Genomic DNA, 126,516 nt, shown 5'->3' on the forward strand with positions numbered 1-126,516 from the left:
GTCTCCACCTCCCATGCTCTATCTCCTTTACACTATTTTACTTTTCTCCAAAGCATTTATCAATATGTCTAGCATATTATATATTTCTCTTTTTTTGGTCAGTGTTTCCTTGCTAGAATGCAAGCTCCCTTGATGCAGAAGTCTGTATTTTAGTCAGACTCCAAATGTTGGAAAAGCCTCAAGTACACAGGGAAAGATAAATCTCATATGATATCATTACATGAAGAATCATTAAAAAAATTATACAAATGAACTTATATACAAAACAGAAAGAGACCCACAGACATAGAAAACACACCGTTACCAAAGGGGAAGGTGGGAGGGGTGAATTAGGAATTTGGGATTAACATATATACATTATTATATATAATAGATAAACAAGTACCTACTGTAGAGCACAGGGAACTACCACATTCAACATTTTGTAATAACCTATAAGGGGAAAGAATCTGAAAAAGTATATATATATATGAGTGCTTGTATGCTAAGTCGCTTCAGTCGTGTCCGACTCTGTGACGCTATGGATTGTAGCCCACCAGGCTCCTCTGTCCATGGGATTCTCCAGGCAAGAATACTGGAGTGGACTGCTGTGCCCTCCTCCAGAGGATCTTCCCAACTCAGGGATCAAACTCAGGTCTCCCATATTGCAGACAGGTTCTTTACCATCTGACCCACCAGGGAAGCCTATATATATGAAACTGAATCACTTTGCTATACACCTGAAACTAGTAAACCATTGTGAATCAACTATACTTCAATTTAAAAGAAATTTATTGAATGCATCATATCCCCTCTCCTTTTTTATCACTCACTGAGAAATAGCTCTTCCACTTGGGATCCAGTATTTCAAAAGGAAAACTAATTTTCCCTTCCCACCAAAACTTCATGGAAAGCTTGGAAAGGTACTTATGGGCAGATTAGTAACATCTTTCAAAAAGTCCTTATACAAATGTTCCAGGCCTATCAGATGTTGTCCTTCATAGACTCTTCATTTTTCTAAGATGTAAAAATATCAGAGGACTAGCTTGAGATGAATGGTGACAACTATGGAAATTTAGGAATGGCCAAAAAAGGAAAAATTTCCCTGTAGTAGTGTCATATGTTTTTCCTCATTAGTTGTTCCTATTTAAACCCTTAGCGTTTCTCTCCATCTTCTCTTCACACTCACAAGCACATTTCAGATGTTCCTCACTCCCTAATTTGTTGTTATGTCTAAGGGTTGGTGAGACAAAATCCTGTGGAAACTCATACAGATAATCATTTGCCTGGAATACATTTGTCAACTGGGATTCAAATGAACTTCAAGCTGTAAGCATACGATTTGCTGGCAGTGTGCTTAGACCCAATAATGACATGGATCCCTGCCTTGGTTGGAGGCCGTAGGAAGCAATGGTGATCCACCATTGTCCAGCATTCTTGGTCCCAGCATGGTCACACAGCTCAACTCAAGTGTTCCTCATCCCACAGAGCTACTTGGAAGATGTTATTGCATGTAACATGGGTTCAGACAGTTTCCCCTCTTAGCACTGTTTTTTGGTTTGTTTTGGTTTTTGTTTTGAAATCTTAAGACCCACCCAGAACTCATCCTGATACATGGAGGTGTGGAAGCATTGGAAGTAGGTAGGCTATAAATGTCCATCAACAGGTAAATGGATAAAGAAGATGTGGTACGTATATACAATGGAATACTACTCAGCCATAAAAAGAACAAAATAATGCCATTGGCAGCAACAGGGATGCACCTAGAGATTATCATACTAAGTGAAGGAAGTCAGACAGAGAAAGACAAATATCATCTGATATAGCTTATATGTGGAATCTAAAATAAAAAGATACAAATGAACTTATTTATAAAACAGAAAGAGACCCACAGACATAGAGAACAAATTTATAGTCACCAAAGGGGAAAGGGAGGGAGGGATAAATTAGGAGTTTGGGATTAACAGATACACACCAATATATATAAAGTGGGCTTCCCTGGTGGCTCATAAGGTAAAGAATCCACCTGCAATGTGGGAGACCTAGGTTCAATCCCTGGGTTGGGAATATCCCCTGGAGAAGGGAACAGTAACTCACTCCAGTATTCTGGCCTGGAGAATTCCATGGACAAAGGAACCTGGCAGGCTATAGTCCATGGGGTTGCAAAGCATCAGACATGACTGAGCAACTTTCATTTCACTTCACTTCATATATAAAGTAGATAACCAATAAGGACCTATTGTATAGCACAGGGAACTATACTCAATATTTTATAATAACCAATAATGGAAAATAATTTGAAAAATAATATATATATATATGCATAACTGAATCACTTTGCTGTACACTTGAAACAAACACAACATTGTAAATCAACTACACTTCAATTAAATAAAAGATGCAAAAAAGGAAGGGAATATGACAAAGCCAAAAAAAAATAGGAGGTAGGTCTGCCAAAAGCCTAAGTGGATACACACGCCACCACGTTCTATTTCTCTTTGTTTAACAATGCCTCTACTTATTCTTATTTTTTCTTTTCTGGCTTTGAGCAGTGATGTGTTTTGTTCCAAAAGAGAACCACCATAGAAAGGAGTTGTACATTGCTCATCCAACCTCAGGGCTCTGTTTTTGCAGGATTCTTCTGCCTACTCACTATTTCATATGCATTTAAATTCAAAACTCACTAAGTCAGAACTGAAACTATGTGGGTTTCAGGTCTCCTTTTCCATTTGCCTTTCTTCACAAACCAGGGAGCCCTATACAGAGATATGCGTGCATGCCAGGAACCAGGAGCAAGAAGGCTCTGAGATGCTGTACTGGAAGCTGTGATGATGCAGCTTGCCTAGTCACCATAGACCTTTAGAGATGGAGAGGACCAGAAAGAGGCCTGGAGAGAACCTGATCCAATTCCATCATATTACAAATGAGAAAGTCAAAGCCAGAGAGAGTAACCCTCCCAAAGTCACTGGGCTATTTAGAAGCCAAGGGCAGACCCATACATCTTGGCAGCAGTTGGGTACCCATATCTAGATCTGTTTGGTCCACTATTTGACAGCAAGGTCAGAGAACCATGCAATTTAAAACAAAAACAAAAAACTTAGAGACAGTGGCAAGTCTCTGTACATTATTTAATGTGAAAAAACATCCCCACTTATTTTTAAAGAAGGCAACATAAGCAAGGATCTAGACCCCATGAAGAGTTCTTAGTAGTCCTTAAACAGAGAGATCTGTATAATTCCCAAGCAATTCTATGCAACCAGAGTTAAGGTGACGTGTGTTTAATATCCAGCAACCTAGAGAAGAAGTACTAATGAGGTTTTGGAACTGAGTTAATTGGGACATTTTCTCAGTAGAGGTAAGGTTTGGAGGTCATTGCCACTTAGATAAAGTCCCTAAAAACCAGCCTGTGAGGAAGGCATCCGTGAATCTAGTGGGTTAAGATTTTCCAAACAAGTTCATACCAGCCACAAGCTAAGAGCCAAACGACAGTCACAAAGGAATCTGAAGGGGAGCTTCTGTGCTGAGAATGAATGGAGCCTTTTCAACAATTTTTAGGATAACTTGTTGACAAGATGACCATAAAAATTATGATGAAAAGACATAAGAAACAAATTATTTTCAAGCAAGACTAAAGTACAGGTGAAAAAGGTGGTTATTGAGGGCATTTTTTTTTTTTTCACATGACTATTCCAGCAGTCCATGGGTCAGGTCTAGATCCTTTACCCATCCAGCCATGTGACCCTGATGGTCCTTTCAGGAGGGAATAGGTCTCTGCAGTCTCTATGCTCATCAGGAAACTGAAAGACTCGGCAGTAGTAAGAAAAGAAAGCAAAACGCTCTGCAAAGGACAAAGTCTGCAAAGATGGAAAGTGTTAATTCACAAACATGTGGTCAGATTCTCACTAGATGGAGGTTGGAGGCCCTTCACTTTGTACTAACACATAAAATGAGTTGCTGCAACCAGAAATCTGTTTGAAAGGTCTGCACAGTGGTTCTGCCCAGGCAGAAGATGATCAAGAGGAGGGACCAAGCAATGCATGAACAGCTGGTGCTTAATTCCCATCCCTGGAAATGAGACACTGAGAAGCAGTTAGAAAACAAGGCCTGGAGTCACCCAAATGGTTGAGTGAAAACAAGCAGAGACTCGACACTGGGTCCCACCAAATGAATGCAATGCCCTAACTAGAAGATGCATCTTTTAAAATAAATTTCAAAACTCATAGTATCTTGGGGGCAGGCCACAAAAAATTCAGGGTGCCAAAAAGGGGTCCCTTTTTTTAAAAGTTCAGAACTGCCGACAGAGCAATAGAAATTAAACCTATCAATATAAAGGAAAATATAAATGGACAAGGAAAAACCAAGGGATTTTCAGAGAGGAGAAAGATGCTGAAAGTCCTAGAAAAGGAGAATTTTAATTCTTCAGCTAGTGTCTTTGTGGCCACAAAGGTAGAAGTTTCTTTTGGTTTTAACAGGACGGTTTGGTTAGCAGAATATGGGAATTAGGCTAAGGTTTGAAGGAAGAATCATCAAAATCTCTGAAAAGGGTTTTTGTTTCCAACCCAGAGGGAAAAAATCTGAACCTTTTTTATTATTTTTTTTGCTATACTGAATGATTTATTCATATACTGCATATACACACAGAATGACAAAGAGAGAAATGGCTTTGCAACTTTGGGGCCTTAATCTTCCGGTTCTAAAAGGAGCAAAACAGTGTCATATTCCTTCCAGAGACAGAGAAGTACAGTTTGATGAAATGAATCGTCACATTTTTACGAGGTTCTTTGAAATATTTAGCTTTAAGAGGCCATAGAAATGCAAATGATTAACAGGAAGTCAGGGAGGACCAAAGGCTGCCAAGCCCACCAAGGTGGCTAAAGGCAGATTTCTCACAAAATCTCCAGACACATGGAAAAAAGGCAAAAGTGGGCTTTAGAGATGCATGGTCTTGTAAACTTCTCTTCAATGTAATCCTGGCAGTACAAACTGTACCACTGACCCAGGAACTGGTGATTCAAATCTAACGGTATCCTAAACAGAAGAACTCGCAGGGTGGGTTAGAAAAATAGAAGGATAAGGAGGCAGAAGAGTCATGCATTCAACAAACACGAACCCTGCCATCTCTGGTTGTCCAGGATACAAAGGTACATAAAACGCACTGTCCTTCTCCCTCAGAGCTCACATCTGGCTTACATCTTAAAATCTTTAAGGTTCATTAGTAAAGGAAAAAAAGAAAAAGAAAACCTTCAAAATCAGGGAAAGGAAATCCAAAAGCATTTTCTATTTTCTCATCCTATGCCAGATTTTTGCCCCAGCTTTATTAAGACATAAAAGTTAGATTTTTTTTTTTAAAAGTCACTCTAGTTTATGTTGTCTTAAAAAACATCGCATCCTAGTGTGAGGGCAAGAGAGAATTCTAAAAATATGAGTTTGTGTATTTAACCTCATATTCTATTAAAGAGCTAGAACAAATGGATTTAAATCAGTGATATTTGAGCTGAAGGCTTGGAGTCCATTATCAGCCTGTCTGGAAATGATTTCCTTACTCTCTGGGGTTCTTAATTTTTATTTGCATGTGTTTCTGCCAGTGGCGGAAAGGTCGGCAAGAGGAAACACTGTTGTGGGCCCCCAATCTGGCTCATTCTTGAGAAATGGCTGAGCTGGCTCCTGGGGACAGGCTCATGCTTCTAGAAAATTGTGGGCCTGTCAAAGCAGTCATCACAGCCACAACAGCACTGCTGTTTCAAATGCCAGATTCAGTGTGTTTTTTGTTTTTTTTTTTTTAATTCCTTAGCCGAAGAACAGACAAGCAAACACAGACACTTTCTGCCTGCTTTGTTCGAGACTTGCTTAGCAAGGCCTTAGAAGAATGTATGGGCAGGTGTTCCTGCTCTGTCTGGAAAAACAAAACACAGCAGTGTAGAAGAGTACAAAAGGTTTCACTTCCTTTTTAACCTTTACTGAGCGGAAAAGAACAACTTGAAGATTGTGTCTCTGGGGAGAAGAAAGTGACTTCCTGGCTGCCTTTGTCAAGAGAGACCCTGCCGGGTGACCCATCTTCAGACAATACAGAGAAGCACGGTTTCTTATGCCTTTCACAGACACAGACAATTAAGTAATGTGGAGTGCTGACTTAACATCCTCTCCTGAACATTTCAGGGTTTCTGATAACCAAAAAGATGATGCCACCTCGGATAAAATGCACCTCTCTGTAAGGTGTTCAAATGTGCTCCAAGGAGTCTACCCACGGGCCAGCTGCTTAAATGGCTCACACAGTCCAGAAATATAAGACAAAAACTGCAATAGCACCACGTGGATTATTCCTCTTAACAATAATGCTGCAAGTGGCACATATAATATATAAATGTGTATATACAAATAATAGTATTATATACATAATATTATACATATCGGGAGAGAGAGAGGGAGATAGTTGGTTATACTTTAAGAAAAATGTCTGGAAGGAAAAGAAGGAACGCATAAAAACAAAAGTCATCAAGTTTGAGAAGTGAATAGCACAAGACATTCACTCTCAGATTCTCTTAGTATCATGGGTAATACCCTCTGACCATATGAACCCTTCCTCGCATCTACTGCTTCTTTGTTTTGAAAAAGGCAAAGGCTTCCAGGTTTTAAAGAGAGGAATCTCAGGTGTTAACGCTGAGCTTCAGATAACAATTATCCTGTATTGTCACTTATTAAAAAGAAAGTGAGAAGAGCTGAATGGGGAAAAATACAGCTGGCGATCACTGAATGAGAAACGCATGTGGGAGGAAATGCGTGGGAGAAACCGAACACTTGGTTCAGAGGTGGAAACTGCATCTGACTGGTTGCTGGCAATTCTACCTTCCTGGTGGCAGCTGGGCTGCTTGTTTTTCCCTCCAAGAGATGTGGAAGAGAGCAACAAAAAGCTGGCTTACTCCGACTAGAAGCCCTTGGTTTGGCCGCTGGTAAACTGGAAATCAAGCTAAACACATGTGCTGAATGACCAGGCAATTCAGCCTCACTCTTGTTCTCTTCTAGAATTAGGTAACCCGTGGAATGGTTTGGACCAACTTTCCAGAAAATGAGTGAGGCGTATGGATGTCACCACAACTTTGAACAACGCTTGTCACGAGATTTATAGTCCCTGGAATAGGAGCGCAAATTTCTTATGGCCAAAGTCCCTCTGTGTTTCATCTGTTTGCCTTTCAGTATCTTACACACACTAGATGCTTCCTAAGTGTGTGTTGAATGAATGAAATCTGCGCATGGCCCATCGACCCCACCCTTCCAAATACATGTGTTATCAATAAGCAAATAAACCAAAAGGATAAACAATGAATCCATGTAAAGCCCAGACTATCTATGTGTATACAGACTTCTACTACGTCAAACACTTGGATGCTTCGAAACTTCTGGATGATTGCCTGCATCCTTCTACATTCCTCCAACGATTTAATGATAAAAATAGATTATATACTGGGATACATTCTGAAGTAAGGCAAGAAATAATCTACCAAGCCTATTAAGTCGTTCTGTTCTGTGGTCTAAAATAATTCCTATTTTATGAAAAATTGAGCAAGATCTGAATCTGCCACTTAGGATGGTTTGCTAGTACTTGACAATGAAACTCAGAATGTTGCTGCATCTTGATGTCATTTCCCTCCCTCCTCTCTTTTCTATACAATTTTAGAACAGCGAGTTCTTTGGTTCACTCTGATAGGAAGAGCCCAAAGCACCAGCCATGTCAAGAATCCCAAGATGGCAGAGTTTCTGGACCTATGGCACAGGCCCTGCTCCCTGGAATTTTCTTTTCGCAGTCTCCCCAGACACAGCCCATACCCACACCAGCCACTCTGAAGAGGTTTCCTCAGCCAGCAGGCCCTCTCCCTGTTACCATGGCAGCAGCCATTCTGGAGAACAAGAAGCCAATACAAGGAGAAGACAAAGCCCAGACTGTGTGATTCCTGTCTGCCCACTGCGGTAAGCACGCGTCAACGTGGGGATGTGGGTGTTCCACGTATCAGGAAGTCTGGAATCCAGGGAATCTATGTGACTTTACTTCCAAGTGTGAAAGTGTTAGTCATCCAGTAATGTCCAACTCTTTGAGACCCCATGGACTGTAGCCCACCAGGCTCCTCTGTCCATGCAATTCTTCAGGCAAGAGTACTGGAGTGAGTTGCCATTTCCTTCTCCAGGGACACAAGCAAATTTAGAGTGGTGTTTTTGTATGGAGTCTTCATGTTTGGGGGGCGGTTTGTTTTTATTTGTTCCTTTCCTTTCCTTCAGAGAAGAAGGCCTTAAAAGAACCCTTCAGCATAAGACTGCCAGGTAGGTAAGAATTACTGGCTTCCCTGGTGGCCCAGTGGTAAAGAATTCACCTGTCAATGCAGGAGACACAGGTTTGACCCCTGGGTTGGGAAAATCCCCCGGAAAAGAGAATGGCTATTCAGTATTCTTGCCTGGAGAATTCTATTGAAAGAGGAGCCTGGCGGGCTACAATCCATGGGGTTGCAAAGAGTCAGACATGACTGAGCAACTAACACAGGAACTACAGATGCTGGGTAGAATATTTGTATTTCTCCCTTTGCTACACATACTTTATTAAGATCTTTGGCAAGTGTTCTTATACTCTGACTTTCTCTATTGGCTTCATATTAATAGACCTTATCTTAGATGAAGGAAGAAGGCAGGGGCCATGTGGGCGGATTAAGTGTCTGTCAGTTCAAATAGCTCTGTGGGTAACAATAAAGAGAAAAAAATAATTTGGTGAAGCAAGCGATTTGACTTTAAAAAGAAGATAATCCTATCAATCCACAGACAATTGCTATGTACAATTACAATGTACTTTTGTCCAGATTTAAATTCAATCTATATTTATTTGGTGCAGACACTTTCACAGACTTATCTCACTTTGTGTTCAAACACCATTTACTGAGCTAGCTTGTTCTTAGTAAGTCATTTCTATTATAAAACCAGGACTAACTTGCATTCCTAATTCCTTCCTCTCGTCTGGCTCTTTGAAGATCCTGGGATGCACATCCTGGTGATATCTAGCATAATTTTTTCTGATGGATGAATAAAACACCTGTATGTATGAAAATGAATATCGAATGAAAATATCTGACACCTATTCACCACTTGCTATTTGCCAGTCACTGTGCCAGACCCTTTATAAGTGTAATCTTATTTAATTCTGCCATCAGCCCCAAAGTGGTAGGTGCAAGAACGCTAAAATGATGCTAGAATGATCTCCAATTTACAGCTGAGAGCACTGAGGCATAGAGAATTTTAATTACTTGTACATTCACACAGCTAGCTAGTGGAAGAGTGAAGACTCAAAGTTGGCTCCCTATGACCCTGCGAGTCATGCTTTCTTCGCCCAGTGTGATATTCTAAGATGATATCTACCATCTTGGGTCCTGGTGTTGTGCCATGATTAGATTTATGTTATATGACAAAGGAGGCTTTCCTGGTGGCTCAGACGGTAAAGTGTCTGTCTGCAACACAGGAGACCCAGGTTCAATCCCCCGGTTGGGAAGATCTCCTGGAGAAGGAAATGGCAACCCCACTCCAGTATTCTTGCCTGGAAAATCCCATAGAGCCTGATGGGCTACAGTCCAGTGGGTCGCAAAGAGTCGGACACGAATGAGCAACTTCCCTTCACTTCATATGCCAAAGGTGATGGATGTTGCTCCCTTGATGGTGTAACATCAGGTGGCAAGGCAGAAGGGACTTTGCAAATGTAATTAAGGTCCCAAATCAGTGAACTCTAAGTCATCTAGAGGGTGATTATCCTGAGTGGGCCTGACTGAATCAGTCGGGCATCCTTTAAAAGAGGGCTTAGGCCTTCTCTGAGTCAGAGACTCTTCACAACCTTGAAGAAGCCAGCCACCACGTGTTTTATAGCTTCAAGGAAAATAATTCTGACCCCAAACCAACTTGAACTTGGAAGGAGACCCAAGCTTGCAGATGAGACCACAAGCCCCAGGCGACACCTTGATTGCACCTTGGTGAGATCCTGAGCAAAGATCTAGCTAACCATTTCCCAGACTCCTCATGGACAAAAACTGTGAGATGATAAATGTGTTGCTGTAAGCAACTAAATTTGTGGTGATTTGTTATGCAACAGTAGAAAATTAAGCCAATAAGAATGTGAACAATTTGATAACACAAATAAAACTATCAATTAAAAGTTTGGGACTTCCCTGGCGGTTCAGTGGTTAGGACTCTGTGCTTCCATTGCGGGGGGCATGGGTTCCATCCCTGGTTGGGAAACTAAGATCCTGTACACTGTACAGTGAAGTCAAAAAATATTTATATCTTCTAATAACCTATAAGGAAAAGGATCTTAAAAAGAATATATATATATAAATATATATACACACACATATGTATAGCTAAATCACTTTGCTGTACACTTGAAACACAGCATTGTAAATCAGCTATATTTCAATAAAACAAATTTTAAAGTTTGAGCACACAAGTATGTAAAAAAATGTATTATGCATTTATAAATTATATACAGGAGATTGTGTAAGGTAAGCTAAGTCACTTCAATCGTGTCCAACTCTGTGCGACCCCACAGACGGCAGCCCACCAGGCTCCCCCGTCCCTGGGATTCTCCAGGCAAGAACACTGGAGTGGGTTGCCATTTCCTTCTCCAATGCATGAAAGTGAAAAGTGAAAGTGAAGTCACTCAGTCGTGTCTGACACTTCGCTACCCCATGGACTGCAGCCTTGGGGAGGAGTGCAGGCTCCTCCACTCATGGAATTTTCCAGGCAAGGGTACTGGAGTGGGGTGCCTTTGCCTTCTCCGGAGATTGTGTGTTCAGTTGCTAAGTCATGCCTGACTCTGCGACCCCAAAGACTGTAGCCCTGGAGGCTCCTCTGTCCGTGGGATTCTCAAGGCAAGAATACTAGAGTGGGTTGCCATGCCTTCCTCCAGGGGATCTTCCCAACCCAGGGATAGAACCCACGTCTCCTATGTCTCCTGCATTGGCAAGTGGGTTCTTTACCACTAGCACCACCTGGGAAATCCCATACAGGAGGTTGCTGTGTGCTGTGCTTAGTCCCTCAGTCGTGTCCAACTCTTTGTGACCCCATGGACTGTAGCCTGACAGGCTCCTCTGCCCATGGGGATTCTCCAGGCAAGAATACTGGAGTTGGTTGCCATGCCCTCCTCCAGGGGATCTTCCCAACCGAGGGACAGAATCCAGGTCTCCTGCATTGCAGGAGGATTCTTTACCATCTGAGCCACCAGGAAAGCCCCCAGTACTGGAGATTATCCCCAAGTAAAACATGAGATACCCACATACACACACAAACCAGAAATTACAAAGTATAACCATTGTTCTTAGCCAGGTCCATTCTCCACCACGGCCAAGGTTAATACAAGTACTGAAATTCTAATCTTCATTATACCCTCACAAATGGATGAAAATCTGTCCAAAATAAAAGGAAGTGGCAGGGTTTTTGAAAACCTGACTATAGCCCTTCTCCAGAGGCCATTTACGGAAGACACAGACTCAGCCTTTACATGCTCACCACCGAAGTATGTGTGCTTTGACACGCTAAACATTCAAAGGTCACCCTGATCACTGCCTACACTGACCGAGGTCAGAGGTGAGTGACCTCATCCAGCAGTCAGTCAGCAAGGGTTTGCAATGACCTAGTGCTGCACAGTTCTGCAACCAGAAAGGGAAGCAGGCTAGTCCAGAAAAGGCACATTTTGACAATAGATAAAATATGCCCGCAATCCTTGGGCTCTATTCTCCAGACTTCCCCACAATGCAAAATTTAGATTTTTGTTTTTTACTTTTATCTCTAGATTTTAATTTCCCCCACTTATGCAAGATGCTGCACTAGAAATGACATCACATGTGAAGCTTGGTTTATATCCCAGGCCATTTCATTGCAATCATTTTTCTATGTCTACCCACTTCATGCTGGGGTTCAGTTCTCCTTCCCAAAATAGCTTTATTTGGAACAGGAAGCAGCAAACTTTTTCTCAAATGGGCCACATAGTAAATATTTTCTGTTTTGCAGGTCATAGAGTCTCTGACAGAGCTACCCACTTCTGCCACTGAACATAACAAGCCACATGTGAACGAGGGTACCAATCAGACTTTATGGACACTGAAATGTGATGGTCATGTAATTTTTATATGCCAAGAAATACTATTCCTTTGATTTGTTTTCCAGTCATTTACAAATATAAACACCAGCCTTAGCATTCAGGCTATAGCAAAACAGGCAGCTGGCCAAACCTGGCCCTCCGGCCAGAGCTCGATGACTCTGATATATAGAGAGACATTATCAGAGTTAATGAATTAGTCATTATAAAAGGTTCTTCTCTTTTTTTGGAATGAATATTTTTACAGATGAAAAAGCAGGAGTAAGTATATACACATGTATTAAATTAGCAAAGATGTGTTTAGAGTGGTCAGGTTTATAAATCATGCCAGATCTTTATAGAGGAGGATGATTTTATTTTTGCTAAGGGCACTTGTTGTGCATTTCATTCTACACAAGAAACTCAGTCAACCCAGGTGTAGTTTGTAGTTCTTACAACTAAAGACCCAAGCAGTAGGTTAAAATTACCATGCAGTCCTTTGCACTAGTTGACATACACACGTCACTATGTATTAAAAATGGACCAGGTGATGGCAGAATCCCTAAATGTTATTGGTGGCAATCAGCCAAGATAACTAAACCAAAGTGACTCAGCAAACCCAGATCTCGGCCATCTTCAGATAATCATGGACAAACTCCAAATGTCCAGTTTCCCTATGTCCTCATTCATTGCACTGAAATATATAATTTTAGTCTCAAATACAGCTAACTGTAATGTCATGCTGGTATTATGTTATAAAACAAACAAGTATAACGTTATAGATGTAAAAGACTGGACTAGAGTTTGCAAATTCTTATAAAAAGCATTTCTTTAGCCGATGGGAAACATGGCAAATGGCAATTCCACTTTCCAAAATTCAATTTTTTTGGCACTAAAATGCTATATATACACACACACATATATAATTTTGTCTTTTTACAAACCTCAAAAGAAGGAATGAAAGAAAGAAGGAAGAAAGGGAGGAAAAGTATGAATCATTTTTCTACAGCTAGACAGAACACTACTCTTATGATTTTGTCTTGTCCTGTTGGGTTATCAGAGTTTTGCTGGACTAACCCAGCGGTCATGTATGGATGTGAAACCTGGACCATAAGGAAGGCTGAGCACCAAAGAATTGATGCTTTCAAACTGTGGTGCTGGAGAAGACTCTTGAGAGTCCCTTAGACTGCAATGAGATCAAACCAGTCAATCCTATAGGAAATCAACCCTGAATCTTCATTGGAAGGATCAATGCTGAAGCTAAAGCTCCATTACTTTGGCCACCTGATCTGAAGAGCCAACTCATTGAAAAAGACCTTGGTGCTTGGAAAGACTGAGGGCAGGAGAAGGGGGTGATGGAGAGTGAGGTGGTTGGATGGCATTCCCAACTCAATGGACATGAGTTTGAGCAAGCTCCAGGAGATAGTGAAAGACAGGGAAGCCTGGCATGCTGCAGTCCATGGGGTTGCAAAGAGTCAGACACGACTGAGCAACTGAACAACAACAACCCCAACTTTATGCCATTGTATCCTCTACAGTGTAATGTCTTGACAGATAATGAAAAATGAGGAGGATCCACTTGGGTGGTCTGGCAAAACTCAGTTTAAAGTAAATATAAGCTCTCTGGAGATATCTACCATGAGGAATGTTCTTTTAAAAGCTCATTGTTTGTTTTAATCCAATAGGAAAAAAAAGATAAAAACTGAAGAATAAGATCTATAAAGAGAAAGCACAAATATTAAGACTGGCAAGGGGAAATAGGCAGTCAGGGGATGGACTGAAAGCCAAGGTCAACTTTCAGATTGTCCTGGCAAAACTGATAATAGTGAAGGATTAAGGCTCACCTGAGCACAATATCTTAGTTAAACTCAGTAACTCTTAATGAAAAATCTATTAGTATATTTAAACTGAACAAACTTTTTGGCCAACCCAATATATGTCCTTATAATGTTTTCAAACACAGCTTTCTGTTTGTATGACTATATATATATATATATATATATATACACATCTGAAAAAAAAAGAAAAATACAAAGAAGAATATGCAATTAATAAGCAAATCCACCACCCATAACTAATGCCTTCTGTTGTTAAGGAGAGATTGTATTCTTTATGGGGAGGCGGGTATTTCATGATTACAACAAAAATTTCAAACTTTTTCATCTATAACAGTCAAGTAAGGTTAATAACCCAATTTCTAACTATAGAACTAAGGAAACTTTAATCGAGAAAAATTGTGACATGACCAAGACCACCTAGATTCTCATATGTTCAATCAGGATAAGAAATTAGTGTCCTCCAACTTATAGCCTAGTTCTTAAAATATTTCAGGCCATAATCCTAGGCGAGAACCAAAATTTGTCCTCAGCCCTGGGAGAACTGTGATTTACAAAATACCAGCTTCTGTGCAAAATGAGACCTTGATGCTGAAAAGAATTAGTGTGCCTTAAGTTTCATAGCTCTCTAATTAAAGAGGAGCTTTAGACTTACTCCCCAGAGGTTTTAATATTGTTACTTTAATTTATAGCTGTTCTTTAATTTTAATAGTCAAATGAAAGCTTTAATTATAATCAAGCAGTTCTTCATATGGAAAGATAGCACTGCTGGCTCACCTTCAACAGACCATGTGTTTTCAGTTATTTTCTAGGGTGGGGAAGAAGGGACCACAGTGAGTATTAAACCACCCCGATTCAAACAGTGTACATTTGCTCAAGATCTCTCTAGACAAAACTAGGACTGAGACTACAGCTAAAGAATCACACAAAACTATGCAGCCATGTCAGATCTAGAGCCTTGATTTTACTTGCTTTATACATCAAGCAGATTGTCATGAACTGTTACAGAAGACTTCACTACATTAACAGATGCTCTGTGTACTAACGAGATATGAGGAGTATTAAATTATTAAAAACAAATCTAGGTTGAATACTTGGTACCCAATTTAAAGTTGTTATCTTCTGTCATTTACTTTCTTTCAATAAACTTTATAGTGTTTGTCACAGCTAAGAAATTAACAAGCCTGTGTTACTGTTAACTAAACAGAAGACTTTATTCCAGTTTCACCCACATTTCCATTCCTCTTTCTGTTCCAGAATTCAATCCAGGATCCCACATTACATTTAGTAATCATCTTAGTCTCCTCAGAACTGACAGCTTCTGCATCTTCCCATATTTTTTCATGACCTTGGCAGTTTTCAGTAGTCAGATAGGAATTTTATAGAATGTCCCTTGATCTGGGAGTGCATGATGTTTGTCTCATTAGACTGGGGTTATGCATTTTTGGAAAGTGGCAAAGTTCCCTTCTCATGACAACACATCAGAAGGTACCTAATATCTATATAACATCGCTGACGATGTCACCCTTCATCACTTGGTTAAGGTGCTATCTGGCAGGTTTCTCCACTATAATATTGCTGTTTTTTCCTCCCCTGTCATACTCTAGTTTTAGAAGGAGTTACTAAATCTAGCCCAGTGTGGCTGGGAAGTGCGGAGCGGTTAATCTCTCCCTCTTGGACAGAGTAGCTTCATACATCATTTGGAATTATTCTGTAAAGAAGATGTGTATTTTCTCCCCTATGATGTTATCTTTTCATGCCCAAAGCATGGTGACCAGGCAAATTTTCATTTAGAGAAAATGTCTTTTGAAACTCAACAGTCAATTTGAATGCAAGTTAATTGTTGTCAGACACTGGATGCTATATTCTTTTAGGAAAATTTCAGCTCTCCATCTGGGTAAAATCAGACATTTCACTGTCTAATTAACAGTGGACTCAAGGTAGGATAACAATGAAAGAGTAGGGCAAAAGTGTGACAAGGGTGGAAAGGAGAAGAAAGGGTCAGGCCAGCTGAAGTGCCCCTCACTGGTATAACGAGTTAGTCTCCACCATTCAGCAAGAGACTCGCCCATTCAGCAAGAGGAAATTCCTCCTAGGTCACTAACTCTTTAAGTCACTGAATCTAGAGACAGGTTTTTGCCTGGTTATTAGCCCGCTAATCAATAGCCATTATGCTTTATGCATCCAACCTACACATCTCTGACTTGTAATAAAAAGGGCTTTATCTGGGCAGCAATCTAACACTAGGGATAGAGTCTAACTGAAATGATTAAGTCGTTTAAATGGTTATAATCAATTACAGGTACTACCATGGATGTACAATTTTAGCTTTGCTCACCAGGCCCTTTCATTGATTGGGAAAACGTTTTCTGATCTACAACAGGTCATCTTGGTTCTATTGTCTAGATTCCTTTTTTTTTTTGCCTCTTTCTCATTTTGTTGTTTTTGCTGTTCCCCATTTCTTATGTATTTTTCCAGGGGATTTTGCAGATTTATTAATACAATTTTTTTTTCACCAGAACTTTTCAATCCTGGGGGTCTCTCTGCAAATCCTGTTTCCTTTTACTCCCACGGAAGACACAGCTCCCTTGTCTTTAGCACTCTTCTGACTTGGCACCTCTAGTCAGAGTTGTATCTCCCTACCTCCTTTCCCCATGGAGGAAGTGGTTCTAGATTTCTCCTTTAAACCAGTATGTGCTGTGGTCGGAGGAAATCCTGTCATCTGGTGGGGGAAAGACAAGCATCTTGGCTGACTCCCACCTGGTGGACTATCTGACAGAAAGGAAACCAATGAGTCTCTGGGAGGTTGCCTGTTTTCTCCCTTTAAACATCCCTATGTGGCCCACGTTACAGGATCCAAGGAGCCATGATGCCAAAAGTTTATGGTAAGCCATGTGAGCATTAGGAAGACTTTGATTCTGTTAGATGAGACTACATCGTCATCCTCTCCACATGGAAAGTGGCAAAGAAGTTGACTGATTTATTCATCAGTTCAGTTCAGTTCAGTTACTCAGTCGTGTCCAACTCTTTGCAACCCCATGAATTGCAGCATGCCAGGCCTCCCTGTCCATCACCAACTCCCAGAGTTCACCTAAACTCATGTCCATTGAGTTGGTGATGCCATCCAACCATCTATCTCATTCTCTGTCATCCCCTTCTCCTCCCGCCCTCAATCGTTCCCATTGTCAGGGCAAAATAAGTACAGAGAGAAACAAATAAGGAGAGAGAGCAAAGGAGAGGACGCAGAGGTAAGCTGCTGCCAACAGATGATGTTCACAATTGAAAATAGTGCTTCAATTAATGAACATGAGTTCTGGATCTTGATGCCAAAGTACAGGAAGTGCAAATCACATCATGAGCTGCACCACTCAGTAAACATCAGCAAAATCCAGACTGTGGGAAGCTTTACAAGTCCAACACCCCAGGTGGTGGTGGTGGTGGTGGTGGTGGTGGTTTAGTCACTAAGTCGTGTCCGACTCTTGTGATCCCATGGACTGTAGCCTACCAGGCTCCTTTGTCCGTGGGATTCTCCAGGTAAGAACACTGGAGTGGGTTGCCATTTTCTTCTCCAAATACCCTAGGTACTTCAACAGAAAATTTGTATGGAAAAGGAAGGATTGGCGGAAGATGTAGATGAAAAGACACAAATTTTCAAAAATAACTAAATTTGTATTAAGTTAGAGTATAGCACCTCGGGGTGCACATACAAATGATAAAACCATAAGAAAATGAAAGCAGATTATTAGTATAAATGCAGAGGAGGGGTTCATATGGAGGTGTTGAGACTGGAACGGAACCCAGGTGGGGCTCCCGGGATGGGTGACCAAGTTCTATTTCTCGACCTGAGTTTCCATTATAAGAGCTGGATATCTGCCTTATAACACATTAAACTATAGGTTTGTGTGTTCTTTTTGTAGTTTTCTTTACTTTTTTCAATTTTACAACAAAAGGTTAAAATGTCTCTACTTAGTTGCCAATAATTAAAACCTGGGGGACTGCACATTTAAAGTTCTCTATTTCTGCCTTCTCTTGAGAAATCAGAATTGGCAACACTGGGTGCATGTTTCCTTATGGAGCTGAAAGGGCTGCCTCGTTTCTCTCTACAGAGCTTGACCTCTCCGGTTATTTATGTGACCTGCTGGGCACCTGTAAACACATGAATTTCCAACCCCAGGGGTGGGGAAAACTAGCTATATCTTTCACCTTTTATTGGCAAGATTCCTATATGTTGTGTGTAAATTCAATAGAAAGCAGTTCAACTCACATTTCTCAAGCATATACTCCACAGAGCTCCACACGAGGATCTCTTCTATTCCTCCCCAGCCCAGGAGCCTCCAATATGGAAAGGGAAACCGAGATTTAGGTCATCACCCTATTCCAGTGAGGTGTAGATTCTAAAGTCTTCATAGAAAGTACCAGTAGGATGCAGCAGGCATTGGGGAAGGGCAGAATCAATCTGAGCTAAGGTCTAAGGAGACTCCTTGGAGGATGTGAAAGGAACTGGGCCTTGGAAAATGACTGGGATGAGGATGGGGCCAATAGGGAAGAGAGAACTTGACAGAAAGAAAAATTTGAACCCAGGGACACAGCTGGAGGCTTGTAGACCAGTGTTTGCATTAAATTCCCAGTGCTGGTGAATGATGGACATGAGTGGCGAGTCACAAGATACAGGCGTTTTTTCAAGTGTCTTGAACGACAATGATGCCATTGACCAAGTTGGGAGGACAAGTTTTGTAGACAAGATGACTTTAAGCAATGGAGCCTAAGAGAGAGCCAGATGGAGTTCAAAGGAGTCATAAAGTCATCAGGTTAAAGAAACTTACTAGGCGAAGCCATGGGGAAAGGAAGAGCATAGATGAGGAAGACTATAAGGTCAAGGTTAGCTCTGTGCACAAACCAATATCTAAGGGGCAGGTGAAGCAGAGCCAGAGAAAAAGATGAGTGAAGAGAAGCAGGAGAATTCAGGACCAGGGGAGACGCTAGAATCACCACCCCAAAAGTGATAGGTGGACTACAGATGAAATTTTCCAGGATGACGGAGGACAGATCTTGTCTACTTGGCCATTTGGATTAAAAAAAAAGGAAAAAGCTATTTGGACATCAATGAGAAGTAGCTTTATTTTCTTTCCTAATTAAGCAGTGTCATTTATTGTCATGCTGTGGGCATGCATGCTCAGTCGCTCAGTCGTGTTTGACTCTGGGACCCCATGGACTATAGCCCGCCAGGTTCCTCTGTCCGTGGGATTTCCCAGGCAAGAATACTGGAGTGGGCTGCCATTTCCTCCTCCAGGGGATCTTCCTGACCCAGGGATTGAACCTGCAACTCCTGCCCTGGCAGGCGAATTCTTTACCACTGAGCCACCAAGGAAGTCCAGGTCATTAATGTTTGTTTCCCACGTGGTATTCTGTACTTGCCTTGTGCACATTTCCAATCACTGCAGCAGCACCATTGTTTTTTCCTATGGCCACCTGGGCTCCTCATCTCTGTCATTACAGTAAATCTACAACCAATCCCAAGCCTTTGATTTTTCTTCCACTCCATTCCTCTTGGTCCCTGCTGATTCACAGCTCCTAGAAGTTTTTCCTTATGACTTCTTATATCATGGAATAACTTTCTGATGGATGCAAAAAAAAAAAAAAAAAAAAACCCTGCAATTATCCTCTCTCCTCCCACAAACCCATTTGTTCAGTAAAATATTTGTCTCTGCCCACAGAGCTGATCACCAGTTTACTACTTCAATCATCGAGGTGTAACTGGATCTATGGGTCATGATTCCTGGTGGGTTAGATGGTGCCTCGCCCCTCTCCCCAACAGCTCTACCCATGTCAAATCCCTGGAACTCATGAATGTTAACTTATTTGGAAAAGGAGCTTTTACAGATTTAAGGATTTTGAAATGAGACCATCCTGGATTGCCTGGGTGGGCCTTAACCCCAATGACAAGTGAGTGTCCTTAAAAGAGGAGAAGACACAGAGAGTCATAAGTGATTGAAGACCAGCTTTTAGTGTGCAAACCCTAGAATAAGGCACTGCAAACCACACAGAGCTCACCAGAAATAAATAAGTAAATATAATTTTAATTATTTCAAATATATTAACCGCTGTCCACACCAGTATAAAAATTGGAAGCAAATCAACATGAAATGAGTTTCTAGTATGGAGATGTGACTGCCTGTGTTGCTGAAATGTAGACTAAGAAACACCAATAAAAGTCTGATGTATTACCTTCTCATGCTTGGTTAATGTCAATTAATAATTGTTAATGACAATTGGCTTTGTTGATGGCAAGCATGGGCAGTCCATTCTTTGCCCTATCCTCCATATAGCTTCATTTTAAACAGGAAGAATCTAGAAACTACCTCACTAAGTGATTTTACTTCTGAAAAGCCCCAGTTGCCAAAGGGGAGTTTATAAAACTCCTTAGTGAAGCAGACAGGCCCTTAAACCATCTGCTGTCATGTATCTCCCAACCCAAGTATTACGTGGCAAACATGGAGCTCGGTGAAATTGTTGGGTAAATGAACCGATCTATGGCTCACGCTCTATGTGGCTTTTCATGTACACAGGTCTGCCTCTCCCATCAGGCCCAGCTAGGATGCAGATTCCTATCCCCAGCAGCTAGGAAAGAGCTGGGTACACAGGAAGTGCTCAATATATGTTTGCAGAACAACTTTTTTTTTCTACCCTTCATGCAAGCCATGACTTCAGGTTGCAATAACAGGATGACATGGATATGTGTATAATATTATGTGTATATAGTGTATATATTTAACCTCGTGAAATATTTTTGTTCTTAGATTAGGAAAACTCTATGACAAAGTCTCTGCATAGCCAAAGGTATCAGCCACTTACAAAATTCAGTGTGGTGATGAAGAAAAGCATAATTTCCTATGGTTTGACAATAATGGGACAAGAATAGCTTCAACTGCTTTGAATAGATTATGAACATAAATTGTCCCTCTCTGTTGAGGCTCAAAGTTCTGGGGTCCTACTAAATGGAAGTGACCCAGCTGTCCATCAGCCAGGTGCTAGGCTTAAAGATATCCTCATGTGGTCGCCATTTTGCTACACCATCTGAGGGATTTCAAAATTTGAATGATCATTGTTTTTGCCCCTGTCAGTCTTTGTCAAATTGGAGAAAGAAGGTTGACAGAGGAAGGGTAGGAATTTAGCAATAAGAAGTGTTTCATAAGAAAACAAACTTATGGTTTTCAAAGGAGAAAGCTGAGGGGAAGGGAAGGGATAAATTAGGAGCTTGGCATTAACAGATACACATAGTAGTATATATAAAATAGATAACCAATAAGGACTTACTGTATAGCACAGGGAATTATACTCAATATTTTGTAATAACCTATGAGGGAAAAGAATCTGAAAAAGAAAAAGATATATGTGCGTCTTTGTGTGTTTGCTGTACATCTGAAAGTAACACAGCATTGTAAATCAACTATACTTCAATAAAATAAAGTTAAAAAAAAGAGAGAAGTCTTCCTCTGGAAATTCAGCATCTAAATAATAAAATCGTAGAACTGATTTTAAAATAACATCCAGCCAGTCCATTCCTAAATCTTGGGCATTTCTCATAAAAGATTGTCAGATGAGAGGCAAGAGTTACTATGCCTAATCTTTCTATGCTGAAAAATATTTGATTGTGATGCAAAGAATCAGGTGGTTTCCATCAAATATCACTCACCCTTGAGCTTTCAGAGGGATTTCAATGGAGTCATTATACAGACATTTGGGGAAAAGTCCACACCAAAGCAGAGAATAGATCTTCACACACACTTAAAAATACAAAGCCCTTGGGTTCGACATTCACCCTAAAAATGGAGAAGAATACTTTCTTAGCATTTTTTACTCAGGTTGAGATAAAAAGGATATCTTCAACTAAGGGAAGACACACAAGGGCAGAGGCTACATTTTATTTATGACAATCTCTGTGGCAAATAAAATACCTGGCATGTACTGGGCAAGCAATAAACATCGGTGGAGTGAATGAATGATCCAGCGCCCTGGCTTAATATTATGGAGTTGGTTACAAGCACTGATTGAAAACCAGCTCACAACAGATGGTGGCAAATTAGCATTCAAAGCTCTTTAAATATATTTGTAAAAGAAGTATTAAATTTCATGAATGGAGATTCCACATTACCTGTGACTTTACTTTCATTATATTTAGGTGTGTATTAGCAATAAGTATTGAGAAGAATGTCCCTGTATAGTCTCCTTGATTAATAAGGAGACATTAATATATGTAGTGTCCTTGGTGGCTCAGACAGTAAAGAATCTGCCTGCAGTGCAGGAGACTGGAGTACAATCCCTGGGTCAGGAAGATCCCCTGGAGAAGGAAATAGCAACCCATTCCAGTATTCTTGCCTGGAGAATTCCATGGACAGAGGAGCCTAGCAGGCCCCAGTCCATGGGTTTGCAGAGTTGGACACAATGTAGCGACTAACAACTTAACTTTACAGACACACACACACACACTCACTCACACACACACACACACACACACACACAGGGCTTCCCTTGTGGCCCAGAGGTAACGAATCCTCCTGTAAGACAGGAGACATGGAGACATGGGTCCGATCCCTGGGTCAGGAATATCCTCTGGAGAAGGAAATGGCAACCCATTCTAGTATTCTTGCCTGGAAAATCCCATGGACAGAGGAGCCTGGCGAGCTGCAGTCCATGGGGCTGCAAAGAGTTGTACATGACTTAGCTACAAAACCACCACTACCATATACATATACATATACATATACATATATATTGGAATAGGAAATGGCAACCCACTCCGTATTCTTGCCTGGAGAATCCCACGGCCAGAGGAGCCTGGTAGATTATGGCCCATGAGATAGCAAGGAGTTGGACATGACTGAGGGACTAAGCAAACATATATATGTGTGTATATATGTGTTCAGTAGCTCAGTTGTGTTCGACTCTCTGCAACCCTATGGATTATAGCCCTCCAGGCTCCCCCATTCATGAAATTTTCCAGGCAAGACTATATATATATTTTTTTTAAAATTGTATATCTATTATTGTATATAAAATTGCATATATATTAAAATATATATATTAAAATTATGTTTTGAGCATGCTATTCACATACTCAAAAGTATGTTCAAAAACATGTTAAATGAGATCGCCATCAGTTAATAGAGGAAAAGGGTTTGCTGAAGCCCTAGTATTTGTCCACCACTACACAAGGCATGCTATTGGACGTAGAAGAAAAAATACACAAATGGGAACACAGACTACATGGACCCTGCTCACAAAAGAGCTGGGCTGGTACCAGCATGAGTGTGTGACTAGAGGGATAAAAAAAATACACATATCCAAGATCAAAATAAGCCAGGTAAATAGAGGTCACAGACACATATTTTATTCTTAGCTTACTTCATGGAACATCTGTATCTTCAATTTGTAATTCAATCCCTTCTCTTTACATGCAAATAAAATATAGTTGAACTTCAAACTGGTGTATTTCATTCTCTTAGATTGGTGTGTAAGCCACTCTAAAAAGTGAGAAATTGGGGTGAGGGACTGGGGAGGGTAATTTTCTTATTCTCTTGCCAGGCCAGTGAATGCTACCAGCGTAAATAAGCGTGAAGCGCTTTTCAAGCTATGAAACAATGTTTTCAATTTACATGATTGAACTAAAAAGAGATCAAGATTTTTATTTTTTGGCCATAATGTTGTTTGCAAAATGCACTGTTTTTTCAAGTAAGCACAAAATTGGCCCCATACATTTTTAGAAAGGATAGAAAATTATTTTGGTGTCTTGAGGAGTTAAAGACGCTTCTTTAGGGAAATAAATCTTCCCGGTACATTTCAAGGAGACGCTGTCTAATTCACAAGGCCCGTGAGGAGGATGCAATGATTATCAGGCATGGAAGAGGCCCTGGGGGCGGAGGGAGCTCCACGTTTGCACACATCCCCCCAGCTCCCCCATATATACAATCCTCCAACATCAGCCCCAAGACTATGCTGTTCTCCTGAAAGAATGAAGTAGCCTGAAAACTGTATCCGTTGGAAGACTGAAAAGGGTAGCTGTGATGGTTGAGGCATTTGTAAGATTTAGAAATGAATAAGACTCTGTCCCAAGCCTCTGTCTGTGAGCCTCTTACTTCCTCTATTTTTGCTTTATTCTTCCTGCTCAATTCAAAGTTTGCAGAAGTCCCAGCCCAGACTGGACGGTGCAACCTTCAACTTTTACATAAGCTCCCTTGGCTTGTATTATTTCTGGGGGTTTGGCGGGGAGAGGGTCTAAGACTTTCACTGTCATTCTAACGGTGACCCTCAGGTCCCCTTTGTGAAAAGCACGGTCCACTCCAAACGCAATAGTGAGGGTATAAATCCCCAAACTGATTCATAAATACCCCAACCCTCTGCAAAGATCCTCTCTTGGGAAGAGAATTCTCCGTTTCCCAGCAAAAAAAACAAAACAAAACAAAAGCAGCGTCTCTCCCCCACCCCCTCCATGTACAGCAGCAAAGTGTACAATGTGATAGATACATGCAGAAGCTTTTGGGTTTCGCCATCCCACACACCAAGCAGGCAAAATTCAATCCTTACCAGATTTCTCATTTTACTTTTTTTTTTTTTTTTTTGCTACGTTTGAGCTTTGTTGTCCCGGGAGAGAAAGGTCTTCTCTCCCATCACTTGATTTCATGACTCACCCGTTTCCCCTTAAATGCTCATTTTTATTTTAAAACGGAGGAAGACTGGAGTTGTGTGCATTTCTTACCATCTGATTTCATCTTGGCATTGTTTGAAAAATGCAGTCAGTAAACACCTGAGCTTGGTTTTATCTTTGTGCCTTGGACATTTTCATTTTGCCCACACCCCTCCTTACAGGCAGGAAGAGAACACGCAGGGCTGGGGGGGCGGACTCCATCTTGAGAAGGCTCCCGGACTTTTGTGCTCGCTGCTTGGTTCTTCATCTATCCAGCAGGGCGAAGCCCTCCAGGTTTTGCAGCCGCCGGTTTTGCACCTATCCCTGCCCTTGTGAAGCAGATAAAGGCTTCTTGGTGATGATCTGGTTGTCTATAAACCACAGGTAAATGGTTTCCTGTGCCTTTCTCAAAATAAGTGTTGAGCAAAAGGAAACGAAATCAACCAATTTAATCATCAACAATGTGCCCTCCAGCCCCTCTCCTTAAAAATGTGTATTTTCCTAAGTCAGTTTTTTTTTGGTGGGGTATAGTTTATGTCTTGGACATTTGCATTGTGAATCTCAGCTTTGCTGAACTATTTATTCAACGATCATTAAATGCTGTTTCCACTTAAAATTAATATTTTAAAAAATATTCGCGCCCTTCCTTATATAAAGGAGGAATCCGTTGAAAACGTTTAAGACATCCCCTCTCCTTTAAAACCCTGCCATCTTATTTCCCTTTCTGCACCTTAAATGCCTCTTGAACAAGGACTTGGAGTTTTTTACCCATCAATATAGGTATTCAAGTAATTGAGAAGTTATCAAGGACTCAAAAAAGGTAAAGCTCTGGAGGGTGAGCCCATTAAATCCTATTGGACTTACACAGCACAATTTCATCCTTGCCCAGCTGCTGTCCTTTAAATTTGAAGATTTTCTTTCATTATCTAGATTGAGAATTTTAAGTCATATTTATTAATCCTAAATGCACTTATTTTACAAAAAACAACTTTAAATATTGAATTCGAATTGGAATCAGACATTAGACAAAGAAGGAAGCACGTCTTCAATCCTTTATAAAGCAGCTGTTAAATGTCATTTTTCCGTATATGACAAGACTGGTAACTGGCTAAATACGCCAAGTTTGACACCTGAAGTAGTGTGCTGTGAATTATACCACCTTCAATTTCTTGATCAGATGAGAGGTTCAATGTAGGCTTAACAAACCCTTTAAAAGTAAAGGACTGCAAATATTTTTATCAGTTTTCACTCAACTCCGGATACCAGGAATTCAATCAGCCTAAGAAAATGAACCATTTCCCAATTACCCAGTGTAGATGAGGTATTTCACATACCTGGATGAAACCCATTTTGGTCTTTTACCCAAATTGCCAGATGTTTGTATCTATCACTCCCCAGGTCACCCACTTTGGACCCTTTTACCAAGATTTCATCTGAGTAAGCCACTCCTTTCAGAGACCAAAGCGTCACACCAGCCAGGTTTTAAAACTTTTTATTTGCATAATAAAAAAATTGTGCATTCCAATAATTAAAATCATTTGAACAAAAAAAAAATGGCACTCTGATTAAACTGCATTTTACAGCCCGCAGAACACCTTGGACCAGCTTTTTACTCTAGATTTCACTGTCGTCCCACCCAGCTTCCTCCTTCACCAACATGCAAGTTCTTTTCCTTCCCTGCCAGCCACACAGGCAGATGGGAGAGGCAGGCGCGGCCTACGTTGTCAGTAGTTCTCCATTCTTTGATGTGAAAAGGGGTAGCACAGTCATTTAAACTCGATCCAACCTCTTTGCATCTTACAAAGTTAAACAGCTAAAAGAAGTAAAATAAGAAGGCAATGCTTGTGGAATGTACAGTGCATACTGGCGGCGCACGCTTCATTACGACTCGCCTGCTTGCTTCTCCTGTTCAATCGCTGTGATGGTAAAGAAAAAGAAAAAAGATGGAGCGGGTGAAGATGCGTATTCAGTATAGCGTAACATAGGATTACAGTCCTTTCTTTTGAAAAACATCTCTCCTTATCATACAAATTCTATCAAGTACCAATAGGCATTCCATCATGAAATGCTTATACAAAACAGAACATTTTTACAGATAAAAGGATACCGGCATCTGCATATTAATATGGAATATTAAACATTGCATTAAATTACTAAACCCCATTGTTTGTTGGCTGAAGTTTTAAATTAACCTTTGCAAGCCACCAGAATCAAAAAGCTGTTGGCTCCTCCCGCACTCCCTGCCCCCACCCCAATTCTTCTTCCAGCCCCTCCCATCCTCTCCTACCCACCCGGCCACTCCCGCTCAGCGTTTTCCAAAGAAGGGGGGTGGCTTACTTTCTTTCGAAGGCAGTGGATTTTTCTCTTGCGTTTCCGTTTTCTTCAATTTCGACTTATCGAACTTCTCAATCTCAGCCATATCGGGTTTGTCAGACATGGTTGCAGAGGGCGCTGCAGGTACAAAGCCAAGAGGTTGAGGGTGAGCCACCTACCCCTCGTCTGTCTGGGCTCAGAAAACGCCTTCTGCCTTCCTGTCTCCTGCCTGAAGACGCACTTTTAACTCCTACCACTTTCATTCAGGGCTAAACATCTTCCTCTTTCTACAGCGGGAAAAAAAAAAAGAAGAGCGCTTTCCCGCTCCCTTTAGGATTTCAAAACGCGAGGGGCCAAATTGGGAAGACCGCCCACGTTAGGAGGCGGAATCTCAGGCAAGCGTGAAATTAATCACCGCCGATTAATGGCGGCGTTTCAACATAAAAGTGAAGTCATTTCAAGTTTAAGGGGAAGAAAACCGAGTAAGATTTCCGAAAATGAAGCCAAGGCTGCACAAAATGTTTCTTTTTTTGTATACTTGGCCTCTTCCCCAAAGACGCGAGCCATGCGGCTTTCTTTTCTTCTCACAAAGGCGGCAGCTGCGGCCGGGCGCCACCGACCACCGCCCTCCCCGCTTCCTCCCTCTCGCCAACAATGCAGCCAGCCGCACACAAAGCTATATCGATTAGGATCTCCATTTAGGAGCAATTCGGCAGCTCTGCACACGTCCCCCTGCAAGGACGTTTTCAAGATTTCATAATATAGCCCCGCAGCCCTAAACCTAACACATACAGCCCACGAAGCCAACGGAGGCGAGAGAAATAACTGTGAGTCTGAAGCTCCGGACTTGGGTGGGTGTGAGCTGGAACAAAGGATCTTTCTATTCCTGATTCATCAACGCCTAAGAGGCTACGCATAATGCCTTTGAGAGGAGTTAAGAAAAAACTGTTCCCTTCCAAACGGCAATAACAAAAAGTCAGTTTTAAAACATATTTAAAAACCACCGAATTCCCGACCCCATTACCCATCTGAACGGTCTAGCATTCCCCATGCTCCCGAGGAGCAGCATTTTCCCAGGACGATCCCTCGCGCTGGGTTGCGGGCGGCGAGGGGGTGAGCGCGGGGCGGGAAGGGGAGCGGAAGGCAGGAGGTAGAGGGCCCCGGGGCTCACCGGAGCGAACTGCGAGCGAGTGAAGTCGAATCTGCGCTGTGGCCGCCGCGAGTGTCGAGCGGGGCGCGGCAGGCGCAACTATATGCGCGCTCCTATGCAAATGAGGTGACGTCACCCGCCCGCCCGCTTAACTCCTTCGCGCCGGGTTTCGTCTCCGGAACGGCGTCAGGGGCCTGTATGGCGTTTGGGGGGGGCTCCGCGTCCACCCATGCACCAAGCCACGACGAGGGCGGCAAAATAAAGCACGTAAAGCGTCCCATCCCCGCCGCACTTCCTTCGTAACGCATCCCCCTCCCCTTTATGTTGGTTCTAGCTGCGTGGATTTTTGCAGCGGCCGTGAAAACCGGCCCTTGGGGATCCGAGCGTGATAACTAAGGGCCTGGGTGGTACCTAGCGGGACAGGCATTCCTTTACTGTGCAACTGCCTTTGTCCGTGGCAGACATCCCCCAGCCGGGGTGCAGTATGCCTCGCCCCGCGGCCTCGCCCACTTGCAGAGCTGCGATTCCTGTGACTCAGCTTTCAGACCAGTGGAAGCCCTACGCCCCACCCTAGCCCTCTTTGTCTCCTCGCTAGCATTCTCCTAAATTTGACTGCGAAGTAAAGCACCCTTAAGTGATTTTTTAAAAGAAAAATTTCTCACTGAAACACGCCTGTTTTTTTTTTTTTTTTCAATGCTGTAATTGTGGTGGGCATCCAAACCAAATAACCGGAATATTTGCTAGTTGGTGGTTAATTTTTCAGGGATTTATTGAGTACGTCGCCTCCCTCTTAGAAAAATTAAGTCTCAAGTTCAAGCTCTGCTATTGACTTGCTGCCGGACAAGGGGGAAGTTCCTTTACTTTCCTGTTCCTTATTTCCCTAAATTATAAAAGTGATTGCTAAGGAGGCCCTGGTACAAGGCCAAAGGCTGCGGTCCCATTATGTCTAAAACCTGAATATTAAATTGAAAAGGCGAACTCTGTATTTCGAAGGGACTGTTTTGAGCAGGATTCCATTTTGAAGTGCGTATCTGAGTTACATCCGGAAACATGGGAGCTCGAGGTAGAGTGGAGCAGTTTTCAAAATGGCACCTGACTCTGTGAACACGAGGGACCCCCGCCCCTTGCGGCTGAAACAAGTTACAAATACCATGGGGGTGGGGCTGCCCGAGGCCTGTGAAGGGAAAAAAGCCAGGTTGCGAAGGTTTTCAGATAAAGCAGTTGGCAGTGCACTGCTCCCCTCCTCCTTCTCCCTCAGAAAATGTTTCTAGAAACCTCTTGCTAATCTCATTTATGGCAGAGGCTTTTGTCTCACTGGGGATTAAAATCAATTGTTATATAGACTCTTAACAGCAGGAGCACCTCCGACTTCCCCATTTCTTCGTCCACTAGACTTCCTTCTTCGTGGTGGGGAGCAGGTGACCGTCTGGTTCCCCAGTTCCTGCTCTGCTCGGCGGGCAGCCATTCTGCTCCCGAACTGGGGGCACTGAGCCTTCAGGCAGGCACAGGATGTCACCTCTCTGGTTCCACGTCCCTCTGACCTTCCCCTAGTTGACTGGTCGGTGAGTCCACTTCATCGTGGAAACTCAGGGTGGATTTGGGGCCCTTTTCAGCGACAGCTGCTTCATGCCAACACCATTTCTCTGGGGTCTGGAGAGTCCAGTTCCCCTCACCCAGCCGCTGTCAAAAATCACTTCTTTCCTCCTCAGTCTCCGGATCACAAGGGGACGCCACTAAGGCTCCCCGCTCCTCCCTGAGACCTTTTCCTCAGAGAGGGATAGGCCTTGCTGAGGCAATGCAGGAGTAGAAGTCTGCAGAAGCCTGGGGCATTTTTCCACTTAGGTAATGGCAGCTTTCCTGCTGCTTGTCTGTTTAGATACCGATAGAAAGGAAGGGAAAGTGGGGGAGGCGGCTCTCTAAAAGGAAGAGAGGCCCGAGAGTTGGCCCTGATGTCCTGACTTGCCTGGGGTGCTAGAAAGAATGGAGGGGGCAGCAGGAGGCAGATGGAAGCAAATGTGAATTCAAGGAATATTCCTCAGAGTTGTGTGACCCTGGCCTGTGAATGAATTTTTCTGTGTTTTCTCCTCTGCGAAATGGGCTTGGTCAGTCCTTAAACTCTCAGGGTTGCTGGGAGACCAAAATGCTTCAGACAGTGTGTGACACTGTTGTTATTGTTTTGCTTTGTATTATTATTATTTAGGATGGAAGGCTGAGGGAAAAAATGCTTAGTGTTTGGAATTGACTGCACATTTTATATTAGTTCTTTGTCTTATAAAGGACCAGTTGACTGAGAGTTTCGTGAGATCTTTTGCTAATTTTTCAGCCAATAAAAAATAATTCCAGGCAGGCATTGTAGTATGGGCTTTACATGTGTTTTCACCTTTCCTGCCCAGGGCCTTTCCATGAGGAGAGATTTACAGGTGGGGAAACTGAGGATTAGATATCCAGGGCTGTGAAAACTCAGCCAGTAGCAACTCTGTGGTACATGCTGAGAAAATTCTTCAGCCCCAGACCCCAAGTCTGCACCTGACACCCAGCAGGAAGAGCGTGGGGCAAACTGTCTTGTTTCCCACAATGCCTGGTTATATAGTAGTTGCTCAGTTAACAGTGAAGGACGACCTGGGACTAACTGGCTTCAGTACAGAAGACCCTTGCCCCTGACTCAACTCCACTCTGCCCCTGTGACTCAGGCCACCATGCTTTCTTCGCTACAGTCCTTTCAGTATTGATGTTTTAGACGTCAGGGGGTCATTCCTGCCTCCTAGAAGCTGCCGTCTGTAACTGAGTTAGCATGTGCTGGGCCACCACTGGAGGTGAGAGGTCTCAAGCCCAAGAAAAGGCTCGTGGTTTGGAGGGACCAAAGAACAGCAAGCAGGGTGTGCTCGGCACTCTCCAGCAAAAGCTGAGGAGACAGCCCACCCGGCCCCGGCCCTGCCTTCCTCATCCTGGGGGCCACAGACCCCGTGCAGACTGTGTCGAGAGAGAGCCTGCCCTGGAAGGTGGCCAGCTCCAAGTCCGTGCCCAGTGGAACCAGGAAGCGGTGTCAGGGCACGCTGTGTTTCATGTTGCTTTCCGGGGCGGGCCGGACACAGATTTGGAGCTATTTCCAAAGCTGGAGAAACAGGCCTTGAGGTCTGTTGAGTTCAGGAAAATTCATCCTATTATTTTTAAGTGATTTTGCGTACAGCACTGACCAGAGAAGAGGAAAAGGAATGGAGATGAAGCAGGGCTCCCAACTCTTTGCTTTCTGAGGCCCAGGTAGCTTGGTCCATGCTTTTAGGCCTCCTGCCATCTGCCCCCACCTGCCTCGATCCACCTTCCCCTGTGGCCCCGCAAGCTGCATCTGTTCATCCAAATCCCCTTAAAGACACAGCCCAAGCCCCCACCCCCACCCCACCGTGATGACAGGGAGGTGATATTTAGTGGTCTCACTATGTATTTTGGATCCTTGGTTAAAAGGCTTTTGTGTATAACATCTGATTTAATTCTCACCCTGAGCAGGGGCTACTAATATGCCCATTTTACTGCTGAAGAAGCTGAGGCTCAGGGAATCTAAGTAATTTGGTGGAGATTATCTCCCAAGGTCTGTCTACTGTGTCTACATCCCACGGAAACCTATCTCTCCTGGAGTCCCCAGCATGGGCGGCTCCACATTGCACTCAGTGCCAGGGAACCAAAGGTGCCCCCAGCAAGGGGCTGAAAAGGAGGGGATGCTGCCAGGAGAACAGAGGAGAGTCGGAGAACACTCTCAAGAAGGTTGGCCTGGGGGCTGCTAACTTCCCTGTCCGCTTTGTTGATCTGATGGAATCTTAGAGCCGAGGGGAACTTTCCAGGGGATCTCATTCCACCCAGTTCCCTTCTGTGGCTTGAATTCGCCTCTACAACATCCCCTCCAAGTGGTTACTTGGCCTCCTCACAGCAAGGGCAACAATAAGAAGGCAGAGAACTTTCCAATATGCGCAGGGGACAAGGATTTTCGCCCGGGATTGCATTGAATGGGAAAAACTGAAAGGAAATAAAGTTGTAAGGCAGGCAGGGGCCAGAGGGTATAATAATAACAAAAACAACAACCAGAACTAGCACAACAAAACCAACCGCAGCAGTAGTCATGCCCATAATAATAGCCAAGAGTCTTTTGAGGGCTCGCCATAAACAGGGGAGCTTTCCATGTATCACCCCAAATCCTTGCACACATCTCAGACAGAGGCACTCTAAGGTTCCCCATTTTGCCAATGAAAGAATCTTGGAGAAATCAGATAACTTACCCAAACCACACAGTGAAAGCCTGAGGCAACATATGAACTCAGACTTAGCTGGCTCAGAAACTGCCTCACTGAAACACAACACTTTTCTAAAAACCTACCCTAAGGCCTTTCGTTGTTCTGTAGGCCGCTTCAGGGTAGAGTTCTGTTCCATTGCAAGAAACCATCCAGGGTTTCCAGCACTAAAACGTTGAAGCATACATATCATAGTCATAGATCATATCAATTAAAAATTTGCCTGCTCCAATTTTCAAATGATTTTGTTACAGTAACCCAATCTGCTTTTTGCCTCCTCCGACACAGCCTGACACAGTCGCGGTAACGATTCTTTATCATGAACACTGACAGTTTCACACAGCTTTTCACTACTTTAATATTTTCCCCTGCAGTTGTTCATATTATGGTGGTTAAAAAAAAAATTAGTAGGTCAAATAACATATTGAAAGGCGAGGCATTACGTACAGCCCATGGCCTTCTGTGTTAAAAATGAAACTTTTTATTCCACTGTGAAGTCGAATTATCATTAGCAAGTAGAAAGTGTTCATGTATTTTAATGTGCTTCTTTGAAGGACGCCAAAGCTTTTTTTATAGAATATAGTTCCCACATCATCAGCAGAAGGTGGCTAATGGCTAATGAGAGAAATGAAGCTGAGGTGGGCAATGGACAGGTGGCCCAAATTTGGGGGGACACCTCACATGGGCCCTAATCAGGCTTATTGGATGACTGACCATTGCTCCTCCCCTAGGTTGGATTTTTGGGGCCTGTGATGTGTGCTGTTGCACAAGGCCCCACACTCACAGAGGCACTGTGCTTCGCTTAACACTCTGCCACCGCCATCTTGAAAGTCTTAATAATTTTGAACCAAGGGCCCCATGTTTTCATTCTGCACTGTGTCCCCAAGTTATGAAGCCAGTCCTGCCCCTCTCGTTCTCATTCCCTCTGTGCTCCCAATGCCCCTGGCTTTTCCTGGGGTCCACTGACTCATCTGCCTGGAATGCCCTCTCTTATCTTGACCACTCAGCTGCCTAGGTGTGGAAAGGTTTGAGTGTATACATGAGATGGTTCAGCCTCTCCCTCCTCTGCTAAGCTTCAAAGTTGCACTTGGAGGTGGTGGCCTGGGGTAGTCACTGCCTTTTTTCAAGGAGCTATGCCTGATGCATATGCCAGCTCTCTTCCCTTCTTTTCTTCCATGTTATTTTTCCTGTTCGAGGGATGCCTGCAGTGATTGGCCTACTTGCGCATCAGAACTGACTGGCACATACCAAGGCCAATGAAGGAACAAGCCTTTCCCAGCATCTCCACCCACTTCCCCAAGTCTCCCTTGAGCCTTCCCAGGGAAAGAACCTCATAGGCATCGTTTCCATCAAAGCAAGAAGATGAGGAGGAGGATGTCATCTTTTCACCCAAAGGCAACACATGGAGCAAATGAAAGCACCAGGAAAGAGAGAGCTGAGTTCCAGCTTTATGCCATGCCATTTTTAGACAGGAATGAACTGTCTGAGAGGGTCAAGATGATATGGACAAATGGGATTCCTAGACACCACAATGACCAAATCTCACTTTAGCAATAGATTTTACTAAATATTTAAAAGTTAATCATATTCTTCACAGAGGTAAATAGTTAATGTTCATACGACCCAGTAATTCTACTTTTAGAACTGAACCCCTGTTCAATTGCTGATAACAGTGCCCCAAAGAACTGAAAGCATGTACTCAAATACTTGTACACTGGTTCATAGCAGCACAATTCCAATTGCCAAAAAGTGGGAACGGTCCAAATGTCCCTCAGTGGATGAATGGATAAATAAAATGTGGTCTAGCCATATGGTGGAATATTATTTAGCCATAAAAAGGAATGAAGCACTGATGCATGCTGCCACATGGAAGGCCCTTGAAAACCTGCTAAGAAGCCAGATACAGAAGACCATGTATTATATGATTCCATTTATATGAACCATCCAGAAGAGACAACTCCATGGAAAGAGAAAGGAGATTAGAGGTTGCCAAGGAATTGGGGAGGGAGGAAAAGGGTGTGGTGACTTAACAGGTCCAAGGTTTCCTTTTAGGGTGATGAAAATGTTTGGGAACTAATTAGAGGCAGTGATTGCATCAGGCTGCGAATGTGCTAAATGCCACTGAATTGTTCACTTTTAAATGGTTAATGTTATGTGAATTGTAACTCAATTTTTAAAATGAAAAAAAAAGAAGAAAAGTGAATCTAGTCCCATTTCCTCACTCCCCAGCCTCTGGTTCTGAGGAAATGGGAGGGGAGTCAGGGTGGAGTAAGCTTCAGGGGTTCTTAACTCTTTTTGTGCCAGGGCGAACTAAGGAAACCTCTAGACTCTCAGAATTATATAAATGCAGAAAACAAAAAAGCTGGGACCACGAATGAAAGCAGTTCCATTTCCATACAGTTACCGCAAGGGTTGTAAGCATTGTGATGTAGTGATATACATGCTTCTTTCTGCATTAAATAACACAATTTAGGAGGCGGTCACACACCCAGCATAATTCAAACTGGAGATGAGTGTGTAGTGTCCACAATCTGCGAAATGTGGACACGTATAAAAATACCTGTGATTTCTGTTATTGCCACAATCTCAGGAACTGCTGATAACAGGGGTTCCTTGCTGTTACGGACAGAATGTTTGAACGAAGGCAGGTGTCTATAAGCCAGGAAGTGAGCTCTCACCAGACACTGAATTTGCCAGCACCTTGACTGTGGACTCCCCAGCCTCCCAAACTGTGAGAAATAAATGCCTTTTGTTGGACTTCCCTGGTGGTCTGGGGGCTAACATTCCATGCTTCCAGTACAAGAGGCCTGAGTTCAATCCTTGGTCAGGGAACTAGATCCCACATACCTCAACTAAGACCCGCAACAGCCAAATAAATAAACATTAAAAAAAAATGTCTGTTGTTGAAGCTAAGAGATGTGCCTCCACCTACCCTTGAAGGAAATGCTAACACTCGGTTAGAGGTTGATGCAAATAAAGATGTGATTTTTGTCTAAGTTCATGGATTCTCTCCAGAGATCACTTGAATGTCTGTGGACCCGAGTCTATCTAAAAGAGATGTCTCTTGAATTAGAGAAAGTCCCCAGCAGGGTTTCTGAGACAGAAAGGAAGAGATGGTTACCAATACATCTGGGCTTCCCTGGTGGCTCAGACGGTTAAGAATCCGCTTACAATGCAGGAGACCCGGCTTCCATTCCTGAGTCCAGAAGATCCTCTGGAGAAGGGCATGGCTACCCACTCTGGTATTCTTGCCTGGAGAATACCATGGACTGAGGATCCTGGCGGGCTACAGTCCATGGAGTCACAAAGAGTCAGACATGACTGAAGAGACTTAGCACGCACGCACACACATATCAGATAAACCACTGAAGAACTCTGCTGTGGAAATTTAATCTACTCCTTCCCCCTGCATGCTGTCTGCATGGCCTAAATTCCGCAGTCGAGAACAGATTACCTAAAAAGGTTTAGGCACTAGCTCAGGGGAACCAGCATATTGGACAACAGTTGGGAAAAAAATTAAACTAACACGACTGGCTAACAGCTTACAGGTGTCACCTTACATTCTGGGCTGCGGTAATTCTTATGTAATACAACTCACATTTATCTGATGTTTCTACACTTTTTCAATGCATTTTCTCATTTTGGCGTCATTTTATCCTTCAAGCACCCTTATGCAGATAAAGGAATGAGGTGCTGGAATCAATCTTTCCCAGAGGATGAAACTCAGCACAGAGAGTTTTTGTGACCTGCCCAAGGGTATTCAGCTGGTTAGCTGAGCCAAGACCACAAACTAACTCCTGACTTGAAACTGTAGGCCCCAGTCCTCTAGGCATGGTTTTAGGTGTCTAGAGCTCAGACAATGCATCCTTCAGGAGAAAGATTTGAGATCTAGGATGACAAGGAGCCAAATTCAGTCACTTGTGAAACACAGTCATCTATGGGCAGTATTATTAATATAACTAACTGTAGGATGGGGCTTCCCCTGTGGCTCAGCTGGTAAAGAATCCGCCTGTAATGTGGGAAACCTGGGTTCGATCCCTGGGTTGGGAAGATCCCCTGGAGAAGGGAAAGGCTACTCACTCCAGTATTCTGGCCTGGAGAATTCCACGGATTGTATAGTCCATGGGGAATTCCTCATTCATGAAAGTGGCTCACCCAACATACTTATACACATGCTCTCCCCCGACTCTTATTTTACTACTTACGGGCCTTGGCACAGAGAGTAAGCGTACATTTGGACTTCAGTCTCTTTTTCTGTCTACATCCAGACAGGGACATAATTTTAGTTTGGGCCAGGAGGAGGTATTTTAATGTCTGAGTTTTCTATTTTGTACTCTATGTCTATGTTTGCATAAATGCTTTACTTTTTTAGCTAAAATACTTGATCTGGTTTTGCATATGAAAGAATGTAGCTGGCCTTGGTCCCTGGTTCCCTGGAGGGAGCCTTGAAACTTTTGGCATTTCCCAAGTGTTTGGGGTGTCTTTATTATTCCTGATGGGCCCCTTGGACCAGTCCCACTTGTTTATGATAACAAGGTGACTTACAGAAAAGCTGCAAAAACACAATGAAGAAACAATGAAGAGTTCCTGTTTACTCATCATCCAGATTCACCAATTGGTAATATTTTGCTTTATCGTTCTTTCTCTAACGCTTTATCTGTCATCTATCTCCTAAACTCTTTGCAAATATGACACTTTTTAGCCCCAAATAATTGGTGTGCATTTACTAAGAGCAAGGCCCTTCTCCAGCATAGCCACTGGACAATTATCAGTACTAGGAAATTTCACATTGTTCCAACACTGTTATCTTAGCTACAGACCCAATTCACTTTCTGCCAATTAGCCCGAGACGATCCTTATAACATTTTTTTTTCTGATCCAGATTTCAATCCAGGAGCATGTATCACATTTAGTTGTGATGTCCCATTAGTGTATTTTAATTTAGAACTTCCTCAGTCTCTCTTGGTGTTCCATGACACGAATATTTTTGAAGACGACAAGCCAGTTGTTTTGTGGAATTTCCCTTGAATTAGGTTTGCCTGATGTTTCCTCGTGATTAGATTGGGGCTTTGCCTTTTTGGCAGGAATACTACACAAGGGATGCTGTGGCCTTTTCAGTGTCTCCCATCAGGAGGCACGTGGTGCTGGTTTGTTCCATTGTTGGGGATGTTAATGTTGATCACTTGACTAAGGTGTTCTCTGCCAGATTCCTCCATGGAGAAGCCATTATGCTATGAGACGTGCTTTTGATTGTATCTCTGTTCCTTACGTGGTGTGGCTCTTTTAGCAGTCCTCAAAAAGAACTCTTAGCCCAGTAATACCACAGACTTGGTGGATTACAAACAACAGAAATTTACGTCCTACATTTCTGCAGGCTGGATGTTGAGATCAGAGTGCCAGCATCATTGGGTGAAGGCCCTCTTCAGGGCCACAGAGTTCTCATTGTAGCCTTAAGTGGCAAAAAGGCTAGGGAGCTCTGTGTGTGTGTGTGGGGGGTCCTCTGTTATAAGGGCACTAATAACATTCATGAAGGCCTCACCTCTTGATACCATCACATTGAGGGATAGTATTTCAACACAAGAATTTTGGAGAGGACACGTTCAGACCATACCAATCACTCATGGTGGGATTAATTGTAACCTCCAAGAAGGTGAATTACTCTCCCCACCATGCAAAAACCCAGCTGAGATTCTATACGACATTGAAGGATCTGGAGAAACCATGTTCACACCATCCCCGCTTACAGGTAACTTGGCTGTCACTTGAGCAGTACCGCAGTATTCAAAATGTATGCCATTTCCAAAGGAAAATATTTAAAAAGATAAAACATGGCAAATATATTTTCATGAAGTAGACTCATTAAGGTCTTTTCTTATTAGATGCTAGGGTATGGGGTAATGGGGGCTGCTTGTTGAACCTCATAGGATATAATTTGATCTCAAAAGGCAGACCAGAAAGTTGAAGGACTCCCTTCCATCAGTGCCCTATGCAGTGTTTAGAGTCTCAGAGGGTCTTCGACTAGCCTGGCATTGAATAGGTGTTTGAGAATCATTTGTTAGTTGAGGGGAGCCTGCTGTCCACCTGCCGTGCTGGGGGACGTGGACTGAGCCTTTGGGGGGAATCGTGGCTGAGAGTAACAATACAAGGCTTATCCCCAGAGGACTGTCCCACGTGTTCCAGCATTCCCCTAACGACCTGGCTGGGTAGGCAGAGCAAACACCCAAAACATCCATCTTACAATGGAAGAAACTGAGGCCCAGAGATGTAACATGCCCAAGGATGCTTGGTGAGGGAAACCAACCATTTAATGTGACAGTTTCAGTTTTCTTTTTCAGCATCTGATTTGCATTTTCCTCCCTCAAACAGGGGCAGCAAGTAAGGAGAAGGTGAGGCCTCAGATACTGCAAAAGTTGTTTTGACTAGGTCAATTGACATCAGTTTTGTGTTTTGGGGTGCATTTTGTTATCTGTTTTGCTTTGATGGGAACACACTAACATTTGTAGTTCTAAATACTCTCTGTTGGATCCTCTTAATAACCCCAAGAACTTGGTCTTAGGATGCTCATTTCACAGATGGAAAAACTGAAGCTGTGGAGTTTGGCAAATGGCTCATCTGGTTCCACAGTCTGGTCTTGAAGCCCCTTTCACTGAGCCAGAATTGATGTGAGGAGATCCCTGCCCCCTGCATAGGAAGCTTTCAGATGCAAATCAAATAAGGAACCCTCGTGTGTCCCTTTCAGACTGGCAAAGTGAGAAGGTGGGGTAAACCTCCAGACCTGAGGTTGGTCAGAATGCAAGGGAAGGAGAGTGGGAAGCAGTTCTCCCAGGCCCTGGTGGGAAGTATAAATTCAACTTTTCAGAGGTACCAATGGCTTTCCCAGCATTTCTAATGTGATCTAGTGATTCCACTGTTAAAATTATTTTCAATGGCTGTATTTGGACACACACACAGAGAGATATCTACATCCATATACATATATATTAATAACCTTTTCCCCATAGCACTGTTACTAAGAGGAAAACCTACAATCAACCTAAGTGTATATTAATTAGATCACTTAAATACAGGATAGAATACCCAAACAATGGAAAATGACACGGCTGTTAGAAAAAGATTGGGGCAGGTTTATTCACAATGCCCTGAAAGAATGTCCAAAATATACTTACATGAATAAAAGAGAACCTCAGAAATAGTGTACGATCTCCTCCGTGCAATAAAAAAGTGAGATGTATTGAGACAATTGCCAAAAGGGAGTTTTAAGAACCATGAATAGAGGTTACCTCTGGGGGAGGAAAATGGACAATCCTCTATTATTTACATTTTTCCCAGAAGCATGTACTATACCTTTCTATTTTAAAATATTTTAAATCATTTTATGTTTTCCTTTCATCTTTTATAGATTTTAAAAATATTCTTTATGGGGATGGTGGGGGACACTATGTATTACTGTGTGTTGGGGCAGGGGGTATATGGGAAATCTCCATGCCTTTCACCCAGTTTCACTGTGAACCTAAAACTGCTCTCAAAAATAAAGCCTACTGAAAAATATAAAGAGCTATATATATTATTTGTACCCTTTCCTGCCCCCCAAAACTTCATAAAACCAACACAAATGGGAGCTGAGTATGCATTTGAAAAAAATCAAATGTGACCTTGGACTTGGGGTTTCTTTAGTAAGAAAACACCTTTGAAAGGAAGTGAAACAGGCCTTCAGGAAGGTGTAGGGGCACTTCCTGCTTAGCTGCACTTGAAGGAACTTGAGTTCTTAAAGGGGCAGGAGGACAGTCTTCTCCAAACCATGGCTCTTACAATCCAAAATCAAACTGGCTGTAAACAGGTCCCCAGCGGACTTCCATTCTAGAAGGCAACTCAAGTACAGTTGAGTTATCCAGCCCTGCACAGGTGCAGTTCAGAGCCATCCTTCTGGAGAGCAGTTCTGTATTGGAGGTTCCCTTGTAAGGTGTGAGCACCACATTTCAGTTCGGTGGACTGAACTATATTTTCAGGACATTCCGCCCCTGGATTCATGTAATGGTGTATGTGCGTGTCTGTTATCCACGTGTTGGGTTTCTCTAAGTGGAGGCCCCAGGGGCCAGGCTGGCCCACGATAAAAGCTTATGCGGGTGCAGAGGCTTCGTGTTTAGCTGCTGCTATTATTTTTACATCTTCTCACTCATTCCTGCCCTCCTGACAGCCAAGCAAGTGTGTGACAGGGCAGCCAGCATCCCACTTAGAAGGGAAGGAACAGGACAGATGCCCAGCGACTTGCCCAAGGTCTCTGGGTGTGTAGCGAGCCCACAAGCAGATCCCAAGCCTAGCAAGTTGGCCTCCAGCCCAGTGCCCCCGCAGGGGAGGAGCCGTGGTTTCCTGGGGTTTCATCATTCGTCAGTCCGTTTATGTGCAAGTAACTTTCCACTGACTTCTCCTGTGCCTGCCCCGAGGGTTAAATGCCAATGAAGCGTGGCTGTGGGAGTTCTAACCAGGGCGGGGTCCACGTGGGTAGTGGATGAGGGGACAGCCTGGGAAAACAGGTGAGGCTGGTGCAGGCAGCATCGAACCTTCCTTCTCTGCCTCTCATCCATGCCCACGATCCCCAGTGACTCCCACTTGGCGGCCTTGTGGGCTTCAGGGCCTGGGAGACGAAAAAGGGTGGCACAGAGGAGGAGGTAGGGGGTGGGAGACAGAACGGAGCATCTTCACAGCTCGTTCCTTCTGACATCAGCCAACTGTGGTTTTCCCGGCAGTATGTTCACCTCCAGGGAAGCCCAGCAGAGAAGCTGCCCGCACCTGCCCTACAGTCGCCATGATCACTGCCGATACTGACAGGATTCTGACGCCCTGGTGAAGACCGTGTCCTGTGTAGCCTTAAAGGAAACCCATCTTCTCCTTTTCCCCACTGTTTCCCACCACACCCCAGCATGGATGCTCCATTTAGCGGGTTAAAAAAGCAGGGTGTTCCAAGACTAGACTTTCAGATAAATAACAGATAGCTTTTGGAGTCTGTTATCTCATGCAGTCTTCCAGACATTTAAATTTAAAGGTGATTCCTCGTGTATCTGAAAGTCCAGTTTAATGGGGCATCAGAGAGTTGATCTGGCAATCGTACCCTGAGAAGGGACACTTAGACCTGTCCACAGAGCTGTCTGTCCACCCAGATCCACCCAAACACAGGCAGGCAGGCAGGCAGGCAGGCAGGCAGACACACACACACACACACACACACACACACACACACACAAAGAGCCCTTAGTCAGTCTCAGGCCTCTCAGTTCTCCCCCAGGGCCTCCTGCCAGCCCTGCCCCACCGGGTCCTCTGAAAGAGGAGGGAGGGGGAGGGGAAGGAGAGGAGGGGGAAAGAGAACTCTGGCATCAGGGGCAGCAGCCCAGAGGAGGCTGCAGACAGCCCAGCAGATGGGAGCCACCAACAGCACAAACAGGCCTGCGAGGCTTGGAGCTGGTCCACCAATCACGCCCACGATCAGATCCACAGCTCCTGTGTGTCAAGACAAATGAGCCAAAAGACTTCCCTGCACTGCCTAAGGCCCTGTGGGATATGTGCATTGAGCCGAGGCTCCTCCTCCCACAGAGGCTGGCCCCAGTCCTGGCTTCTGGTGGCCACACAAAGGCAGGATTGAGAACGGGCAGCCAGGGAGAGCCAGCTCCTGGGGACACAGAAAGTTTCTGTCCTCACCCCTCAGCACCTTCCAGCTCTCGTGGGGCAGAGAACGGCTTGGAGAGGCCACCATGCGCCAGGCAGCGTGCTCACACGACCGCAGCGTGCCTGCCCTTGCAGACTTCTCTTCCTAATCAACTCGATGGACAGTGAATTTACATCAAATAAAGCACATTCATTTTAGGTTTCCATCCGTGGATGTGGATGACCACGTGCGCCAGTGTCTCCATCATCCCAGGTGCTGGAGATACAAAATATTTCTGTGGCCCTAGAAAGTTCCTTGCCTCTCAGCCATTTGAGAGACTTGGCTTTAAATGGCGCCCTCCTGGGTGAAGCTTTGACTTCCTGAAGCAGAAGGCAGTTTCCCCACACCCCCTGCCTCGGGAAAATCTTCCATTGTTACGATTGCTCCCCTTGTTGCCATCTGTCTGCTTGCTCCCTGTCAGGCCTGTTTCCTTGGGGCGGGCCTAGGTTTTATTTCTGTTTGTATCTCTAGGACACAGACACCTATCAGCCCTGAGGGAATAAGGTTTGCTGAATGCTTCTGGGGCAGAGTTGAACCCTGAAAGTAGGAAGATGATGAATCCAGAGAGTTTTTCTTCCAAGGCAGGTAAAGATCAGGTCGTCTTCCCCTCTCCCCTGTGGCCTGGCTCAACACAGATTTCTGATCTTTTATCGGTCTCTGTTTATCAGGAGCCTGTATCAGTAAACAAAAGAAGTTTCGAGCATCAAGCCCTAAGCCCCTGCACCGGCCCCAAGCTGTGCAACTGAGGGAATTCAGGCTTGAGACAAGCAGGATACTGGCCCTGAGGTGCACATCAAAGGAATGATTTCAGTGAGCCCAGACTCTTTTATCTTCTCATACTTAGGAAAGCACCAAATTCATTAACTAGAGATGTCTGGTTTTCTTTATCAGTAATCTTTTGACGTGCTGACGACGGCATTTTTGCATAAACTCCTATATTTCCTGGCTCCTCCCTTACCTCTTGAGAGCACTTCTGCAGAGTGATGTGAGAGGCTGTGATCTGGGCCTAAGTCCTCAGTTTGCCCGCCGAATAAAACCTAATTCTCAACTTTTAGGTTGTGCTTTCCCTCTCTTTTTTTTTTTTTTCAGTCAACAACCCCATGTGGGAGGACCAGCCCATGAGTCCTTCTTTCCAGGACAAGCAAAAGGCTTAATCCACCCTTGTGACCATAGTGTCAGCTGATGGTACCTTCATTCCCAGTGACAACAGAGAAGTAATAATAAAGATGATATAACTTATATAGATGCTTCTGATCTTCAGTGTCATTCAGGATCATTGTAGAAAGTCTGAAGAATATGATAACTGACATATATGGGCTGCTTATCAAGCATGCCAGGGACCAATTCAAGCAATGCTCATTTCATCTTTAGAACAAGGTAATGTGGTAGGCATGAGGTAAGAACTAGCATTGTTAACCGCACCCCCCCCCACCAACACACACACCCTTTATAGAAAGGAGCCACCTAACTTGTCCAAATCCCATGGCTAAAAAGTGGGAGCTGGGATCTCAATCCAGGCATTCAGGCTTGAGGTGGGCCACTACCCAGGCCCCTCCCAAGTGTAAGAGAAGACTCTGCGAGAGATTTGGAAGAACACTCCTTTTTTTTTTTTCTTTTTCTGATTTTGTTTTAACTGCATAGTTTCTTTCCTCTGAAATTGACAATTATTGTCATATGATATAATTACATACAAGGAACACAATCAAAGAACTGATAATACCTCTGGAAACTGGAATATTCAGGGGGAAAAATCCAAATTGAGAAATAAGTGAATGTAGAGCCAGTGACAGCTGTTCTTTTCGGGAAGTGAAATCAATTTTTATCTCCTCAAAGAATTTCTTCTTCCTGAAGAAATGTATCCTGTTCACTGCGGGCTCAAAGGCTAAGTGTGTGTAGGTGATGATACCCCAAGACAGGCCTGAGGTCCCCAAAATGAAAGGCCAGGTCATCAGGCCTCAGCAGCTTTTCCTCCCCGCCCCCCCCATATGCAGATGGTAACCCAAACTCATCATTTTGACTTGCCTGGGCTTGGGAAGATCCCCTGGAGGAGTGCATGGCAAACCATTCCAGTATTCTTCCTGGGAAATCCCATGGACAGAGGAGCCGGGCGGGCTACAACCTATAGGGTCACAAAGAATCGGACACAACTGAAACGACTTTGCACGTGCACACACACACACACACACACACACACAAGTTGTCCATTTCTCCCCATTTCCCTGCCTCTGCTCCCAGAGCCCCTCATCATTGTGCTCCTAGGGTGTCATCAGAACAGCTTCCTCCAGGTCGTGCTCGTGCCCAGGCCTGCCCTGTTCCACACAGCCCCTCAGGAGAGTTCTCTGACCTGTGTCTACATCACCTCCTGTGTCTAAACCTTCCAGTATGTTTCGAACGTATGCTATTTACCAGCATGCTTCTGCTTCCTGCAAGTCCCCAGACCGGCAGTCACAAGGGTACCTCATCCCTCATGCATATTCCTCTCCATTGCCTCCACTTCCAGACCACTGCATACACCATTCCTGCTGCTAAGAATGCACGAGTCTGGGGGGTGGGGTGGGTTGGGGGCGGGGGAGGAAGGCTCAAGAGGGAGGGGACATAGATAGGATTCTGATGGATTCCCCTTGATGTGCAGCAGAGAGCACCACAGCATTGGAAAGCAATTAGCCTGGAAAAAAAAAAAAAGCATGCTTACTTCCAACCTGTAATTGTCCTGACTCTGACACTGACAAGCCATGTAACTATAAAATAAAAATAACTGTGAAGGGCATAGAACAGGGTGGGCAACACTGGGAGTGAGCAATAAATGAGACACATCTTTTCTCTCCGTCTCACACAGGAGGAAACACAGCCTCAGTGAGTTCATCAGTGGCCCATGGATGTCACGTGACAGAAAGTGACGCAATTCACTTTCACTTCTCTGTGAATGTGAACTTTCCTACGTAGCCCTGACTTTTCTCAGCACGTGATCACATCTGCTCTCAGTGCATTAACTGTGTGACAGTAGCTAAGACCTGTTCATACCTCTTTTACTCCTTTTTATAAAGCCTTGAAAGTAAGCCAAACACAGAGCTGGCATTTCTCACATTTGATAAATGAGGGCAGAGTAAATAAGTGACTAGCCTAAAGGCTCAAATCCAATTATCAGCTTTGCTGAGACAAAGATGGCGACATCAGAGTCTGGGGCTCCTATAACTCATTCATCACGATGTCTGGAACCAGAACCTTCCTTCCTCTCTGCAGATTGCCCAACAGGACACACACTGGTCTGGGGGACAGGCTACTTCTGGGGCCGATGGGTAGGTAGTCTTGATCTTTCCTGCAGCTCCCAGACTGCACTGAGGGAAGTGGGGGATGGGAGGAAGGCAGCTCCAGACACTACCAAGAGATGCTTTTAACTGTCGTGAAGCTGTGACAGCCCAGCCCTATGATTCTTGGTGATGATGAGGTGCAGTAATATTGCTAATATCAGAGTCTAGCATTCATTCACACATTAATTCATTCTGAATCGAGTTACTATGCTCTGGTCTTGGGGGAAAGTAGCACACTGGCAGAAAGTGATGCAGAAGTGAGGAGCAAACTATCTTGCTGTCAGGGATTAGGGAGAAGACGGACAGGGAGGCCAAGAATTATAACCATACAGTAAACCAGAGGGCCCCAAGCTCACGGACCAGTACCACCTGTCAGATGAGCTGCAGCATTGGATTAGAAGCAAAGCACGATAAACCTAATGCGCCTGAATCATCCGGAAACCATCCCGCCCCCTCTCCAGTCAGAAAACTGTCTTCCACGAAACCAGTCCCTGGTGCCAAAAAGGTTACGGACCTACATAAACGCTAAAAGCCAGGTATTACGGGAAACTCAGGGGTAAAAGCAAAGGTATAGAAAGAGTGAGAGGGGAAAAAAAACAAAAGCCTCTCCCAGACTGTGGAAGCCAGTCCACTGTATTCCCTTCCGATGGCTGCTGTAACAAATGACATGACTTCGGTGGCTTAAACACCACAAATGTATTCTTACGGCTCTGGACATCAGAAGTGCCTCATAGGTCTCACGGGGCCACAGTCAAGGTGCTGGAGGGCTGTGTTTCTGTCTGAAGACGCTAGAGAAGAATCTGCTTTCTTACCTCTTGCAGCTTCTACAAGCCATCTGCACTCTTTGGCTTGCAGCTCCTTCCTCCATCTGCAAAAACAGGAAGGTAGGGACTTCCCTGGTGGCCCAGGGGTTGAGAATCCACTGGCCAATGCAGACGCCACCGGTTCCATCCCTGGTCTGGGAAGCTCCCACACACCGTGGGGGGCAACTAACCCGGAACTAAGTCCCGGCGCCCACGTGCCGCAACTCCTGAAGCCCGGGAGCCTAGAGCCAGTGCTCAGCAACAAGAGAAGCCAATGAATTAGAAGCCTGTACACCTGTGACAAAGAACAGCGTTTCTGAGCCCCCTCCCCACGCCCCCCAATCGCTGCAACTAGAGAAAAGCCTGCGCAGCAACGAAGACCCAGCACAACCAAAAATAAATACGGTAATTAAAACGAAAAAAAAAGGCAAAAAACTCCAGCAACGCAGCCTCTCTTTGGCCCTTTTCCTTTAGCTACATTCCCTCTGCTTCTCCCTCCGTCTTCGACTTGTAAGGACGCTTGTGATTACATTGGCTTCATCTGGGTAATTCAGGAGTCCCTATTTTCAGGTCAGCTGACTAGCAACCTTCATTCCAGCTGCAACGTCAATTCCCTTCTGGCACATGACCTTCACAGTCACAGGCTCCAGGCAGTGGGCTGTGAACAGCCTTGCGGGCCATTATTCTGCCTGCTGCACCCATTTCATAGATTACAGTGTGGCCTTAAGCAGTTTGTTCTAGACTCTCCCAGCCTATAAATAACATCTGTAAACAGTAGAAATCACACCCACCCTGCCCGTCTCACAATGTTGTCCTGAGAATTTAATGAGAGAGTGTATGTGAAAGTACCAGAAAAAATACTAAAGCCCTATGTTGCTATATGGGGTGGCTCAGTGGTAAAGAATTCACCTGTCAATGCAGGAGACACAGGAGACCTGGGTTTGATCCCTGGGTCGGGAAGATCCCCTGGAGGAGGACATGGGGACCCACTCCAGGACTCTTGCCTGGAGAATCCCTTGGCAGAGGATCCTGGCGGGCTGCAGTCCATGGGGTTGCACAGAGTGACTGAGAGCATGGCAGCATATGTGTTTGTATGGTCAGGGATGGGGTGGTGGGATGACAAGGACATACCCTCTTGTGAGTATCTGTGACATTCTAGGAAGGCACCACAAGATGGTTTCTCCTAGGTGGTACACATCTCTTCCCAATTCCACATTCAGTGACGTCCCACTGGTATCTGGAAATCAGCCATGGTGGGAGCATTTACATCATGGAAATAGGCAAACACTACCAATCAGGGTGCTTCCCATGCCCCTCCCGGCCCCCACTCGTGTTTAAATATTCCCAGCACATCACAGCTTTATCCCATTTCTTTAAGAGAAACCATCTAACATGATTATCATTACCTTGGAGGAGGGATCCCTTCTGGCCCCAGGGACCAGTTTCACGCAAGACAGTTTTTCCACAGACCGAGGTAGAAGGATGCTTTGGGGATGATTCAAGCGCATAACATTTATTATGCACTGTATTTCTATTATTATTACATCAGCTCCTCCTCAGATAATCAGGCATTATATCCCAGAAGTTGGGGGCCCCTGCTTTAGAAGACAGAAGAGCAAGGTGAAGCCTGAAGCCAGTGATAAACCTGCATAAGATCACACTCCTGGTGAGAGGGAGGTGAGGCCAGCTTGTCACATACTCCAAGGATCTAGCCCGTCCAGCACACCCCGTGACCATGTTACAGCCCCCCAGTTCTGCAGTTAGACTAGAGGGCAGTTAGTCTAACTATCCAAAAGAGTCATGGGACCTTACCGCATGCTTAAAAATGTAACCATCAACATAAGGTGCTAGACGACCGTTTTTTTGGCTGTGAAAGTGATGTGTCCTGGGGCTCACCCAGATCACTGCCTCCAGTGGTGGCCCCATGTACTAATCTTTAAACAGACTTGACCTAAATTGTGCCTGGAGCCTTCAGCTCCAGAGTTTTGGCAACATATGGAAACGGTGACATCACCTGCCAACACAAAGGTTCAAAGAGATGTGGCACCAACAAGCTGCCAGGTCACTCAAAAGTCCAAGTGCCACATGGCTTCCTCTTAGACAACCTGGAAGTATTTGAAGGTCAGCCAATATGAATACAATCCCTTCATTCACAGATGGATAAAGTAAATAGCAGGCTGGTATTTGGGGGGAGCAGTTAATGGAGGCAATTGGAGAGAGAAAAAAACTGACTTTCATTTATGTTCCATTTAAATCAGGTTCCCATGTCTCTGACCCTGCACTAAGTGTTCCTTCCTAAGCTTGGGCTTCTATTTCAAACGAGCTCAAGGCATGAGGAATCTGGTTAGTGGATTTCATTAACACAGGAGCAAAGGTTCACATCTAACAGTGGTTCTGTCTTGGCAGAATACCAGGATCACCTGGGGATCTTTGAAAGCTCCAGCTGCCCATATTACATCCAGAGCAGTTCATCAGAAGCTCTGGGCTGGGACCCTGGAGCCATACGTGCCCATGGAGACCCTCAGCTGAGAGGCTCCCTGGTGCTGAGTTTATTTTTCTCACTCCCACTTTCCATTCAATTTCTGGGGTTTCCTGTTGTTCATAAAGTGTCTGTTTGAGAAAAGCTTAGTATCCAGTTACAGCTGGAGGCCCTGGCTGGGCAGGAGGTGAAAGGCCTCAGCACTTTCTAGATGTTTCAGGGAAGAAAGCGGCCCCACACCTAGAAAACCAGTTCTCCCAGCCTCATCTGACATCACCAGGAGCCAATGAAAAACTTGCACTTGAGTTGACTGGTTCCTGTCTAAACTGATTAAACCGAGAACTGACTGGACAAACCATGTAGGGTTATGCCCCCCTGACGCCCCCAACTGCTCTTTTTAGGAGAGCCTATTCTCTGATGTGCACTGATCCAGCCGTCTATCAGCTTGCTTAGTCTCAACACATTTGTTCTGAGGCTGTGGGTGGAGGAGGATTTGTTTCCCAGGCAGGTGAGAAGCCAGGTCTGAGTAAACAATAAGAATTCCACACCCCAAGATCCTTGTGAGAGAGAAGATTTTGGTAGATCGTGGCTGCCACCTGGTGGCAATAATTGGTAATTGACTCCCGTGGAAGCATCACACCCCTTGGTGGAGGTCAATCCTAGGGGCAGTCATCTCACCTCGTTGCTCCATATGTACCAGCAGTGCTGCAGGCAGAAAGAACTTTTCCTTAAACATATAAGATAGGGTAATGCAGATAGGGAGACACATGCATCAAAGCACATGAGCTTTGGATCATGTTCACTTGCAACTTAAATGAGCCTTCTTTTTGTAATTATTCATGTTCTATGATCAGAAAATCATGATTGTGTGTTCAGATTAGGGCCAAACATGATACTTCTGACCACTGGAAGCTGGGAAGGTGTGAAAAACCCATCCTGAGGAACTGGAGGAGCAGGGAGACCAGAAGAAGGCAAACTGTCACAGCTTGGGTGGTTCAGTCAGTAGGTGTTCGCTCAAACTATATCCTCTCAACATTGCTCAAACGAACATCATTAGGACACATTCATTTAAGATACTGCCAACAGGAAACAAACCATGGAAATCTCTGGAAAGGTTAATGTGTGCATTATTTATGTAATAAACATATTTATCAGATCACTTTCTAGAATTTCATTCTGCCTGTCTTAAACAACTGCTCTAAGATACCCCATGCTTAGCACTTGGGGGAATACAGGTGTGAGGCAGGGCTTCTCAACCTTGGCACTGCCAGTATTTTTCACAATTCTTTGTTGGGGGAGGGGTGTCCTCTACATCGTAGGATGTTTAGCAGCAAGCCTGATCTCTACTTACTACATGCCACCGCACCCTCTCCCATAGTTTATATGCTATACCTATCAAGGAAAAAACATAATAATTCCTAGAGTCCAAGTCTCTATCCGTTGGCTATAGATTATAAAAAGTTGCCCACTTTTGTCCTTAAACTGGGGAGGAAAAAAAAAAAGAGGTTTGTTCCACGTTTATACCACAGCATACTCACACCTGTATCCTCCTGAGTGCCAAGCACAGAGAATCTTAGAGCAGTCATTTAATAAATGTAGAGTGGAATTCTGGAAAATTCTGGCAAGTGAACTGATAAATGTTCTCCCTTTGCCTTCTTCTTCGTCTGTGCTGCACTTGCTCTGAACCACAGCCCCGCCTTCAAAGAAGGCGGCAAGTGATTTCTGTCCAGGCGCGGAGCCTCATGGACTCAGCACCACAGCATCCAAGATGGCTGGTGCTATCTAGGACCCAAAGGACAACTGGCATGCTTGCTGCTGTGAGTGGGGAAGGGGGAAACAGAGGGTTAAGGAGCTCCCCCATAGGTGCTGCGGTGTGACATATGACAGTGGGCCCTCCTGCCCATATCTATCTGAACTTTCATTCATGCATACATTCATTCACTCGCTTGAGAAGTATTTCCTGAGAATCTCTGTGTGTCAGGCAAGATAATAAATGTTGGGGACACAATGATGGACAGAAAGGAACCTTCTCTCATCTCTAGAGGCCACAGTCTAACCGAAGACCCATGTGTTAAAAGCACTCTATCCATTTCTCTGTTGTCTTCGGAATAAAACTTGTGATCAATGCTAAGATGATAGTCTAGGTGAGATTTGGAGGTTAGGGAACAGCCTCTCTAAGTGAACCTCTCCCTGTAGGATGAGCAGGAGTTAGGAAATTGAAGCCTGGAGGAGGAGGGACCTCAGGGCAGTAGCATGTGTGGAGGTACTGAGGCAAGAGGGTTCGGTGTGTTCTCAGCATGAACCAAAGGCTAGTTACGGGGATGCACAGAGAGGAGGCTGGAGGAGCAGGCCAATGGGAGATTACAGAGAGTCCTGTGTGCCTTGTTTAGGATTAAGATTTTAAATTTAATTCAGTAGTTGCACCTTTTACACAAATCACTGGCTGTTGGAACTGAACTGGAGGGATCAGAGTAGATACCAGCAAACCAATAAGAGATGCTCATAGCTTGGATAAGGCACGGTGATGATGGAGACAGAGACTGAGGATGGATCGGAGAGAAATTTAAGAGGTCAAGACTGCTAGATGGGGACTTCTCTGGTGGTCCAGTGGTTAAGACTCTGCTCCCAATGCAGGGGCCCTGAGTTCGATCCCTGCTCAGGGGACTAGATCCCACGTGCCATACGTAAGACCCGGCACAGCCAAGGGGAAAAAAAAAAACCTGCTAGACGAATGGTTGGGTATGGGAGTAAGATGGAGTAGTCGACAGTGAGCCTCAGGTGTCTGCCTTGGGGAACTGCCTCTGAGCTTCTCCTACAAATCCAGACATCGATCACTCTTGATTAGCTCTGAGTTTCTGGCATCATCATTACTGAGATAGAGTTATACTTAAAATAGGCCAGGTATAATGTCAAAGGAGAGGAAGACTGGGAAAACAGAGGGGTCTTCTTTTCTCTCCTAGAAATGCAACTCACTAGAAATGAAAAGGCTCAAAAAAATAAAGAGCTTCCCCATGGCAATATTCTGCTATCATAAGTGGGGTTTTGGTTTTTCTCTCTGTACCTCTCATCTCTTCGCACACTGAAGGGACATTTATAAAGACCATTTTCTCTTTGGGGTCATTGGCAGACGATGGCCCGTGATGGTTCAAAACCCAGTTATCCCTCACCTTGTTCCTCCAAGACTACACCGTGATTGCTGAGTGAGACATGGATTGACCAATTCTCCCATTCAAGGGCAGAAAGAGAACATGACTGCACGACCTTCTTTTGTGCTCACGGGAAATAATGACTTCAACATAAAATTTGGGAAGGACACAGTTCACCTCATAACAACAACTGTGGCTTTGCTTCTTTAGAAATTACTCAGAACTCTGTGAAAGTTGAAAATGCCCTTGTGAAAGGGAAAGTCATTTATGGTATCCATTATGGCTTTAAGTTCAAGGATAATGATAATTTCTAAAGAAGCAAAGCCACAGTTGTTGTTATGAGGTGAACTGTGTCCTTCCCAAATTTTATGTTGAAGTCATAACTCCCAGTACCTCAGAGTATGACCTCACTTGGAGGGACTTCCCTGGTGGTCCAATGGTTAAGACCCCACGTTCCCAATGCAGGGGGCTGGCGTTTGATCCTTGGTCAGGGAACCAGATCCCACATGCCACAACTAAGAGCGCAGTCAAATAAAATAAATAAGAAAAGTAAATATTAAAAAAAATAAAACACTACTTCCTTCCAAAAAAGGAAGACTATGACCTCATTTGGAAACAGAGCTGCTGCAGATGTTATCGGTTAAAACACAGCCATGTTGGAGGAGGGGTGGACCCTGACTCCAGTAGGACTAATGTCCTTATAAGAGCAGAGAGACAGGGAGGGAAGGTGGCCATGCAACAATGGAGGCAGAGACCAGAGTGGTGCAGCAACGGGCCAAGGAACTCTGAGGACTGCCAGCAACATCAGGAGCTAGAAAAGGCAAAGAAGGACCCTCGGCTACAAGTTTCAGAGGAACCATGGCCCCGTAGACACCCAGATTTCAGACTTCTAGCCCTCAGAACTGTGAGACAATAAACTTTGATTGTTTTAAGCCACCCAGTTTGGGGTACTTTGTTTTGGTGATGCTAGGAAATGAATACAGTTGTAATATTGGAAAATCACATAGAGATCACGTAGTTCATTCTAGACATGAGGAATCATGCTCAGAAAGGTGGAGCGGGAACTTCCCTGGGGGTCCAGTGGTTAAGACTTGGTGCTCCCAAGGCAGGGGGCCCAGGTTTGACCGGGGGTCAGGGAACTAGATCCCACATGTCACAACTAAGACCAGTACAGCCAAATACATTTTTTTAAAAAGGATAAAAAAAAGAAATGCAGAGTGATTTGCTATGATCAGACCTGGGCATTCTAATTCCTGTGGTTCAGGGTTCTTTACAGAGGCCAACCACCAGAGATCAGTGCCAAACAGGGATTTGGCAAATCTTGACCAGCTACCCCCCAAAACAGGAAGACCAAACTAAGCTGATAGAGACGACTTCAGGAGTAGAACAGAAATGCCAGGAGCTTCAGACATGGTGAGGCCATGCTGGAAAAGCCACCGAAAAAATGGCAAAGAAGAGAAATAAGGCTGTCAGGAGATTCACAGAGTTGTGCAGCCAACAAGACATCCTGTGACCACATGCAGTCACTTCCCACCTTCTCTTGGCTCCCCCAGCCCTGGGGGAACCACTTACCCAATTTCTGTCTCTATGGATTTGCTTATTCTGGACATTTCCTATAAATGGCATCAGACAACATGTGGTTTCTTGTGACTGGCATCTTTCACTGAGCATCTGCTTTCTAAGGCACATCCATGTTGTCCTGTGTGTCAGTACTCCATTCCTTTCTAAGGCTGGATAATACTCCAGTGTATGGCGATAGCCCATTTTATTTATCCATTCAACAGCTGATAGATATTGGGCATTTCGGAACCTACCTTAGGACTCAGTACATATTGGTTGTTCAAAAAGCATCTGTCCATTAAGTAGAAATTGTGAATTGAAGAAGATAGATGACATAAAGGGATTTTATTTTCTTATGCTCTAATGATCTCCAGTTATTTTCAGGTCAATTTCATAAGGCACCTCTTCAAGATTCATACTGCAATGGACAGAAGATCCTATGGACAGATGCAGAGGAACAAAGGGCTAGCAGAGGTGGTAGGGAGGGACATCACTGTCTCACTTAGGAGAACTACATAAAGGGTACCAATACATACGCATCCTGATTTTACGTCTTCTGAATAGGAAGTAAGTGAAAGTGAAATCGCTGTCGTGTCTGACTCTTTGGGACTCCATGGACTGTGGCCTACCAGGTTCCTCTATCCATAGGATTTTCCAGGAAAGAGTACTGGAGTGGGTTTCCATTTCCTTCTCCAGGGGATCTTCCTGACCCAGGGATCGAACCAGGTCTCCTGCATTGCAGGCACACGCTTTACCATCTGAGCTACCAGGGAAGTCCAATCCCCAGGGAATAGGAAGTAAAGATAGAATTAATTTCTATGTTAACAATTGTACACATTTCATGAAAACTTTTCCACCTTTGATATCTAGTAAAGGTTTTCTTTTTCCCTAAGGATTCTCCAAAAACCCAGTGTTGGTGGTAATTTTATCTTTTAATCCCCTTAGGTTTTACTTTGGTGCCAGCAAATTTGGAAAACTCAGCAGTGGCCACAGGACTGGAAAAGGTCAGTTTGTCTAGTCAAGGCTATGGTTTTTCCAGTGGTCATATATGGATGTGAGAGTTGGACTGTGAAGAAAGCTGAGTGCTGAAGAATTGATGCTTTTGAACTGTGGTGTTGGAGAAGACTCTTGAGAGTCCCTTGGACTGCAAGGAGATCCAACCAGTCCATCCTAAGGGAGATCAGTCCTGGGTGTTCATTGGAAGGACTGATGCTAAAGCTGAAACTCCAATACTTTGGCCACCTCATGCGAAGAGTTGACTCATTGGAAAAGACCCTGATGCTGAGAGGGATTGGGGGCAGGAGGAGAAGGGGACGACAGAGGATGAGATGGCTGGATGGCATCACTGACTCGATGGACATGAGTTTGGGTAAACTCTGGGAGTTGGTGATGGACAGGGAGGCCTGGCATGCTGCGATTCATGGGGTCACAAAGAGTCAGACACAACTGAGTGACTGAACTGAACTGAGGTTTTACTTATTTTTAAAATTGAACTATAGTTGATTTACAATGTCATGTTAATTTCTGTATACAGCAAAGTGACAGTTATATACATATATACACTCTTCTTCATATTCTTTTCCATTATGGTTTATCCCAGGACACTGAATATAGTTCCCTGTGCCTTACAGTAGGACTTTGTTGTCCATCTATTCTAGATGTAATAGTTTGCATCTGCTAACCCGAAACTCCCAGTCCATCTCCTCCCACCCTCCTTGGCAAACACAAGTCTGTTCTCGATGTCAGTGAGTCTGGTTCTGCTCCACAGATGGATCCCTTTGGGTCATATTTCAGATTCCACATATAAGTGATATCTCAGTACAATAATTTCTAGGTCCGTCCATGTTGCTGCAAGTGGCATTATTTCATTCTTTTTCTTATAGCTGAGTCCATTGTATATATGTACTGCCTCTTCTTTATCCATTCATCTGTCAATGGACATTCAGGTAATTTATTTTATTACAGATTTACTTCCCTGTGTATTTATTATATGCTCATGATGTGAAATGAAGCATTTTAATAATTAACTTCATGATTTACAGCAATGGTGATTGACAGATAACTCCAAATGCTTCTAATTTAGTTGCACACTTAAAAAATGGTTAAGAAGCAAACAAACAAACAAAAAAACTTAACTACCATCCATCTTAGCCTTTAAATGGTATCTAAATCTTAGAAGTAAAATATTATAGCCAGTGTTTATAAAAAGTAATTATAAAAGGACTAATGCAACCATAACATAATATAACCAAATAGCCATGGATATATGATAAATCTAAACAGCAACTTAACATCAGAACTCTTACAGTCACAAAAATCCTGAGATACTGAAAAGAAGGCAGAGCAGGCCAACTGTCAGGATGGCCATAGTGATCCCTGCTCCTGGTGTTCACCATTTACGACCGAGATGGCAGGCTGAGCGAGCTTACCATGACTGCCCACCTTGGTCATAGACTACTTTCCCGGGACTGAGGTGATCACTCCCATGGAGCTGGCAGGGCCGCTGATTTACTTCTAACAATCAGAATATGGCCAGAGTGAGGGGTTATCACTTCCCTGATTGGATTACAAAGATGGCGACTTCCATTGTGTCAGCAACCTGTCTCTCTTGCTGGCTTTGCTGAAGCGAGCTGCCACGGGCAAGGGTCCGTCCATGTGGCCACGAACTGAGGGTAGCCTTGGGCCAGCAGCCCAGGGAGAACTCAGTCCTGAAAACCACCACACAAATGTAGGCTCTGAAGTGGATGCTAACCGTAGCAGATGCCTGTGGCCCTGGCTGACAGAGAGATTACCGCCTTTGAGGAGCCCTGAGCCAGAACTCAAGCCCGGACTCCTGGTCCACAGAGACGATGACACAACAAAGTGTATCATTTTAAGCCATTAAGTTTGGAGTACTCTGTTATACAGCAAGTGACAGCTAAGAACAAAAGGAGCATTGCTGTGCATTTTGACTATGCCTGTGACCCCTGGCTTAACATCAGTTAGTATTGCTTAATGGAATTGACATACAAGTTGTTATACCGTGAATCGTTGGCTGTTAGGACGACATTTTTCAGACTCTGCCAAAACAAGCCTTCCGCCTTGGGGTTATCAGGCCACTGGAGGATGGAACTCTTGCAGATCCTCTGCCGCAGTCTCAAATACTGCGAATGCTGCAACACTGGCTCCAGCAGAATAAAGACAATCACGTCCATATTCTCCTCCATTAGCCTCTGCAAGGCCAAGTAGAATGCAGTTTTAAAATTCCAGTTTTTGGCATATTTTTTGGTTAAAACAAATATTGTTTTCTTGCTTTGGTTGATGCTCTGCATGAGGTTGTCGATGATGGCTAGACCCGGGTCCCAATCCCTTTCCTCTAAACACAGGAGCACATTCTTGTCCTCACTCTCTTCCAGGTGGAAGCGCAATTCATTGATCACCCAGTCCGTGACAGAAGCGTCTTTGGTGTCATAAGAAATGTAAGCATCATAGAAAGTCTGGGATGTGGACAGAGACCTGTAGCCTTTGACCTTAGCTAAGCACACATGGTAGATAAACCAAGCATCCCAGTAAAACCAGTGGTGGGCCAGGGCAGCCAGCATCACTGAGATGGTGACAGAAAAGGTTAAGAAACAGAATATGGCTGCAATGGTATCTGAAACACAAGTGCTGAGGTCTAGACTCACAATGCTCTTGCCTTCTTGATCCCCAGGACTGGCACAAATGACATCGGTCAGTCTGGGAACCCTGACGTTCAGATTTCTGTCCATCCATTCTAGAAAATCTCCGAAGTCACAGGTACAGTCAAAAGGGTTACCCCCTAGTTCCAAAACAGTTAACTTGGTGGCGGTCTTCGTTTCAAATGTGGATCTGTTGAGCATCTTGAGCTGGTTGGAGTTCAAATCGAGGTGTATCAGGCTGCTGGCTCCAGAAAGAAAATCAGACGGCAGGTGGGAAATTCTGTTTCGACTCAGCAGTAGCGTCTCAAGAGAAGATGCAAATGTAGATAGGCTATTGGTTAAAAAGAACAGCTGGTTTCCACTTAAGTCAAGCAATCTGAGGTGAGGGAAGTATTCCAGTAATGACCAGTTAAAGAAATTTAACATGTTATCATTTATATATAGGTCAGTGAGAGTCCTGGGCAAGTTAAGGAAGGCCTGACTGGAGATATGCCGAAGGTTATTACGGGCTAAGTCAAGCCGGGTCAGATTGGTGAGATTTTGAAAAATTTGCCAGTACCTGACATCTTGAGCATTCCACAGAAGGTCAAGGCGGTTCCCACTGAAAACTAATTCTCCCAGGGACGCGCTTTTCAGTTGTGTTTCTGTTAAAGTAAAAATGTCATTGTTGCTCAAGTTTAAAACTCTCAGGTTAGTTAAATGTTCAATAAATCCTAGACGGTGCGTTACCCCTGCTATTCGGAAATAGTGCGCATTGTAGCTGAGATCGAGAACTTCTAACAATGGCAATTCACTGAAAGCAGCATCGTCATCAAAGTCTAGTCTATTGTTTGTCAAATCCAAATACTTGATACCAGACAAGCATGAAAATTCCGTTCCATTTAACACCTGGCCATTGCCATTTGAAGATAGATTTAAACAGGAAATGTTGCCAAAATCTTTAAACTGGTTTACCCCAATAAAGAAAATACTGTTCAAGCTTAAATCTAAGGCATTGCCAAGACGTGAACATTCTGTCTTTATTAAAGGACGGGTGTTATGATAAAAATTCGAATGTGGGTCAAATTGAATATCGGCTGAGCGTCGCTTCAGGATGTGACTTTGGAAAGAGGTCCCATTTGCATCATGTTGCTCGGTATCACTGACCAAGGGTGATATTCTGTTTTCTGACAAGTAAATGATTTTCAGGTTGGGGAACCATTGGAAAATACTAAAATCAATCTGCTTAATAAAGTTAACGCCCAAGTTGATAGTCGTTAAATTTGAGAGGTGCCGCAGGGGCATGAAATCTTCCTTTCTAAGTTCCTGGAACACATAACCTCTTAAATGCAACATCTGGAGAGATATAAGCTTCGAGAAATTTTTGGAAATGTTAATGTGCTGAGGATATTTTTTCAGTTCATAGTTGTAAGATAAATCAAGTATTTCTAAGGAGGGCAATTTTGTCAAAAATTCCCCCGAGGCTATTTCGTCCATTAAATAGTTGAATTCAAGATCCAATACCTTCAGATTGTGCATGTTGTCAAACCAGCTGGCAGGAACCTTCCGGAGCGAAGTGCTAGAGAGGTTTAGGTAGCGAAGTTGGGTCAGGGTTTGAAAAGCAAGTGGGTGTATCTGAATTGAAGCATCTCCTTGGCAAGGTACACAGGGAAATGGAGCGTTAAAACATCTCGGGCAGTTTCCACTTAAATCTAGTACTCTTAAATTGCTCAGTTCCTTGAAGTCTTCTTCACTGACGTTTCCAATATGGGTATTACTAAGGTAGAGTTCTGTTAGCGAGCTTGGCAGACTTGGTGGCACGCTGTGAAGGGGATTAAAAGATAATGACAGCACCTTCAACTTGGTAAGGTTTTGGAATGCTCCATTTTCTATGGTAAATTTTTTATCACAAGCAAAATAACAGTTCCAGCCCAAATAGAGACTTTCCAGGTTCCCAAGTCCAGAAGTGTTCTTTTTCGTTAACGTAATTATGTTGTTTTGAATTAGACTAAGTTTTTTTAAAGATTCTGGCAAACCAGCTGGTATTTGTTGTAACTGGTTGTCTTCCAGCAGCAACTCCCTTAGGTGTTTGAGGTTGAGAAATGCCCCGTCTGTAATAGTCATAGCTTTCTTTACAGCAGGATTTCCACTCTGGGACTTGGCATTATGGTTCAGGTTGATTTTAGTCAGATTTTGCAGCCCTTGAAAGGATTCATTCGTTACCCGTGTGATGAAATTATCAGACAGGTCTACTTCCGTCACATCTTTGTCCACTGTTTGGGGTACTTCCTGTAATCGACGACCATTACATTCTGCAATAAAAGAGCCATTTTCGTTTTTCACATCGCAAGGATAGCTTCGGGGATAACTGGCTTCAGTGAAGAACTCACAGGAATCAGAGATGAGCAGGAAAAGGGATGTCAGAAGCAAAAAGTGAAGGGTCATGTTTTCCTAAGGAAAATCAAAGTAGAGTCACAATGTTAGACTGGCAGTATTTTCTAGGCATTTCAGGATGAAATTCGCAGTGCTTTGACCATACTTTGAATGAGTTCTGAAGTAGGAGTTCTCTGAACGGTTAAAGAAATTGCAGTAAGTTCAGAATGGTTTTAGTTTTTCACCCTGTTCAGTTTCTTGATGTTCAAAGAAGCAAAAGATGAAGTTATCTGAGATGTGATGACAAGAAAACATGGAAAGCTTTGGCAGAAGCACACAGCAAGATGCCCCACCATCACAGGGGGCCTGATGTTGGATCCTGGCTATGGTTCATGCCAGACCTATAGCAGAGCAAGGTATATGTCTGTTGCTTCAGTCTATTAGCATAACTCAAGGAAACGCTGGCCAGCCCCAAGGAGAGTCCAGATCCAGCTTCTACTAGGCCATCCTTCAAGATTTCCAAGCCAGAGTCTCTCTACCTTATCTACACAACCATATATTTTATTGATATTTCCCACAATCTGTCTATACCTCTGTGATGGTATGTATCAAATTCTCTCATGTCCCAGCATGACAGGAAAGTGGACACTTTCGGTTTATAATAATAGCAAAGTGTCACGTGTTATGCTAAACATGAACATTTTCCCACCCATGTTTATGCTCCCTACAATGCAATAGGTTCCATTATTATCCATAGGTTGTAAGTGAGACTCCAACTCAGAGACTTAACTAATTTTCAGAAGGATAATACACTGCAGAGGTGAGACGAGTCCATCAGATTCCAACATGGTGCTTTTAACCACTAACCACTGAGAAAGCCATTTCCTAGGCAGGTTGATAGGGAGTCTAGGGGTCCCCAAGGAGAGAGGGGTCTGGAATTCTCAAGGAGGAAGAAAGGACAAAATTTTTTTTCTTTCTCCACATTCCTTAGGATTATATAACAATCATGTATCCTGCCTAAGGACAGTCTTTGGATTCAACCTTCTGTTATCTTAAAATGTTAATTATGGGAGTAGACCTGATCTTTACAAGGATGTATCTTGCCTGAGGACCATGTTATCTTAAAATGTAAATTATGGGAGTAGGTCTGATGAGGTCTTTACAACCTCCAGATATTCTTTGGATTATATAACTTCATTGTTAACACTAGCAAGCGGGTACTCTTTCTGCCCTGTTCTTATGCCTATGTCAGAAGCTTTCTCTATCTCCTTTATACTTTAATAAAACTTTATTACACAAAAGCTCTGAGTGATCAAGCCTCGTCTCTGGCCCCGGATTGAATTCTTCTCCTCCGGGGGCCAAGAATCCCAGTGTATTCGCGTGATTCAACAACCTTTCACCATCATGCTACACAATCTCATTTTGAAATCTTTATGTTAGAATATATCTTCAAATGTAGACAACACTCAAAAAGTTTTTTGTAGGGAGGCTACCACTTATATATCTCTTATCATACAAACACTGGTATTAATAGCCATTCTTTTGCTTTTGTAAACTTTTGTGGGCATGACATTTAATGTTTTTGTACGTACTCTATAATGTTTAGTAGAGTGTCTCACTTTCTGCGATTCTTCCTTAACAGGGGGATGAAAATATTATTTTCGTAATTATACAAAGCAATGAAAAGATTAATGTGATTGGTATGATCAAGGGTTATAGTAAAAAAAAAAAAAAAAAAACTCTCAAAATCGTATTTCACTGGGTGTGGAGACCAATCTTTACTAAACTGTATTTTTCACTAAAATCCAACTCATCTCCTTAGTGTGAGTTATACCAAGTACGTGCTCTCTTTTTAAATTCTCCTAAAATTTAGGGTTAGTGAACTAACAGTCACTGCTGCTGCTGCTGCTAAGTCGCCTCAGTCGTGTCCGACTCTGTGTGACCCCATGGACTGCAGCCTACCAGGCTTTTCCATCCATGGGATTCTCCAGGCAAGAACACTGGAGTAGGTTGCCATTTCCTTCTCCAATGCATGAAAGTGGAAAGTGAAAGTGAAGTCGCTCAGTCGTGTCCGACTCTTCGAAACCACACAGACTGCAGCCTACCAGGCTCCTCCATCCATGGAATTTTCCGGGCAACAGTACTGGAGTGGGGTGCCATTGCCTTCTCCCAACAGTCACTACTGTACCCTTACTACAATATGAAAAACTTTCATATGGATGTTGAGAAATCTGAGGATCAATAATTATTGCCCATTCATAAGAGCCAAGGAAAAGCCAGCTCCTTACGAGATGGAAGTTAAAGTGGAACAGAACTTGCAGGCATTTTCAGTTACCTGTAGTTACTCCCAAATACAGCACCATCAAGGTACCACTGTTTAATGTTTAGCTTTTACTGAAAGAAAGCCTGGCTTTACATGGGGAAGGCAGAATTTTAAGGCGATCCCTATGACCTTTTCCCCCTGGCATTACTCCTGTAATTACATTATGTGGCAAAAAGATTATCTAGATGGGCCTAATCTAATCATATGTGCATGCCAAAGCCACTTCAGTCATGTCCAGTTCTTTGTGACCCCATGGAGTGTAGCCTGTCAGGCTCCTCTGTCCAAGGGATTCTGCAGGCAAGAATACTGGAGTGGGTTGCCATTTCTTTCTCCAGGAGAAGAAATGGACACATCATTGCAGACTTGAAGCTGGAGGGGTGGGTCCCTGGCAAGGAATGTAGGCATCCTGTGAAAGCTGAGAGTGGCTCCCTGTTGACAGCAAGGAAATGGGGGTCCTGATTTGACAACCCAAAGAACTGAAATTGAGGGACAGCCCAAATGACCTTGGAAATGACTCCTAAGCCAGAACCTAGTGATAAGAGTCCAGCTGGCCAACACCTTGACTTGAGTCTCACGAGACCTAGAGCAGAGAATCCACTTAAGCCCACCCAATCTCTAATGCCCAGAAATGTAAGCTAATAAATGAGCATTGTTTGAAGGGTTTAAACATGGGGGTTATTTGTTATGCGGCAATGGAAAACTAATACATCTAGAAAACATCTGTGAAAAGATGCTTCATGTTTTCAAAATATGCAGCTTTTGCGGACTCCACCCCAGGTCTCCAAGTTCAACGTCTCTGTTGGGAGATACCATGTGCCAGGAGGGTAATGAACCTTGGAGAAGCAAGGAGCTTGGGTAGGTGACCCAGGCAATACTGTGTTTGCTTGCCACCTAAGCAGATCTCAGCCTATGTGACTTTCAAGTGTGAACATCGCTAGATTTGGAAGTCACTTCCTGACTCTTCCTTGTCCTTTCCTAGCTAGTAGGTGCCTTGGGGTGGGGGCAGTGCTAGTGTTAAAGAACCCACCTCCCAATGCAGGAGACATAAGAGACGCGGGTTTGATCCCTGGGTTGGAAAGATCTCCTGGAGCAAGGAATGGCAACCCACTCCAGTATTCTTGCCTGCAGAATCCCATGGACAGAGAAGCCTGGCAGGCTGCAGTCCATGGGGTTGCACAGAGTTGGACACGACTGAAACAATTTAGAAGGCACGCACGCACAGATTATTAGTTAACTCACAGACATAGATGAAACACAACCACATTACAAGAACTCAGTTATGACACAAAGAAGTGAGACTAGAAGAGCCTTAAAACAGGAGGATTTCACCTCTTCATGGAGGCTGGGAAAGGTTTCCCTGAGGAAGTGAAACTCGAGCTGGGATTTTCAGGTTGCTTTGGCATGAAGAAGACAGAAAGATGTCAAAAGAATGTCTCAGCATATGAAAAGGCCCTGCGAGCATTCCTTTGAGTTTCCCACATGGTGCCGCCACAGGAGCCCTGGACAGCAAACAAGAGGGGTAATGGTGTGGGCCAGAGACAAAGCACAGCAGGTTTCAAATCCTCAAAGCCCACTGAAACCTGTGGGGAACTGCTTGCAACAGCAGGACTCAGAATAAGAAGTAGGGCCAAGAGGACTGGAAGGCCATGTGAGAGACAATGTGGACAGAGATCCTCAGCACCTCCATGTCACTACCATCAGCAGACATTTCTCAAATCTCATCTGAATGAGCATGTGACTGTGAGGGACCGAAAGAAAGTCACGGATGTAAGAATCCATGAGTGTGGATTTTGATCTTGATCTGAGGAGCAATGCAAGCAGGGTGGTGCCATGCTCATTATTCTACAGTAGTCTCTGGCAAGAGGGCACAGACCTTCAGGAGAGGTATTTTTCACTGATTCTACTGTGTAGGTGAGGCTGTGGGGAATCAAGTATTCCTATATTTTACTTAAGTGAAAGTGAAGTCGCTCAGTCGTGTCCAACTCTTTGCGACCCTGTGGACTGTAGCCCACCAGGCTCCTCCATTCATGGGATTCTCCAGGCAAGAATACTGGAGTGGGTTGCCATTTCCTACTTGGAGGGGTCTAAATTAGGGCCACCTCTAAGGTGGAGAGAAATTTGTAATATCTATCAAAATTAGAGAGACATACTTAGAACTTAACAATTTCAATTCTAGAAGTAGACCACAAGAGAGACCTTCACATACACAAATGCCTATCTACAAGGATATGCCATGCAGGGCCGTCAGCAATAGCAAAAGATTTGAAATAATCTAGATGCCTATGAGTCGTGTTCTGGTTAAATAAAGCAGGATGCTATAGTCATAAATGGAATACTATACAGCCATTAAAAAGGAAAAGGTAACTCTACATTCATTTATTCATTCAAAAATATTTACTAAGCATATACTTTATTGGGGGAAATATAGCAATGAACAAAACAGATGAAAATATCTGTCCATTTGGAGCAGTATGTTAGATGGTGGAAAGTACTAGGGAGAAAATGATGGGAAAGGGGATGGTCATGTAGACTGTCCCTCAGTTGGGATGTGTCTGATGTCTTTGTCAGGATTAGACTGGGGTAATGGGTTTGGGGGAGGGCAATCACAAAGGTCAAAGGCCACTTAAGTCACAGCTGAGCAATGGCACATACATGACTTCCACTGTTGGTGCAGAGCTTGATCACCTGGCTGAGGTAGTGCCTATCAGCTTCCTGTTAATAGATTAATAAATAATTTTAAAATATATTTTTAAAAAGTCTCTTGGGGAACAGGTGGCAAGGCAAGCTGGTTGCAGACTCTTCCCTGCATGCAGTACACAGAGTACTGTTAGTAGGTGAGACATTTCTATGTGGGTGCTTGGGTGGGGTGGGGTGGGGGTGTCCCCAGGACAGGATGGTGCTGTGCAGCCTCCCTGCTGTTGCCACTGCTGCTGTTAAGTCTCTTCAGTCGTGTCTGACTCTGTGTGACCCCATAGACGGCAGCCCACCAAGCTCCCCCGTCCCTGGGATTCTCCAGGCAAGAACACTGGAGTGGGTTGCCATTTTCTTCTCAAATGCGTGAAAGTGAAAAGTGAAAGTGAAGTCGCTCAGTCATGTCTGACTCGTAGCGACCCCATGGACTGCAGCCTACCAGGCTCCTCCATCCATGGGATTTTCCAGGCATGAGTACCGGAGTGGGGTGCCATTGCCTTCTCCAGTGCAGCCTCCCTAGCCTCAAGTTAATTCCTCAACATCTGATTCCAAACTCAATTATCACACAACACTGAGCAATTGAGGAGAAAAGCCTCTAGGTGGCGCTGGAGACCACAAGAAGAGCCCTTTGACACTTGCCTGAATATTGAAGCTTCACTATTTTGGCCACCTGATGCAAAGAGCCGACTTGTTGGAAAAGACCCTGATGCTGGGAAAGACTGAGGGCAAGAGAAGAAGGGCACGACAGAGCAAGAGATGTTTCAATGGTGTCACAGACTCAATGGACATAAGTTTGAGCAAACTCCGAGAGATGGTGATGGACAGGGAAGCCTGGGGTGCTGGAGTCCACGGGGTCACAAAGACTCAGACACAAATGAGCGACTGAACACCACCACCATGGCCTCCCAGAGAATCTGAGGCAACTTAGGGGCTAGGCCATGGAAATAAGCAGAATATTGCAGAGAGGATTTCTAAGTGAAGAGCTTGAGGTTCCTAACTCCTGCCTCCCAAAAGAGTGTCCTGAGGTAAAAACAGGATTTGACAAATTCCAAATAACTTCAATTTAAAGAGAAGTACATGGATGGAAAGAGTGGGAGGTGTGAAGTAGGCATCTAACAAAGATCTTAAAGAGAAAGCCCGATAGTTCAAGCCTCTCCACCTACCTCAGGGCCTCAGAGAGGCAAAACGGACTGCAAATGCTCATCATCCATAGCGCAAACCCTAACTCACAACATCCACTGGCCTCTGAGGTGAGATGGCAGAGCCCAAAGCCCTGGGCAGCAAAAGCCCCACCTCGGTAGCCAAGTTCTTCCTCTTAGTCACACTCATGCCTCTGGCTTCCAAAAGTCTTGGCTCCAAAAGGACCTCAAAGGGAAACAGAACCCAGAGAACTAAGAAGGGTACTCGAGAGAATTTACTCCCTTAGTGAATAAATGAATAATAAATAATGAAAAAAAAAACATTCAGCCTGGCAGAATAAAAATGGCAACTCTGCAAATAAAATAGAGAAATGGCAACTATGTGGAAGAAGGAAAAAAAAAAAAAAAGAGAAATAGCAACTCTGAAAATAGAAGGGAAAGGGTCAATTATGCAAATAGGATAGAAAGCCAAACTATGCAAATAAAGCTGAGAGAGAGAGGGAGAGACAGAGAGAGACACTTCTGTTGTTTGAGGCTAATAGCTGAAGGTACCCATTAAAGTGAGAGCAAAGAGTTAGGATTCTACAAGGTGAGAAAGGACATTAAGAGGAAAGCACAGCAGACACGGACTGTGTATGAACTTGAGGAAGACAGAAAGCAGATGGATGAGTGGTAGGTGGTACAGCAGAGTGGAGAAGGGCTAAAGCTGACGAGAGCGAGGTCAATTCATAGCAGACAAGCCCACAAAAGACTCGGGAGCTGCAGACAGCAGTCACAGGGGAGTCACCAGTGGAGTGCCAGGTGGGGCTGCACGAAGGATGGGCTGGAAGTCTGCATGAGAAGTTAGACCCCGTCTGAGTCCCTCCCTGAGACGTACTACCTTGAAAGGTTGAATCCAGAGCCTTGGTTCAGGAATTCAGGCACCAAGTGAAGGCAGGGGTGAACTGTCACAAAGCAAACAGGAGGGTTAAAGCCCTGTGTGTCTCTGGAGCGCAGATCCCCGTTCTCTTCCCTCCTCTGGCCCTGGGGCCCCTAACATCCACCTGGTTCATAAATGCTCCACTCCACCCCCCAAGCAGAAGACTGGAGCACCTCATTGGGAAAATGGAAAGGCACAGTAGCAGGGCCACAGTGGCAAAAATTAAGAGGTTGCCCCAAAAGGTAGTCATCAAGATGAAAATAGTTTACAAAAAAATGAAAGTTCCTGATGGACCATATATCACTATGAAATAATGACAGAATCGGACCCTGCATGTGCCATGCAGTAAGTCCCCTGCCTTCCTCCATCCCAGCTCTGGTTCCAAGAAAACTTACTTTACCAAAATAGGCCCCCAGCCTGTGGGCCAGAGTTCCTCACTATGACTTTTAAAAATAGAACACTAAAATATTATGTGTCCTGACTGCCAAGCTGTTGGGGACCTTACCTGCCTGCAATTCTGCACCCAAAGCTAGGACCTCACTCCCCTCACCCTAGCCCTGACCCTGCACCACAAAAGAGACCTGTGATCACAGTGGTGCACCCAGCCCAGAGGTTTGCTCCCATCCTAGGCTGGGACCCATCATTTGGAAGGCCTGTCCTTGCAACTGAAACTTCTCATCAGCTGTTTGGGGTTCCACACTTGAGTACGAAGTAACAGTCAGTACCAGTCACCTGGCATTTACCCAGCATCAAAGAGAGATGCACATAGGCAAAAAAAAAAAAAGGAAAATCACAGACAAAGGAATTAGTAGAATCAGGTCTTCTGGTCACCAGGACAGTGGCTGATGGTTTATATCTGAATGCAGGTCCTGTCTTGTACCGGTGCTCAATAATCTCTCTGCAGTTCTGAAATTCTTAAAAATCTGAGCACCAGAAGATTTGGGGTTTTTTTCCTAACTTATTTGACAGAAAAAGCTGATCTGAACTGAGCTAAGGCTACTAAAATTTTTATTTATCCACTTATGGGAGCTCTGTGGTTTCAGAGTGGAAATTACCACATGTGTTATCATCAGGGCTGCTGTGGACCCATCCAAAGTGTTTTATAATAAATCCTCTATGTACTATGATGGCATCACCAACTCAATGGACATGAGTTTGAGCAAGCTCTGGGAGATGGTGAAGGACAGGGAAGTTTGGAGTGCTGCAGTCCATGGGGTTGCAAAGAGTCAGACATGACTTAGCAACTGAACAACAAAACTATCTTCTCTCGCTACAGTGCAAATTCTGAACTTTGACACAATTCTAGCCTACAGGTTGCAGGCAATGGATTGTGATTCAATAATTAAATCTCCTTCACTGGAAACCTATTAGCAATTCCTGAACTGTGCTTGGCATATGTCAGATCAGAAAAGAGAACGTGGTTGTCAACAACACTGAGTTTTGACTTCGTGGGCCTGAGATGCTTTGGCCTTTACCAGCCTCTTCCTCCATAAAAAAAAAAAAAAATTAGTAAAAAATTATATGTTATGACCACGTTGGCATAAAGACAAATATAACCCAGACTGGAATATATTCACTCTTCTGCAGATTTTAAAAACAACTAAAGTCTTTGCTTAAAGTGTCACAGGCCTTGTGTCTTTTCTGACCAAAGAGAAACTGGCGCTGGTTGTCAATGATGGTATCCTGGGGCTCAGACCAGGTCCTGGGAAAGTAGTCAAGATAAATAGGAGATACTTGCTTAAAAGTAAGGTAAGTATTAGGTTGGGAGAGGCTGAAGGGGAGGCCTAGGGTTGAGTGGAAGTGGCAGAATAGAGGACCAGAAAAGGACAGTGTTGCAGGTTGAATCGTGTCACCCTAAAATGATATGCTGACATTTTAGCTTCTCCATGTGAATGTGACTATGTTTGGAAATAGGGTCTCTGAAGTTGGAATCAAGCTAAGGTGAGGTCATACTTAGACTTGTTCAGTTGCTAAGCTGTATCCAACTCTTTTGCGATCTTATAAACTGTAGCCTGCCAGGCTCCTCTGCCCATGGGATTTCCCAGGCAAGGATACTGGACTGGGTTACCATTTCCTTCTCCAGGGGATCTTCCCCACCCAGGGATCGAAATCATGTATCCTGCACTGGCAGGCAGACTCTACCACCAAGCCACCAGGGAAGCCCCATACTAGACTCAAATGGGCCCTCACCCAGTGACTGCTATTCTGATAAGAAGAGAGAAATTTGGACACAGACAAGGGAAGAGAGCCATGTGGAGATGGAGACAGAGACTGGAGTGATATGTCTACAGGCCAAGGAACATCAAGGACTGCCAGGCACCACCAGACACTGGGGAAAAGGCACAGCCCAGACTGTCCCTCACAGCCTCCAATTGGTAGAGGACACATTTCTGTTGTTTTGAGTCACCCAGTTGGTGGCAGCCCCAGGAAACAGAGAGGAAGAGCAGAGAGCAGGGGGAAAAGTGCTGACCAGTGGACCCCATGGCTGAGCCAAGTTTGATCTGCTACATACAGCTCTTTGGCCGTGGCAGTGAGCTCTCTGCATAGCACACCCTGCCAACGATGGTCCAGTCTACACGGTCTCCCTGCGTGTTGCTTTGGAATATCCAATGGGAAAAAAAAATCGAGAACCCATTTCTTTAAAGCAGCATATGAATCAGATCAGATCAGTCGCTCAGTCGCGTCCAAGTCTTTGCGACCCCATGAATTGCAGCACGCCAGGCCTCCCTGTCCATCACCAACTCCTGGAGTTCACCCAGACTCACATCCATCGAGTCAGTGATGACATCCAGCCATCTCATCCTCTGTCATCCCCTTCTCCTCCTGCCCCCAATCCCTCCCAGCATCAGAGTCTTTTCCAATGAGTCAACTCTTCACATGAGGTGGCCAAAGTACTGGAGTTTCAGCTTTAGTATCATTCCTTCCAAAGAAATCCCAGGGCTGATCTCCTTCAGAATGGACTGGTTGGATCTCCTTGCTGTCCAAGGGAGTCTCAGGAGTCTTCTCCAACACCACAGTTCAAAAGCATCAATTCTTTGGTGCTCAGCCTTCTTCGCAGTCCAACTCTCACATTCATACCTGACCACAGGAAAAACCATAGCCTTGACTAGATGAACCTTTGTTGGCAAAGTAATGTCTCTGCTTTTCAATATGCTATCTAGGTTGGTCATAAGTTTCCTTCCAAGGAGTAAGTGTCTTTTAATTTCATGGCTGCAGTCATGATCTGTAATGATTTTACAACAAAAGAAATTTGCCTCACATCCTGCTCCATGCTGAATAAATTTCAAAAAATTGCTCACTATTGAGGCAGTCATTTCACAACTGTTTTCCTGATTTCCACAGCAAATCAGTTCTCTGGCTGGGTCCATGGTGTATGATAATCCAGTCCTCTTTTTCCCTCATAGCTCAGTCGGTAAAGAATCTGCCTGCAGTTCAGGAGACCCGGGTTCAATTTCTGGGTTGGGAAGATCCCCTGGAGAAGGAAATGGCAAGCCACTCCAGTGTTCTTGCCTGGAGAATCCCATGGATAGAGGAGCCTGGCAGGCTACAGTCCATGAAGTCACAAAGAGTAGGACTACTTCACCTCTCTCTCTGAAAGCCTCCTTTGCTAAGATGTGATCTGCCTCATGCCATCTCCTGAGCTGCACTGCTTTCTCAGAATGGATCCTGCTGATGCCCCCTGACCCAAAAGTGTCAAAGGAACCTATGGATTGTTAAAGATGATGAATCCGCCCAACTGAATCACTGAGCTGATGGCCATGATGCATGATTCCACTGGAACTAAATGCTTGCCAAACTGGAAACGTTTTCTAATTTTGCATGGGTTCTGATGTCTTCATAGTTGACTATGTTGAGCACTGATACATTATGAAAGTAAATTGATAAAGAAGTGGCAGAGAGAATTTGTCACCTGAGATGAAATTTACAGTAAATACTAGCTACTTGACTTGATCCATTCCACATTTGATGGATTCACTAACACCTTTGGAAGACCAAAGAAACCACTACCACATTAAATGCACGTATCAACGAAGAGGTGGAGCCTGATTTCATACACATAAAAATATGAAAAATTATGCTATTTGAAATTTAGCAAATATGGTAGCACACGTTTGTTGAGTGCTTTATCATGAGGCAAACACTGGGAGCACAAATCATGTATTTTCTTGTCTGATCTTCATAAAAATCAGTGAGGTGGGTGCTGTCATAAGCCCTCATTTTACAGACATGGAGCCTGAGACTCAGAGGCTCATTTACCCAAGGTCAATCAGATGGTAGGTGGCAGAACGGAAACTGAGTCTAAAGGTACCCACATAGGTAACAAGGTGGTACCAAGCGATGATCTGGTTTCAGTTATCAGCAGAAACACCACAGCCATACATGGAACCTTCTGGACTTAAATGGCTGGGAGTATTACCCACCTTGCCTTTCCACTGATGCCACAGAGCACTTACAGGTGCTCTGTAATTCCATAGAACAACTGGAAATCCATTGATTCTAGACATATTAGCCAATGAATGGCTATTAACAATCAGCTGAAAACTCAACCCAGTCTGTGCTAGGTAACGTTGACCCAGAACCATGGGTTATGCATTTACATGTACTGTCTCTATAGCCCTGAAGAGTTATAAATTGGGAGTAACAATTTAAAAAACAACAAATCCCTCAGCACTGTTCAATAGGTCAGCTGAACTCAAAGGATATTTCCCTGGAATGACATCCCCCTCAATAGACCCCAGAGGTGACGCTGAGACGCACTTACAAATAATATCCAACTGAGTTTCCAAGGCTGACCCTGGGTCGTGACACCCTCCCATGTCAGACATACCCTGATACTCTGTCAGTCTGGGTTTCCACAGGACTGACTTCTCTCTCATCAATTCCTGTGCACTTTTTATGATTATTACATGAAAGAATGAGAAGCAGAAAGAAGAGTGGACAATATCAAGTGTCCCTGCCCTGATCCACAGCCTCAGCTTTTTGGATAAGGTATACGTGGAACTTTTATTTTGCTTTCTGGAATCAAGCTGAGAGGCTAATGAATAAGCTTCAGGTCTTTCTGGAGGCTTTGTCAGTCCCACTCCCAAAAGTCTGTGCTCCTTGTGGAAAAGACCAAATGGGATGTTCAGATGCTTCTCTAAGGCGGTGGTCCTTGACTCTAGCTGCTCGCAGAGATACTTGGGAAGTTGAAAAGCTACCAATGCCCAGGCCCACTCCAGAGATGCTGATTCTATTAGTCTGTGGTTCAGTCTGGACAGGGGGATTTTTTAAAGTTCACTCTGTGGTTCTGACACATAGTCAAGCCTAAGAACCTGTACTCTTGAGACCAGGAGTCAGCAAGCCTTCTACCCACCACCAATGACAGGGAGGCAGGGCATTTTTCCAAGTTGAGTTTGATTTTGTTCTAGTATCATTTTCTTATAATGCAATTATATTGGCTATCAGAACAGTTTGCAAATATCAAGTAGAAATGGGATAAGTTTAAATGCAATTCCCTATATATCATTGGCCCTGCTGGCCTAATTCCTTCTGAGCCTTTGCAGTCATTCTGCAAAGCATCAGAGAATTTCAGAGCAGACTTAATTTACTTTCAAGATCTATAATGGGCAGTCACTGGATATAAAAAAATGAACTTCAAGAACTTACATATGTTAAATAGTGGTAAAAAAAAAATAACTCCAAGAACTTTAATAGGCACTAAATGATCATGGAAAAAATATACTAAAGTAAACATTGGATGAGATTCTCTGGAAATCAGTCTTTGCAATGGTGCTTAAATCGCATTCAATTATCGAGAAAATACATGATTTTTAAAAAATCGTTAAGTTTTTCAACCTGACAGTTCTTGACAGTAACAAAAACTTACCACCTTCTATGTCTAAACACTACAGAAGATAATTATAGCAACAGTAACATCTTCACTTGAACACTCTGAACAAGAAAGCCTGGAAATACTGAATGCACCTGAAGCTCCTGGTAGGAGATGAAGTCCAGGTTCTGCCCAGGCACCAGCAAGCAGCCTGAGTGAGCAAAGACAGCTTGTCCTTTTCTGTAGAAGTAGCAAAGAACAAACACCTCCCCTCCAGCCTCTTGGCTCTAGATGAGAATACTATTTCTGGCAGGACCGGATCAATTCCTAACTTGGAATTCACTTCTTTTCCTCTTGAAAATGCTAAGACCACGGCATTGGATTTCTGACACTTCCTGCACACCAGACCACTCCACCTACACTTAGAGCTGCTCCAAGACTTCGCCTTTTCATGCTCATCTGCCCGTTCACCACTTCTTTGGTCACAGTTATTTGCCACCAAACCCTGTTTCATGGCCAGAAATCCTCTATTTTGCTGGAAAGCTTTGTTAAAAGAATAGAAGGGGCTTACCGCGCCTCTGGTGGTGTCCTAACTGCTCATTCTAGAACCTGCGGTGCTGCCGAGTGGCAACCTCTGTGCTGTTGGGTGTATGCGCACAAAGAAACTAACCAACTTCCTAAAACTGGCCGCTTTACCAGCAGTAGAGCCTCGCCTACGGTTTGCAGAAGCTTATATGGGAAGAAGGGAACTCGTGATTTCTTAACTGTTGCCAAATCATTTATTGACTAGGCTGTACAATTTCAAAACTGAAGTGGAGGGGGTGGAAAAAAGGCATTTATAAAATGATCTAAATATAACCCAAGCCAGATCGACCTGGCGCATCTTTGTGAGTTTGGGTTCGTTTGTCCAGGTGGGTTGGTGGGCAGTTGCTGCAAGGATCCCCAGCGAAATGTTAAGAGCAGTGAGCTCTGGGGAGCAGGATGAGGGGGAAAGGAGGGAGAAATGGGGAAATTTTTCCTTAAAAAAATTTAGGGTGTTTTTTCCCAACTTTACCACAAATGTATACTTGATTTATGGTTGCACAAACTCATTTTACTCATGGAATTCATGGATGCAGTTAAATAACATTTGAATGGCTTCATCTTTGTTCTGCCCATCTCTGGGACAGCCCTTGGTGTGGTGGGCACGGGTCCCCCCACCATCTTCCTCCTGGGTGTCCTTGAACCCCAGACAGTCCCTAGCATGTAGCATAACTCAATACACCTTTGGTGAATGACTGAAAGGATGAGCAGGAGCATGAGGCAGGAAAATTTTACTTCCTGATCTGCTGATAAGTGGATTGCTTCTTAAGGTCTCAGAGGGAAGGCTGTAGAAGGTTTACCAAGAGCAGGAGTCAGCAAACTCCAGCATGTGGGCCAAACCTGGGCAGGGAGTAGAGAACGATTTTCACAGATGAACCTTTGCCATTGATTGGTTGAGAAAGAACACTATCTATAAACTCCCATGAGGCAAAAGAATTCCAGAGAGTTCCATTCTTATTAATAGACTTATAAAAAAACCCCTGCATTTGATTAATATTTATAAAATTCCTCTTTTCTTAAAGAACCTACATGCTGCTGCTGCTGCTAAGTTGCTTTAGTCGTGTCCGACCCTGTGCGACCCCATAGACAGCAGCCCACCAGGCTCCCCTCCAGGCTTCCCTCTCCAGGCAAGAACACTGGAGTGGGTTGCCATTTCCTTCTCCAATGCATGAAAGTGAAAAGTGAAAGTGAAAAGTGAAAGTGAAGTCGCTCAGCTGTGTCCAACTCTTAGCGACCTCATGGACTGTAGCCTACCAGGCTCCTCCATCCATGGGATTTTCCAGGCAAGAGTACTGGAGTGGGTTGCCACTGCCTTCTCTGAAGAACCTACATAATGCCCTCAATTGGCCTATTGTCCTGCAAAGCCTAAAATATTTACTTTACAGAAAATATCTGCTGACCCCTGGCCAAAAGAATAGTCTCAAAAGGGATATAATGTGGTTCATTTCCCTGACTCTCCTTGAATTGGAGGGAGCCACTTGGGGGGCAGAGTGGGTAGGGGGTTACATTTTCTCACACACACACACACTTCAGCATTATTATTTTCCCTCAGGCCCATGGTCTGCCTCTTGTGCATGACTTCCAGATGACAACCTCATTACAAAGGCATGCCTTTCAGAACACGCAGGCTTGGCAGCAACTCTTGAACTGCCCTCCACCGGTCTCTCAGGTGATTCATGGCCTGACACATGGCGTGAGAAAGATATCATAGATATTCCTATGATATCAGAGAACACGACCCGTGGCTTCATGGAATCACCAAAACTCTGGGTTATAATCAACATGAAGGCCTCATCTGGCCACCACCCAGTCCTCTTGCGTGTGTGTGTGAGTGTGTGTGCACTCAGTCGTGTCCGGCTCTTTGCAATCCCGTGGACTGTACGCCCACCAAGTTCCTCTGTCCATGGGGTTTCCCATGCAAGAATACTGAAGTGGGTTGCCATTTCCTCCTCCAGGGGATCTTCCTGACTCAGGGATCGAACCCGTGTCTCCTGCATTGCAGGTGGGTTCTTTACCACTGAGCCACCAGGGAAGCCCCACCCAGTCTCTTGGTTTCCCTTAAAACATTTGCTTAGAAATAAAGTTTAAGAAAGTAAGTCAGTGTGACTGCCAGTAGTAGAGCAGTGGAGCATGCTCAGCCTTTTGAGAAAAAGCCAGACACATGTGGCCTGGCCCCAGGCTGCAGAAATCACCCACCAGGCAGCTGGGATCACACAATGCATGGCACACACTCGCGTTATACTTGCCAACAGTCCAGTGCCCACGCCAGGCAGATCAGAAAAATGAGCTACTTATTCAAATCAAATGAGCCATCACAGGTTTTCCCACACAGCCAGTAACCAAAAAAGATGAGCATGCAGATGGAATCAACACCAGGTCGAAACAGTCACCATGAGCCAGAAGTTGATCCCACGTGGAAAGTGGCCTTAAGGACCCAGCCCTGTGCCCAAGCCCAGAAACCAGCTTTCAGGGCCCAGGCCCGCTCTCCCCGCCCTGGGAGAGCCCAGAGCTTCAGGCAGCTCTTCCCTTGCTCTTCCCCTTGCCATGCACGCAGACTCGGGTCTTTATTTGGCAATGGAGGCGATCAAGTGCTCCCACCAGGAAAACCCACCAGGCAGCATGCATATTCCAGATGCACAAACCCCCATCCAGGGCACAGGAGCCTCTCTGAGCCTCAGTGTTCTCATCTGTCAAATGGGGAGAAGAATAACAGTATCCTTGAACAGGGGCTGTGAGGATTAAATCATGCTTACAGAACCCTCAGTACAGTCCCTAGCACAGAGTAAGCACTCCAGAAGTGGAGCAGATTATTACTTCTCTCACTGTCATGGACTTCACTCGCCTCTGACTGCTGCCTGAAGTAGGCCTGGAGGACCACTCCAGGTCTGGCCACGAAAGCTTAAAACTAGTCTAGATAACTCCTCAGTGCCAATTAGAAAATGACAGCACAAGAAGCCATCTGCCAATGTAGTGGTTATGGGTTCAATCCCTGGTCCAGGAAGATTCTACGTGTCGTGGAGCAACTGAGCCTGTGTGCCACAGTTACCAAAGTTTGCTGAGAGCGTGCTTCCTGTGGGCTGATGTACCCGACATCAGGGCACAGAGCTGAATAAGAGGAGGGAGGGCTGGATTCCAGGCTTGCTTGGCCATATGAGCAGTGGACAACCTATGCAAGTTTACATGGCTGCCCAGCTAAATGCAACTCATTGCATCATACTGAATGGGACCATCTCCCCTCAACAGCACACCTGACTTACCAAGAATGGGGACAAGGGAAGGTCTCTGTTGTTCTTGGCAAATTCCCTTCTTGAGTCAGGCACAGGTTGCATGCAGCCCAATTACCTGACAATCTCAGTCTTTCCATCAATTGAAACGTCTTCCTGTCTTTCCTAAAGTCAGTGTCCCCCATATAATTGGCCAAGACATCAGAAAAACCCATAGCACCCTACAGCTGGAAGGGCCCCTTATTTCATGGATGAGGAAACAAGCCAAAGGTCAAGAGTGCAACAGTGCTGGAGAGAACTCTTGCGGCTCCACTTCTGCTCCTGTGTTCTTTCAACTTCTCCCTTTGTTAACCTCCTAAGAAAGGATGTGCTTCATAGCCACAGCTGACTTAGGCAGGGCTTACTATGGGCCTGGAATTTTTCCTTGATTAATTTCTTTACGTTGCCCAGAAACCCCATGATGGAGGGACTGTGACAATTTCCAATTTTCCTATGAAGAAACTGAAGCACAAAGAGGTTAAGAAAAGTGTCGTATCTGGACTTCCCTGGTGGTCCAGTGCATAAGAATCCACCTGCCAGTGTATAGGGTTACAGGTTTGATCCCTGCTCCAGGAAGATTCCACATGTCACAGAGTGACTAAGCCTGTGTGCCACAGTTATTAAAGCTGGTGTTCTAGATCCCATACTCTCCACCAAGAGAAGCCACTGCAACATAAGCCCCTGCTCATCACAACTCGGGAAAGCCCACACAAAGCGATGAAGACCCAGCACAGTGAGGAAACAAAGTCATGTTCCTCTGGCTCCAGAACTGTGCTCTTACCCACTATCCAATATCCTAACCACGCACAGGATCCCAGAGACTCATAAAAGCCATCTAATTTGGCAAAGAGGAGATTGTTGGTGACACTCAACAAAGTAGCTTCCAATGTGGTAGAATCAAACGCTGGGTTCTAAAGGGCTAAACAAGTAGTGAGGGATGACAACAAACATGGTCACTTTCCAGCTCCAACCCCAGCACGCCAGAGGAACTTTCCAGAAGGAGCACACCGATGATCCCCATCATGGTGGAGGTGGAACCCCTGAGCTGAGAAGCAAATTTCTCTGCAATCTTGATCCAGTCTTTCCCAATGTTCCCTCTCCGTAGCCTTGGACCCCAGTCCTCCTCAGGTTGACATGACTGCCCCTCACTGCTTGAGAAGGCCCCACACCCTGCTCGCCTCTGCAGCCTTCTTCCTGCTTCATGGTGAGCTCTGTGCTGGCCCCCACCTCCTGGGATGGGTGCCTCCTAGCTAGAGGCGTTTGGGGCACAGCTGTCAGCAGCCTGCTCATCTCAGCCAGCACCCACGTGGCCAGGCCCACCCAGCAGACGTGTGCCCTGTGTTCAGTTCCCAGGCCCCTCACTACCTCTGGTGGCATTTAATCTCCTCCGTCCCAGGCACCCACCTGTGGCTCTGCTGCTGCTGCTAAGTCGCTTCAGTCGTGTCTGACTCTGTGTGACCCCAGAGACGGCAGCCCACCAGGCTCCCCCATCCCTGGGATTCTCCAGGCAAGAACACTGGAGTGGGTTGCCATTTCCTTCTCCAATGCAGAAAACTGAAAAGTGAAAGGGAATCAGTCGTTTCTGACTCCCAGCGACCCCATCTGGGGTCCCTCCTCCATCCATGGGATTTTCGAGCAAGAGTACTGAGGCTCTAGCCATGTACATTTCACACTGTGCTTTGGTGGTTGGTAAAATCTCCACTTTTAGAGACAGAAGCATGCTTGCGAAGCTCCAGTAATTCGCCCCAATGAACCGAAAGCTCTGTAGAACTTGTCACGTTCTGTCTTGCATTGTATTTTGGTAGGTCCATTTTACCTCCTCTATCAGACAGTAAACCTTCTGAACCCAAGGGCTGGGTTTTGGGGTTTTTGTTTTTCGGCTGTGCTGTGTGGTTTGTGGGATCTTAGTTCCCCAACCAGTGAGTGAACCCACGCCCTTGGCAGGGAAAGCATGGAGTCCTAACCACTGGACTACCAGGGAAGTTCCAGGTTTTGTTTCTTAATGGCTATGCTGTATACACTGTATGGACATAACATGTTATTTAATGAATCTCCTATTGATTGACTCTTGGGTGTCCTAATCATTTTTTTTCCCTGAGCTGTAAGTATTGATGACTTATAATACTATGTTAGCTTCAGGTGGTTTATTTAAAATAGCCAAGACAAGAAGGTAACCCAAGCACCCATCAACAGATGACTGGCTTAAGAAGATGTGGTGTGTATACACACACACACACACACACATGTTCCATTGTATGCATATGCATATGTGTATATATACACAATGGAATATTACTGTGCCATAAAAAAGAATGAAGTATTGTCCTGATTTTTTAACATTACAAACAATGCCACAATAAACACCTTTGGAGGGAAGGTCATTTTAGAAGAACTATGTTCAAGTGAGGGGAAGTGCCAGCAGGATGGACAAGAGGGATGATGAAGCATATCTGATACAGCAAGTAGGCCAAAGGGAGTGAACCAGGAGCAGAGGTGGGTGGAGCTGTAACTTAGGAAGGGCCACCTAAGGGGGGCCACCTAAAGAGGGGCCACCACTCCTTGCAAACATGACGGGCTCTTTGGGGAAAGGATCTCATTTTTGTGAGCTGGTGTGGAGGACAGTCACGTAAAACATATTTTGATGTTGAGGGGAGGAGATTTGAAGAAGTGCATGTTGGGGGCCTCCAATTTCTCTGTGATGGATATAGGAGGTGAGGTTGGTTTACCAGGAGAGAGCGCAGCTGGTAGAGGGGCACGTGTCAGTACTAGAGGCTGAGAACATGTGAGAAGACTCGGAGGACAGCCATGTAATTCACGCAGATGAGGGCACACTGAACACATAAGAACATGCTCTTAGGTTTGAGGCCCCGGGCTGGGTGCAGAGAGGAAGACTCCATGTCATCAATGGATTTCCCACAATCCTCAGAACTCTTTCTTCTCTCTCTTCACCCCAACTTGTCTTCTTTCCTCTTGCCTTCTAATTCTCTTTTCCCAATCTTCACTTCTCTCAACATGGTGCTTCTAGTGTTGTATAAAACCATTTTGGTTTCTTCTTTTCTGGGTCTGCACTCCACACTCCCCTCCCAGCCCCTCAAAGGACTTCAGTACCCCTCCAGGGTCAGAAATTACTTCTGGAAGATCCAGCCCATGGCAAAGGAGCTAATAACCATCCTGCCACCAGGTGGCGCTCCCCACCCAGTATTTTGGACTTGTGACTATAGGCAGAGGGGTCCTTTTTGTGTGATGCTGCTACTGCTACTGCTGCTGCTAAGTCGCTTCAGTCGTGTCCGACTCTGTGTGACCCCAGAGACGGCAGCCCACCAGGCTCCCCTATCCCTGGGATTCTCCAGACAAGAACACTGGAGTGGGTTGCCATTTCCTTCTCCAATGCATGAAAGTGAAAAGTGAAAAGTGAAAGTGAAGTCCCTCAGTTGTGCCCGACTCTTAGCAACCCCATGGACTGCAGCCTACCAGGCCCCTCCATCCATGGGATTTGCCAGGCAAGAGTACTGGAGTGGGGTGCCATTGCCTTCTCCTTTGTGTGATGTGTATGGGATAAAATGAGTATAAAATTTTACTGCAAAGGTTACTACAATCTACACATGTATACAAGGCTTATTCCTCATGTGGGGGCCATTTCAGTTAAGGCAACTCGAGTTTCCAAATAAAAACAATGTTTATGCACAATTTGCCCTATGTGTCTCAAAGGTTTAAGATTCAAGGAAAACAAACACCATGAAGCAATAAGCTTTTGCCCCTCCATCTGGGAACAGATAGAGACTTTTAACTAAACAATGATCTAGAGAAGGGTCAATTTCATAAATGAAGAAAGTGTATGTGGATTTCCCCGCTGGTCCACTGGCTTAAGACTCTGCACTCCCAATGCAGGGGCCTGGGTTCGATCCCCAGTCAAAGGAACTAGATTCCACGTGCCACAGCCAAGAGTTCAGAAGCTGCAGCTAAAAGATCCTGCATGCTACAATGAAGAACTAAGACCCAGTACAGCCAAATGACTACACTTAAAAAAAAAAAGAAACTGAATGAAATAGAGCTCGGACACTCCAGGAGATAGTGAAGGACGGGGAAGCCCATGGGATCGTAAAAAATCGGACACAACTGAGCGACTAAACAACAATACTCAATCCACTTACTGAGTTAGATTTTGAGAAAACAAAACAAAACCAGATTACAAAAGCCAGCCAGGTAGAAAACGTTCCAGGAGTACAGTGGAGAGCTAATGCACCGGGTGTGGGTGTCAGTCTACCAACTGGGATGCACAGCAAGACAGCTTCATTTCCTATGATTTGATTTTGTTTCTGTCACTGAGCTTTCATTCTACCTGAGGTCTCCCGAAGGTCAACTCAGACCTTCAGGGTACCGGAGGAGCCTTGCCTTCCAGGACTTGTGCGCAGCTTCTGAGTCTAATATAGTAACACCTGGGGTTGAGGGATGCATGTGAGAGAATGCACAATCTATTTCTTAAGCATTTTCCACAGAAAGTTGGCAGGTCCTCTCTTTTCTCGGAATCAACCGGACTTCTCAGCCCTCCAATTCCCTTCCCTCTTGGCTTCTCTCTCCCCCCCCCAAAAAAAAAAAAACGGTTGAGGGACTTCCCTTGTAGTCCAGGTTTAAGATTCCAGGCTCCCAAGGCAGGCGGCATGGGCTCGAACTCGATCCCACCAGCTGAGACTAAAGGTCCCAAACACCACAACTAAGACCCGGTGCTGCCCAATAAATAAATAACAAAATCCAAATAACGTACTCACCCCACCCAAGACCCCCAAGGCAGTGGACACAGAGCTTAAGGCCAACTTGAATCAGAATGATGAAAAAGGAAGAAGACAGATGTCATTCTTAAAGATGACTCTGCTTCCCAGTGCCATCTTAGCATCCAGGGCAGGGTTTTGCAAAGGTTTCTCTCTACAGCACGTGCATAGAATCAGCTGTTTTTTTTATTTAAAATGCAAATGTCAGGACTCAAAAAACTCAGGAGCTCTGGGGCCAACGAAGTTTGAGCACTACTCAATAGAGCAGGAGTTCTCCAAGTGTGATTCTTAGCCGAGCAGCTTTGGAGCCCCCAGCCCAGCTTGTTAGAAGATGCAAGTTTGCAGGCTCCAACTCGAGACCTACTGAATCAGAAACTGAAGTGGGACCCAGCCATCTGAAGTTTAACAAGCCTCCTCAGCTGACTCTGCGCATGCTCAGGTCTCAGACCTAACTGCAATACAGCAAAGATTCTAAAGCAATGGTTCATACTGTTGCCTGCAAATTGGAATCACCTGCAAGCTTTTAAATCCAAACGCTCTATCCCAGACCAATTAAATCAGCATCCATGAATATGCTGGAGATTTTTAAAGAACCTCACGTAATTTTGGGGCTTCCCTTGTGACTCAGCTGGTAAGGAATCTGCCTGCAATGTGGGAGACCTGGGTTCGATCCCTGGGTTGGGAAGATCCCCTGGAAAACTCCATGAACTGCTACCCACTCCAGTATTCTGGCCTGGAGAACTCCATGAACTGTATAGTCCATGGGGTCGCAAAGAGTCGGACACAACTGAGCGACTTTCACATAATTTCAAGGGCAGCCAAGGTTAAGAACCACTTTTAGGAAGTGGGGAAACTGAGGCCTCACCAGGACTGTCTTAGAATAAATGAACCCTCCCTGCTGGGATAGCCTGGTATTGTCCCCAGCCTGAGACTCTCTGTAGTCCTTATTATGGATGGAATAGGGTCACCTTACACCTGTGTGTTTGCATGGATTAAAGACTTAAATGCAGGACCTAACACCATAAAACTCCTCGAGGAAAACAGGAAACACCTCCTTAACACTGATCTTGGCAATGTCTTTTTAGATATGACACCAGAAGCACAAACCACAGAAGCAAGAATCAGCAAGTAGGACTACATCAAACTGAAAAGCTTCTGCACAGCAAAGAAACACATCAACAAAATGGAAAGGCCATCTATAAAGTAGGAGAGAGTGTTTGCAAACCATATATCCAATTAGGGGTTACTATTCAAAATACATAACGAACTCATATTACTCAATGGCAAAAAGCAAGCAATCAATTTTAAAATGGACAGAGGATCTGAACAGGCATCTTCCCAAAGAAAACATACTAATTGCCAACAGGTACATGAAAAGGGAAATACAAACCAAAACCACAATGAGATATCCCCTCACACCAGTTAGAATGACTATCATCAAAAAAAAAAAAAAAAAAAAAAAAAAAAAAACAAGAAATAACAAATGCTGGTAAGGATGTAGACAACAAGTAACACTTGTGCACTGTTAATGGGGATGTAAATTGGGGCGACCACTATAGAAAACAGTATGGAGGTACCTCAAAAAATTATACCATATGATCCAGTAATTCCAGTTTTGGGTATTTATCTGAATAAAATGAAAACACTAATTTGGAAAGGTGTCTGCCCCCCCACAGCCCCGTGTTCACTGCAGCCTTATTTACTTTAGCCAAGATACAGAAACAGGCTATCCCAGCAGGGAGGGTAAGTGTCCACTGATGTATGGATGGAGAAAGAAATGTGAGATATATATATATATATAATATATATATATATATATCAACCATAAAAATAAAGGAAATTCTACCATTTGGAACAACATGGATGAATGTGAAGGACATTATGCTAAGTGAAATAAGTCAAAGAGAGTAAAACAAATACTGTCCGATGTCTTTATAAGTAGAATCTAAAATAGTCACAGAGAAGGCAATGGCAAGCCACTCCAGTACTCTTGCCTAGAAAATCCCATGGATGGAGGAGCCTGGTAGGGCTGCAGTCCATGGGGTCGCGAAGAGTCGGACACGACTGAGCGACTTCACTTTCACTTTTCACTTTCACACAGTGGAGAAGGCAATGGCAACCCACTCCAGTGTTCTTGCCTGGAGAATCCCAGGGACGGCAGAGCCTGGTGGGCTGCCGTCTATGGGGTCGCACAGAGTCGGACACGACTGAAGGGACTTAGCAGCAGCAAAATAGTCAAACTCGGGACTTCTCTGGTGGTCCAGTGATTAAGACTCGGTCAGTTATCTATTTTATATATAGCAGTGCTGTACACCTGAAACTAGCACAACATTGTAAATCAACTATTTTCAGTGAAAAAAATGTTTTAAGTGTAAGCAGAAGAGGAGACTCCCTCCAGAGTATCATTCTGAATCAATAAGAATCGGTCTGTTCCTTTTCAACAGAGAAATTAAATAGTTCACTTCTGGGGGGAAGGTCTTTTTAAAATTTATTTATTTTTTAATTGAAGGATAATTGCTTTACAGAATTTTGTTGTTTTCTGTCAAACACCAACAAGAATAAGCCACTTTTTCACCATGAAAATCAGCAAATACCCATTGGCTCTTCAGGTTTTAGAGCTGCAATGTCCAACAAAAATGAGTCACATATGTAATTTAAATTTCCTAGCAGCCACAATTAAAATGTAAAAAGAAACAGGTACAATTCATTAAAATAACATATATAACCCAATATGGGCTTCCCTGGTGGCACAGCAATAAAGAATTCACCTGTAACGCAAGAGATGTGGGTTTTATCCCCAGACTGGGAAGATCCCCTAGAGAAGGAAATGGCAACCCACTCCTGTATTCTTGCCTGGGAAATCCCATGGACAGAGGAGCCTAGTGGGCTACAGTCCACCAGGTCACAAAGAGTTGGACACAACTTAGTGACTAACATAACCACAGGCTAACCCAGTATCTCAAAAATATTATGTAAAAATGTATGACAGTATAAAATTATTAGAGACATTTTATATTTTAAAAAAAGAGAGAAAGAGAGAGAGTCTGCCTACCAATGCAGGGGACGTGGATTTGATCCCCGGTCTAGGAACCAAGATCCCACATTCTGCAGGGCAGCTAAACCCATGTGCCATAACTACTGAAGCCTGCATGCCTAGAACCTGTGCTCCATAACAAGAGAAGCCAGTGTGAAGAGAAGCTCGCAGCACGACTAGAGAAAGCCCGCGTACAGCAACAAAGAGTCAGCACAGCCACAAAATACATAAATAAGTTATAAAAATAAAATAGTCAATTAATTTTTGACTATTAAAATTTTGACTAATTAAAAATAATTCTAAAAATTTTATTTTTAATATAAAAATTAAATAGTCAAACTCTTAGACTCAGGGAGTAGAATGGTGCTTACTAGGGGCTAGAATAAGGTGGCTGGGGCAGATGGGAGACATTGGTCAAAGGGTACAAACTTCCAGTTTTAAGATGAATAAGCTGAGGATCAAATGCAAGGCACGATTATTACATTACTAATACTGTATTTTACACTGGAAATTTGCTGAGAGTAGATGTTAAATGTTCTCACCACACCCGCCCCAACAAAACGGTAACTATGTCAGGTGGTGGATATGTGGTAATCATTTCACTAGATATGCATATATTAAACCACCACATTGCAGACCTTCAATATATACAATTTTTATTTGCCAATTCTGTCTCAATAAAATCAGGGAGAAAAAGAAAAAGGAAGAAAAAAAACCCACCAGTCTAGAGTAATAGACGTCAACTGCACATCCACTGATACAAATGCAATTAGTAAAAACATTAAGATTCTGTTTACACCAAACTATACTAAATAGTCTTTGTTTAAGAAAGTCAATTAGGTGCAAAACACATGTTCATTTTTTATTGGGAACTAATTGCCTGCATAAAGTAACAACTGCACTTGAGACTTAAAATCATGAAATTTTGAAGCCACCATCTATCTTGAAAATAGGAGTACAACCAGAGCTCTGATTTATGAGTTTGGAAATTGCATATGTTCCTGTTTAAACATGTGCCATGTTCAACCATATGTGGTTCCTTTAAATCTATTTATAGACGGTAAGTATATTTAAGGCAGTCATGTGTAGCACACCGGTTGTAGATAAAATTGCACAATGTCTTTTTCTTCTCTTTGACTATCAGACTGAAGACTTGCCTGTTAGTCAACTTTAATGTGCAGGAATCACCCGGGGACCTGATTCAAGAGGTCTGGGTTGGGACCTGAGACTCTGTATTTCTAACAAATCCCAGAGGGTCACTTCCATCTCTCTCTCTCTCTCTCTCTCTCTCAATTAAATGGGCACTCAGCAGTCCTCATCTTCCACTTCATTTCAGCATCAGGTGACATTGTCCTTATCACCCTCGCTTCCTTGATTTCTTGGATACTGCTCTCCTGATTTTTCTTCTCTGTCTACTCCTTTTCACTGTCCTTTCCAGGCTCATCTTCTGCCAGCTGTGAACAATTAGAATTCTTCAAAGCTCAATTCCCATCATCTTTGCATCTACTCCAAACATTGCCCTTAGGTCAGTGGTTCTCCATTGAGGTGTATTTTGTCCCCCAAAAGACATTTGGCAGGGATGGATGGTTTTCACAGCTTGAGGGGAGGAGAGGTGCTCATGGTATCTAGTGGGTAGAGGCTGGGGATGCTGCTAAACACCCTACAATGCACAGGACAGCTCTCCCTTCAAAAGCATCCCCCCCACACACTTCATCCCAACAAAGGCCTTTTTGTCGGTAATGCTGAGGTTAATAAGCTCTACCCTAGGACAGTGCTTTTCACACTGTAGCATGCCTGGCAACCGCCTGGGTCTGTTGTTGAATTCAGATTCTGATTTAGCAGGTACAAAGCGGGCTTTTCTAAGGAGCTTCCAGGAGGTGCCAATGTGGCTGGTCCAGGGACCACAGTTTGGATAGAAAGGCCCTAAATTATATCATTGCTATGCAAGGCGTCCGTCACTGTCATCACCACAGGAGACCTGAACTATGTGTCTCTAGTTCACAGCTCTCTTTCTTGAGCTCCATAGATGATGGTCAACTACTGACTCAGCATCTCCAATGTGGGTACTGGAAACCTCCCCAGATCAATATTACTAAGCCACACTTGTGATCTCCTACCTCCAAATGCTGTCCTCTTTCAATTCTGTCTCGTTCAGTCAACTCATTTTCACATCTCAGCTCTGGAGGTCTTCCTTAGGCTGCCTGCTCCTCCAGTTCCCCAATCTGACTCATTACTCTGACCTGTAATGTGAGAATTATATAATCTTCTAGAACATTCTTCCTTTCCTTCAAAGTACTTAAATCTCCCCCAATATGATTATCTGAGTAATGAGTTTCTGAATAAGCTCTGAAGAAATGAAATATTTCTATTTTTGCTGATCAGCGTCTCCTTGGGCCCTAGAATGATGCCTGGTCCATAATAATATTTATTGACTACCTGAATAAAATGAATAAATGAATGAGTGAGTGAGTGAATATAATTGACAGCTTCTAAATACATCAATATAATGCAGAATACAAATTCTAAATAACTTATTCAGCACTATTTCATAAATGCTTAAAAGGAAATTATGGCACCCAATCAATAATACACGACTGAGTGACTGAACTGAATTGAATCAATAATAAGGAATCTTAGAAATGATATCTTTAGTGCCCTTGAAGGTAACGACTCTGTCTGTCTCCGGAAAGGATGAGAAATCTTTAAGTTTTGGTCTTAGACTCTAAAAAGAAGAGTCTTCTTCATTTCATGCGTCCAAGCATGGCCTGATGTTGTAGAAGCTAATTTATTAATATAGTACATTTAATTGAGATTTTATTCATGTCTTATTGATTCAGAATGATACTCTGGAGGGAGTTTCCTCTTCTACTTACACTAAAAAAATTTCTTTAATTGAATATAGTTGATTTACAACGTTGTGCTAGTTTCAGGTGTTCAGTTCACTTCAGTCGCTCAGTCATGTCTGACTCTTTGGGACCCCATGGGCTGCAGCACGCCAGGCCTCCCTGTCAATTACCAACTCCCAGAGCTTGCTCAAACTCATGTCCATCGAGTTGGTGATGCCATCCAACCATCTCATCCTCTGTCATCCCCTTCTCCTCCCGCCCTCAATCCTTCCCAGCATCAGGGTCTTTATCAATGATTTAGTTCTTTGCATCAGGTGGCCAAAGTATTGGAGTTTCAGCTTCAGCATCAGTCCTTCCAATGAACATTCAGGATTGATTTCCTTTAGGATTGACTGGTTGGATCTCCTTGCGGTCCAAGGGACTCTCAAGAGTCTTCTCCAACACCGCAGTTCAAAAGCATCAATTCTTTGGCACTCAGCTTTCTTTATAGTCCAACTCTCACATCCATACATGACCACTGGAAAAACCATAGCTTTGACTAGACAGAACTTTGTTGACAGAGTAATGTCTCTGCTTTTTAATATGCTGTCTAGGTTGGTCATAGCTTTTCTTCCAAGAAGCAAGTACCTTTTAATTTCATGGCTGCAATCACCATCCGCAGTGATTTTGGAGCCCAAGAAAATAAAGTCTGTCACTGTTTCCATTGTTTCCCCATCTGTTTGCCATGAAGCGATGGGACCGGATGCCATGATCTTTGTTTTTTGAATGCTGAGTTTTAAGCCAGCTTTTTCACTTTCCTCTTTCACTTTCATCAAGAGGCTTTTTAGTTCCTCTTCACTTTCTGCCATAAGGGTGGTGTCATCTGCGTATCTGAGGTTATTGATATTTCTCTTGGCAATCTTGATTCCAGCTTGTGCTTCATCCAGCCCGGCATTTTGCATGATGTATTCTGCATATAAGCTAAATAAGCAGGGTGATAATATACAGCCTTGACGTACTCCTTTCCCGATTTGGAACCAGTCGGTTGTTCCATGTCTCGTTCTAACTGTTGCTTCTTGACCTGCATACAGATTTCTCAGGAGGCAGGTAAGGTGGTCTTGTATTCCCATCTCTTTCAGAATTTTCCAGTTTGTTGTGATACACACAGTCAAAGGCTTTGGCGTAATCAATAAAGCAGAAGTACATGTTTTTCTGGAATTCTCTTACTTATTCCATGATCCAACAGATGCTGGCAATTTGATCTCTGATTCCTCTGCCTTTTCTAAATCCAGCTTGAACATCTGGAAGTTCATGGTTCGTGTACTGTTGAAGTCTGGCTTAGAGAATTCTGACCATTACTTTGCTAGCGTGTGAGATGAGTGCAGTTGTGTGGTAGTTTGAACATTCTTTGGCATTGCCCTTCTTAGGGATTGGAATGAAAACCAATCTTTTCCACTTCGGTGGCCACTGCTGGGTTTTCCAAATTTGCTGGTAAATTGAGTGCAGCACTTTCATAGCATCATCTTTTAGGATTTGAAATAGCTCCACTGGAATTCCATCACGTCCACTAGCTTTGTTCATAGTGATGCTTCCTGAGGCCCACTTGACTTCGCATTCCAGGATGTCTGGCTCTAGGTGAGTGATCACACCATCGTGATTATCTGGGTCGTGAAGATCTTTTTTGTACAGTTCTTTGTGTATTCTTGCCACCTCTTCTTAATATCTTCTGCTTCTGTTAGGTCCATACCATTTCTGTCCTGTATTGTGCCCATCTTTGAATGAAATGTTCCCTTGGTACCTCTCATTTTCTTGAAGAGATCTCTAGTCTTTTTCATTCTATTTCTTTGCATTGGTCGCTGAGGAAGGCTTTCTTATCTCTCCTTGCTATTCTTGGGAGCTCTAACAACAAGATCTCTTCACTCAGTGACATCAAGTCCTAAAGTGGGGCATGTGGTCTGCTATGGGCTGATTGATGATAGCTGGAAAATGGTAACTGCTCCTGCCTGTCTCAGTCCCTTGGCTCTTGTTCTCTCAGAACAGCCTGCCAATAGAACGGCACACCCCCCACAGCCTTGCTTCTACCACCCTGAGGTAAGCCCTGTATAACAGGGCACCTGCACTCTGGATTGAAGTTTCTTCTTTTCTGCCTGTAGCTGGGTGGGCCAACTCCATGGAGTTGGGGGGTTGGAGAGGTGTCAGATGACAAGTCTATGCCATGGGCATCAAATTTAGCAAATGCTGGGTCTTAACCCCACCTGACGCCAGAATGTATAGCTCAGCAGGAGAGAAGAGTAAGGAACTCGACTCCCCCAGACCCCAACAATTCTGCAAACTTCACGTTCTAAATGGAATCCTAAACATCCAAGTGAACCTCACCAAGGTGGGACTTGATGCAGGTTTGGTATCTAGCACCTCTTAGGGAGAGATCAACCGTGCCCATCACATTCTCAGAAGAGAGCACTTTATGCTTTTGTATGTAAACCTTGATACGGTCTCTCTCCACAAGGCTTTTTAAAAGAAGTTTTTGGAAAACAGGTGATATCAGGAAAATTGTAAACTCATATGTGATAATGGAAAAAACCCATTATATTCAGAGTCAGTGAAAATACCAGGAGATGGTGGGGGAGGGGAAGAACAGGAAAAACTGCATCCTGATTTTTGACAGTAAAGAAGCACACAGGCTTCTATGTAGATGAACATGGAGCTCCTTCAGATTTGTGGATTTTCTTCATCTTCTTGTAGGATCATAGGAAAAAGCAGAACTGGTGACATATGGGAAATTGGATCAACGAAAAGGGACTTTCCTCTGATAAGTTTTGAGCAGGAAGTGGTCAGCATTCTCATGGTACGAAGATTATGGAAAATGAAAACTTATACTTACAAAAAAGGCCTAAAAAATGAGCTCTGGGTATCTGAGACATTTCTGGAAAGTCTCATGGACTTCAATTCAAAGAAAGCAAGAGGAGACCAAACACTGAGTGAGACTATGTAATGCGTGGAAGTGCTAACAAATGAAATATCACCCTTTGCATTAAAAAATTAATTATATGAATATAATACATGAAATACATAAATTTTATACAGCAGAAAAGGCCAGAAGAAGGAAATTTCCAGATACTGTACACTAAGAGCCAAAGACTAAAAATATTAGTGAATATGAGGAATGAATTACTGTATATGAGGAATGTTCTATATATATAAGAGCAAGTGAGCATGCCATCATCTTTGACTTGTTTAATGCTACCTGTGGGAGGTGGTCATGAAACCCCCAAGCATCATGCCCACCCAGAGACAGTATTCATCAACTCACAGTTAAGTAGGATGGGAAAGACCGCTAATCCTCAAACAATTAAATTACAGCAGGCTTTAAAGATGCCATTCATGGGCTAAGGGGGGTGATGAGGAGGTGGAGGAGGAGAACAGGTAGATTAGTCAGAAATAGGAGACAGAGAGAGAGAGAGAGTGCTTAGTGAGTGAGACTGGAGTCAAGAGAGCGACTAAAGGGTGTCACTACTACATAAACCACAGTTCAACATGACGGCCACGTTCTATGGAAAGAGGAGATGTGTCATAGGGAAAAGAAAGCCCCTCACCCAGTTAACTCAGGTTTTTCATCTACACCCACATGTGCAAATGGCAATGCATGGCCAGCCCCTTCTTGAGACAACAAGCCAAGCAATGGAAATAAGTGGTTGAAACAAAGAGTTAATAGTCTATGGTCCTCAATATTTTTATATTGCCCTCTCATTAATAAACAACATTGAACATACAGCCCTACATATTTCTGTGTTAACACACTGGACATATGATAAAATAGCCACAGACACACTTTCTAAAAGATGATTATATCTATTATATTCTCTGTCCGCACCCCACTTTTGGACCTAGGACCCCACTCCAGTACTCTTGCCTGGAAAATCCCATGGACAGAGGAGCCTGGAAGGCTGCAGTTCATGGGGTCGCTAAGAGTCAGACACGACTGAGCGACTTCACTTTCACTTTTCACTTTCATGCATTGGAGAAGGAAATGGCAACCCACTCCAGTGTGTTCTTGCCTGGAGAATCCCAGGGACGGGGGAGCCTGGTGGGCTGCCGTCTATGGGGTCGCACAGCGTCGGACACGACTGAAGTGACTTAGCAGCAAGGGTCTCAGAAGCAGACCAGCAACACACATGAAGTTCCACTAGGTGGCGCTCTGCACCGCATATGTACAACCACAGTCAGCATCTAATTCAGTCAGACACTAGGAAACTGACAGTCAAGACATCCTTGAAACCGTGACCACAAGCAGCAACTCTACTGGTCAGGATCCTCAGGACTTCGAATCACTTCGCCACCTGTCTCTGTCACTACTCAAATCTGTTCGGTTTGTGCCTGCCCAAACTGTCTTCACATTTTAGCCCTGAACAGAACTGCCAATTCTATATGGTTAGACTATGTCCCTACTCAAAACAAGCACCGAGAGGGAAGCAATTTGAGTTGAAGGGCAGTGGGTTAAGAGCACCGAGGTCTGGATGCAGGAGAAAGAGAAATTGAGCATATCTGGGGGCTCGGGCTTTCCTTGCTGAAAGATCCCCATGTTGAGTCTCCCTGGTATCCCAAAGGAAGATGTGGTGCTTCCTGCACGGGCTCTGCAAACCAGCTGCTTCAGAAGCACTTAGGGAGTTTCCAAAATGTCCTGAGTACCAGAGATCAGGATCTCTGGCATGAAGGACTGGAATCCACATGATATCTAAGCTCCTTGGGTGAGTCTGCTGCAGCTGCTGCTGCTAAACCGCTTCAGTTGTGTCTGACTCTGTGCGACCCCATAGATGGCAGCCCACCAGGCTCCCCCGTCCCTGGGATTCTCCAGGCAAGAACACTGGAGTGGGTAGCCATTACCTTCACCAATGCATGAAAGTGAAAAGTGAAAGTGAAGTCACCCCTGTAAAATTGGGAGAACCAACTGGTCTGAGTGGACAGCTGGGTCAGTTTGGGGTAGGGCCATTTCCAGCCTCATGGACCTTGGCAGTTGACTTAACACATCTGATCGCACCTTCATCTCTGAGTTAATCCATCCTCTTTAAGATGGAGCCCCTAATACCACCTTCAGGGAGCTGCTGTGAAGATTTAATGGAATAAATGAGGTGCTGAGCTTGGCATTTGCTGCTTTATAAATGTGACTCCTTCCCCTCCACTTCCCTCTTCAGACCCCACTAGATAACGCTGTCCAGGTACCAGTGACTTCATCTTATGCCCTTCTTCCCAAGATCCTTCTTGCTATCTCCTCACCTGTCATTCCCTTGGGGGCCTGCCCTCAAGAGGAAGAGCAAATTGGTGATTATTTTACAGTTCATTCTTCCCATTCCACTTTCATCGAAGGGTAACTAAATGGTGGGAAATGAGGACCCAAGGGAGAGAGATGAGCACTATAAAAGATTGTTATTTAATGCATTTCTTGTTGTTTAGTTGCTAAGTCATGTCTGACTCTTTTGCGACCCCAGGGACTGTAGCCCACCAGGCTCCTCTATCCATAGGATTTCCTGGGCAAGTATACTCCAGTGGGTTGCCATTTCCTCCTCCAGGGAATCTTCCAGGATCAGGGATTGAACCCATGTCTGCTGCTTGGGAGGTGGACTCTTTATGAGACTGAGCCACTGAACCACCAGGGAAGCCCACTTAGTGCATACCACCTGATTACAAGGTCCTGCTTGGTGGACCACCACTTGGACCTGGCCCAGGATATTACCCACTGTTTCAAGGTGACTTCAGGACAGCAGGATGGTTCTAACTGCCAAAAGAGTCCACCCCCGTCCCACTCCCTGCCAGTTTTCTTAGCAGCACAGTCCCCGTGGACAAAGGGCCTCAGATATGGGTTCATGGAGATGTTCCTACCAAGTTCTATGGCTCATGCAATTCACTATTGCAAAAGCCTCTGGGATGTCTGACCCGCTGCATCTCCTTGGCCAGTGATGGGTGAAGCAGTCATGTGTATCATACAAGACAAAGATGGTGTCCTAGTTGTCTGTCTCTGGCCTTTGCTTCAGGGGCGCCACCAGCCAGGATCCTGAGAACCGTTTTCTTGTGTCAGAAGCATCTGCCCATCTCACCGTGACCACTGGTGGGCTCTAGGGATGTCTGAAAATTGCCACAATGCCACAGGGACTTCCTCTTACCCTCTAGAACTAACAGACTGTTTCTGGAGGGTGCTTGTGAGACACTGGGACTCAAACCTCCTCAATTAGTTTGAGCTTTTTCAAAACTGTTAATATAAATCACCAAGAGGGAGATGGGATGCTTATACAAAGAAATACAACCACTGAAATGTCATGGCAAACACATTAGAAACTGTCAATACTTACAACCCAAGAGCAGGGTAATCTTGAAGGCAGAGGACCAGATCTCATCCAGTTTCTTAGCCCACATGCTTGAAAATCGAGATAAGTTGAAAGAATATGAATTTGAATGTGATGGAGAGTCTGGCCCATGTCAGCCAGGGAAAGTTTCACCATGCCAATTCAGAAGCTCAGGCTCAGTGAAGCAGGTGGGGATTGACTCTGTGTGTGTGGGAAAGAGACCAGTGTTAAACCAGGATGACACACCAAACCAGTGCTTCCCCACAAAAGAATCCACCTGCAACAGTGGCTCCTTCTCTTCATTCTTGTGCAGGACACGAAGCTTGCCGGGGGCCCTAAAGCCGAAAAGGGAACTGAGAGGTAGGAGGAGACAAAAGAAGAGATATAAAACCCTCAAACAGGGTGCAAGTGCCCTGCTGTTATCTCCCTGTCACCAGCGTGGATGGCCCTTCTGCCACACAAGCTCCTCTTGAGTTTGGGGCTTTTTTGCTCTTTGTGGCCCTCCCCGCTCACTATGTTGGTTGGCTGGTGCATCTCATGTTTGCCTCCGTTACATTAACTCAGTGACATGGATTCATTTTCAGGCCTCGTGTTCTCCAGAGAACATCTCCTTTGGAGTCACCTTTAATCACGTTCTTTGGTCATTTTCCTCCCACACTGATATTTGTATTTCCAGAGAGACAAGGAATTCCCAAAGCTTGTCAGGCTCAAGGGTTCAGACTTCCAGCAGAGGGGCCTCGTCTCCCACTACCAACTGCTCCTGAGGTCCGGCATCCCACCACCCAGCTGGTCAATCTGCCCCGTGGCCAGGGTTCTCTGTCCACTAGAGTGTGTGCAGAAGAGGTGGAGGACAAATCAAACCTTGTCCCCACCCCCCATTGTAAAATGGGGTCATCAATACCTTACAGGAGATACAAGCTGGATCCCCTTGGTGAGGACCACGAGAGGCCAACAAAAAGCGTGTTTTATAGCGGGGGCGGGGGGGGGGGGGCAGGGACAGCCTCCTGAAAAAGAGGTGTGTGCATCCTTGCTGTCCTCATCAGCTTCCTCGGGAACAAGACAAGACGCCCAGACTGTTACATCACTGCGGCCCCTCTCATGTAGTCTGTACTCCCTGACTACATGTAAGAGATCAGCTGGACCTAAGACTGTTTGGACAGAGCTGGGAGCAGACGTGAGGATGGGCCAAGAGACCTTAAGAGACCCTGACTTAGCCATGGGGTTGCAGTCAGACTCAGACTTTCTCTGCTCTATGAACTGCAGCTCTGTGTTTCGCCTTTTTCACAGCCATAACGCTTACCTGCCCAATGCCTCTCTTGGCTTGGATCCTACGAATGTCCAAGTCGTGCTAAGGTACAGTCTCTATCTGAGGAAGAAGGACAGGTTCAGGGCTGGAAGAGGTTGGGAACCCCTTCATGGTAGCATGGGATTCATGGACAATCCGGAGTCTCTTCCCCACTCAGAGCTTGGCAGGGGACCTAGCAGTCATGTTTTCCTGGTGGCCTGAGTTGTTGGCTTTCGATCCAAGCCATCTATGAATGGCTCTAATGGTACAGGACTCCACAGAGGACCCTCAGGAGATTAAAAGAGTGACTTATCAAGATACAAAGGAATTAAAATGAAAACCATCTGTTACTGTGCTTTGGGTCATTTCCTACAACAAACCACTGTGCACAACCTCGTGTTGAAATATGCTGTGGTTTCTGAGTTGTGTTGTTGTCAGTTTCCCTTCCTCTTGATTCATTTCAGAAGATGTTTGTCTTCAAGTGCTTCATGGTTTATAAATCACCAAAATAACTTAAACCTTGTATAGTTATGTGTTTTAATAGAAGAAATTTATGATGCCAACAGCCAATTTTTATGACGTTATCTTTGTTTTCACATAGGCACCTATGAAGTACAATCTAGCTTACTGAGGCTCAGATCGTTGGCTCTGTGGATTCCAGAGATTAATTTGGGAGTTCGTGACCCTTACTGATTACATGTCCTTTGGAAATAATACATATAGCCATCCTCAGAGTAAAACCTTTGTCTTTTCCATATATGAAGAAAACACAGTTATCTCCCAGATAATTTGAAGTCTGGGATTTGAAGCTATCTTCTAAAGGGCACAGACACCTCTGTAGATAACTTTTTTCATGAAATAAAAACAAACAGGTCACATTTCAGACTTTGGACTCATGCAAATTTATACACACTTAGAAAGTATGTGTCTTCAGAACATCTTGGTTCTTTCTGGTGTTTTTTTTTTTTTTTTTTGAGTACTGAAGCCAAAGTTCAAGACTCAAGCTTTCTCAGTGTTAATGGTGGTAAACCTCTGTTCCTCCCCCAGCCTCCAAATTTAAAGGAATCCATGTGACTGTCATCCCTGCTTGCTAACTCTAAATAAATATATGCTCTTGGGGTTCTCCTTTAGAGTTTATCATCAAAGCTGTCTGACATTGATGGATCAAGTTTTCAGATAATTACAAGTATGCAGTATTAGTTAATAAAGCAGTTTGAAAGATCATTGGATGAGGCAACTTTTCTTTGGAAACAGTACTTTGCCATGCAGATAAAAAAATCTGTCTTAGATCGGCTGCTGTAACAAAACATCACAAACTGCATGGCTTAAAGAACAAACATTTATTTCTCACAAGTCTGAAGCATGGAAGCCAGTCTGGAGGAAATCAGAATGCCAACGTGATCTGGTTCTGCTGAGGGTCCTCTTGTGGGTTATAGACTGGCAGCCTCTCTCCATACCCTCACACAGTGGGAACACAGCAAGTTAGTCCCCTGACTGCTTCCTCTAAGGCAGTAATCCCATCACGAGGGCTCCAGTCTCATGACCTAACCACTTCCTAAAAACCCCACCTCCCAACACCATCACATTGGGATATTAGGATTTCAACGTATGAACCTGGGGGGAGAGAAATATTTAGTCCAGAGCCATATTCAAGCAGGTAAATTATCATCAAAAGTAAAGAGCATGACTTTGCATACAGAGTGCTTTATTCTTCTCCCACTTGTAAGTAGACTATATCCATCGATGACAAAGATGTTTCTGTTTCCCCAAAGAGCCCAATAACAGGCCCAGGAGAGAAAGAGCAAGGAGCACTTGAGCTGCAACCACCTGCTGGGGGCCAGCACATGGTCTGCACAGAACGGGGCACTAGATGGTTGAGTCAATTGGCTGAAGAGTTAACTGTGTCTTTATTTTTACCACTAATTAACTGGTACATTTTAATGCCATATAAGCAGACTTTTTTTTAACCCTATTTCTATACATACCAGTGCCTCTTAAGGGTAGAAGTGCAGTTCTTGGTGACTGTGTGTATGTGAAATAATCACAATTACAGGAGAATCAAAGTCCCACATCCTCTACTTGCCACCCTTCTCCCAACAGTATTTTATGCAAGGGCAGAAGACAAAGACTCAAGTGCAAATGGAGACAGAGAGAGCTGAGAAAGATGACTTGATGCTTATATAAATCCCATTTTTCCACTTCCTTTGTCATGTATTGGTGACTCCTCTCCAATATGGGCAATCCCAGGGCTTGAAGAATCTTAAAACGCTCTTCTGGCAACACATGGGTGAGCCTATCAAGGCAGCCAAGCTTCTCCTTGGTAGCAGTCACATTCGGCAAAGAAGGGCTAGGCTGTCTCTTTGAACACCTGACTGTAGGTCACGTGATTGTCTGTGGCCAGGGCATTTTTCAGACACTGCCAGAAGTACGGGTGAGCCTGTGGGTTTGTTGGCCACTCAAGGACAGAACTGCCACAGAGCCTCTTCCGGAGTTGGAGAAACTTGGACTTCTGAAGGGGCTTCTCAAGGAATATCAAGATGATTACATCCACTTTTTCATCCATGAGCCTCTGATGGGATAAGTAAAATGCTATCTTAAAATTTTCAGTCTTTGCGTACTTGTCTGTCATCACAAACACTGTCTTTTTGCTAAGCTGTATGCTCTGGGAAAGATTTTCCAGAACAGGCTGCCCTGGTAACCAGTCCCTTTCCTCAAGACATAAATTAAAACACTTCTCTCTCGGGTCTTCCAATTTGGCCACCAGCTCGTCCAAAACCCACTCTGTCACTGCTGGGTCTTTAGTGTCATATACAATGAAAGCATCATAGCAAGAATTGGGTGATATCAGACGTCGATACCCTTTTATTTTGGCTTTACAGAAATGATAACTATACCACACATCCCAGAAATAGAGATGGTTTGCTATTGTGATCATCATCAGAGAGAGAACTGCTGATATGGAAAGTGAGAACAGGATGAAGTTAGTCAGATCTAACTCACAGGTATATAGATCCAGAGAGACTACACTCTGGCCCTTGTGTGCTCCTGGTCCCATGCAAGTCACATCTGTGGCCAAGTAAGGAATAGTCACCTCGGTATGGTTAACCCACCAGACAAACCACACAGCATCACAGTTGCACAGAAATCGATTGTGATGCAGAAACAAAATGTTCAGATTGTTGAGGACGTTTTCTGGAAAACTCGTCTTTTGGATAACCTGAATTTTATTTGAGCTGAGGTCCAGATGTCGCAACTGGAAAGCACCTTGGAGAAAATACTTTGTCAGGCACCTGATTTGATTATTCTTAAGTATGAGTTTCTTGAGGCTGCGGGAACAGTTGGATAATCTCTCAGGGACAGTCTTCAGCTGGTTGAAGCTGAGGTCCAAAGTTTCTAGATTCTTCAGACTCTGTAGTCTTTCCCAACTGAAAGACTTGAGCCCATTTTTGGCTAAGGAGAGAGTCTTTAGATTTGGAGGCATACTATCAAAAACTCCCAAAGGTAAGAAACTCAGAGAATTTTCAGAAATGTCTAGCTCTTCTAAGTTTAGCAGATTCTTAAAGAATTTTAAGTATCTGTTATCACCATCTCTCCATAAAATATCCAAATGGTTGCCTCTGAACTCCAGGATTTGAAGAGATTCACTCTCCATGGTCCTGCTGGTGGAGGTAGCAATGTCATTATAGTTCATCATCAGTTTCCTCAGAACCTTGAGGTTCTTGGTAAAATTTAGCATGTGAGTAATTCCTTCTGATTGAAAATAATGGCTGTTACTGCTTATATCTAGGACTTCCAGGTTGTGCAGCTCCTCAAATGCAGTTGAGTAGAGTAAATCAAGCCGATTGTTAGAGAAGTCCAAATATTTCAACTCCACTAAAGGCTGAAATTCACTTCCATTAAGCGTCTGGCTAATGCTATTTCCTGATAAGTTTAGGCATTTGAGGAAAGAAAGATGCTGGAAATCAGAAGGCTTGATAAAAAATATATTATTTCTACTAAGGTCCAAGGTCTGTCCATACATATAACAATCTTCATTAAGAGGTAAGAAAGAAGGAGGCTCTTTGCTCTTGGACCGGCAGCTCCTTGCATACTCATCATATCTGAAATAATGCAGTGTTTCAAGGACCTGGGGCCCATGGCCTTCTACAGAAGTTCTCCTGTTAGAGCAGAAACCACCTTCAGGTGAATCTCCCGAAGGTGATATTTTATTCACTGAAAGATCTATGAATTTCAATGTTTTAAATTGGTTAAAAATGCTGAGGTTAGCAATTTTTATAAAGTTAGTGCCAAGATCAAGAACTTCAAGATTGGGAAGATTATGTAATGGGAAGAGGTTTAAACTATTCAGCTCTTTAAAGACATAGCCTTTGATTCGCAAAACTTTCAATTTTTTCAGTGAAGAAAATGCATCTGATAGATTTATAACTGCATGGTAGACCTGAAGATCATAATTGAAAGACAGATCCAAGTTGACAAGGTTATGAAGAAGATGTAAAAATTTGGCATCCCCAATTTCTTTGGCCAAGAAGTTTTGGGAAAGATCTAGTTCTTTAAGTTTGTTAATGTTTTTAAACCATCTTTGGGGCACGTGCTGTAGAGAGTTACTGTGTAGACGTAAGACTTGCAATTCTGTCAATGCATCAAAAGCATTTGGATCAATCTGTAGGGGAGAATTATTTTCACAGGGTGTGCAAGGAAATGGAACATTATAACAACGAGGGCAATTTCCACTCAGATCAAGAACTTGTAGTTGACTGAGGTTATTAAAATCATCTTCTTGGATTTTTGTAATGATGTTATTGTAAAGATAGAGTTCTGTCAAACTAGATGGCAAAACAGTGGGGACAGCTGAGATATTGTTATCTTTTAGGGAGAGCAATTTTAAATTTCTCATATTTAGGAAAGCATCTTTTTCGATAGTAAATGAAACATTACAAGGGTTACGATAGTAACAGTTTTGGCCCAGGTAGAGTATTTCTAGGTTGGCCAGTTCTGTTAGATTCTCCTTCATGATCAAAAAGATGTTGTTGGCCTCCAGGCTCAGCAGCTGTAAGCTGGGAGGAAGATCCTGAGGTATTTCTAGAAGCTGGTTTCCATCCAGGTAAAGAGATTTTAAATACGTGAGTTTGCTAAAGCTGTTGGGTTTAATCTGTAGCCTTTTGGTGCACACGTTGTCTTTTGGCCCCAGTCGAACAGGTACGCAGTTGCATCTGAAATCGATCTCCACCAGATGGTCCAGCCGGTGAAAGGAGGCTGGAGAGATGCCTGCTATGTGGTTAATGGTGAGGGTAAGGTTGGTGGCATTGGCAGGAATACCTCCAGGAATTTCTGTCAAATGCTTGTCTGTGCAGTCCACAATCACATGGGTATTTGGGGCATCCAGAGTGACATCACAGGGCAGAGTTTTAGGAAACCATCTAGCCCCAAGGAGTCCAGAAATTAGGATCATGTTAAAAAGGATAGGAAACTGTCTCTTCAATGTCCACATTGGAAACACCTGAAAGTATAAGAATAAATCACCCATTTAAAATACACCAAGATCCAGAATTTAAAACTCCCGTTTGCTGCCTCTCTCTTGCTCCATTTGAAAAATCAACAGCTCAGGTTTATCGTTCTCAACTGTCTAAATAGCATCCCTGCCCCCACCCCATGACTGTAGTTGTCAATTACTGAGGTTCATAAAAACGTACATATTTCGCTTTCAGCATCTTGGCTTTTGTTATATCGCTTTTCAGATAGGGGAAGCAGCATTTTCCTATTCCCTGTTACTTATAATGTTACAATGGAAGAGCCGTCAACATGCTGCCAAAGTCTGAAATGCAACTACATCTGGTAAGAAAACCTTTAGTGCAATTAACATTTGCTTGTTAAGCCCACCTGGTACACATTACAAGAGTCCTTTACCACATCTGAGCTTCTTAGTATGCTAAGTAGGGAAACACTTTGCAGACTGAGACACAGTTCAGCGATATTAACTGATCTGTTTATGGTCACCCAACTCCTGATATTTTGGCACTGCTATCTATAAGCCCATTTTCCTCTTGGACTATTTTTGGAAATCATCTCCAAGATGACTTGGGGATGAACATTTTCCCTACACATTGGGTTTACATTACACAGATTAGGAAAGGGGATAATATAGTAGGGTACCACCTGGGTGATCCCCAATTGATCAAACAGGATACTCATGGGAATGAAAGGGGAGGGGCTTTAATAATTTATGCCAAGACTACAGGCACAAAGACTCTCTCAGACCAACTGGGACATGTGGGAACCTACTCTTACGGGTAATTCTTGGGCATCTATGTTTAGTATCAGAAACACCTGGACTCTGGGCAAAAAAAGACCTTAAGAGGGAATATGGGACATAATGAAGAGTTTTACTAACCACCCTATTAACTCGAGCTTGCCTTGCATAGGGGGTGGTTTACCATAGACTCGCTCTCAAGTTTCAGAATTTCTATCAATATTTTCCTCCAGAACACTGGTTTTCATTTCGCCTGTGTTCATCCATGGGGTGATCTAGCCTGGGTCTCTACAACAGCTTTCCAGCTCAGTTAATGCTTTCATCCCCTCACCTGACTGAATCAACCAGTCATGCTCATATCTAATAAATCTACTGCCTACTTCCCTTAATTCCTTTAATAGGGGATAAATAAGCAAAATTTTCCCTCAGCATTTTCTCTACTGCAAGATGGTTAAAGAAGGAGTTCAAAGAGCTTCTTCACACATCTTTGCACGCCTAAAGCTTGTTAATTTATTATCATTTTATTAAGTCTTTTCCTCCCATTTCTACCTGTTTTCTTGCACCTGTCCACTTTTCTCCTTGTCTACTCCCACCCCCTACTCCACTTTGCCAGGAGGTTTCACCTGGACTATCATCACACTGGACTCAAACCTGGTCTCCTTGACTCCCATCCTCCTCTACAATTCATCCATCAAGAGCATCAGAGCAGTCTTTATAAACATGAATCAGATCAACTACAGTGATCACTCATTATGTTTTGAATGAAGTCCAAAGTCTTTGCCATTGTTTATATCATGCATGTTTTGACTCTAGCCTACCACACTGACCTTGAACCACTTTTCCCCTTCTTTGACCACATGGCAGATATCCGGCCTGTTTTCTGTTCTGCATTTGAGTCAGTCTTGGCACTTGCTGTTCCCGCTTCCTGAAATGATCTTTCTCCTCCTCTTCCCACAGCCAGGTCATTCTCATCCCCTGGGTGTCTGCTTAAATGACACATCCCCAGAGAGGCTGTCTCTGAGCAACTTGTCTAAACACCCTCCCATGTAATAACAGTGATAAAGACAGGAGCAGTAATTAACTTAGATAGCATTTAGCATATGTTGGGCAAAGTTTGCAGTGCTTTACATACATTAACTCACTCATTTCATCTTCATATTAACCACATGAGGGCAGCATTACAGGTCTTTGGTCCCTTATCCACAACCTTTGCAACTAGATGTGTTTTGGAACTCAGAATTTTTCAGATTTTAGAAGGCAATGTGATGTATGTACCTCATATTATGTAACACTCCAACTGGAATCTGGGGCAGCATCTCATAATCAAACACATAAAAATTTGTGCAATAAAGCACAGGATTGTCCACTCTAAGTGGGATTTAAAAAACAAGAACAAAAACAACAAACACTAGATCATCTGGTTCTGGTCTAAGATTCATCTCCAAATGAGTTCAGATTAAGTTGTGCTTACCATCAGCTGAGTTAGGACAAAGCTTTCAGTTTAGGGATTCTGGAATTGTAGACCTCTATTATTATCCCCATTTTACAGATAAGTCAACTGTGGCAGAGAGAGGTATATGTACTCTGTATTAGACTACTGTGCTTTATTTCTTTCATAGTCTTTAGCACAATCAGAAATAATCCTGTGGATCATTTATATGCTTCTGGTTTATGTGCTTATTTGTTTTATATATATTTTGCATGCAAATGTTAGCTTCGAGAGAGCAGGGTTTTGTGTGCCCTCATGTAAAACAATGTCTCGCACTTAATGCTGATTATGTTTGCAAAATACATGAATGAAAGAATAAATGCATAAATGAGTGAACAGTGAAATACAGCAAAATAGTTAAAAGAAATCCTCCTTGGAGTAGGTTAGGTGTACAACATAATGATTTGAGATATTGCAAAATGATCACCACAGTAAGTTTAGTTACCACACATAGTTCCAAGTTTTTTTTTCTTCTGATGAGAACTTTTAAGATCTACTGTCTTAGCAACTTTGAAATACGCAATACACCATACTTACATGACATTCCCAGAAGGCCAACTTCAGTTTTACTCTAAGGGGAAATTGCTTGACAATATTCCTAATGATGACATGTGATGATTAACTCCTAACTGTTCCAGGCAATTTTATGAAAGAAATGCCCTAGGGCTGAAGTTAGCCTAGCGGGGAGGGGAAGCTAACTTTATTTTTTTTTAATTGGAGGATAATTACTTTACAATATTGTGATGGGGTTTGCCATACATCAACATGAATCTGCCACAGGTGTACATGTGTCCCCCTTCAACTTGAACCCTCCTCCCACCGTCCTCCCCATCCTATCCCTCTGGGTTGTCCCAGAGCACCAGCTTTGGGTGCCCTGGAAAGCTAACTTTAGTTTTAGTTCTATAAGATGGATGGAAGGAAACATAGCTTCGCTAAGTGAGGTTTTCACTGCCTGCAGCCTGAATTCTAAAGATGATTAAGACTTCCTTAATTTGGGGCCTTCTGGGTTTGAAAAAGCCAACTGCCTTACCCCAAACAATAGCAGATGTCATGGATACAGCTTTAAGAGGAAGTAAGTGTATGTTCACACACATTTTTCTAGCACTTTCCATTAAGCATTTTCTAGAAGACAGTGAAAGCCAGCCCAGGGCCCCCAAAATCTGATTAGGAGTGCTGCCTTCTTCTTGACTCAGACAGCCTCTGGGAAGTTGATTAAATTGAGAGACAAGAACACTGAGGGAATACAGAATCTTCAGACTTAAGTGGTGTAAAGCTTCTCTGGCCAATGTGATAGCCACTGGTCACGTGTAGCTGTTTCTATTTAAATGAATTAAAATGAAGTGCAACTTTCAAATTCAGTCTCTCAGTCACACTAACCATATTTCAAGCGCTCAAAGTCACCTCAGGTTCGTGGTTACTGTATTCAAGCACACAGATACGGAACATTTTCCATCACTGTGCAAAGTTCTAGTAGACAGAGCTGGTCTAGACTAGAGGTTGGCAAACTTCTTCTCTAAAGGGCCGGACAGTCAATATTTTAGACTCAGTTCAGTTCAGTTGCTCAGTTGTGTCTGACTCTTTGCGACCCCATGAACTGCAGCACGCCAGGCCTCCCTATCCATCACCAACTCCCAGAGCTTACCCAAACTCAAGTTTATTGAATTGGTGATGCCATCCAACCATCTCATCCTCTGTCGTCCCCTTCTCCTTCTGCCCTCAATCTTTCCCAGCATAATTGAAGCTATTAATGTGGGTACTTAAATAACCACTTAGAACATTATGAATCAAGGTGGTAAAAAATAATTCTCAGCTCACAAAAACAGGTAACAGGACAGATTTGGTCCATGGGTCGTAGTTTTCAGGGCCCCGGTCTGGGCAAAAACTTCCATTTGCACATGGAATTACCTCAAAGCAAATCCAGTTCAAGTCTGCCAAATATGAGAAGAAATCATATCACCTGTAAACCTCTAAGTTGCCTCATGGGCCGCTAATTTCAACCAATCGCTTTTAGCCAATTATTTCATCCTCACCCCAAGAAATAGGTTCACTGACAATGAGGACACTGAGATGCAGAAACTATAGAACTTGCCTGCCAGGAGATCTGGCATGCAGTGCTGGCCCTCAGCAATTCTCCTGGCTTACCTTCCCAGAAGTCTAGGTATCAATTCACCCATGTCTCCCTCTAGGAGGTAAAACACTCTAGGGGCTGTGGCCTTATCTGTCTTGACCATTTCTGATGATGCCTGCCACCTAGTGAGCACAAGACAAATATCGGGCAAGTAAACCAAGGCTTTGAAAGTTCTTAAAATCCCGTGGAGGCTCACATTCAATGATCACAAACAGTAAAGTCTTTCCAAAGATCAGATTTTTGATAAGGCAGTGAGGAGGGACCAGGAGGGCTGGGGGCTTCTCAAGGAAGGAAGGAAGGAAGGAAGGAAGGAAGGAAGGAAGGAAGGAAGGAAGAAGGTGAAGTCGCTTAGTTGTGTCTGACTCTTTGTGATCCCATGGACTGCAGTCTACCAGGATCCTCTGTCCTCTAGGGCTTGCCTAGTGGCTCAGAGGTTAAAGCGTCTGCCTGCAATGCAGGAGACCTAAGTTCAATCCCTGGGTCAGGAAGATCCCCTGGAGAAGAAAATGTCAACCCACTCCAGTATTCTCGCCTGGAGAATCCCATGGAAGGAGGAGCCTGGTGGGCTATAGTCCACGGGGTCACAAAGAGTCAGACAAGACTGAGCGACTTCACTTCACTTTCACTTTGTGACCCCATGGACTGTAGTCTACCAGGATCCTCTGTCCATGGGATTTTCCAGGCAAGAATACTGGAGTGGGTTGCCATTTCCTTGTCCAGGAGATCTTTCTGACCCAGGGATTGAACCCGGGTCTCCCGCATTGTAGGCAGACACTTTACCATCTGAGCCACCAGCAAAGTCTGAAATCGGAAAAGAGCCACAGAAGAAAAGGGGATGGTATCCAAGGGAGGCCCTGGGGAGCAGACCTACAGAAGGACTCCTATGCAATCTGTTTTCTCAGAAGTTCTTCCCCCTGGAACCTGAAACCTGAGTGGGAGCACAGAACTCATTTGTCTCTCCTGGGAACAAGCACAGCCAGGATGGGACTGTCCCTGACTTGTATTCAGTCGCTGAGTCCCAGCCCAGGCAAGCTGGATGCCGGACAAGCCTTCTCGTGGCTCTCTGCGCCAGCTGCCTGGAACTCACAGATGGGTTCTGATCAAGCAGGAGAGGAAGAAAACTGAGTCAATGAACAAAGCCTTTTAAATGTGTTAATGAGAAATAATACCTTTCAGGCTTCCAAACAGAAAAGGTATGTTTGAGAAGATGATTGTAAAATGTGAAATAGTCCTTTATTCCCAAATTTCCCAAAGTATGGAAACTTCCCCTTTCAAACCATGGGGAACTACATGGCTTCAGAATTAAGCTAGGACCTTCGCTTCAACTAAAGGCCATTTTTAAATGTAAGTGTTCATTCAGCATGATATGAGGTCTGTTTTTTTCATTTCATACAAATAACCCACATTATTTTTTTTTTGCAATAATTGCCAAAGACATACATCTTTCAGGAATTTGATTTGTAAAATAACATAATTCACCATAATAGGCCTGGCTTTAGTCATGAATCATAGCTGATTACACATGCAAATATACTGGGTAAATTTGGATGCTCAATTAGCAAGCTAATTATGGTAAAAATGGGACTGTTTGATTTTGTACTCACAGGTGTTCTGTTCTCTCAGTAAATCACCTTTTTGTTAAAATGGAAAATGTAGAATTCACACTGACTAGTCATCAGACAGTCATTTGTGTTTTTTTTTTTTTTTATAATGGTCAATTACCAGGTATTTATTATGTTCTTAGATGCCAAAGAAGATACTTTGTTTATATTACATCACTGAGCCCTGACAATGAAGTTTAAAAGACATAAATATTCCCATTTTGCTGATGAGAAAACAGGGATCAGAAAGGCAGTTTCAAACCAAGATTCAAACTCCATTTTAACCAATCATCTTCCAGTTATTTCATATTGTTCCAACAAATGCACTTGGTATGCTATATACATGCATTTTGGTTAATTTCCTTTTCAGTTAAAGGATTTTTGGTCATCTAATGTTTTGATATTGTGGTACTTGGAGTTTTCATAATAAAAATGTCCAAATATTATGAAAAGGTATTTATGATTTGAGTGGGACCAACTCGAGAGAAAAAAAGAGACTTTTCAGATCATATAGTTCTTAGGTGTGCATTCATATCCAGTAATGCTATGCTAGCATAGTTCATGGATTTATAAATTTAAAGGCAGACTGAGCTTTAGCTTCCTAATAAAGAAATATATGCCAAGGCCCCCAGATGCAAACATGCTGGAATCACCACAAAAATGGCAACAAAGGAGGAATAGAGAGTAAAAGGAGATGAATTCAAAGAGGGAGGAGCTGTAGTCCCACATTGAGGATTCCTACAGGGCCTTGTCAGCCATCCCAACAAGGAATGGAAGACCGATCCATTGCAAATTTTTAAGTCAAAGAGTGCCATGGTCTGACTTCCATGTTACAAAGATCATGCTGGTTACTGCCTTGAAAGAGACAACGAGGGGTGAGGTTGGAAGCGTGGAGACCAGTCAAGAGGCTATGATGGTAATTCAAGCAAAAGCCCCAGCTGGCTGGGGTAGAGGTGGTGAGAACTAGCCAGATACTTGGATAGATTTGGAAGGTGAAGCCAAATCAAATAGGACTTTCAAGTTCTTGGAAGAAAATGAGAAGAGGGGTTGGAGGCAGCCAGCATTTCTGAGAAGCTTCCTGCAAAGGGGAACAAAGATGCTGGCGGTAGTTCCCAGGGCCAAGAGGGTCAAGAGGATTTATTTGAGGATGGGAGGAATAACGGTACATTGTAATGATGGTGAGAGGGAAAAAAACTTTTTTCCAAAAACCCCATCATTAATAATAGTACCAATGACAATGCAGGAGAGATGGGAGAATGCTGGTGCGTGGAGCCCAGGGAAGGAAGCAGGCAGGTGACCCAGTGCACTAGTGGAGAGATTTGGCTTTAGCAAGGAGCCTAACAATTCCATCCTTAGTATAAGAGTCTGCAAACTATGCAATTATCTCCCACCTCCTTAGAAGCTGGGCAGGCTTTTGGGACTGTCTGGAGGACAGCAGCAAAGTAGGACTGCACAACTTCCCAGGCAGGGACAGACAAGGTGGGAGACTTTCACGGCACCCGGTGCTCCATCTTTCCCTGTCTCTCTCTCCACCTGAACTGGAGTCCTGAGCCACCAGCCTTGGAAGAAGCCCGGGGACAGCACAGCTGACATGTTGGGGAGACCACCCAGAGACAGGGGCAGCCTGCAGCTGCGGAGCTTGCCCATCTGGGCACCAGACCTGTGTGGGCGGAGCCCAGCCCCTGACATTGACTGCAAGGCGAGGGGGAACACACACCAGCGCCAGAGTCACCTTGCTGAGCCCAGTCAACCTGTGGGCCCGCCACTCCTAACACTCGAGGACAGTGGTTGTTTCGAGCCAGTGGGTTTGGGGGTGATCTGCTCCGCCGTGGTGGGTAACCAGACCATAAGTCAAGCAGGACGGGCAGGTGTAGAAGCTCTAGGTGGGCACATAAGTGGGGAGGAGCAGGTGGGTAATCTCTTCCAATTGCTGTGATGCTCTTGGGGAGACGGTGAGCAGCCGGCAGGAGGGGCTGGTGGGGCGAGGGAGAGGGGAAGGTGGAGAGAGTCCTCTAGGCAGAGGAAGTCAGGTGTGATTACCTGGTGGCAGGGAAAAACCCTTCACCATTCGGTATTTCATCTGCATTCCCCTCGCAGTCTTTATTATGTAATTTTCCATAGCCCCTGATCTGGTTGGATGAAAGGCCTACAGAAAAATTCTTCACAGAAGGAAATTGACCTCAAGGTGAGAACGAGTGAGGCCAGGGGACACTCACGGTTACACTCAGTTAAGAGAAGATCTGCTCCCTCCTTCGCTCATCTACCCAACAGACTGTCTGAAAGGCCAGCATACTGGGCATCCTCTGTGGGCTGTGACATGCCAGCCTTCAAGGGACCACAGGTCAGTGCCCTCAGATACTCCTCCCATTTATTTTCAAGATGAGAGAGCAGGAAAAAAAAAAAAAAAAAAAAAGGCCACATTGCTTGAGTTGAAAAGGAAGTGTTGGAATATGCATTTCCGGTGGAGGGAGTCACTGAAGCCAAGCTACTAAAGCCAAGCAGACCACGGCGCAGTGGGGATCCCCCACGTGGACGGGCTGGGTTGAAGCAGAGGTGATGGCAGGCTGGAGAATCATGAGACAGGGACCAGGAAGAGACAAGGAGTGGGGCGCAATTGTGGGAAATCCTTGAATTCGAATTCAGTAAACTTTTGTCATGTTGCCGTGACACTGAATTGTTTGATAACTAAATAAGCGTTGTATATATCACCCTAGGGGCTAACCAAGGTCTGCGAATAATGGAACTTAACAGATGTGATATTGTTTTATAGGCCAGACTCCACTGGGAATTTCCCTACTAGACTTACAATGACCAAATATCCCCTTTTTGCAAATTTTTGAAATATTTCTAATTATAGGCTAACCTCTGAAAAGTGTAATTACCATAGACATCAAAGTTTCATTATATAACAACCAAAAGATTAAGTACAAGGACATAACCCATTTACTAAAAAATAGACTTTTTATCATTTCCTTTCTCCCATTTTAGCCCAACAGACCTAGTTTTCAAAATAAAAGAGTCAAACGATATAAAGGAGTCTTATATAAATTAGAAATTCAACAGCTACTTTGCATCATAACAGGCACCAAAGACCAGAAGAAATTACATCTGACTTGACCTCATACCCTACCCTCTTTTTTCCATAAAGGAAAACTGTCAACTTGGCAAACTTTTTCAGTAAAGAGCCAGTCAGTAAATATTTTGTTTTGCAGGCCATACAGTCTGTATCACAGCTACTCAAATTTGCCACTGCAGTGCAAAAGCAGTTATAGACAATATATAAACAAATATGCAAATACTAAAGCTAATTGTGGGCACAAAAATTTGAATTTAATATAACTCTTAAGGGTCACAAAGCAGTATACTTCCTTTGACTTTTTCAATCATTTAAAGAGATTAAAAAAACCTCTTAGCTTGTGGGCTCTACAAAAACAGGTGGCAGGCTGGCTATGACCCACACCCATTATTTGCATTGCAACCTAAACTTTGAGGGACTTCTGAGATATAAAAATGATCTATTCTTGGGGTGCAAAGACGCTGGTTGGTTGGTTGATCTGTAATGATTGCTTTTAATTTTAGTATGATTTTCCCTATTTTTAAATAATCAGTTTTGATTAGTTTAGTTAATGGACTGCTTTGTTTGGCCAGGAAGGAGTGTGCTATATCTAAGAGCAGAATAATGTTTTTATTTGTAAAATCGCTTAACTACTGTTATATCTTGGCATGTTGCCTCTAACACTCATCTCCCTCTTCCTGTATCTATTTCAAATAGTGAGAAGCACTTCAATACTGCCAGGTGCTTCATCTAGTAAAGTTTTGATTTTAAGTTCTTATTCTGTCATCTAAGCTGTCTTGGACATTAGTGAATCACTTTCCCTCATGAGCCTCTGATTTCTCAACTATAAAATGGTTTGAATACAGGGCTCTTTTGTGAAACTATTGATAAAACTATTGAGAAACTATTGAGAAAAACTATTCATGCAAACTGTCATTCCAGATGAACCACCATTTAGCAAGCATCTAGTATGTGCATTAAAAACATCAGGAATAAACAATACTTCACTACTAGATTGCTTTTTCCGTTTACCATTTTATCATGAGTACTTTCTTAAGTCATTCAGTATTCTTTTAAAAAATATGAGACTTCCCTGGCAGTCCAGTGGTTAAGACTCCAGGCTCTCAATTCAGGGTCACAGGTTCAATTCCTGGTTGGGGCACTAAGATCCTGTATGTCAACCAGCACAGCCATAAAACCAAAATTAAACAAATAAATAAACAGATGATCTGATGGTTATATAACATGCTACTTAATGTCAGTCAGTCAGTCAGTTCAGTCGCTCAGTCGTGTCCGACTCTTTGCGACCCTATGAATTACAGCACGCCAGGCCTCCCTGTCCATCACCAACTCCCAGAGTTCACTCAAACTCATGTCCATTTAGTCGGTGATGCCATCCAGACATCTCATCCTCTGTAGTCCCCTTTTCCTCCTGCCCCAAATCCTTCCCAGCATCAGAGTCTTTTCCAATGAGTCAAATCCTCGCATGAGGTAGCCAAAGTACTGGAGTTTCAGCTTTAGCATCATTCCTTCCAAAGAATACCCAGGACTGATCTCCTTTAGAATGGACTGGTTGGATCTCCTTGCAGTCCAAGGGACTCTCAAGAGTCTTCTCCAACACCACAGTTCAAAAGCATCAATTCTTCAGTGCTCAGCTTTCTTCACAGTCCAACTCTCAAATCCATACATGACTACTGGAAAAACCATAGCCTTGACTAGACGGACCTTTGTTGGCAAAGTAATGTCTCTGGAGGACCACAATTAATGAACCCTTTCCCAACACTGGACATGAGATGTTCTCTTTGCTATGCTGCACAGACTACCTTCATAAATTGCTTGTGACATCCCTGATCATTTCTTTAAGAAGAGTTTCTAGAAGTGGAGTTTCCATATCAAAGGGTCTGAACTATAACTATTAATAAGATCGAATAATTTCCCTATGCTTTTTGACATTTTCTGGTTTTTTTAAAAACTGTTTTCATATTTTTTCTTATAAAAGATATCCCAATTTTTTTCTTAAGGACTACATTATCGCACTTGAAGCCCACATTGAAGCCCTGAGTAGGAGTGTGTGCTGGGCTCGGTCTAGGTAGAACAGAGGGGTCTCCACCACGGCTTCCAGGGTCGAGCTGCCCAGCCAAAACCAGAAGTTCTTAGACTCTTGAAGCCCCGGCTCCCTCATCTATGACTTACAAGGCTGCTTAGAGGGTGAAATCGAAACAGAGACGTCCAGCCCTAAGCACGATGCTCACTATAGTAAGCAGTCAATAAATGTGAGCTCTCTTTACTACCATCAATCCTATCACGCCATCCCTCAAGGGGCACAGGCAGATGTGGGCCTCAGTTTGCCTATAAACAGACATCTGAGTTTCTAGGAAATGAAACTCTACACTGTTGCTTCTCTGTCTCTTCACACAGTGTCCTGTGGTTAAGTCTTCATTAGACCTTAGACATGAAATGAGCCTGGGAGCCCACCTTCCAATCTAGAAGTCAGAGTGGGTTCCTGGTACAAGTACTCCATTGTGTCTAGTTGGGGTGACAAAATAATTTCAGCAAGAAGTCACTGGTGTCTTTTTCTGATGAATTTTGTGGCATGCCTAATAACTCATACCACATGCAAAGGATCTAAATATACATTCTGTTATTTGAACCTCCACAATGGCCCAGCAAGGCAACTAGAGAGCCATAGTAATGTTCATTTTATAGTATAAAAAAAAAGCTGAGTTTCAGGGGGCTTAAGTGATAAACCTAAGGATCCCTCACTAGTAACTGGGATAGTGAACATGACAGAGTCTCTCTGTGACTAAACTTTAGTCAAGCTCCTCTGACTCAGCCTTGATATTTGGGCTTTTGTGTTCATGTGGCCATTTTTCACAAGGATCCTGTCAGGTTGGTTTAGGAAGAGCCCCTCACCACAGTTTCATTATCCTTGCTATCTGATCAAATACCCCATCTCTACGACCCCCCAGGGAACAGTCCATCTTCCTGGCCTGCTTTCAGCAAGAACCCTGTCAGGTGGGTCGAGTCAGAACCACCCCACGCCCTGCCACCCCTGATGTTTCCTCTTAGTAATTTTCCACCCGCTGACCTCCACTCTGCTCCTGGACTATAAATCCCACATGCCTCTGCACTATTTGGAACTGATCCCAGTCCTATACTACAGTCTCATTTCCCCGATTGCAACAGTTCCTGAACAATATCTGTTTTTACAGCTTTATCTACTGTCCGGTTCTGGTTTTCTTGGACTGCATGGGAGCCCAGGCTCCCTGTATTTCTAGTCCTATGCATCCTGCCCGCTCCCTCCCCTGCATACTCGTTTAGACACCACCAAATGCTAGAAAAACACAAAGGAACCTCAGTAACTTGTATGGTAATAAAGCCCGAAACGAGGGCTTCCCTAGTGGCTCAGTTGGTAAAGAATCTGCCTGCAATGCAGGAGACCTGGGTTCAATCCCTGGGTCAGGAAGATCCCCTGGAAAAGGAAATGGCAACCCACTCTAGTACTCTTGCCTGAAGAATTCCAAGGATGGAGGAGCCCGGCAGGCTACAGTCCATGGGACCACAAAGAGTTGGATACGAGTGTACAACTAACTTTCAAAACCAAAAACGTGGGGTGAAAAAAGTTAGACCCATAGAAGCTATTTCCCCAATTCAAACATTTGCTCCTCCTCAGGGCAGGATGCATTAATTCTTATAGGAAGGAGAACACAGCAAGTATTGATTAATCTTAATTAATCTTAATTAATTGAAATTACTACCATCTGAGCCACCAGGGAAGTCCATAGGAATGAGAACACAGCAAGTATTGATTAATCTTAATTAATTGAAATTACACAATACCCCCATGATTAATCTTGGTTATGAAAGATCATGAAAGTTTTCCTCAGTAAATAACTGAAGTACAGATAACTTAAACATCTCTCTTGCTAGCCAGTTTCAGTTCTTCCACAAAAAAGGACAAATAACACTTTTTAGGGATCTCTTAGCTGTCCTTACCATTTTCAGTCTTCTTCCAAAATGAAACAGAGAGGTCTGGTTGAAGAGAGCAGAACATGAGAGGTGTCAAGATCAGCCTGAGATGGACCCAGTAGCATCAACTAAGATAAAGAGAAAACACCAAACTTTACCTTGCAAAGACAGCAAAGGATTGATGCTTCAAATTGTGCTGGAAAGGCTGCTTTAATATACGCTGTTGAAAACACTTATTAATAGTATTTACTTCCTCAAGTCCAAGTATCAAGCCCAAATATACAGACGAGAGACACGCTCCATAAAACCATTTCCAGCATTATTGTAAAAGTCTGACTTTATCTTCAAAGAAGTGACATTTGAGACTACCAAAACTCTTCTTCAGATTCTAAAAAAAAATTTTTTGCATATGATTTGGGTCCCTTCCCCTCTCTCCCCTTCTCTCTGAGAATGGCTCACAGATCTAGGTACTTAAATGATCTGAGTTTTTCCCAGTGTTTAAAATACCTTTCTTTGCTGCATGGAGTGAGTCCAGGTCTGGAGTCTTCTGAGGTGAAGAGATGAGCTGTGGAAAACCTACCTAAGTCATGGAGACTCCAGGCTGCCAGTCGTGAACTTTCTAAGTGCAAAGACTGGTTAGGGGGTAGGGGGAGGAGTGTGACTATTTATGCCATCTCAGACATGAGGTTTGCAGAAGCAGCAGGTTCCTTTTATTTCTACCACCACAGTCAGGGAAACCTCATGTCTAAATTCAAGCAACTTGGCTGGCTGATGTTTTTTTCTAGAAGTTTCTCAACTGGCGCACTCCTGCCATTTCTGGTGAGCTACATCTTTGTGGCATTGTAAGAGGCTGAGCAGCAACCCTGACTTCAGCCCACGAGATGCCAGCCACACTGCCCCTCGACAATCACAGATGTCTCTAGACATTGTAACACAGCCCCTGCCCCTGACTGAGAACCGTCATTCTACAGGTATCTTTGAGACGTGTCTACATTTCCCTTGTTCTCTCTTAGGCTCAGCTGAAAGGGACTCTGGTTTCTAAGCAGGGGCAGACTTGGTTCTCTCACTTGGGTGAAACGAGGGCAGCTATACTCGCAGTCCAGGGTCAGGTAAAACCGTTTCTCAAAGTGGGGTTTCTGGGAGACTCATTCCCTTCTGAAGTGATTACTGGGCCTTTTAGGGGGTAGAGTCAAAATATCGGTGGTTATGTTTAAAAGTCCACCTAGTCGATCCAGAGAGAATTTGAAAATTGCCAAGAGTGCCACAGGAAAACCATCAGTGATATCTACTGGATTGAAAAGCAAGCAGTGCCCTAGGTCAGCTGAAAAACTACTAGATACAATAATAAATGATCTTTACTGGGAGTTTATTTTGAACTGGACTGTTCTAACTGCATAATATGCATTATTTCATTGACTACTAAAAAGAACGAAGAAATATCTTCTTAGCCTTAAATTTTTTTTTTTTTTTTTTTTTTTTTACAAATAATGGAATTAATGCAGAAAAGATACTGGACTCTCCTCAGGTCACATACCATGTAAATGATATTCACACAAGCAAAAATTAAATGCCTTCTTATCATACCACTTTGCCATGCAAATAATACATAAAAATTAATAGCTTTCTCACATATTTTGTTGTTTGGTTGCTAAGATGTGTCTGACTCTTTGAGACCCCATGGACTGTAGCCTGCCAGGCTCCTCTGTCCATGGGATTTCCCAGGCAGGAATACTGGAGTGGGTTGCCATTTCCTTCTCCAAATAAACATTTCCTTCTCACATATAGACAGTAACTAATCCAGATGCATAATAGAACTTCCATGTAAAAGAGCAACAAAAAATATGAAATATTTGGGAAGAAAATTGTCATGAAACGCTTGGGAACGAAGAAGGTGGTAGATGGGCAGGGGTCAATGACGCCTTACCTCGCAGGCTGCTTCCTATCCATTTATTTGCCCCTCCGAATCTGCTCTCCATGCCTTCCTACCCAGCTATGTGTCTGGGCAGGCTGAGTTGTATGAACTTCATCACTAGCTGGCACACTTCTGGTTGAGTTCGGCCAATGCAGAGAGAGGTCAGAGCACCCCTGGGCTCCCTTCCTCTCTGAGGCTGTGGGTTGGCTACAACCCTCCAATGAGGCTCTCATCAGGTGATGCTCCAGGGCCACTCTTTGTGAATTCTACTGTTTCCTCACCTCGCCATTTTAGGCCTGGGGTTGTAAAGACTCAACCCTTGAAATGCTGAACCTTGTTTCTGATTTCCCTATATTCTGTGCACACTATCAAGAATAGCGACTTTTCCCAATTCATCAGTTTCTTATTCTGAGTGTGCCACATGTTTTTCTTGTCAGGAACCTGGAAGACACAGAGAAGATGTAAAAAGATAAAGAGAAATAGATCGTTATTAGGGCTAGAGGTCACAGCAAGGCATTTTTGGTTTATCACAAAGATTAGGGTTATGCTATCCATAAATGTTATCTCCTCTGGATAGTAAAGGGTACATGACCAGATAGCTCTTATAAAAATGAGCCACTGGATCTGACTGGGTTAAGATCCCCAGAGAGAACAGCCAGAGAGAAAAAGTAACAAGGGGAGGATTTTTTTTTCTTGATCTCTAAACGCTTCAATGGCATAGTGCCGGCACATCAGTGAAAGGGATGAGACAGCAAATTTTAGTAAAAGCATATATGGGGGGACCACCTGGTGGTCCAGAGGTAAAGAATCCAGCGTCCAATGCCAGGGCCATGGGCTCAATCCCTGATCAAGGAGCTAAGATCTCACACACCGTGGGATATCTAAGCCCACGCACCAGAACAAAATATCCCACATGCTGCAGCTAAGACCCCATGTGGCAAATAGACAAATAAAAAAATGTTTAAATGCACATCTGGAGTATTAAAGTCACATCAATGGCAAAAGGAAATATTAAGATAACATTGGGCAACTGGCTTAAAGTTTGGAAAAAAAATTAAGCTGTAGTCTTACCTTGTATCTTACATCAAAATTAATTGCATATGGCTCAAAAATTTAAATGTTAAGACCCTAATGCTGGGAAAGATTGAGGGCAGGAGAAGGGGATGACAGAGGACGAGACGGTTGGATGGCATCACTGACTTAATGGACACAAGTTTGAGCAAACTCCAAGAGGTGGTGATGGACAGGGAAGCCTGGTGTGCTGCAGTACATGGGGTCGCAAAGGCCGGACATGACTAAGCGACTGAACAAGACACTGAATATTAAAAATACTAGAAGAAACCATGGATAAATGTTTTTATAATCTTGATATGGTAAAGCCATTCTAAGCACAACAACAAGAACAAACAAAAACTCAACAGCAACAACACCAGAGTCTGAAAGAAAACGTCAAAAAATTTAGCTACAAAAAATACATCTGCTTACTAATCTATAAAGTGAGGGATGAGGCCATGTGATCAGTAAGGGCATGCATTCATGTTTTATAGTCTAACATCTTGAGAGATTATGATACAATTCTGTGTTCTTGTATTGTTATTCATCTTTGATTCTGTCTGCTAGGTCACCAATGATATTGCAGACCCCTTGAGTCAAGAATGTGTTGTCCCCCGCATCTCATCCATAATTGGTATTTACAAATCATTTTCATGATGATAAAATGAAAGTGATCATGAAAACCCGCATAATTCAATCTCTTACGTCAATTTTGAGAAGAGTTAGTGTGGCCCCCATGAGCTACCCGCATTTGGGTGACATCGTGGGCCCAGGCTGCCGCAGGTTAGTTGGCTCAAGAGAAACGATTGGATGACGAGGATGTGCTGTGCATGCTAAGTCACTCCACTCGTGTCTGATTCTTTGTGGATAAAGAGGATAGAGTGCTTCTATTTATCTTGCAAGAACAGGCCTCTCGTTGGCTGGGACACCTCTTACTTGGTTTTCTAAGTCTCAACACATTTGTTTTTTCCTTTTGGATTCTCAGTCGTGTCTGACTCTTTGTGACCCTATGGACTGTAGCCCACCAGGCTCCTCTGTCCATGGGATTTCCCAGGCAAGAATACTGGAGTGGGCTGCCATTTCCTCCTCCAAGGGATCTTCCCTACCCAAGGACTGAACCCACTTCTCTTGCGTCTCCTACATTGGCAGGTGGATTCTTTACCACTGCATCATCTGGGAAGCCCCTTTTACATCTGAAAGAAAAAAATCTACTTTTTCCTTTCAGATGAAAATAAAAGAAGACAGAAATGCCCTTGGTGGGTAGTTAAGGTTTAGGGTAAAGTGAAAGTTGTTCAGTTGTGTCCAACTCTTCGTGACCCATGGACTATACAGTCCATGGAATTCTCCAGGCCAGAATACTGGAGTGGGTAGCCTTTCCCTTCTCCAGGGGATCTTCCCAACCCAGGGATCAATCCCAGGTCTCCCACATTGCAGGCAGATTCTTTACCAGCTGAGCCACAAAAGGTTGGTAAATGTAGCAAACTGCAACATGTGGTATTAAAAGAGGGTTTGTTGTTTGTCTGAAGTTCAACTTTAATTGGGTGTCCTGTATCTTACTTGGCAGTCCAAGCTTTGTGTCATACTTTCATCTAGAGAATTAAACACTGATGATTAAGTTTCTGAAATGAAAAGGCAGGCCAGACTTCTGCAGGATCCAGAGTGCTCAGTGAACAGGTATACAGCTGGGGACAGAAACCCAAGGTTTGAGCCCCAGCGCTGCCATTTGATGGACGTAGACATCAAAGAGGTTGGGTGGAAACTTAACAACATACATACTTTCCTAAAGCTGATGAGAACCTAAATAAATCCGTAAATCAATTGCTCTAGTCCACCTAAGGCTGTGGTCCTAGCGTGGAGAAGTAGAACGTCTTAACATTTCTTTATTTGGGCGAGGATGGGAGTGACAGACCCCAGTGCTTCCCCAATTTCTGTTGCCTGTTTCCACTCTTGCATACTTAAAGTCAGGGCTCGCTTGAGCAAAAAGAGAAAGAACTTTAACGACAAGTGTCATAGTATTTTTATAACAAGGCTAAAATTTTAACCCTTTCAGTTAGATACAGCCATGAATGTCTTTCAAATAAAAAACTTTATTAGGAATTTGCAGATACCATGAATGTGCTCTTTATAGAGGACACATGGAAACAGAACACAGCCTCCATAGTTCCTTCGTATACAGTATATTTTTAGCACTGTAAAGTCCCAGTGTCATAATTAAACTTGTCTTTTGTTTCATCCCCCCTCCTCCTTTAAACTGAAATGTGAGGCAGTTCTCTGCTTAGTCCTGTAAGTTTCATTTTATCTTGAAATGAAAGTGTTCTGAAAAAGTCCTTGACAGGATATGCAAATTCATACAACAAAAACCTTCTTTCATGTTGAGGACTGGCCCCATATAAATATTAGTTTACCAGATGAGTCCAAAGGGTCAGCTGCTTTGAAAGAAGGCCCTGATGCAAATACTGGAGGGCAAGACTTAGAAAGAGAAAGGCTATCTATGGAGGTAGTGGTCGCTAAGCAGTTCTGCCTGCTGCCTGGGAAAATCAGAAGCAGTTTTGCCAGGTGGGCATCACAGATAATCCCTGTCACCATCTGGTTTGCGTAGATTCGTAAGTGGATTCATTAGTAGTGAGGTATAGTGGCAAGAACACTTGCTTGGGATTCGAGAGACATAGCTTTGTAGTAAATATGTGACCTCACACCTATACATTTCTTCATGTTTGAGTCAGAAGCACCATCACTCGAAAAGTCTAAGAATAAAACACCTGAGAGACAGCTATTGTTAAAACCTGGTTTGCCCACAAGGAAGCTGACTCCAAGAAATCATATATCTAATATGCAAAACCAGTTGTAATTCATGTTTTCTTGACTCCATTGCCCATGTTCTTTCTGAAAGTCATCAAAACAGTGAAGACCTCAGCAATTTAACCAGATAAGAACACAAAGTATGATTTTTGAGTTTATTTTCCATACGTGATGTAACTATTCATATAAGTGGTCATCTTTCGATGATCTATTGCTGTGTAACACATCAGCTGAAAACAGCAACCATTGTATTTGTTTACCCTTCTGTCGTTTGGCTGGGGCTCTGCTGGGCTGTTCTTCTGTTTGTCTCAATTGAGGTCTCTCACGTGGATGCAGTCAGATGGCTTTGTTCACAAGTTTAGTGCCCCAGTGGGGACAGTTGGGAGGCTGTGACCTTTTGCTCTTTTACTTTCTATGTGGCTAGCTTGGGCTTCTTCTCATGGTGATTGGGTCCTGTTGCTGTTGTTCAGTTGCTAAGTCGTGTCCAGCTTTTTATGATCCCATGGACTGCAGCACGCCAGGCTTCCCTCCACCATCTTCCAGAGTTTGCTCAAGTTCATGTCCATTGAGTCAGTAATGCTATCTAACCATCTCATCCTCTGCCACCCTCTTCTCCTTTTCCCTTCAATCTTTCCTAGCATCAGGGTCTTTTTCAATAAGTCAGCTCTTCCCATCAGGTGGCTAAAGTATTAGGTCCTAAGAATAAGCATTTCAATATACATAAGCCCTAATACGCAAGCAGTAAGCCTTGTTTGCATCATCCTTCCTAATATTTTATTTACAGTAAGTCCCCTACATATAATCCTTCAAGTTGCGAACTTTCAAAAATGTAAAACATGGAGCTTACTAATGAAGACTTGATGGGATTGGATGCCTAGACATCCAAGGACGAAGACAGACTAGAGGAAGGAGTAACTGAAGAACCAAAGAGGTTCACAACTAGGGGAGTTTCTTTACTTGAAGAGGCACTGTTAGTTTTTGAGGCACAGGAGCCAAATGTAGAACAGTACACAAAGGCTGTAGCAGCTGTTCAGAACACAGTCCAGTGCTACTGTGTCATCTATGACTAGAGAAAAGGAGTTACTTCCCTCATAGCTGTCGGTAAAGAATCTGCCTGCAATGTAGGAGACCCTGGTTCGATTCCTGGGTCTGGAAGATTCCCTGGAGAAGGAAATGGCTACCCACTCCAGTCTTCTTGCCTGGAGAATCCCACGGACAGAGGAGCCTGGCAGTCTATAGTCCATGGGGTCTCAAGAGCCAGACATGACTTAGCAACTAAACACCACCACCACCACCCAGAAATCACTGGATCAGTTTTTTCAAGAGGGTAGATAGAACTGAATCCAGCAGAGTCAGAACCTGTGCCATCAACATCAAGCGTAAGTGACATTGCAGCTCTACCATCTCCCACCTCCTCTTCCTCCCCCAGTCAGTACTTCTTCTTGCCTGTTCACTTGATGCCAGCTCCTGTATGCCAGCTGTTGTACTGTACTACTGTACTTTTCAAGGTACTATACTTTAAGATTAAAAATGTTTTATTGTGTTTCTGTTTTTATAACAGTACAGTACTATATAGCCAATTGTGTTAGTTGAGTATCTAAGCAAGTGGGTATCTAAGCAAACTTTGTAGGACTTAGGAAAAAATTTGACTTATTACTACAAATGCATAAAGTATGTTATAATTTAGAACAGGAATTGGTTTGATGGAGCAATTCTATTCATAGGAATTATAACAAGGATAAAATATTTTTAAATTCTCCAAAATGTACAAGCTAGCTTGTACTGATTTGTGGCATTAATGGTGGTACTTTGTTCTTTTATATACTCTCCAGTGCTCTTTATATTTTCTAAATGTATAAATGCTGATAAACTCACATGTTAGGAAGAGCCAGCCAAACTTGAGAGTTTCTTTGTGGCCGTGACATTAAACCATACACACTGGAAAGGGATCAGTACAAAGTGACTGATGTCCGGCACCCAAAGATTCGGATTTCACTACTCCTGGGTGAGGCTTAGGTTACCCAGAGTTTTCCAAGCTGCCCAATTCATTTCCAATTGACAGACAAGGTTGAGACCAACAGGCATAGTAATTCTCTTGATTGACCTCTGTTTAAAATATGATTGGTTGACTTGCATTCTCCCTTCTATTAAAAAAAATGTTGACTCATCTCCAGGACCTATTTAACATTTCAAGTCAGTCGGCTACTAGTATGTATGCCCTTCTGTGTCCACCAGTTGAGTTGATTTCCAAGATTCAGTTGTACTGGTTTCTAAATCTTTTTATGCCAGTTACATGTTTTTAAATAAATATGAGTATAAGCAGAGACAGAGTTAAATGTTTTTGACCGGCAGCCAAAGCAAGCTGCTTAGAAAAGAAAACCACAATGGTTCATTTTTTCTTCTCTTCTTAAAAACTTATTTTCATGATGGTTCATTTTCTGTGTCAGGTTGGCCAGGCTTCAGTGATCCATTGTTTGGTCAAACATTAGTCTGCATCTTGCTGTGAAGGTACTTTGTAGGTGCAATTAAGTTTTACAATCAGTTGATTTGAAGTAAGAGATTACCCCAGATAATGTGAATGGGCTTCAGAACAAAAATCGAACTTTTCCAGAGGAGAAGGAATTTTGCATTAAGACTGTCACACAGAAATCCTGCCTGAGTTTCCAGCCTGCCACCTGCCCGGAAAATTTCAGATTCGCAAGCCCCCACAATCATCTGACCCAACACTTTACAGCAAATTCATATCTGTATCTATTTATCTTATTGGTTCAGTCTCCAAAGAATCCTGACTAAAAGCTGTCAGGTGAGATGTGGGTGAGATAAATGAAAAGGGGAAAGTATCTGAAAAGATTCTGTACTCAGACTGTTGTACACATGTATTTAAGTTCTCACTCCAGTTAAAATTTTAAAAAATAAAGGTATTCCAGGCAGTTTGTAGAAGACAGGTAATCACGGACCTGTACTCAAGGGGTCTTGGCTGTACTGTGAAAGCTTGGAGGTAGTGCTGTACTTGCCAGCTAACAAGTTCATCTGCCACAGGTTCCTGGATGCTGAGGGAATATGAGACTCGAGGTCAGGCACAAGGACTTTAGCACTCATAGCACAGCAGGCACTGATTCCCTTTATCCCACCAATGCCACAGATTGGCCCCAGGTGGATGCTATACATGAAGTGGGTTTGCAACACAGCTGAGGGACACTGAGTATAGAGAACCCTAACATTCATGATGGGCTGCAAGCAAACCTAGCTGAACTTTGCCCAGGGGGAAATGCTGTCTTTATTAGACCAGACAGCAAACAAACCTGCCATCTGCCTCAGAAAGGGAGGCTATGTCTGTCTTCCAAAACTAGCCACTATCTTCTGCTTGCTATACAAACATCCTTGACAAGATGATCCAGAGGCAATGCTCTCAATGCCTCTGCTAATGAGATGTAGAGAACTGCAAGAGACCTCTGGAGAACTGTATCCCCAAATAAGTCCATTTATATAATTGAAGTTAAAAAACAATATTTAAGTCATATATAGATCCTTTTTTAAAATATAAATTTATTTATTTTAATTGGAGGCTAATTACTTTACAATATTGTATTGGTTTTGCCATACATTGACATGAATCCTTTTTTAATAAGAGTCCTTGGGGAGGGAGGAGGGAGGAGGGTTCAGGATGGGGAACACATGTATACTGGTGGCGGATTCATTTTGATACATGGCAAAACCAATACAATATTGTAAAGTTGAAAATAAAATTAAATTAAAAAAACATAAGAGTCCTTGCCTTGGGTGTGGAGAAAAGGGAACCCTCCTACACTGTTGGTGGGAATGTAAATTGCAGCCACTATGGAGAATAGTAGGGAGGTTCCTTTAAAAGCAAGAGTTGCCGTATGATCCTGCAATCCCACTCCTGGGCATATATCCAGACAAAACTATAATTTGAAAAGATGTATGCACCCCAGTGTTCACTGCAGCAGTATTTACAATCACAAAGACATGGAAGCAGCCTAAAAGTCCATCAACAGCTGAATGGATAAAGAAGATGTGGTGCATATATACAATGGAATACTACTCAGCAATAAAAAAGAATGAAATAGTGCTATTTACAGCAACATGGATGGACCTAGATTATCATACTAAGTGAAGTCAGTCAGACAGACAAAGAGAACTATCACATGATATCACTTATATGTGGAATCTAAAAAAATGATGCAAATGAACTTATAAAACAGAAAGAGACTCACAGACATAGAAAACAAACTTATGGTTACCAAAGGGGAATGGTGGGGGAGGGATAAATTAAGAGTTTGGGGCTAACAGATATACACTACTTTATCTACTGTAGAGGACAGGAACTATATTCAATATCATTATAATAAGCTATAATAGAATAGAATCTGAAAATATATGTATATACACACACATCTATAAAACTGAACCACTTTGCCCTATACCAGAAACTAACACAACACACTGCAAAACAACTACATTTCAATAAAAAAATAAATAATCCTTGAGTTAATTGACTTTTGATTGGTGTTGTTTAACTGATCAACAGTATTGAAAAAAAATAGTATTAAATAAAACTGCTTCTATTATTTTTCTCTTGGTTCCAGCTTCCTTTCTAAAGATACTCTTGTAAAAGAGATTCCCGTATTAATAAAACCATTGGAAATTCCTTAGACATTAAGAAGTGTGTGTTGAACCCATTATTACAAATGATTAAGTACTGCTAATTTTTAACATTTTTTGGTAATAACTATTTTTTCAAATGGAATCTTATACTTTGTGTTTCTAGAAAATAAGCATTGCTGTTTTCCATCCATAAAACCAAAGTATTAACAATAATTCAAATATTCCAAGCTACTAAGTAGCTGACAATTATAGTTTGGAGGTAAGTGGAAACAAGTATCAAAAACTTCTAATCTAGGTACATGTGAATCTTCAGATAAATTGAAAGCTTCTATTCTTTCCAAATATCCATAAGTAGGCATAAATGTCCAGAGTAGGCATAACTTTTCAGCTGAATATATGAATTACGATTAAGTATAACTAAATTGATTGTAACTTACTAGAGTCTTCTTTAAGAAGGAAAGGATCTTCTACGCAATGCATGAACTCAGTCATCAGGGATGATTCAAGCTTGGCTGCATAGTGGAATCTGGAGGTCTTTAATAATCCTAATATCTGGATGCTTCATGGGTCAGTTAAGTCAGACTCTCCAGGGGCAAGGCCCAGGCATCAATTTCTTTCTTTCTTTCTTTCTTTTTTTTTTAAACTGAGGTGTAACTGACATACAGAATTATCAGTTTTGGCTATACAATCTGATGATTCAATACTTGTATATGTTGTCAAATGATCACCACTGTAAGTGTAGTCAACATCCATCACCACACAGAGCTACACATTTTTAAAATTAATTTCATTTTAAACAATATTTATTTTTTTCTTTACTTTCAACAAGGGAAAATAATTTTTGTGAGTACATTGTTGAATTTATTGCCAGCATCATCTATATTTGTATAATTGCCCACATTTCCTTCATCTGCTTTTATGTACAGAACAATAGTATCACCCAGCAGGACTATTTTATTTTTAATTTTATTTTATTTAACTTTACAATATTGTATTGGTTTTGCCATATATCAACATGAATCCGCCACAGGTATACATGTGTTCCCCATCCTGAACCCTCCTCCCTCCCGGTACCATCCCTCTGGGTCATCCCAATGCACCAGCCCCAAGCATCCAGTATCGTGCATTGAACCTGGACTGGCGACTCATTTCATATATGATATTATACATATTTCAATGACATTCTCCCAAATCATCCCACCCTCTCCCTTTCCCACAGAGTCCAAAAGACTGTTTTATACATCAATGTCTCTTTTGCTGTCTCGTATACAAGGTTATTGTTACCATCTTTCTAAATTCCATATATATGCGTTAGTATACTGTATTGGTGTTTTAAGCTCCTTGGGGGCCCCATATGCAACCAAGTTGCCAACTACTAAACTACAGGACTTAGCCTTGCGATATAGCTCTCAAACTTTATTGTACGGAACCCCATGCCTGCCACACCTGTTTCTGATCCAATAGGTCTGGGGAGGGACCCAAGAATCTGCATTTCTCCTAAGCTCCCTGGCAATACAGATGTCACTAGTCCAGGGCCACACTTTGGGACCCACTCCCTACAGAATTATGGTTATGTTAAAAACATCCGTGCCCCAGGGTGGTTATTTCAAATCTCCCCACATTAGCATGACTCTGAGAAAGGACCAGGCAAATGCCATGTGTGCAATGGAGACTTTTTTTTTTTGGGAAGGAAAGTGAACAACCAAATCTGCAGAAGCAAGCATCCCAGGCTGATGCAAGTACCACACCCTATTTTGTGCTTTTCTTTTTTTACTGCCCTGAGACTTAATGATAAACTCCTTTAAGGACCATCAAAGACCCAATAGTAAGCAGTGGCCCAATACTTGGAAATCTCCACCCCTTCCCCAAAACAGCAGGAATAATCCTCCCACTCATCACCCAGCCCACATATTTCCAGCAACTGACACACACTCGCTTTCTGAGACGGCCCATATCTGTCTGTGGAGTGTTTCTTTCCAAATAAATCAATGCGCTTCTTACCTGTCAGTTTGTGAAGGGAATGTTGGGGGAAACACCTGGATGAGAGGAGAGGCCTCCAGTGGAAGACCAACTACAGCGTTTCTTCTAAGGGACAGGGTGGCCTTAACTGAGCCAGTCACTTCATCCTTGGGCCTTAGTTTCTTCATCTGAAAAATGCGTCTAGAATGTTTTATCTAACTCCGAAATCTTATCAACTCCATGACATTTGACAAGAGAGGTGATGGGCTCTAGGACGTGACCACGGAAGACTCTGGCCACCTGTCACATAAGAGTTCAGTCACTGAAGGCCCAGGACTCCCATCACCTGGGCAGTGCAGAGGGATCTCTGCTCTCTGGATGTAACTGAAGTCAGATTAAAATCCAGCCACCTCTTTAAAGCTTACCTTAACCAGTTTCTTGACTCAAAAAACACACCTTGTGATCCATGCTAAAGCTGAAACCATTCTGAGAGGAAGTGGAGGGAGCAAGAAAGCACTTCGTGATTTATTAAAATCTCACCATAATTCATGGCCGACGTAGGGATCACTGAAGTCCTGTGTCAAAAGGATAATGCAATTATTTTGGTGTAAATTTCACATCGTAGCAAGTACTGCTGCTAATATATTTAAAGTGCCTTATGGGGACTTCCCTGGTGGTCCAGTGGTGAAGACTTAACCTTGCCATGCAGGGGGTGTGTATTCAATCTCTGGTTGGGGAGCTAGGATCCATATGCCTTGTGGCCAAAAAACCAAAACCGAAGCAATATTATAACAAATTCATAAAGACATTTCAAAAGTGTGACTTATGACTACCATTGTCTTATCCACTTTGTTTTAAAATGCTTTTCTACTTGAGACTGAACCAGCAGAAGGATGGAGCTCCTCTGGAATTCTGACCTTAATGTCAGGACAGAGGATTAACAAAGAAGGTCCTGGTTAAAATAAATCTATGGTTCTCAGTAAGGACCAATTTTGCCCCCAGGGAATACATGGCAATATCTGCTGACATTTTTTGGGTTGTCAAAAATGTGTGTCTTGGCCCCAAAGGAAGGAGGCAGGCTGCCACCGGCTTCTAGACAGTAGAAGCCCAGGGATGCTGCTGAACATCCCATGACGGGAAGGACAGCACTGCAACAAGGAATTATTTAGTCCAAAATGACAATACCACTGAGGTTGAGAAACCCTTAAATAAACAGCACAGGGAATTCTACTCAATACTCTGTAATGGACTATATGAGAAAGAGTGGGTATATGTGTGTGTATATGTGTGTGTGTGGGTATATATACGTGCATGCTCAGCTGCTCAGTCGTGTCCAACTCTGTAATTTCATGCCCTATAGCCCACCAGGCTCTT

At 43.6% G+C, this 126,516-nt stretch overlaps 3 protein-coding genes across 12 annotated transcripts; all 3 read right to left on the reverse strand.

The window, feature by feature from the left end:
- Positions 1-26,065: 26,065 nt before the first annotated feature.
- Positions 26,066-27,040, reverse strand: TMSB4X (thymosin beta 4 X-linked). Its single transcript, XM_005891028.3, has 2 exons — positions 26,927-27,040; positions 26,066-26,505 (listed from the first exon to the last, which is right to left on the reverse strand). Exons 1-2 carry the CDS (start codon positions 27,024-27,026, stop codon positions 26,471-26,473), a joined length of 135 nt encoding a protein of 44 aa, XP_005891090.1. The 5' UTR covers positions 27,027-27,040; the 3' UTR covers positions 26,066-26,470.
- A 26,381-nt stretch (positions 27,041-53,421) lies between these two features.
- On the reverse strand, positions 53,422-72,908 carry TLR8 (toll like receptor 8). 6 transcript variants are annotated; one of them, XM_070365519.1, is made up of 4 exons: positions 72,786-72,865; positions 69,171-69,483; positions 66,367-66,430; positions 53,422-59,411 (listed from the first exon to the last, which is right to left on the reverse strand). In XM_070365519.1, the coding sequence occupies exon 4, from the start codon at positions 59,403-59,405 to the stop codon at positions 56,304-56,306; it is 3,102 nt and encodes a 1,033-aa protein (XP_070221620.1). In that variant the 5' UTR covers positions 59,406-59,411; positions 66,367-66,430; positions 69,171-69,483; positions 72,786-72,865; the 3' UTR covers positions 53,422-56,303. The 6 variants fall into 6 exon arrangements, with proteins under 6 accessions (XP_070221620.1, XP_070221621.1, XP_070221618.1 ...); XM_070365520.1 differs by having other exon boundaries at positions 66,364-66,430; XM_070365517.1 differs by lacking the exon at positions 69,171-69,483 and having other exon boundaries at positions 72,786-72,894.
- A 22,090-nt stretch (positions 72,909-94,998) lies between these two features.
- On the reverse strand, positions 94,999-115,624 carry TLR7 (toll like receptor 7). 5 transcript variants are annotated; one of them, XM_070365977.1, is made up of 3 exons: positions 112,952-113,255; positions 112,821-112,856; positions 94,999-99,801 (listed from the first exon to the last, which is right to left on the reverse strand). In XM_070365977.1, the coding sequence occupies exons 2-3, from the start codon at positions 112,821-112,823 to the stop codon at positions 96,652-96,654; spliced, it is 3,153 nt and encodes a 1,050-aa protein (XP_070222078.1). In that variant the 5' UTR covers positions 112,824-112,856; positions 112,952-113,255; the 3' UTR covers positions 94,999-96,651. The 5 variants fall into 5 exon arrangements, with proteins under 5 accessions (XP_070222078.1, XP_070222079.1, XP_070222076.1 ...); XM_070365975.1 differs by lacking the exon at positions 112,952-113,255 and adding an exon at positions 114,718-115,624 and having other exon boundaries at positions 95,000-99,801; positions 112,821-112,921; XM_070365976.1 differs by lacking the exon at positions 112,952-113,255 and adding an exon at positions 113,374-114,062 and having other exon boundaries at positions 95,000-99,801; positions 112,821-112,921.
- Between the last annotated feature and the right edge of the window lie 10,892 nt (positions 115,625-126,516).

Source organism: Bos mutus, chromosome X (genome assembly GCF_027580195.1).
Source record: "Bos mutus isolate GX-2022 chromosome X, NWIPB_WYAK_1.1, whole genome shotgun sequence".
Classification (NCBI taxonomy): Eukaryota; Metazoa; Chordata; class Mammalia; order Artiodactyla; family Bovidae; genus Bos; species Bos mutus.

What these genes read in the sequence shown, in the direction of transcription:
- TLR8 (XM_070365516.1), bottom strand. Translation starts at nt 68,950, where the DNA reads ATGCAGAGAGCTCACTGCCACGGCCAAAGAGCT. An exon ending in ACTGCCACGGCCAAAGAGCT is followed by an intron (nt 59,412 to 68,917) that starts GTATGTAGCAGA and finishes GATTTTCCTTAG; the next exon opens with GAAAACATGACCCTTCACTT.
- TMSB4X (XM_005891028.3), bottom strand. Translation starts at nt 27,026, where the DNA reads ATGTCTGACAAACCCGATATGGCTGAGATTGAGAAGTTCGATAAGTCG. An exon ending in TCCACTGCCTTCGAAAGAAA is followed by an intron (nt 26,506 to 26,926) that starts GTAAGCCACCCC and finishes TTACCATCACAG; the next exon opens with CGATTGAACAGGAGAAGCAA.